The 117,126-nt window shown below is 46.0% G+C and overlaps 1 protein-coding gene, 1 long non-coding RNA gene and 1 pseudogene across 2 annotated transcripts; 1 reads left to right on the top strand and 2 right to left on the bottom strand.

The window, feature by feature from the left end:
* Positions 1–7,984: 7,984 nt before the first annotated feature.
* Positions 7,985–8,744, bottom strand: LOC141407562 (uncharacterized). The gene is made up of 2 exons (XR_012417085.1): positions 8,660–8,744; positions 7,985–8,036 (listed from the first exon to the last, which is right to left on the bottom strand). It is a non-coding gene; the product is annotated as an uncharacterized lncRNA (long non-coding RNA).
* Positions 8,745–35,290: 26,546 nt separating this feature from the next.
* LOC135964500 (uncharacterized) lies at positions 35,291–55,465 on the bottom strand (annotated as a pseudogene).
* A 7,390-nt stretch (positions 55,466–62,855) lies between these two features.
* On the top strand, positions 62,856–116,598 carry LOC135964668 (SH3 domain and tetratricopeptide repeat-containing protein 1-like). Its single transcript, XM_073999922.1, has 8 exons — positions 62,856–62,936; positions 64,072–64,195; positions 106,577–106,757; positions 107,933–108,083; positions 111,289–111,411; positions 112,119–112,275; positions 113,237–113,433; positions 116,214–116,598. Exons 1-7 carry the CDS (start codon positions 62,856–62,858, stop codon positions 113,338–113,340), a joined length of 921 nt encoding a protein of 306 aa, XP_073856023.1. The 3' UTR covers positions 113,341–113,433; positions 116,214–116,598.
* The last annotated feature ends 528 nt before the right edge of the window (positions 116,599–117,126 follow it).

Raw genomic sequence — 117,126 nt, 5'->3', positions numbered from 1 at the left:
CAAAACAACATTCCTTGTTCAAAGAGAAGTTCTAGTATAAAGAGGAATAGAACAGGCTAGATTAATGAGAGAGCTAAGAAAAGGACAGGCTGCTGTGGGAAGCACCTGGTCTTGTCTGGATGGTACACAGTTAACGAAGTCTGAGTGCTTCATATAGCGTAAGATCATCTCCTCCAAAGAAGCTAATGAAGCTTTGATTCCCCAGTAGCAGAAGACACCACAAAGGTGCCCACAGCCACGTGCTTAGTGTACGAAGTGAAACCAACCAAACTAACAAAGCTCCAACTTCCAGAGGCAACGGTCCAATTATGAAATCCTCTGGCTATGTTCAATTGAAATTCAAGGTATTCAAGAGGCCAATATTTAAGTGATAAATTAACCCAACCACTTAAAACTAAAGTAGTCTTTGGTTCAAGGGGTAAGGGTATACTACCTTTTACAAATTTATTAGCTCTTAATATTTACATTTAAATATGATGAAGATGGTGTAATAATAACTTTACTGAGTAGTTACTATGTGTTAGGCACCAAACTAAGCACTTTACACACACATTTGCACGATCCTGTGAGATGATAATGACCCCTTGTCATCCCATTTCATAGATGAAAGTCAGGTTTATATAAGCTTAAAAACTTGCCCCAAATAACACAGCTAGTTAGCAAAACCCAGGCAGCCTGACTCCATAGGCCTTGTTTAAAGAAGTAATATTTATAAACTGTCCAGCACAGCGGTGGTGCAAACAAGAGTTCAATAAATGCCTAAAGGGTACTTCATACCCAAAATCGTTTCCCGCCAATCAAACTAGACTTACTCTGGTTCTGCATAACCAACTGTCAAATTATTGTTCCATGAAGAAAAGGTGGAATGGATAGAGATCAGAATAGAGTGAATAACTGGTAAATATACTTGATGACAGGTAGTAACAGGATGTGGCATTTAGGCTATTTCCACATTTGTTTGCATAACACTTTTTTCACAGTTCTAAAGCACAAGAACCATTGTAAGCTGGTGAAAGCATAAGGCATGTCTATGATCCAGGACTCCAATTCACTGTGGATCGGTGGATCTCAACCTTTACGGTATATCAGAATCACCTGGGGGTTTTTAACAGCACTATAGCTGCCCAGGCTCCATTCCTGCAGATTCTATTTCAACTAGTCTGGAGTAAGCACGCACGCATTTTTCACAGCCCCCCAGATGCAGCTAGGTTTGCAAACCACTGTCCAAGATGCTCTCACACTTCTGCTCAGTTCAACACACACTCACTGAGATTCTAAGCACTAGGAATCAGGGTAAGTTAACAAGTCAGGCTCCACTCCCTAATAATATTGGCAAAGAAACCAATATCAGAGATTTATTTCAGTCCAAACCAAATAAATTGCCGGGTGAAAAAAATGCCCTGGCATAGTTTGCCACACAAAACAACTTCCTGTATCTTCCCAGTCAGTAGCCTAGAGACTGACTCTGAGCCATGAGAATTCAGAATCAGGGGAAAATGCCAGTCTGAGGCATCTGTCACACTCCTAGCACACCCCCAAAAGCGCCCAGCTACATTTCACATCCACTGTCCTAACAGGGGTCGAAATAGGGAAGAGCAGTGCAATACAGAAAACAGAGCCCGCTGGGTGGCAAAAGGCTGGGAAATTCCAGTCCTAGTCCTGCTACCAATCGCTCTGGTCACTTCTCTCTGGTCCTGGTGTGGCCAACAGTTACATGAGAGGGTGAGGCATAAAAACACAGATGTCAGGCAAGCTCCAGCATCGAAAATACATAGAAATTAAAAAGCATTAAGGTGATATCAAGGAATGTATGCCATCAACCAGAAAAGTAACTGAAATATTCCTTTTCCCATTCTTAAGAAATCAAAAGTGGAAGCAGAAAATTGAGCAATCAGCCTATCAAGTTGACTGGGGCAACAGAATACACTCATGGATTCTGCTCACAACATCGGGGGTGACAGACCAAAAGAAGAACCGCAGAGCGTCCCTCTCTCCTCTGTCCACCCATGCCACCAGCACGTGAGTGCGTCCACATGCAGCGCCCAGTCTCCTGTTCCACCGACGCCAGCGTCCACTCTCCGCAAGCCTACTAAGTGCCACATGTGCTATGATGCTCCCTCATCTCATCACCATAGACATCCCTGCTGGAGGTGAGTATGTGACAGATGAAAATCATGGAGGCCTAGGGAGGTTGAGACCCGCATTCCCACTGCGGTGAGGGCGTGCTTGAGAGGAACCCCACGGCTGGGCGTCCATGCTGCTCTCCTCAGTAATCACTCCCGGACCAGAGCAGCGAGGGGGAATTTTCTTCCTCTCACTATTTTCAGCCCCTTGGCTGACCCACCATTCCCCAGAAAGCTATCGAGTTCTGGCAGCTCTGAGGCCACAAAGCCATAAACGCAGGGGACACACAGCCCATCTGTCTCGAACGGGTCTTTTCCTTGTCATGCTGGTCATTTCTAAGAGCAGATGGGTTAAGAAACACTTGGCAAGTTACCACGAAATGAACCCTCCACTCCTCCCTGGGGGAAGGCTGACTAGCCAGCAGTCAGGCCGGCTTTCTTCCCCTCTTCCTGCATTCCTGTCCCTAAGGAGCCACAGACAATCCCATCAAATATAGGCAGGGGACAGCCGCCTCCTTCCTACAGCTGGAGGGGGGAAGGGTCCTCTCGGGCCTTTCTAACTGCATGAAAACCAAACTGGGAGTTGTACTGACTCGGGCCTCACCCATGTTGCAGGCATGTACAACAAGGTGCCCAGTGGTATCATCAGGCAGAACTACGAATGTGCTTTTCATCGTTTTCATACAATGATTCCAGAACCGCTATCCACACAGCTCCACGTCTCACACATACGACGTGCTTCATGGATTACACAGCATATTCACCAAGTCCCTCATCCGCTCCTCCCAGCAGCCTTGTGTAATACCTTGAGTGTGCTTCTTCATCGCCATTTCTTAAGAAATGGAGTTTCTGAGGTTATGAAACCAAAACTTTCCCAAGAACATCCAGCTAGTGTTAGAACCAGGATATGAGGGCTTCTGATTCTAGAACCAGTATTTGTGCCACTGTTCCACATGGGCCCCTCCAGGGATTTCTGCCTGATCTTGAAATGCAGACAGGAAATCCATCTCTCTACAGTCCTGGGGTTCCCTATAGACAAGAAGTCAAACTTCTAACAGAAAGCTTATACTTTTTTGGAAGACTACCTGGGATATTTCTTTTAAGTTAGTTTGTTCATGTTTTGGAAAGATTGTTCCAATGACAATGCGGGGCATGAAGTGTAGAAAGGATTCCATGATGAGGCAGAGAAACAATTCGGGGGCTCTTACAACAGTTCAAATGAGGCATGAGGTGCAACCAGAAAGGACAGAGGGAAAATGCATTGGAAAGAAATGCAAAATGAAATCCACTCAGACCCAGGATGGAAAAAGGGGGATTAAGCATGATGGTGGTTTCTAGTTTGAAAGACTGATGACCAACGATGTCATTAACTACTGCAGAGTGGTATCTGGGGCCTGGGTGCACCAGTTTGTTTAACCATTCACCTGCTGAGCAGTCTCCGGGCTGTTTCCAGTTTCTAGCCTTCATGATGAAGCAGGAGAATCACTTGAACCCAGGAATTCCAGACCAGCCTGAGCAACAGAGGGAGGCCCTGTCTCTTCAAAAAATTTTAAACATTAGCTGGGCATGGTGTTGTACACCTGTGGTCCCAGCTACTTGGGAGGCTGAGGTGGGAGGATCTCTCCAACCTATGAGGCTGAAGTTGCAGTGAGCCATGATCGCACCACTACATTCCAGCCTGGGAGAAAGTGAGACTTTGTCTCCAAAAAAAAAAAAAAAAAAAAAAAAACTAGAGCATCACCCATATTAAAGACAAGTATTGTCTTTTTGAAAATTTAATTACAGTTATGTAATGGACATGTAAAATGTCCACTTTGAAAGCTTGAAAAATATATAACTCTAAGTATTCTTACCTTAAAATTCTGATTCCTACCTAAGATATCGCATACTGTTTACATAAGTATCACAATGTCTGGACAACAACTAAAAATGTGTACGAGAGAGAAAAATGAGCATGTATGCCTATTGAGGTATATTTCCCCCTTATTACATAAACAAGTCATCACGGCAAACCCCTGTGGCTGTATCTAAAGCAAGCCTGCAGTTTTACTTCTCTGTATTACAAAATGCAAGGCTAAAATTCAAATACTAAACATTTCCTGAAGCCAAGGGTAGTTTACTTAAAATAAATGCCTAGGGTCTATATCAAAAATATGAAAAAGCTAGCTACTTCATAGCCATTCCAATCTAAGTTCAGCTTTTTTTTAATTGACACATAATTGTGTACTGTACATACGTATGGAGTACACATAGTGATGTCATAATACATGTAATGTATGTGATCAGTGTAATTAGCATATTCACCATCTCAAACATTTATCATTTCTTTGTGTTGGTAACGTTCAATACCCTTCCTCCAATTATTTGGAACTATATATTCTTTCTTTTTTTTTTTTTTTTTTTGAGAAAAAGTCTTGCTCTCTGTATCCCAGGCTGGAGTACAGTGGTGTGATCTCAGCTCACTGTAACATCTGCTTCCCAGGTTCAAGCTATTCTCCTGCCTCGGCCTCCCTGGTAGCTGGGGTTACAGGCACCCACCACTATGCCCGGATAATTTTTGTATTTTTAGTAGAGATGGGGTTTCACCACGTTGGCCAGGCTGGTCTCAAACTTCTGACCTCAGGTGATCCACTCACCTCAGCCTCCCAAAATGCTAGGATGACAAGCATGAGCCACCGCGCCCAGCCTGAAACTATATATTGTTGTTAACTACAGACATCCTATGTTATAGAACACTAGAACTTATTCCTATCCAGCTATAATTTTGTATCCTTTAACAAATTTCTCCCTATCTCCCTCTTCCCCCACCCTTCTCACCCTCTAGGATCCTCTGTCTACTTTCAACTTTCATGAGATCCACTCTCTTTTGCCTTCCACATAAGAGAACATGTGCTGTGTAACTTTGTGTCTCTGGCTTATTTCATAATATCTTCCAGTTCCATCCACATTGTTGAGAATAACAGGACTTCATCCTGTGTTATGGTTGAATAGTACTCCACTGTGTATAAAGACCACATTTTCTCTATCCATCATCTGCTGTTGGACACCGAGGCTGATTCCATATCTTGGCTACGGTGAACAGTGCTGAAGGAAACACACAGGTGCAGAAGCCCCTCCGACACTGATTTCCTTTTCTTTGGGTATCTACACTGTAGTGAGACTGCTGGATCACACTGTAATTTTATTTGTAGTTTTCTGAGGACCCTCCATACTGTTTGCCATACTGGGTGCCCTAGCTTACTCACTCTTATTCTTTTTTCTCTTTGAGACAGAGTCTCACTGTTGCCCAGGCTGGAGTACAGTGGTGCAAATTGGCTTGCTTACTGTAGCATCCGCCTCCCGGGTTCCAGTGGTTCTCATGCCTCAGCCTCCCGAGTAGCTGGGATTACGGGCGCCTGCCACTGCACCCGGCAAATTCCTGTATTTTTTAGTAGAGATGGGGTTTCACCACGTTACCAGGCTGGTCTTGAACTCCTGGCCTCAAGTGAACCACCCACCTCAGCTGCCCAGCAGTGCTGGGATTACAGGTGTGATCCACCACTCTCAGCTAATTTTTGTGTTTTTACTAGAGACGGGGTTTCACCATGTTGGCTAGGCTGGTTTCAAACTCCTATCATCAGGTGATCTGCCTGACTCGGCCTCCCAAAGTGCTGGGATGTCAGCGTGCGCCCCGCGCCCAGCCTGCTGCCCTAGTTTACACCCCCCTACAGTGTGTAAGAGCTCCCTTTTCTCCATATCTTCACCAGCACTTGTTATTTTTTGTCTTTTTGGTAATATCCATCCTAACAGGTGAGATGATACCTCACTGCGGTTTCTGATTTGCATTTCTCTGATTATAAGTGATACTGAGCATTTTTTCACATATTTTTTGGCCATTTGTATGTCTTTCTTCAGGAAATGTCTGTTCGGTTGGGTGTGGTGACACAAACCTGTAAGCCCAGCACTCACAACGCTAAGGCAGGAGGACAACTTGAGCCTAGACCAGCCTAGGCAGCATAACAAAACCCTCGCTCAAAAAAAAAAAAAAAAAAAAAAAGAAAAGAAAAAGAAATATCTGTGTCTGTTCAGCTTTTTGATCTCCAAAAATTAAGAGCCCATTTTGGAATCAGACGACCTGCCTGATTGAGAAACAATCTGTGTTTGGTTCTACTCTGCTACTTCCTATGTGACTTTGGGAAGTTCCCTTAGCCACTTTGAGCTCAACTTCCTCAACATTAACCAGGAATAAGTAGCACCTGCCTCTGCTGGTTAACGCTGAGGACTGAAAGGAGAACCTCCACAACGCCACTTGACGATGCCGCCTGGCGGAAGCCCCTCAATGCGGGGCTGGTAGGATCATCTGAAGCCAAATACAACTTTCCTTTCCACTGTCCCAGGCTCACTCTGCATGCGATTAGCAAGGAATAGCGAAAAAAGGAAACCAAAATAGTTGCTTAATTTTTAATAAATTTTATAAAGAGGGGGTGGTGGCAAAATAGGAGGGAGAGGAGGGGAAGGAAAAGCAGCCGGTCACAAGTTCTAGTCCAGGGCTCATCCCCGGCCTCCTCACTCAGGCAATCACCAGTCCCCACCTCCTGGGGAGGGGTACTTTCTCCGCTGGCTTCACATACAGGAAACGCACTGCCACAGGTGTTCAGAAACCAGGAGCACCTTGAAATGGGCAATGTGCTTTGGGTAGGAGACCTACAATTTCCCCAAAGAAACCACGGCACAAAAGTGACCCACATAGGAGGGACCAACCGCTGTAAACCCTTGGTGGCAAAAACGGATGTCATACCTTCTGTACAGGAGACACACACCCAAATAAAACTTGCCAAAATAGCAGAGAAAAAAATACAGCAGAAATCCAGTGCCATTCTGTCACAGAAATATTTATATCCCAAAGCCAGGGACCTCTCTGGAACACTGTCTTTATTTCCACGTTTCATGGAAGATGTTTGAGTGCACTCACGTGTGTCTCAACAAGCTTCCAGTCCCTCCTCTAAACCCTGTGGCTCCTCAGCAAAACCCAAAAACAAGTATCAGTTTTCCTTCCAAATGGGAAATTTCCTGACCTAGCGAAACCAGCATCAAATCCACTTATTACGAGACAGCTGATTACAGGCGAAGTCCTCTAGTCCAGGATGACTCCCCTCCTGCAGGAGCAGGAAGGATGGGCATAGCAGTGGCCTGCCAGACCACATCTCCAGGCAGTTTGAAACCATGGCTGCTCAGGTGAGCCATGATAAAAATCAAAACCAAGTATCTCTGAAAAGTGTACATGGCAAGACCCAGACCTCGGACCAGACTCAGCCGAAATGAATGTTGCAAGGTTTGTTCAGAGACCTCCTCCCCATGCCCCCTCTCCCCGGGACCTCCCTCCTTGAACTAGGGGCCCAGGGCCAATGGACAGCTCCCTTACCTCTAGCCCAGTGCATTTTCAGGACCAGCTCCCAGACTGTACCAGACCCTGAAATGTATTCACTGAATGCACTATTTCTTGAAATGATCATAAATCACCTGATTATAACAACAATTGTTTTAAAAGTGTTCTCTCTCTCCCGCGGGAATCGTGCCATGAGTTTGAGCACGCAGCTTTGCTTCTCTCTACTGCAATTCTATCACTTGCAAAATGTTAACAATTACTGTGTTCACCCATAGCATTGTTGTAAAAAGCCTTAAGACCCACTTCATGTAGCCTGCCTGGAGCACAGACCCTGTCATATGGTAAAAGCCCACTGAAGGTGAGTTATCTGTAGCTATTATTACCTAGTACTACAGCGAACAAAAGGAGTCGATCAAGTCTCATCGTATCACCATGAAAGGATGTCCATGTAGACTGCGGAGTGGGAGTAGGGGGACTCAATGTGTATCAGGTACTATTTTGTTTTTTACAATGTGTACATGTATCTTTGTAGGTACACTGGAAAAGATCTGGAAGGAAATACACCCAGTGTTAATAGTGACTACCCCAAAGACACATTCATCCAAACACACAACAGAAAAACACTCACCATCTTTCTGTCTTCCAAATCATTTGAACTATTTTCAATAAGCATCTATGGCTTTTGTAAAGTTTTTGAAAGGAATTTATTGCAATTTTTTTCTGGAGAAACAAGCAGGAGCATGAAAAAGGTAGAAACAGAAGGTAAAATGGAATGGGACTCAATGGAATTGAGTCCCAGCCAGGCTCAGCAAGCACACGAACCACACACCTCTCACTACAACTCAACACCAGCTCTCTCTTCTCTTGGTCCTATGGCCCAAGACTTAGAGATAAAATGTTTATTGTTATCACATCAATCACACCAAGGAGCTTGGAACCACCCTTTCAAACTCCTCTGGTTCTGTGTACCTGCCCGGGGCTGTTAGCTTTCCTCCTGTGTCTTTGGCTGGCCTGTAATCCCCTAGTGGTGGAAATGCACCCGGACACTTAGCTATCATCCCCACAACACTCAGCACCGCAGAGACCAGGGCAGTGATGCCCACTCGGACTGTGATTCTACTTATAAAGCAAAGGACCAGGGGCCAGATGTGACTTGTCTTTGGTAACTTACCAGCTGTTGCTTGAACCAGAACAAAGCCAGGTCTCCTGATGCCCAGAAAAGAGCTAGTGCCTGTCCCGCTAGAAACGTGGTGAAAATGTTTTGCTTGCTGTAAAAAGATGCACTACTGGAGAATATGGGTGCAACTTCTCATGGAGCCACTCAGCCGAGATCACTAGGAAACAGGGCTGCCGGATGAGACACTCGGCCCAGGTCACCAGGAAACAGGGCTGCCGGATGAGACACTCGGCCCAGGTCACCAGGAAACAGGGCTGCCGGATGAGACACTAAGCCCGTCCACCGGAAAGGAAATCTGGTTGGGCAGTAGAGGGAAATTCACACAGGTTACTCCAGCCCAACGGCAGCAACAACATGAACCAAACAAAAAATACCTGACTGGAAAGCCGTAGCCTGGCTAGCAAATTCGAAACAGAGCCACAATCCTAGCAGCACATATCACTGCAACACAGAACTTCAGTCAGTGTGCACACACTTTAAGTAGAAATGTAAAACGCCCATGTTTTTGGAACAAGCGGTCTATTTGTGTGTGTGTGTGATGTCAAACAAAATAGCTCAGAAGAAACTGTTGGCAAGGAAATAGAAATAGGCGCCCTTACACATTGACAGTGAGATAACGGTATGGCCCTAACGGAAGGGAATCGAGCAACACCCATCAACATTTAAAATGTGCAGAACCGTGGATCCCACAATTCCATTTCTAGCAATGCATCCTATGAACATATTCACGCAAATATGCAAGAATTACGTACAACTCAGCACTGATTAATCCAAACGGTTGGGAACAACCTAAATATTTACCAGTGAGGAACTGGTGGAGAACAGTATTTATCTTAAGCCGACATCTGTGTTTTTAAAAAGAAGATACATAGGCTGGGCGCAGTCGCTCACACGTGTAATCCCAGCACTTTGAGAGGCTGAGGCAGGTGGATCACGAGGCTAAGATATCCAGACCATCGTGGCCAACATGGTGAAACCCTGTCTCTACTAAAAATACAAAAATAATCTGGGCATGGTGGCGCACGCCTGTAGTCCCAGCTACTCAGGAGGTTGAGGCAGGAGAATCGCTTGAACTCAGGAGTTGGAACTGGTAGAGAACAGTATTTATCTTATGCCAACATCTGTGTTTTTAAAAAGAGCTGAGGTCACGCCAGCCTGGTGACAGAGCAAGACTCCATCTTGGAAAAACATACAAGCAAACAAACAAACAAAACTGACAACAGTGGTCACAGAGCAGTGATGAGAGTAGGACTGCCTTTCACTCTCCAGGACCTTTTGAATGTCGCTCATATTACATATTCAAAATATATGACTACAGTAAATATTTTCAAAGTAACTATGAAAAACTGGGGAAATAATAATAATATCTAACACACAGGACTGCTGCATAATTAAAGGATGAAAAATTTTAATCACTATCAGAGTTCAAAGGAAGAAAGATTAATTCTACCTTGGATGTCAGAGCAGGGATCATGTAAAAGAAGTGAGTATTTCAAGTCTTGAAGGATGGAGAAGATATAAAGAGGCAGAAGTGTGGAGATGATGTCCCAGATGGAGATAAGAACATAGGCGAAGAAGATGAAGAGATGAGAAGGTCTAAATTCTAAGTGCAGCTCTCAGGCTGGGCTTCAGAACAGGGCTTAGGCAACAAGCTGGGGTGCAAGGCTGATGGCGGGAATGGAAACACTGAAACCCAAACTTCCGTATCACTCCCGGATCATGAGCCTTGAATGCCAAGCCAGGGAACCCGTCCTTGATCTTAACAATGAAAAATCACTGGGCTGGCTGTGGCAGTTCATGCCTGTAATCCAGTGCCTTGAGAGGCTGAGGTGAGAGGACTGCTTGAGGCCAGGAGTTTGAAACCACTCTGGACAACACAGCAAGACTTCGTCCTTACAAAAAATTTAAAAATTAGCTAGGCAGGATAGTACACCTGTAGTCCCAGCTACTCAAGAGGCTGAGGTGGGAGGATCACTTGAGCCCAGGAATTTAGGGTTACCGTGAGCTGTGATGGCATGCCTGCATTCCAGCCTGAGCAACAGAGCAAGGGCATGTCTCAAAAATAAAACAAAATGAAATAAAATCACTAAACGTTTGTAGAGACATAAAGTATAAAATCATACCGTATATGATTTAATCCAGATATATAATATAAGTTCAAAGAGGAAAAGAGAAATTAGGAAGCTGTTATAAGAAGACAAGACTCAACTAAGACATGAGCAAACGCCCTGGGCTCACAGCGCTGTCTTTATATAAAGGAATGAACTGCCACATTTATTTTCATGGCATCACCAAGTTAAATACAGGCTACAGTATTCTGGAACCATCTCTGTATCAGTCAAATCACATGGCCATAATACCATAGGCAAATACCATAAAAAACACCGTAGACTGTGTGGTTTAAACATTAGTTTATTTCTCACAGCTCTGGAGGCTGGAAGTCCAAGATCAAGGTGTCGGCCAACTCAGTTCCGAGACAGGGACCTCTTCCTGGCTTGCAGACAGTCACCTTTCTTCTTGTTTCCTCACACCAGGGCAGTGGGAGCTCTCTGCTTTCTCTTTTTTTTTTTGAGACAGAGTCTCCACTCTGTCACCAGGCTGGAGTGCAGTGGCACATTCTCAGCTCACTGCAACCTCTGACTCCCTGGTTCAAGCAACTCTCCTGCCTCAGCCTCCCGAGTAGCTGGGATTACAGGTACATGCCACCACACCCAACTAATTTTCATATTTTTAGTAGAAACAGGGTTTCAGGATGGTCTCAATTTCCTGACCTCGTGATCTGCCCACCTCAGCCTCCCAAAGTGCTAGGATTACAGGTGTGAGCCACCACACCCAGCCTGGTTTCTTTTCTTCTAAGGGCACTAATCCTGTCAGACCAGGGCCCACGCTCATGACCTCATCTAACCCTAATCATCTCCCAAAGGTCCTATCCCCTAATGCCATCACACTGGCAGTTAGGGCTCCAGTACAAGAATCTGGAGGAGACATAAACATTCACTTTATAACAATGTCTTTTCAATCCTGTTGAAAAAAGCAACCAAATGAGTAGGCGAAGAAGTACCTTATATGTAAACAAGTCAGGACTTTTCATATTTCTGCTAATACATTAAGGTCAATTTAAAATGTCTGATAACAAGAGTCAGAAGCAGAGATAAATGAAAGTTAGCTACTCTGCATTTTAGGCCCACATTGAGTTGTCTTCCAATGACATTGCGGCACAAAGAACACTGCTTTCTATTCCTGGTTTTGCCACCAAAGAAGCTGGAACATTTCCCTGTATTTCCGTTTATCTTGAAAATCACTGGGCTGATCTAGCAGACCTCTAAGGTCCCTTCCATTCACAAATTCCACAAATAACTTCCTACCAACAGAGGCTACACAAATAAACTACACTGATGAAGGGGAAAGCTAACACTAGCAAACAATGAGATGCACACAAGACAAGACGTATAGAGAAGTGGATCAACCACAAACCGGTGGACGATGAGCCAGCGGGGGATAAAAACACATTCCCTAACGATGGACAGACAGGCAACGGCGCCGAGGTAGTATTGTTGAAGATTTCCTATTTTATACCTTCAAGATAAATGGCCCAATTGTTTATATTCATTCTGATTAAATGTGAACGTGAAAACTTCCTTCAGGGGACACAGACATCTAAAAAGTTCCCAATGTATCCAATTTGTCATTTGATATTTTTACTGACCAGAAAAATGAGGGACTGAATATACAAACAGACCATGCCTGATCATATGTATAAAGACAGAACTCAGACCACAACCGGTAGCTGCCCACCCGGGAAACCAATCCCCTATCTACAGTCAACAGCCAGGAGGCCAGCCAGGCTAGCACATCAGACAGGAAGCCAGACTGCTCTCTCTCCACAACCCAGAAACTAAACCACGACTCTGTCCCACGTGGCCAGGATTTGACTCAAAACTGACAGCCACCCTAATTTTGGCCCCTATTTCCAGTTAGGATAATTCAGAGAAAGCCATATATGCCCCTAACCAATCACATAAAACACCCCACTTCTGCACAGCCGCCTACAGCCCCCAAAACAGCCTCCACTGGGAGCCGTTCTTTTCCATCCTGAAGCTTCCCCACTCCTCATCCGCCACTCACTGCCATGTCAGTCTCTGCCACACGCAAGTGACGGTGTCGACTCCATTGCCACAGCAGCTCTGAGAAAGTTGCCTCTGCCTGTCTCATGTGGGCAGTCTTCCTTTATTTCCCCCAAAGAATAAGTCTTAAATGAGGGGCTTCTCTCCATATGGCCAAGCTATACAATTCAGAAGCCCAACATGGCAGATTCCAAGCCTGGAAAGACCGTACACCCCTCAGGTCCTCTTTCCACAAAACACAGCTTCCTTGAGTTCCTCAGTCACTCCCCACCAACCAGGGAAGGAACCACGTGTTATGGAAAGATCAAGGGCCTTGAAGTCAAACTTCTGAGTTCATCAAGTACTTCATTTTTCCACTTAAATTACATGGCCTTGGCCAGGTGTGGTGGCTCACACCTGTAATCCCAGCACTTTGGGAGGCTGAGTTGGGCGGATCACCCAAGGCTGGGAGTTCAAGACCAGCCTAACCAACATGGAAAAACCCCATCCCTACTAAAAATACGAAATCAGCCTGGCGTGGTGGCACATGCCTGTCTTCCCAGCTACTCCGGAGGCTGAGGCAGGAGAATCACTTGAACCTGGGAAGCAGAGGTTGTGGTGAGCCGAGATCGCGCCATTGCACTCCAGCCTGGACAAGAAGAGCAAAACTCTGTTTCAAAAAAAAAAAAAAAAACGGGACCTTGAACAATTTTCTTAACTTGTCTAAGCCTCTATCTTCATCTTCAGTAAAATAATTTTACCTCTAAGATTGCATTCAATGGAATCCCACATGTAAAACAGCTGACAAATATTAGGGGCCCAACAGCTGTGCGCTCCTACTACCGCCCCACTTTACCCCAAGGGAGAAGCACAAGATGTCCAGAAAAAGCCTGTTGATCCCTATACCTCAGCAACTGGTGTTCACACAAGGCACAGTGGGATCCAGACTTACCAGGGTCACCCAAATACAAGACATGTTTTCATTTTTCAACTGAGGTACACATGGCTTCTAACGTTCACCATGTATGATCCATAATTTAGAAGAGATTTTCCTACACTACCCCGTGGTTCTATTTTAGCAGACTTAGATGTGCCATAATAGCTCACTCTCTTAAGCCCTCTTCAGTATCAAAAACAAAATTTTAACCTGTAACACAGTTATCAGCAGCGAAAGTGGAAAAGGTACCTATGAGTCAAAATGACCTTCTGCCCCGCCCCGCCCTACAAAAAGCTGTTCAGGAGGATTTGGGCTGGTTATGAGAATGCTGTCTGTATTCCCAGGGACAGACAAACGCCTACCCTCATTAGAAGCTGCGCTGCTCAGCCTCCAGGGTAGAAAGCTCCCCACACCCGCTACCCAAGGAGAAGAGAAGCAAACGGGGTGGCCAGGCTCCAGGACGTGGACTGTTTAGTGTGGTTTCTGCAGTCCAGGTCACCGCCCTAGGTGAAGTTTTTCCTTCCTTCTTTTCCACCCAAGTGGCCAAGGTCCTACGGCTGCTGTAGGGTCTCTTCCCTAGAATGAGCCAGCCCAGCCATTCCCTTTCCCTCTTTTCATTTTTTTTTTTTGAGATGGAGTCTCACTCTGTCACCAACGCTGGAGTGGAGTGGTGCAATCTTAGCTCACTGCCACCTCTGCCTCCCAGGTTCAAACAATTCTCCTGGCTCAGCCTCCCTGGTAGCTGGGGTTACAGGCGCCCACCACCACGCCCAGCTAATTTTTATATTTTTAGTAGAGACGGAGTTTCTACTTGTTGGCCAGGCTGCTCTCGAACTCCCGACCTCAGGTGATCCACCTGCCTCGGCCTCCCAAAGTGCTGGGATTACAGACATGAGCCACCGCATCTGGCCGAGTCAGCCCAGCCATCCTGACTTTTTGTTCTGGCAAAATTACTCTCTTCCACGTCTACCTTCCAAGTAGCTAAATCAGAGATCCGGCCTTGGGGCAGGCTGGAAGAATCCCTGATTTTGGTCCTCAAGGGGTCCTACCAGGGTCTGGGACAATTCCAAGACTTGTGTTCTTAAAGAGGAAAGAAGCCTCACATACACAGCTCTCGCAGAGCTCAGGCAGAGCTCACGCAAGGCTTGGGAGGCGGCCCTAAGGTTTGGGTGTGCCATCTATGATAAGAGCTAAGAGATCTGAAGCCAGCTGTCTGGGTTCCATCCTCAATTCCAACAGCGCTGGCTGTGTGATGTTAGACAACGTCCCCAGCCTCTCTGTGGTTCCGTTTCCTCACTGTAAAAGGGCCACAATAATAGAGCTGCTCTCAAAGTTAAGTGAATTCGTGCATATAAGGTATTCAGAACAATGCTTGGCACATGGGGGACTTCAATACACGTATTGAACAGAGTAACTTAGCAATTAGTAAATATATTCATGCAGGCCATGCACGGTGGCTCATGCCTGTAATTCCAAAACTTTGGGAGGCTGAGGCGAGAGGATCACTTGAGCCCAGGAGTTTGAGACTAGTATGGGCAACACAGCAATATTCCATCTCTAAAAATGTGTTTCTGTAACGTATATGTATATATACACTCATGTATTCACAGCGTATTTATAATACACAAAATAGCTGGAATGCAGACTTAACTATTCACAATGGTTACTTCTAGAGAAGGGGGAATGCAAATTTCAGCTTTTTATGCTACACGTATATTCTTGTATCATCTGAAATATTTAAGCAAATTGTATGTATAAATTTGCCCCAACACACATAGCAGAACAGTGTAGTTTTGACTCAAAAATCTTCACATCATGGAAGATGGAATTGTTCTGTGAAAGTTATAGAGATGAAAAGTCTCCCTCCAGCCTAAATGCTCTTTCATCTGACCTATATTACACACACCAATGCAGACGCCCCAATCCTTTCCCCACTGTCATAAGAATTTTTCAGTGAACTGCAATCCCCTTTACAAACTAGATGATAGTTAGAGTCACCAGGCAAGAACGTGGATCCAGTTCTGCTTTTTCAAAGCCCAATGTTCCTCACATAATAGCAATGCATTCTTCAACCGGTCCACTGCCCCCAACACCTGACCTCTCTGTTGTACACAACTCAGCAAAGCCTGGGAGAAAGCAGGTGCAAATTTCACTTACTCAGTAACAACACATCCCGCCTGATTCCTCTGCTCAGCTAGTTCTCAAGTCATCTTTTTCTAAGCTTTCATTTGGCTCTACCACATGTACCTAGGCTGGGTAAAATACTTTACCAGGTTTTTTTTTTTTTTGAGACAGCGTTTCACTCTCTACCCAGGCTGGAGTGCAGTGACACCATCTCGGCTCACTGAAACCTCCACCTCCAGGGTTCAAACGATTCTCCTGCTTCAGCCTCTCAAGTAGCTAGGACTACAGGCGCACCCAGGACTACCACCACACCCAGCTAATTTTTGTATTTTTAGTAAAGATGGGGTTTCACCGTACTGGCCAGGCTGGTCTCAAACTCCTGACCTCATGATACGCCCGCCTTGGCCTCCCAAAATGCTGGGATTACACGCGTGAGTCACCGCACCTGGCCTACTTTACCAGTTTTATTCCTGAATTAAACCTGTTATTACTATCAATAATGTCAATCAGTGCCATTTCATTCACCGTATGACACACACACACAAAGCACTTCATACTCGCTCCACCTATCTGCTTTTCTGCAATGGCCACAGTGTTCCCCATCTTACATGAGAGGCACAGACAAAGACAATGACTTCTCCAAGGTTTTGTAATTCACAATCAGTGGCAGAACCAACATGACCAACCACGTCTGGCCAAGGCCTGTGTTTCAGCCACACCACCTGGTTGCTGCCCCTAAGGCTCAATGGGCAAGTAACAGATCACTCCGATTGCAGAGGCTTCAGAAATGCCCTCCGCCATGGTACAATGGACGGTTCGCTCTCAGGAGGGGAGGCAAGGGTGGGAATCAGCACACAGTTCTGCTAGGTTTCTCATGCAGGGCACAGACTATGTATTTTGTGCCTTGCTTTACAGGTGAAATGTCTCCTGCCCCCTGTACAACAGCTTTCTTTGTCCTCTCCACATAAAAGTACAACTGAGTTCCTCAGGGGAAGGCAGTGATCACTGCCCTGTGCCACACCTGACTGATGTCCAAACAAGTGGACACACAGGCTCTTCTCTTATGGCCCAGGTTGCTCCCATCTGCTAAGCATCGAAAACTACACACAGGATTCGCAGAACATGAATGACATGGAGGTGACCGCTTTATCTCTGTGGAAAACTTACTGCACTGTCTTAAAAAAGGGAATTCAGGAAAAGCTGAACATTTGAGGCTGGCTGGCTGTAATCTTCAGCTGCTGAGAAAGCCTCAGCTGCTCGGTTCCACTGTGGAAATCCAACTCCTCCCTCAAAGTCCAACTCAAGTACACCTCCTCTGCGGTGCCTGCCCCTTCCTCCCTTTCACAAGCACGTGTTCCCTCTGCAGTCCCAGAGCATTCTATTGCCACCTCTGGAGCCACGCTGTCCCAGCCTACAGCCAGCTCAGTGCGCAGCTGCATCTCCCTGTGTGTACCTGCAGGCCCCACCTGGGCTGGAAGGCTGCCTTCTTCTCCTCCGCACAGAGGCCGCACTCAGGAACTACTGAATGAGGGATGGAGTGGATGAGCAAGATCAGCCAAGGGCTACAGGGAGTGACCTGCAGCTCCCAGCAGGAACAGCCCCTGCCCTGCCAATCCGGAGGTGCTGGCTCTGTTCTCAGCAGGGCCGCTAAAAGCTCCGTTATAACAGCTCTAGGCCACAACGGTCAACTTGGTGTCAGGCCCTAGAGACACCGAAACTCCTAACAAATAAAGAGACCGCGTATGCAGCATGCCGGTTAAAAGCACAGGCTTCGGAGTCAGAGCTTGAATTCCACTTATTATGTGATCTTGAGCAAGTTACTCAATGCATCAGTCTCATTTTGTCACTGGCAAAATGAGGACATTATCTGCCACACAGTGTTGCTGAAAAAGTAAGTGAGGTGACAGACGCAAAGTGCTTGGCAGTTACTTACTCTTATTGGTTTATTACAAAGAAGAGAACACGGGAACAGCCAAATGCAAGAGAGGCACAGGGCACACCACGGGGCAGAGAGGTCGGGGCTCCCATGCCGTCCCTGGAAGTGCCACCTTCCCAGCACCAAATGACTTCACCAAACCAGAAGCTCCCCAAACCCAGTGTTTAGAGGGTTTTATGGAGTTTTCATAACATCAACATGATTAAGTCATTGGCTACCCGTGACTAGCTCAATCTCCAGCCTGTCTCGTCTCCCCTCCCAGAGGTAGGGGTGGGGCTGACGTGTCCAACTCTATAATCATGACTCATCTTTCTGGCAACCAGCCCTGATCCTGAACCTGTCTAGGGGCCGAAGCCACCTGTCATCTCATTATCATACAAAAGACACTCCTATCACCCCAGAGATTCCAAAAGTCTTAGAAGCTCTTGTATCAGGTATTGAAACCTAAGACCAAATATTATAACCAATGATGTTCCTATCACTCAGGAAATTACAAGGGTTTTAGAAGCTGTGGGCCAAAAACCAGGAAGAATACTAAATATATACACTATTGTACTATGTATCCCACTATCACAATAATTTTTTTTGAGACAGAGTCTACCTCTGTTGCCCAGGTTGGAGTGCAGTGGTGCGATCTCAGCTTATGGTGCGATCTCAGCTCACTGCAACCTCCACCTCTCAGGTTCAAGCAATTCTTGTGCCTCATCCTCCTGAGTAGCTGGAACTATAGGTGTGCAACACTACAACTGACTAATTTTTGTATTTTTTAGTAGAGATGGGGTTTCACTGTGTTGGCCAGGCTGGCCTTCAACTCCTGGCCTCAAGTGATCTCCCCGCCTCGGCCTCCCAAAAATCTGGGATAAGTGACGAGCCACTGTGGCTGGCCTCACTATCACAATAATTATACTGAGAGGATGGGGGAGAAAAACATGGGGAACTGGAGGAGCGGGGAAGGTAAGCAGCCTGAATCTTTGTCTTCCACAGTAAGACATCTCCCTGTCTTTCACACAATCTGGAAGAACGAGCTAAAACATAAACACAGTAACCTCCAGGGACCAGGGATCAGAGTGGAGAAGGGTAAGGTAGGGGATTGCTGGGTTTTGTCCTAAGCCTTGTTAATTTCTGACTCTTAGAGCTGTAGGTCTGTACAACTTTGCTAAAAATGAGCATTTACCTGTAATCCCAGCACTTTGGGAAGCCAAGGTGGGCGGATCACGAGGTCAGGAGATCAAGACCATCCTGGCTAACACGGTGAAACCCCGTCTCTACTAGAAATACAAAATATTAGCCGGGCGTGGTGGCAGGTGCCTGTAGTCCCAGCTACTCAGGAGGTTGAGGCAGGAGAATGGTGTGAACCTGGAAGGCGGAGCTTGCAGTGAGCTGAGACCATGCCACTGCACTCCAGCCTGGGCAACAGAGCGAGACTCCATCTCAAAAAAAAAAAAAAAAAAAAAGTTTTTAGTTTTTAAACAAAATCTGATACTTGACCAACAACAATAGTATATTAAGTGATATGGTTTTGTGTTTTTGTTTGAGAGAGGGTCTTGCTCTGTTGCCTGGGCTAGAGTGCGGTGGTGTAATTCTAACTTACTACAGCCTCAAATTATTGGGATCAGGTGATCAACTCTCGAGCAGCTAGAACCACAGGTGTGCACCACCACGCCCAGCATTCTTTCTTTTTTTTCTTTTCTTTTTTTTTTTTTTTGGTAGAGGTGGAGGTCTCACTATGTTGCTGGTCTTAAACTGCTGACCTCAGTGGATCCTACTGCCTCAGCCTCCCTAAGTGCTAGAATTACAGGTGTGAGCCACCACACCAGGCCAAAGTGGTGTATTCTAAAATTTTTTGTAATCCAACCACTTTGAAAAACTATGGAGAGCTATAAATCGTCTCCCCATAAACACACATGGATGCATACACACAAAATTGTTGCACAGGATTTTGGGGACTTCATAAAGTTCTGAAAGCCAGGTTAAAAACCTTAGGATTATAGATTCTGGGTTGTTTTTTTTTTTTTTCCTTTTTTTGAGACAGAGTCTCACTTTGTCGCCCAGGCTGGAGTGCAGTGGCGTGATCTCCGCTCACTGCAAGCTCTGCCTCCCAGGTTCACGCCATTTTCCTGCCTCAGCCTTCCGAGTACCTGGGGCTACAGGAGCCCGCCACCATGCCCGGCTAATTTTTTGTATTTTTAGTAGAGGTAGGGTTTCCCCAAAGCCAGGATGGTCTCAATCTACTGACCTCGTGATCCACCCTGCTCGGTCTCCCAAAGTCTGGGATTACAGGCGTGAGCCACCGCGCCCGGCCCTAGATTCTGGTTTATTAAAGGAAATTTATTTCAAGTCAGAGCTTGTCATTTATTGCACAGGAAAATAAAAATTTCGTTAAGAAAATCAAAAACACCTACATGATAAAATGAGGTCCTGCTTGGTCTTAAACTACTTGGTGACCACCATCAGTTGTTTTCTTGACCACAGGATGCACCTAATTCCTAACTATGAATAAAGGTACAAACATTGTTTATTGGGCTTTTGGCTTCAGCCTGAGACAATCGGATTCTCTCAAACTCAGGAATGTGAATCGCTGTTGGGTGGATGCAGCTGTTTCCATTCTAGAAATGGACCTGGAATCATGTACTTTGCGACTATGAGGAGTCCTTTGTGTAAAACTTGAAAAGGCAAGGTCCCAAATTCCCCATATGGGTGTTTCTTCCAGTAGAGGAATTACTCTAATGACTTCTTAGCAAAACTTACATGATCAGGGCAGGCCATCAAAATACTCCAGAACACAAAGTTTAGCTCCATTTCTGATGGACCTGTCTCCACTGCTATCAGTCTCACCAACAGCCTCACATCAAGTCAGAGGAACGGTTTTTTCATTTAAGAAGGATCTTCATGGCTGGGTGTGGTCGCTCACGCCTGTAATCCCAGCACTTTGGGAGGCCAAGGTGGGCGGATCACGAGGTCAGGAGTTTGTGACCAGCCTGGTCAACATACTGAAACCCTGTCTGTACTAAAAATAAAAAAATTAGCCAGGCTTGGTGGCACGTGCCTGTGGTCCCAGCTACTTAGGAGGCTGAGGCAGGAGAACTGCCTGAACCCGGGAGGTGGAAGTTGTGGTGAGCCAAGACTGCACCACTACACTTCAGCCCGGGCAAGAGGATGAGACTCCGTCTCAAAAAAAAAAAAGAAGGATCTTCATGTTCCTGCCAATTTGAAAAAAAAAAAAAAAATTGGTATCTGTTAACCAGAGGTAATGAAAAGCACCTCCCAGGCTGCTGTAGTAAGTGGATTGGTAACTGTGGTGGGAGATTCCAACCCGCGAGACCTGTGACTATATCACGCAGCAAAAGGGCTTTGCCAAAGTCCTTAGGAGGAGTATCTTGGGCTATCCAGGGAGGTCCAATCTAATCCTATGAGCCTCTAAGAGCATAGAACTGGCCAGGCGAGGTGGCTCACACCTGTAATCTCCGGACTTTGGGAGGCTAAGGCAGGCAGATCATGAGATTAAGAGATGGAGACCATCCTGGCTAAAATGGTGAAACCCCATCTCTACTAAAAATACAAAAATTAGTTGGACATCCTGGCGGGCACCTGTAGTCCCAGCTACTCAGGAGGCTGAAGCAGGAGAATCACTTAAACCCGAGAGGTAGAGGTTGCAGTGAGCTGAGATCATGCTACTGCACTCCAGCCTGGGCAACAGTGCGAGACTCCATCTCAAAAAAATATTTTAAAATAGGGCATAGAACTTTCTCCAAGTGCAAGAAGAGAAATGCACACAGGGGAACTGAAGAGCCTGACCAGGTCCCTGGGTTAGCTAGTCCTGAGCTGATGGGACCACGTGCAAAGACCAGATAGAGGCCTCAGGAGCTGAGGGCAGCCCTCAACAGATGGCCAGCAAGGGAACAGACACCTCAGTCCTGCAACCACAAGGAACTATATTTGGCCAAAAGCGCTTGGAAACAATTCTCCAGTGAGGAATGCAGCTCAGCCCACATTATGATTTTTGCCCAGTGACACCCACGTCAGAACAGTGGGTGCCCCAAAAAACTGTGAGATGATACAATTTCAATTATTTTAAGCCACAAAATTTGTGGAAATGTGGTAAAGCAGCAACAGAAATGAATAGTGGTTTACGTGGAAACCCCTAGAAGAGTGTCTGGCACGGTGTTGACACTTGACAAGTGTTTACTGATTTCCTCACATCGCAAGGCAGGGCTGGCCACACTCCATCCAAAACAATAGATGATAGACTTGTTCTGACAAAACAGATTCAGTGAATTATAAATGGCCCAGAACACCTACAAATTTTAAGTTTCAGGTAAGTGATTGACTTTCCTTTCACTTAGAAACCTCCCAATGCTCATCTTACTGACAAACTCTAAGTACCAGGCAGGAGACTAAACACCAGACAAACCCAGCCCCAGATGCCCCGAGGGAGCCCGTCCCAGCACTCACTCCGCTGCACTGAAATGATGTCCAAGTCAGTTTATCCCACTAGACCAAGAACTCCAGCTCTCCATGTGTGAGTCACCAGTGCTGCCTCTGCATCTCTGCTTCTAGGATGGTGCTTCTGCACTTCACAGGAAATCTGTATCAATGTTTGTCAACACTATGTATGACAGTGTCACTTAATATCTGCACAGAAAACATCAATTCTTTGAGGACCAGGGCCGGGTTTATTAGCCTTCGTACTCCCACTGCCACTGTCTGGGACATCAGAGGCACTCAGTAGAAGTTGGTGAAGAGAAAGAAAAGGCAGAGGAGAGAGAGGAAAGCAGGACCAACACCGCAGACACAGATTCTGAGGTGGCTGGAGGAGAGGCAGGACAGAGAATCTTCCTGGTTGCTGGGATGGGGTTCACTGTGATACCTGCTGCTGGATTTCAAATGTCAAAGGTGACGCTTTGCTGACCTTGACGTCTGACTGCCCTTTAGCCTTCCCAACCTCAAGACAGGGCACTTAGAAACTGCAATGTCAAGAAATTATGCTTCATTAAGGCATGGGAATGTTATTTACATGAACCTTCATTACTGCATTTTTTTTTTTACATGGGAATGTAAATAATTGAAGAGATTGTTAAAGACTAATCACGCACATTCAATAACTTTGTAAAATATTAATGATAACTGAAACACAAATTTTGATGTTCCCCAAAAATGCTAACATATAAAACAATACTGGCCAATTAAAGATAGAAAACAATCCTAATGAAGCTCCCCAACAGACACATTAAAACTTCTCTGTACATTAAACATTTGAGATTTCAAAGGAAAACCCAGATTCATTCCATTCTTAATATGGCGTTTAAAAAAAAATCTTAGGTAATACAATATTTCATTTAAAATTTACAAAATTCCATTACATTCATAATTTCGTTTGATCCTCAAAACAATCTCCTGAGTTAGGCAGAACAGGTATTACTAACAACTAACTCCATTTTATAGGTAAGGGAACTGAAGTTCAGCAAGTACTTGGGCTTAACAAAAGTTTTAATAGGGCCACATATCGAAACCAAATCCTCTGCTCAAAAGAACTAGAATAAGTTATCTTTTACATATTATTCATACTGATATCCTGTCAATATCCAAAAATGTTTTGAGGTAGCCTGCAATAATAGACACCTATCCAATAAAAACATTAAAATGAAAAACGGGGAAAAAAACAGCAGGTGATATGGGAGACAGACGAAGGTAGATAGCAAAGGCTGAGACTTATAATCTAAGAAAACTTCATCTCTGACCTTCCAGTTCCAGGGAGATAACGCTAAAGGAAACAAGATGGTTTATAGACTCAAAATCTGACAAAAGAGAGGTTGCATCAGTTCTTAACTCTGAAACACTCCTAGCAGCCACAGCAAATCTCTAGGACAACATACCAATGGCATCAAAGCAAGAGTATACTTCAGTGATAGAGTGAATTAAGTTCCCTGTTTGGGACCCAGGCCAGGGCTAGAGAAAAGAACTCTGAAATATAGAGCTCAGAAATAAATCCTCTGTCGGCCACAGGCAGTGGCTCACACCTGTAATCCCCAGCACTCTGGAAGGCTGAGGCGGGCAGATCACGAAGTCAGGAGATGGAGACCATCCTGGCTAGCACAGTGAAATCCTGTTTCTACTGAAAATACAAAAAATTAGCCAGGCGTGGTGGGAGGCCCCTATAGTCCCAGCTGTTTGGGAGGCTGAGGTAGGAGAATGGAGTGAACCCAGGAGGCGGAGCTTGCAGTGATCCGAGATCCTGCCACTGTACTCCAGCCTGGGCAACAGAGCAAAACTCTGTCTCCAAAACAAACAAACAAACAAACAAACAAACAAAATATATATATATATATATATATATATATATATACACACACACACACCCTCTGTCTTCTCCATACCCATATGTCCCCTTCCGTGAGAGACTTCCTTTCATTTAATCCATATAAAAATCAAGCCTACTCTAAATGAAAAATACTTCGACATAGAAGCAGCATTAACTAGTTAAGTTTTATTAAGACATTAATAAAATCTAGAAAACAATAAAGAAAATCTGGTCGCGTTTTGAAGCCCTCTCCTAAGATCAGATTCCCCAAAAGAACAAAGTGTATGGGGCATATAACAAAGATATTTTCCTAATCTAAGAATGCAAATCAAAATAAAGGCAAAATCCTACTGAGCGAAGCAAAAATTGTAATTCAGTAGCTCAAGACTTGACCAAATGTCTATTTTTAATCCCTATAATCATCCAAATAACTAGGAATAGCAGAGAAAATTGTGTCTCCTTTCTACAGAGACACATGGTTTTAAGAAACTCAAACACATCAAATTCCCACCTTACCAAACAGGTAAATTGGAAAGGAGCTTAGTATTTTATTTTTAAATTATTTATTTACCTTTTTATTTTTTAGAGAAAGGGTTTCACTCCGTCACACAGACTGGAGTGCAGTGGCATGATTATAGCTCACTGCAGCTTCTAATCTTGGGCTCAAGTGATCCTCGCTCCTCAGCCTCCCAAAGCGCTGGCATTACAGGTGTAAACCACAGCAACCGGCCTATTTTAAAGAATTAATTACCATATACCTTAGAATTGTAGCTCCTTTATAGGTCATTCAACATGTGATGCAATTTTTTACAAGTGCATTTTTTTTTTTTTTTTTTTTTTTTTTTTTTTTTTTGAGATGGAGTCTCACTCTGTCGCCCAGGCTGGAGTGCAGTGGTGCAATCTCCGCTCACTGCAACCTCCACCTCCCGGGTTCAAGTGATTCCCCTGCCTCAGCCTTCCGAGTAGCTGGGACTACAGGCGTGTGCCACCACACTCAGCTAAGTTTTTGTATTTTTAGTGGAGACGGGGTATTTTTAGTGAAGACGGGGTTTCACTGTATGAGCCAGATTAGCCATCTTCTAACCTCGTGATCTGCCTGTCTTGCCCTCCCCAAGTGTTGGGATTACAGGTGTGAGCCACCACACCTGGCAACAAGTGGTAATTTTCAACTATGCTTCAAACCATTACACAAGCCAAGTACATCTACTCAAGGCACTCTCAAGTTTCCATTTACTCCCATTTTAGTCAACAAAATAAAATGTTAAATTGGAACATATTTCACATGACACTTAAAAGATCAACAAAATGCTCCTGAAAAGTTCTGAGCTCAACAACTCCATTAATGAGAAAAAAACAAATCAACTGGATATAGGGAAGATGCTGCACATAAAACACAATTGTGAAGAATATGCAAGATATTGCCAAAAAGTTACTTAAGTTTTCATCATAGATACTTGTCCTTAAGTCTGAGATAAAGTATATACTCATGTAACTAAACTCGTTTAAAAGGAAACAAAGGGGAAGAAGAAAAAGAACTTCCACTTTAGAATCCACATTTTCAAAGGCGTCCATTATTTACACCATTGCGGGGAAGAGAATTTTTCTCTGCTGTATTTGCTTGAAAGAATTAAAGCTGTAGGGCAAAAATTCTTGGAAATTATGTAGTTTACGATCCTCAAAAGTGAGAAAAATGAAGCCCAGAAGAGAAGGCCTTCCAGGAAAATTCCAGAGCCGGAGGTAGACCCAGTACATTGTTTTTGTTTTTGTTTTGAGAGGAAGTCTCACTCTATGGCCCAGGCTGGGGTGCACTGCAGCCATTTCACTCACTGCAACCTCCACGCAGTCCCCTCAGTGAGTTGGCGAAGCAGTCTCGCTGCGAGGGAAGGCGGGGAGGGCGGGGAGGGCGGCGGAGTCTCCCACTCGCGGTGACCCGTACCCCGCCCCACGAGTGGGTCCTCGCAGGGCCCCCTCTGCCGCACGCGGGGACCAGCCACCCTGCGGGGTACGGGGCAGAAGCCCGCGCCCGGGTCCATGCAGTCCACTCCGCGGCAGACGCGGGGAGCCGGGGAGCAGTGGGGACCGGCCCCCACCCGCAGGGCAACCGGGACTCCCCGCGCGGGCCCACGCGGTATCGCAGCAGGCGCGAAGCCCCCGGTGCCACACGGGGCCGAGACAAAGCCCAGGCGCAAGGACCCCGGATCCCGACCTCGGACCCTGCGGAGCGGAGCTCGGACCCTGCGGAGCCGAGCTCGGAGCCGCCACACCCGGGGCAGAGACGCCCACCCGGTCTGGAGACCCCGTCGCCCATGGCGCCGTCTCACCTCAGGCCGCCGCCTCGCAGCCCTAGCTCCTCGCCGCGGCGCCTGGGCCGACTGGAGCGCAGCTGAGCAGCCGACAGAGCCACCGCAGCCTCAACAATGGAGCCCCAGGGCGGGGCCGCCGCCGCGCCGCTTCAGCCCGTGTTGCCCGCTCAGGATCCGGCTCGGATCAAGGAGCTGCAGCTGGCGCGGGGCTGCGGCCCGGAAACACACCCTGCAGGTGCACACGGCCCCGCCCGCCGCCCGCCGCCCCGCCCCCAGCGGAGCCGGGCGCCCAGGGCCCGCCCCCCGGCCAAGGGGGAGCCAGCTGCGCGGAGAAGGTGGGGCCTGGGGGAACAAAGGGAGGTTGGGCGGGGCGGCGCTGGGACTGGGCGTGCGGGGTCCCGCGGGAGGACCGGACCCAAGAGCTGGCCGGATCCTGGCCTCCTGGAAGACCCAGCTCAACGTCCACCTGGAGTCTACTGTACAGGACGCGCTCATCTCAAGCCCAGAACTCAGGCTTTTAGGACAGAGAGCGAGAGACAGGCTTGCTTTACAAAAAGGGAAACTGAGGTCCAAGGAATAGGATTGCCTGCTGCCCGAAGTCACGTAGTCCCATTCACTCGTTCACCTTGTCATTCAGCAAACATTTGGAAGCACGTATGGTGGGTGTTAGGAGTGAAGTAGGGCCGGGCGCGGTGGCTGGCGCCTGTAATCCCAGCACTTTGTGGGGCCGAGGCAGGTGGATTACTTGAGGCCAGGAGTTCGAAACCAGCCTGGCCAACAAGATGAAACCCCATCTCTGCTAAAAATACAGAAACTTAGCCGATCGTGGTGGCGCGTATCTGTGGTTGCAGCTACTGGGAAGGCTGAGGCAGGAGAAATCGTTTGAACCAGGGAGGTAGAGGTTGCAGTGAGCTGAGATGGTGCCACTGCATGTGCTCCAGCCTGGGCGACAGAATGAGACTCCGTCTCAAAAAAAAAAAAAAAAAAATTAATAGATGGGAAGTAGAGGCGAACCTAGGCCTTCCCTGAAGGAGCTCGGCCAAGGAGTACCTGAAATGTCTCTGCATCTCTTTAAGGTCTGATAAACGAACCAGGAGCGAGCACTAATCACTTCCCTTTCCTGCCACAGAGCTTTCATGTGTTTGCTGTTCCCCGCCTGAAATGCCAAGTACCAATGGTATTTATTTATTTATAGAAATGGGGTCTCCCTATGTTGCCCAGGCTGGTCTCAAACTCCTGGCCTCAGGCTATCCTCTCGCCTCAGCCTCCCAAAGTGTTGGGATTACAGGCATGAACCACTGTCCCCAGACCTGATCGTCTTTAAAACCTCTTTCCTCATCTTATTTGAGCTTCCTGCTTCATGTGACCCCACACCCTTGGTTTCCCTGTACTCCCATAGCTGCTCCTCGGTGGGTCCCAGGGACCCACCCCCTTCTCTGCCCAACTTGTATATGTCTGGACTCAGGCCAAATGCCCTTCCATTTGCAGTGGGCACTGCCACAAGAAATCTCTTGCTCTTCCGGGCTTCACAAACCATCCACATGCTCGGCTGCCTGCCAGAGACATCCATCCCATCAGATGCCCAGCCCTGACCTTTCCCAAAGCTCCACCTGGACGCAGGGAAGCATCTCAAATTTTCCACAGGCCAACACAGAGTGCTTTATTAGTGCCCTAACCTGCTCATTCACATTCTTGTGATTCTCTGTGAACAGCCCCTCCATCCACCCAGCTGCTCAGGTGAAAATCTCAAATCCTCCTCCAGTCCTTCCTCCCAGAACCTCTCATGCAGCCCTCTGCCTTCCTAGGACACTGAGCACCCCTCACTCCCAGCGCCGGCTGGGGTGCTGTCTGAGTGGCTGCCACCCACGTGGCATGAATTGTGACCTTTTGCCCGGAGTGGTGGCTCACGCCTGTAGTCACAGCACTTTGAGAGGCTGAGGCAGGCAGATCGCTTGAGGCCAGGAGACTGGGACTAGCCTGGCCAATATGGTGAAACTAAAATACAACAATTAGCCAGCCATGGTAATGCGTGCCTATCATCCCAGCTACCCTACCGAGGAGGCTGAGGCAGGAAAATTGCTCGAACCTGGGAGGCAGAGGTTGCAGTGAGCCAAGGTCACACCACTGCACTCCAGCCTGGGCAACAGAGTGAGAATCTGTTGCAAATTAAAAGAAAAAAAAAAAAAAAAAAAGCAGAAGAAGAAGAAGGAGAAGAAGTGTGACCTCTCTAAGGCAAGGCAGTGTCCCACTCTGATTCAATTCCATGTGTAAAACAGGACCTGCACCCTGAAGGCACTCACCCAGGGAGGCTGCAGGGATGGGTGGATGCAGTTAAAGTCTTCTTGGTGGCTGGGGCTGACCCCATCCCCATCGCTCTTCCCACACACACCTGCACACTCATCACTCCCAAGCTTGCACCCACCACTGAAAGCCTGTTCCTTAATCTGATTTGCCTAACAAGGTCCCCGGATGAACAACACATGCTTCCCTACCTCTCCCCTGCTAGGGCCCCACCGTGTTCTGGGATGTACTCAGGGATCAGGAGAACAAAACCTCAGGGAGTGAAAGGACATTCCAGGGTGCAGGCCTCTGCATCCCCCTCCATGCCCTCACCCCTGCCTGACACACCCTCACCCCTGTACTTGACCAACTCCTACCAACCCTTAAAGTCTCACCAAATTCAGTGGTGGCAGCCACACCCTAAAGTGGCTGACCACCCCCCAGTGACCTATGCCCTTGCATAATCTTCCTGACCTTGGGTACGAGCAAAACCGGTGACTGGCTTCTAACCCATAGAGCCTGGCGAAAGCAATGGGATGTCACTGTCACAGTGCATCACCTTCGCACACTAGAGAGAACGGTTCCGCCTGCAGGCGCTGCAGGAGGGAGATGCTGTGCTGAGAAAGGACCTTTGGAGGGCCCCGTAGGCAAGGAAGCAAAAAGCTGGGCCCTTGCCAAGCGGGTCCGAGGAAATGAATTCGGCCAATAACCTCGGCGGACCTGGAAATGGATTCTGCCCTGATGTAGCCTCAGATGAGGATGCAGCCCAGCTGCTTAGCGTGAGATCCCAAGCACACGACCCGCTAAAATGTGCTCAACTCCTAGCTTGCCAAAATTGGCTTAAAGGTGTGTGTTGTTTTAAGCTTCTAAGTTTTTAGTTATTGCCTATGAAAGTGTTAAAATATGAGACAATAACTTAAGTCCCCTCCCCATCACACACATTCTGCTTTCTGGCATTCATCACAATTATACTTATTGATTTAAAATCTCCCTCTTGACTGGGTGCAGTGGCTCAGGAGTTCCAGACCAGCCTGGCCAACATGGTGAAACCCCATCTCTACTAAAAATACAAAAATTTGCTAGATGTGGTGGTGCAATCCTGTAATCCCAGCTACTCGGAAGGCTGAGGCAGGAGAATTGCTTGAATCCAGGAGGCAGAGGTTGCAGTGAGCTGAGATTACACCATTGCACTCCAGCCTGAGTGACAAGAACAAAACTCTGTCTCAAAAAAAAAAAAAAAAAAAAAATTGTCTCTTACCACTAGCATGAAGGTTCCATGAGAAGAAAAATGGAAACTCTTGCTCATAACAGTGCCCCAAATGCCCAGCACGGTGTAGCTCTAGGGCAGTTAGTCAATGGTGCATGCTGCTGGTTGGAGGGCCCAGCTGGTCCTCCCAGCTGCCTTCTCTTTGGTCACATTCCATTATAGAGAACAGAATAGTTTCTTGCCTTTCCAGAGTCCCTCTTAGTGGGGATTGGCCTAGTGACATTGTCCTGCCCCGGGAGACATAAGTGGAAGTTGGCTGAAAGGTTTCTAGCCTTGGTGTGCTGGGACAATTTGAACCAGGACATGACAGCTGACCGTCCATTGTGTGGGAATTCTGCAACTTGGTTGTTCAACACATTCAGTACTTAAAAATATTAAATAATATAAACTCGCAAATTAAAAAATGCATTAGACCAGATGCAGTGGCCCACGTCTAACACATTGGAAGCCTGAGGCAGGAAGATCACTTGAGCGCAGGAGTTCAAGACCAGCTTAGGCAAAAAAGGAAGACCCTGTCTCTACAAAAAATTTTAAAATTAGCTACGCATGGTGGTGTGTGCATGCAATCCTAGCCACTCAGGAGGCTGAGATGGGAGGATCGCTTGAGCCATCTGTTCAAGACTCCAATGAGCTCTGATAGTGTCACTGCACTCCAGCCTGGGTGACAGAGCCAGACCCTGTCTCAGAAATAAATATATTTCATATATTAATAAATTTATAATAAATGTATATATACACATTTATGTATTATAATTATATATTTAGACATAAATATCTATTTCTTGTTTTATTTATTTATTTATTTATTTATTTTGATATAGAGTTTAACCCTTGTCACCCAGGCTAGAGTGCAATGACACAATCTGGGCTCACCGCAACCTCCGCCTCCTGGGTTCAAGTGATTTTCCTGCTTCAGTCTCCTGAGTAGCTGTGATTACAGACAAGCACCACCACGCCTGGCTAATTTTTGTATCTTTAGTAGAGATGGGGTTTCTCCATGTTGGTCAGGCTAGTCTTGAACTCCTGACCTCAGCTGATCTGCCCACCTCAGCCTCCCAAATTGCTGGGATTGCAGGTGTAAGCCACTGTGCACAGCCTATATTATATATTTATATATTATAATTATGTATATTAATTTTATGTAATATATATAAATATAAATATAAAAACTTTCCTTGCCTTCTCTTGTTTCTACCTACAGTCAGTCCCATGACTTCAAATACTATCTACATGTAGTAATTTTAAATTTATAGTTTTTTAATATATATATATTTTTTTATGTTGTTGCTGTTGTTGTTGTTGTTGTTGTTGAGACAGAGTCTCGCCCTGTCACCAAGCTGGAGTGCAATGGCACAGTCTCAGCTCACTGCAACCTCTGACTCCCGGGTTCAAGCGATTCTCCTGCCTCAGCCTCCCAAGTAGCTGGGCTTATAAGCGCCCACCACCACGTCCAGCTAATTTTTGTATTTTTAGTAGAGACAGAGTTTTGCCATGTTGGTTAGGTTGGTTTTGAACTTCTGACCTTAACTGATCACCCACCTCGGCCTCCTAAAGCGCTGGGAATACAGGCGTGAGCCACCTTGGCCAAAATATTTTTCTGTTTCCAAACATTTTATATGAGAGGAAAGTGGAGAATAAATTATCTGACACTCTACTGTAAAAAAAAATCTTTGTGCCTCTCTTCTTTTCATCTTTCCTAAGTGCACATATTACCAAAATGTCTTTAGGTTGAGGTCTCCCCGTGAAAACTTTACAGGGTGTTGTGCCCTCAGCCACCCTCCTGTCTTTTCCTAGTCCTGGCATTTTAGAACTGTCTGGGGATGACCCAGGATACCCACTGTGGCCATGTCTATTGGAGGGTCTAGTGAGTATCAGCCCCAGGGTCATCTCATCCCCAAGGACAGCCCGAGGTAGGGGGTAGAGTCTCTCATGGGAGCAGCTGGATGCTCTTGGCCTTAGAGGAATCTCCTGGTATAGTTTCATCTAAAATGGTGACCCCTTAGGGTTATTAAAATTTTAGGACATTAAAATGAATGGACAATACAACGTAATGTCATTAAAGCTAGGTTATTGAAACTGTTCCTCCAGCCGGAGCTTTTATTCCTCAGAGACACATTGACGATCCGCAAATGGGATGCTGATATTGAGAGGAAAAGGCAGAAATGATTTCTGCTTTCTAGATTGTCTCAGACTTGCGAAGAGAGAAAAATTGTCCCAAAGGACAAGGAAACCCACCCCAGAGAGGATGTGCAAGAACCTGAATATGAAAATGCACTTAAGGCACACAGGAGGGCAAAGAGCAGTGCCAGTGCCTCCTAGGTGGTCACTGAGTGCTTTACTGAACAGGATGGGTGTCCCGAGGAATAGAATGGCCTGCCGTGACACTTAGAAAGGTCTGTGTTGGAGTCAGCAATGCCTCTCCCTGAGTTTGTTACCTTGATAAGGCTTGTCCGCTTATTTGACTTTCAGTTTTTCATTGACTATAAGATACATGTTGTCAGTACAGCTTGAAAGATAAAGGTACTATTTCCAAAGTAGCAAGGTAAAATGACGTATATAATTTGCTAAAAATTCATATTTATTCCTTCCCCAGAGTGAGTGTAGTAGGTTTTAAAGGTCTGTTCTTTTTAAGGGTAATTTCAAATGGAATTGTAGGACTTAGCTTTGTCAATGCTACTGGTGAAATAAAAGTATGATAGATAAATTGATGGTTTACAAAGATTCACCAAAATGTCAGTTCCCCTCTTGTAGCATGGTGAAGAATTTATGACAGTGGATACATCTGTATCCTCTTATCTGGATATCTGAGGGGTTTTTTGGTGTTGTTTTTTGTTTTTTTGGAGACACTGTGTTGCTCTGTAGCCCGGCTGGACTGCTGTGGTACCATCTCTGATTACTGCAACCTCTGCCTCCCGGGTTCAAGTGATTCTCCTGTGTCAGCCTCCCGAGTAACTGGGATTATAGGCACCTACCACCACACCCAGCTAATTTTTGTTTTTTTTAGTAAACACGGGGTTTTAGGCCTGGCACGGTGGCTCATGCCTGTAATCCCAGCACTTTGGGAGGCCAAGGTGGGCGGATCATGAGGTCAGGAGTTCCTGAGTTCCAGAGCAGCCTGGCTAACATGGTGAAAAACTGTCTCTACCACAAATACAAAAATTAGCTGAGCCTGGTGGCAGGCACCTGCAATCCCAGCTACTCGGGAGGCTGAGGCAAGAGAATTGCTTGAACCCGGGAGGTGGAGGTTGCAGTGAGCCAAGATCTTGCCACTGCACCCAAGCCCAAGCGACAATGCAAGACACCATCCTCACACTTGACATAAACCCTGGCTGCAGAGTAAAATCAATCACTTGTGGAGATTTTTTAATATAATGATGTGTCAATTTCAACCATGGATAAGGCCATTTAGCCTTAGTAAGACCTATCGTGTTAAGATTGTGCCTGTTTTGCAAAATTTCATGTCATCATCCCACTTGTTATTCAGGAAACATTTTCTCTTGAGTTTTAGGTTCAGTACTGAGGCTCCTTGATGGACAATACATTTTCCAATTCTGAGGACAAGGCAGAGGAAGCCCCCTCTGTGAGAACTTTCATTTTGCTTCTGGAAAAGTACATTGAATCAAATATAGGAAAGGCTTGCATGGTGGCTGACAGGTTCGCCTGCTTTATCATGCTGGTGTTTTATCTTCTGGACAGAAGTAAAAGGAACACAGCTATGTCTGTCTCTGTGTAATAACTCAGGACTTACCTGAGTAAACTCTGGGGTGTCATGAGATGAACTGCTACCTCCACTTAGAGAGGCTTCAGGGACAAAATTTCAAGAGATTTCTGAGGGATAGAAGAGCAGGGCTGCCTTATTCTCTGATCCCAGGTAACTACTCAGAGACCGAGGCAAGGGTTGGGGACACCCAAATGCATATACTAGGTGTCTTTGATACAGCCTCCATTTCCTTGCTAAATCTATGCAATGACACACTGAGAAATCTGACGAGTGGGGCTGAAGATCCCTGATGTGTCAGTTCCAGGGTTGGATGGAAACAAGTGGTTTCAGTGGACATTGAAGTAAAGGGAGGTGAGCTGTGAGGAAAGAGCCGTCGAAGACTGGGGAGGCTCGGAAGTTGGGGTAGAATGTCGGCCCATAAGCCAAGGAGTGCAGATGCACATCGATTTGTTAGGGCTGCATAAATGAAAGAAGGACTTCACCAACACACTAAGTTTTTTCAACAACCGATTGTATTCTTTCAATATTTGTAAGTATTGATCTTTTGGAAATGTTTAATGAGATTTCTTATATAATTCTGCATTCAATTTATGCCCAGGTCACTTTGCTATTATACATTTATGTGCTGCATTTTTATGAATAGACATTTTCTCAAATTTCTTAATTATTTTGCTAAACTATGTGTTAAGAGTTTTTTCTATGTGTTAAATCAAGCTGGAAAAATAGTCACTTTGCTATTATACATTTATGTGCTGCATTTTTATGAATAATTTTCTCAAATTTCTTAATTATTTTGCTAAACTATGTGTTAAGAGTTTTTTCTAGAGGTCCACCTTCTTGACTCACTTTTCTGATGAGAAATCTATCAGGTTTCTCCACAGTGATTTTCAAATTTGATAGCTCCTCAATGTGAGAAACTTAATGTCAACTAAGAAATGAATTACCACTAAAGAATATTCTCCTTTCAAGATGCTAACCGTGTTTTGTCCAGTGTGAAATCTCACATGTGCCACAAGCGTTACTCTGTGAAGAAAGGATTTCTCATGATTTTTCAAGGCATAACTTCTCCAGTAAGAAGTGTTTGGTATTCCAAGAGAATTCATTGCCCTTGGAAAGACTTTCCCTTCTTATTTAGCTTATAAAGGATTTCCTTTCTTATTTTCCATTTTAGCAGCATTTTATCACTGTGTTTTCTTGTGAACATCAAGCCTAGTGCTTGGCTGAATGTTTATTCACAGAAAATATAAATAAAAGGTTCATCCAAGTAAAGTTTTCTTAGGTTATTTGACAACAAATTGCACATAAAAACATTTTCACACTGAACACAGAGCTAGAGATTCTCTACCTGAAAGTCCCACACGTTTTAAATTATTAAAACTGTTGCTGAAGACTTTTAGTTTATCATGTTGACAGTTTCAGCTCTCTCGTGTCATTTATGATCAGATCACTAACAAGTCTTTGGTACACACATGTCGTACAATTTCTCTTCCATATGAATTTATTGATGTGGACTGAAGAATAAAGGCAACTGAAGTAACGTCCATGTTGGGTATAGTAATTCTACAAAATGTGGGTCCTTTGGCATGTTTAGATGTTACACTACAGCTGAAGTCTCTTCCATATTCCTTACGTCCATCATTCCTAACACCATGTCATCTAAAGTCAGAATATGTTCTGAAGGCATTTATAAGTTTCTCTCCAGGGTGAATTTTCTGATGTTATTTAAGATTAGTACGTTGACTGAAGGCTTTCCCACATAAATGGCATTCATATGGCTTTTCTCCAGTGCATGTTCTCTCATATCATCTAAGGTCAGAAGATACACTGAAGGCTTTCCACACATAGAAGACAAGCATGTGGTTTCTCTTCAGTGTGAATTCTTGTGTGTCCTCTAAAGCCAGAGCTTTGACTAAAGACTTTCCCACTTTTATCACATTCATAACGCTTTTATCCAAGGTGAGTTCTCTTATGTCTTCCAAGGTTAAAGGATTGAATAAAGCCTTTCCCACACTGATGACACTTCTACGGTCTCTCTCCCGTGTGGGTTTTCTCATGTCTTCTAAGGTGAGGACGCTGAGTGAAGGATTTTCCACATAGATGACATGCATATGGCCCGTCTCCAGTGTGAGTCATCTTGTGCCATCTAAGGTGAAAGCAATTAGTATAGGCCTTTTCACATATATTACATTGATATGATTTACCTTTAGTATGAATTTGTTTATGTGGTTTAGGGGACAACTGATTACTAAGGGATTTTCCACACTGTTTGCTGACGTAGGGTTTCTTTCCACTCTGAGTTAACAAACACTGAGTCATTGTGGAACTGTGAGTGCAATCTTCTCCCAAATCATTACATTCAAAGGGATCCTCCAGAATGAGAGAGTTCTCCTTTAGAGACAAAGATTAAAAGCTCTTAATGATTTACCGACATACATCTATACATTCATTTCACCACCTTTGAATCCTAGACCAACCATTCAGTGGTAGAGCCCAGTTGAAATGTTTCCAATGTTACTTGTGTGAAAGGAAATTAAATTTTGGCACCCCAAACTCATTTAACCAAAGGGAAAAATCAAGCTGGGAACAGGGTCACACAAACCTGCCTCCCCCTTCTGGTTCCTAAATAATACGGCTACAAGATGAAAAGCTACATGCCTCCCCCATATTTTGCCCACAAGGAGATTCCTGATGAGCTGTTAAAATTACACCATGACAATGCAAACTGATAGCTTGTCTTTACAGGCGCAGTCATCCCCAGTTCACCAGACACAAATGCATATCCAATTGTTTCCCTGCCCCATTTTGCCTATGTTGTCTTATATAAAATGCAGCTTTCCTGCAGTATTCCTCTGCCTCATTTGTTTATGTCATCTTATGAAAAAAAAATCCAGATTCACTAAGCCAGAAAAATTCATGAATGACTATTTTTTTCTACCCAACTTTTACATGAAAATTGTGTACTTCTCAATATCCCACCCTTTCCCCCTTTAAATTTGGAGAAAATTATCTTTGGAGAAAGGTATACACCTGTTCCCCAGGTGCATGTCCTTAACTCTGGCAAATACATCTCCTAAAATGATTGAGACTTGTCTCGTCATTTTTCTCGATTGACACTTGCGTACACATTGTCTCCTGCAGACACAGATATTTTCTCTTTTGTAAGATCCCAACTGCAGAGTTATTCCATTGATTGTGATGATATCAATATCTTTCAAAGTCTGAGCATGAGTAATGTGTATGCACTTGTTCTATTTTAAAGATCTCATGTTATGGTTTACAACACAGGTCACTTTATTCACTGAATTCAAAGTATCAAATTTTTTTTTTTTTTTTGCTTAGAAAGCACTTAGTGCCAGCCTAATTACACTCAGGTGCCTGTGCGTCATTACTAACTTAACCCATTACCAGATCTTTAACTTAGATGACTGGTGTACAGAGCTATAAAACTCACCATTGTCATACCGGTGGATGCATCTTTTCTGATAGGATGCATGGTTATCGTGTGTTTTTTCTTAAGGGCACTTTCCTTGTCTGAAATAATTGAAAAATAAATTGTTACCTTGGTATTATGGTAATAAAATTGTTTGAAAACCCACAAGGCCTGTTTACTTTTTTTCAAAAATTGACACTTAGATGTGGCAAATGTGTCAAATGAAGAAAATACTTCAATAGAACAGAAGGTACAGCGTCAGCAATTAGAAAAGAGTCTTAAAATTAAAATGTGAAAAGATTTAAAATGGACATGAGCTATCAGGCAGGTAAATAGAGGGATAGTCTTCACAGGGGTATCGGTAAAAGAGTCAGCATGTGACAGTTTAACCCCAACGAGTACATGAATTATCCTTTTCCTGAAAGTAAAAGAAAAGGCAAGAGGACACAAGAGTAGCATCTGACATATGAACAAAACTGATGATACCATCTAAGGAATTCTGCTCCAGTAGCTTAACCTACATTTTAGAAATTACCACTCATTTAATAAAACCTCTAATTAATATTTGACTGATATTATTCATTGACAAAGCACCTCCTCCTATTAGAGCACAGGACCCTGTTGCTTACCCAGATTCTGGCCTTGGAGAAATTCTCTTCCTTCCCGCCAGAGCTCTTTTCCTTCCTCCAGCTGCAAAGTTATATAGGATTTGCTTATCTGGTACCCTGTTAGTGGAAACAGTACATGTGTTTTGAGTTCACTGTCAATAAATGTGCATTATCACCAACTGTAGGGCAGGCTATCAAGGAAGAATAAAACAGTGAAGGTCAGCTCAGGCCACAAGACCTAGAACACAGAAAACTCCCCAGGATTTTTTTGACCCAACATGAGACTAGAAAATAAATCCAAATGAAAGGTCCATCAGGAAAAGGAAATTCAAAACAGTCAGGACCTATGAATGCTGAGTCCATGCCTAAGTTCCAAGACACAATGCAGAATACACAGTCCTTTCAGAAAGAGATTAATTAAACCTCTGCACAGTATGTTTATTATTATTCTCATGCAGAACAAAAAAAAAATTTGATTTACAAAAATAATTGATGTTCTATACAGAAAAGATATTGCTATTGTTTTCACTAATGGGTCTCAGCCTAAGCATAGCGACTAAAGCAGAAGAGTTATTTAGAAAATATTAAATTTAATACATTGAAAATATTCATTAGGCCGGGCGCGGTGGCTCAAGCCTGTAATCCCAGCACTTTGGGAGGCCGAGACGGGCGGATCACGAGGTCAGGAGATCGAGACCATCCTGGCTGACACGGTGAAACCCCGTCTCTACTAAAAAATACAAAAAAACTAGCTGGGCGAGGTGGCGGGCGCCTGTAGTCCCAGCTACTCTGGAGGCTGAGGCAGGAGAATGGCGTGAACCCGGGAGGCGGAGCTTGCAGTGAGCCAAGATCACGCCACTGCACTCCAGCCTGGGCGGCAGAGCGAGACTCTGTCTCAAAAAAAAAAAAAAAAAGAAAAGAAAATATTCATTAAGTTCTCAGGTCTGTTCTGAGTATTAGACACTGAGTACCAAGGAAATCATGAAATCCTTGTCAAGATTACATTCTAATTGAGTGACAAACTAAATAAAACAAAACAAAATAAAATAAAATAAAGATATTTCTTTCAGACAGATTTAGAGAGCTCAAACTTTTTCAGATAAGATCTGTGAGAGAATCAGAGAAGAGATTAGAGTTAGATATGGGGAAGCTGTTCCAACACTTATTGAATGAATGAGTCAATGTGTGTCTACATACATATGTGAATGTTGAGGGACTCACCGAGGGACACCAGGTGACTGTTGTTTTCCAGTCACCAACAACTGGATGTGTCCATCATGGCCCACTCTTCCTGGGTGAAGTCAATAGCTACATCTTCAAAAGTCACTTTCTTCTAAAACATCACAGACACTTTAGTTTAGACAGAGAATCCCTTTTAACGTCCAGAGGAGGAAGGCTGAGATGACATAGGTAGGAGCTGGGTATGCAGAATTCCCAGTGTTTTAGGTTCCAGCCAGTTCATTCTCAATACTAAGCTGGTATCTGCCTTTCCGATTCATTCACAGAGACGTACCCACTCTTAATCCATTAAACTTTACTATGAAGAAATATCACATGAGGTGTGGCATAATATAGCCCAGATATTTTTCAGTAATGTGTTAATCACCTGTACATAACTGATTATAAAATTTTCGCTTGAACCTTCATAAATAAAACAAATTTACCATGAATTTCAAGAAAATTACAGAGTAGTCACAAGACAAATAACCATGATTTACTACTTTTTAAACACGACCGTGATTAAATAAATTATTTCTCTAGATAAACCACAGGTTTCTCACCAATCAAATGGTTAAAAGACCTATTATGTGCTTTGAATAATCTAACGAAGTAATAGAAAACATGTTTCCTATCTAGCAAATATTTATTAAATACATGTCATTGGTCCCTTATTCATTAAAAAGTTAGAAAGTAATGAACCAGACTCCAGCATTCTTCAGAACTGAACAAGTTTTACGCAGAATATAGGATTCAATTTATACATAGAGTCACTCTAATGTTATGTCATTCAGGTGTTCATGACAAGGCTTGAAGACAGTCGAGCAGCACAAGACAAGACCGCTGAGGCTGGTACACTGAGGAAGTCTTAGTCTGATGATTCCTGTGATATGAAGCTTCCTGTTCTCAACTTTCTCTGGGCAATCCAAACATCAGTTATCACTGCCTCTCTTTTAACTTTACTTTCTCACTTGGCTTGTTCAAGGATAAAAAGACCTCTTTACTGTTTTGCTTTTTTCTAACCAGCCCTTATGAAGCATTTCCACAGAACCCTAAATTGTACTCTATCTACTATATTCCTTCTCCTGAGTGTGCAACCATAATTAAGTAATTGTATTTCTTATATGTTACTTTCAGTTACCAGAAGGTGAAAAGGTTAATTATCAAAAGGTAAAATGAATGGGGATAAGAATAATAATGACTTCTTTAGTTGTCCTTTTGCAAAGTTTTTAAAAGCACAAATATATTTTATCAAACTCTCCTTTTTCCTCAGCACTGTGCAGCTCTTGCCCAAGGCCTATCACACGGGATTTATTGAACTCAGCTGCTAGAACATCAGCCTCATTATTGGGCTGTGATCTTCTGCTCTTCACGCATCTCTATTGCCTGCATTCATCAAAATCCTAAGTCTATTTCAGCCAACGGTACAGTTAATGGGTCAATTATTTCCCTATGAGGTTATAGGATGGATAGAAGAAAAAGAAATACATAAATGAGACCTCTCATGTCTTTTTTTGTAAATAGCCTGAATAGGGGCTGGAATAAAGTAGTGTAATATTAGAAATTATATTGATAATTTAGGAATCTTTGACACATGATACCCAACCTAGAGTCCTGAGAAAACTTAATTGGAGGCCAGATACCTGAAAGTCTCCTGATTGCATTTGGAACACCCAGGCTGGATGGATTTTGCATCATGAAAACAAACAAACAAAAAGAATAAAAATGAAACACCCATGCAAACTGCAGAAAACTGCCCATTTGCCAGCAATATGGGTGTCATTTCAGCAGAGAGAGGCATCCCCTACTCACTAGTGAATGCATTGTCAAGAACTCAGTCTCTCTCTGTCTTCTTCTGGATTTCCACTTGCAGACACTTCAGGCACTAAAAAAAAGCTGAGGTTGGAGAAAGAACAAGTGAGACACCAGCCTTGTACACAATTTTCAGACCAACCTGTGATGAAAAGCCAGACCTTCACTGAAGTGTGACACCACCTGCACCACAGCCTGACCAATACACACAAACACACAGAGGCCTCTCCTCTTTCCCCAAGGTCAAAATTAGGAAGCCTATGACTATGGTTTCTGGCAAAGAAGGAACACAGATATCTTGTGAACGAGAACATCAAAAGCACTGAGTTTTGTATGTTAATTGACACAAGTCCAGATATTCAATTCCCTCACTGATTTTAAAATACAGGGACCCCTGACTCCGCCCACATGTGGAATATGATTTCCACCTGTAGATAAACACTGTGGGATTTCTCAGATTTTATTATCCCAGCTTTATGCCCTAGCAATGTTTCTCCAACACCAATCACAGCCTTCTGAAGCCTTACTCCACTTTTACTTTCTCTCAATTTCGACTTTTGTATTTCCCCTTGGAACTTGGAAATCAATCAAGTAAGAATCTGTTTTAGGGTCAAGTGCGGTTGCTCTTGCCTGTAATCCCAGCACTTTGGGAGGCCAAGGCAGGTGGATCACCTGAGGTCAGGAGTTCGAGACCAGCCTGGCCAAAATGGTGAAACCCCATTTCTACTAAAAATACACAAATTAGCTGGGCATGGTGGTGCTTGCCTGTAATCCCAGCTACTCAGGAGGCTGAAGCAGGAGAATCGCTTGAACCCAGGAGGCAATTACAGTGAGCCGAGATCTTAACACTGCACTCCAGCCAGGGCGACAGAGCAAGACTCTGTATCAAAAAAAAAAAAAAATCTGTTTTAGGATGGGGATAATCATTTCAGGAATTTATTTCACTTGGAGGGTCAACACTCCCTTCCTGCTGATCTAGCCCTTAAAATCCCCTGCATCAGAAATTCACAGCAGTACCCTGGGTCATGGTGTTTCTGTCCTGTGTATACAGTCACAATCCTCTAAGATGCTCAGAAAATACAAAATGACTTAGGGCTGAGAGAAATGTAGCAGCTCAATCTGATATTTTACTAAGGTGGCATCTAAAATTCTTGCAATCATGGTTTATATTAGTCTTTGTTAGTTGCAATATCTCTGATTATCATGATACATATTTGCTGAGAAATACTGATGTCCATGTGTATATTCATACATAGATATGTAGGTATATAGATGGATATGTTTATATGAATGCATGTGTTTGAGATGGGGGAAAACATGCATGTATTATTTCCCTGCTAAAAATAAAAAAAAATAAATATATTTTATGTACAAATGATAATTATGTTTCATAAACAAAAAATTAACTGACCCATTTGTACATGAAGTCCAGGAAAAAATAAAAAGGGTAACTTTGTATTAATTGTGATGTTGTGCTTACAGATATACATAAATTTCCTTATTTAACCCTTATAATAACCCTGCTGATGATAGTTTATTTACCAGTTCAATAAATGATCAACAGAGTTTGAAAAATATGACAAAATTACAAAACTAGAAAATGACACAGCAATACTTTTAATTATATTCTGCCTTGTCACTGCCTCTTCTTGCTTTTTTACAAAATTACTCCCCTAACCAAGGTTCTCTTTGATTCTGGGGACTCCAGGATTTAGACCCCAGTTCCCAAACTTCACTGTGTCTATTTTTACTGCCACATTTTAATGCACATTTACAGACTTCAACAAGCACTTTTCAATATCAACTTTTTTCTTATTCCTTGGTCTATTTCCTACATCTGTTTATCAAGGCTTCAGTAACATATGACTCCATCTGCCTGTCCCTTCCATGAATGTACCTGACAGTACATGTATTATGTAGTCTATAATTCAAGCAGAATAGATATTCCTTCAAAAAAATAAGATATTAGAGAATGCCTACAAAGCTTCAGTGAAACCAGCTGTAACCCTTAATATTATTACCATGTAAACTCTTCCTCGAATATCAAAATAAGATTTGGACTTTAGAGAATATCTGTGTGTGATTATAACCCAAACATGAACTAAAAGTAATTTAAATGGTCGTATACAGACTGTGCCAGGGACAAACAAGGACAAATATTATAAGAAAATCAAAGCACACTTATTTCCTAAAGGACTCTTGTATGGAATCTATAAAAACTATTTCAAGATATAGAGATTAAATATATTTCAAAACAGACACATACACAAGCAATCTTTAGGATAAATTTTTTAAAACTTATGTTATGGGTCTAAAATTTTCATTAATTCATGGAAAAAATGTATTGACAAACTTCTCACCAGAGCAGGAATAACAACTTACGTATTTGGTGACTTCAAGATGAGAGCCTGCACAGCTTAGTATCTCCATCCAGATCTCTCTCTCTCTCTCTCTCTCTCTCTCTCTCTCTCTCTCTCTCTTTGTTTTTTGACAGAGTTTTGCTCTTGTTGCCCAGGCTGGAGTGCAATGGTGAAATCTCAGCTCACTGCAACATCCACCTCCCAGGTTCAAGCTATTCTTCTGCCTCAGCCTTCCAAGTAGCTGAGATGACAGGCATGCGCCACCACGCTTGGCTAATTTTGTATTTTCAGTCGAGACGGGGTTTCTCCAATTTGGTCAGGCTGGTCTGGAACTCCTGATCTCAGGTGATCCACCCGCCTCAGCCTCTCAAAGTGCTGGGATTACAGGCATGAGCCACAGCGCCCGGCCCAGATCTCTTAAAAAGTCATGAGGAAGGAGCCATTCTGCATCCTCAATATTACCTTAATATTTTCAGGACACCCATAACAATTAAGAGGCTGACTTGTGACTTCCTAGCCCTTTCAGGGCTATTTAGGCCCACCTTAGTGAAGTATTAGGAATGCAGTATTAGGTCTCAAGTTCCTGGACACCAAAACCATGTTCTCCAACAGATCTTCAGTAAAAATAGCTGATGTCTATATTCTTTTGCCTGTCCTTTCCCTTCCTTTTAATTCAGAACTGCGGTCTCAAAAAGTGCTATTATTTAGTAGATTCTCTCAATTCTCAACACCAGCACTATTCAGTGTTGAGTAACATCTCAGGTGCTAGGGAAACAGCAGCTGACATTCTAGTAAAGCACAAATAGAAAAGCAAAGATCACCACAGAGTAAAAGAGAATAGATTTTTTAAAAGTATGAAACCAAAACGAATATATATCAGATTACACTATAAATGGAAAATCCTGTTATCTTGACTGGATTGCAAGTCAAAACCTCTCATGGCTTCCAACATCCAATATATTCAAAGCAGTTCAGGAATGGTGAAAGTGGAATGGAATTTAGAATTATTCTAAGGTTGCATGTGTGAAAGCACCATGCCCTGAAACAAAATATTTATTTTTAAAGCGCATAATGAACACTTCATACAAAGTTTGTGTAACCAGAGAAAAAATCTCATATTTTTTAAAAAAGGAATATGCAACATATTTACATATAATAAAATAAAATTAAAATAACAGAAATGGAAGACACAATCTGACCTCTGAAAATCAAGGGAGAAATCTCTTTTAAATAAACTTGGCACAATTTTTAAAGTAAGTTATGAAAAATAATAATACCTGAATATAGTATGTAAAAGTACCAACACAATAAAGCTAAAACAATATCCGTGGAAAAATTATTTGCTGTACATTATTTTTAAAAAATGATCTAAGTACTTTCCTCAAGAAGGTAAATGAATGAAATTTTAAAATTGCCTGAGAAAATCTGTGAAAGGAAATGAATATAGAGAAGCAGAATATAATTTAACTATAAACCACACAAATAGAATTTAAAAATAAGGCCGGGCACAGTGGCTCATACCTGTAATCCCAGCACTTTGGGAGGTGGAGGCAGGCGGATCACCTGAGGTCAGGAGTTTGAGACCAGCCTGACCAACATGGAGAAACCCTGTCTCTACTAAAAATAGAAAAAAAAAAAAACAAAAACAAAAAAACAAACAGGCGGGCGTGGTGGCACAAGCCTGTAATCCCAGCTACTAGGGAGGCTTAGGCAGGAGAATCGCTTGAACCTGGGAGGTGGAGGTTGCGGTGAGCTGAGATCATGCCATTGCACTCCAGCCTGGGCAACAAGAGCAAAACTCTGTCTCGAAGAAATAAAAAATAAAAATAAATTAAAAATAAGTGGCAGCCAACATGCCCCACATGATTTTCTGTGATGAAAGAAATGCTCTATATCTACATTGTCCAATGCAGTAACTACCACACATATGTAGTTACAGAATTTCTAGTTTGGCCACGAATTTGGCAATTACTACTAAGGATATGCCATTTAGTTATTTAATTATAATTAATTTACAGTTTATAGCCACATGTGACTAGTAGTTACTCTATTGGTCAATGCAGATCTAGAATCTTGGAGAAGGCAGTTAAAATAATGAGATATGGTCAAAACAAAAATGGAAAAGGCACACAAATAGTGAACACAGAATATGAGAATGTGAAGTAACAATTCACACAGTAAAATTTACTAATGAGATGCTGCCTTGATGGGACACATGTCTGATGCTATTCAAGGCTTGTCTTGTTACAGGTAGAAGAGCAGGAGCAGGGCAGGAGAGGGCTCTTCCCCTACCCACTAGAAATGTCAGGTGATGGCCTGTTAGTGATCACTTTGCCTCTCTAACAATGATAATTAGGCAGCACCAGAGACAGGCCATTTCCTGGTGGTCTACACCTGTTAACATCAAAAATGTTAATTAAATGCAGACCCCAGGAAGAAGCAACTTCTTGGGCATTTATGTTAAGAGACAAAAATGGCAAAGTATAATCTTCCGGGGACACCACTGGAAAAGGAAAGAAAGCCTCAGATGGACATGCACATAACTCCCTAAACACACCGTGCATGCCAATTCCAAAGGGTAAGGAAAGCACTGTGCATGCCGGAAACTCTCCCTAAAGGAAGAATCGTGGGAAAGAGGCAAGCCCATCCCAGGATCAAGGTTAAAGGCCCTTCTCTTTTCTCTCTTGGACCTTCAGGCATCCACTTGGGTCTCTTCCAGGAGAATTTTCCTTTCCTTTCTGTTCTAAAGCCTTTTTAAATAAACTTCCACTCCTGCTCTGAAACTTAGTCTCTTTTTCCGCTGTATGCCCCTCAGTCGAATTCTTTCTTCTGAGGAGGTAAGGACTGAAGTTGCTTATGGACCCATGCAGATATGCTGCCAGTAACTCGAATCTCTTCTACTGGTAACAGTATCATTGTAAGGGAATGAGGCCAGTTCACATCTCAGTGCTCGGAGAACTCACCAAAAATAAAAAGTTGGAGGATGCTGTGAACTTATCTACCTTCCAAGGCAAGTCCCACAAGCAAGCAGCAAGACTCCCTTTCCCCAAGGTCTTAAACTCTTCTGATGCTCCTTCTCTGGGAAAACGCATCCTCTGGCTTCCCCTTATATAGGAAAAAACAATTAATAAACCTAATCAGCACTACATTCCAAGAGACATGCCCTGATTGCACAGATACTGAACCTAATCGAAACTGCATTCTGGAGACACACCCGGTTCAATTTGATTGGATTTTTGAGACAGCTACTGAAAACCCCACATAAAGTTGGAAACCAAAAAGTTAAGGCTATGTTGAAGGAAAAATAGGAAGATTCTTTCCTTTTTTCATTCATAAGTACTTTTTTTTTTTTTTTTTTTGAGATGGAGTCTTGCTCTGTTGCCCAGGCTAGAGCGCAGTGGTGAGATCTCGGCTCTCTGCAAGCTCCGCTTCCCGAGTTCACGCCATTCTCCCGCCTCAGCCTCCCGAGTAGCTGGGACTACAGGCGCCCGACACCACGTCCGGCTATTTTTTTGTATTTTTTTTAGTAGAGACTGGGTTTCACCCGTGTTAGCCAGGGTGGTCTCAATCTCCTGACCTCATGATCCGCCTACCTCGGCCTCCCAAAGTGCTGGGATTACAGGCGTGGGCCACCGCATCCGGCCTCATAAGTACTTTTGAGTGTATTATATGTACTAGAAAGCATTCGCAGTCATGGGGTACAGCAAGAAACCAGACAAACTAGAGTCTTATGGAGACTCTATATTCTAAAATTATTTGGAAGTAAACTGGACTTGGAAACAAATGGAAAGTGAATAGATATAAAAAGTTTCAATGCTCATGATGACGTAAAAAAATAAAATATATTGCAGAAATGAAGTCAAGAAGTGTTAGGGGTCATATGGTACTTCTAAGGCCATTGGTATCCTCTGAAACTCAAGCAGGCTGAAGACATTTGCATAACTAAAAGGAAAGCAGATGCTAATAGAAGACAATGAAGAAAGGGCCTGAAAGGCATTTCAGAGACCTTGGCTGGTGGCAGCCCCTCCCTTCAAAGGCCTGGAGGCCTATAAGGGAAGACTGGTTTTGTGGGCTGGGCCTAGGGCTGCACCACCCCGGGCAAGCGCAGGACAGTGCTCACAGCATTCTACCTCCCAACCACTCCAGCTCCAGCCATGGCTAAAAAAGGCCCCAGACACAGTTTGGGTCACTGCTTTGAGGGTGCAAGCCTTAAGTCTTGGCAATTTCCATGGGATATTAAACCTGCAGTTGCACAAAGTACAGGAGTGCACTGCTGATAAACACATACCCAAGACTGGGCAATTTACAAAAGAAATAAGTTTATTCGGACTTACAGTTCCACATGGCTGGGGGGAGGCAGAAGGCGAAAGGCATGTCTTACATCACAGCAGGCAAGTGAGAGAATGACAGCCAAGCAAAACTGGTTTCGCCTTATCAAACCATCGGAACTCGTAAGACTTATTCACTACCACAAGAACGATATGGGAGAAACTGCCCCCATGATTCAATTATTTCCCACTGGGTTCCCACAACATGTGGGAATTGTGGGAGTACAATTTGAGGTGAGATTTGGGCGGGGACACAGAGCCAAACCATATCAGAAGCCTTCACCTGGATTTCAAAAGATGTATGGAAAAGCCTGTATGTCCAGTAGAAGCCTGCTGGGGTGGAGACCTCATGCAAATGTCTACTACAGCAGTGCAGAGGGAGAATATGGGGTAGGAGCTCCCACAGAGTCCTCACTGGGGCACTGCCTAGTGGAGCTCTGAGAAGACGGCCACCATCCTCCAGACCCCAGAATCATAGATCCACTGACAGCTTTCACCCTGAGCCTGGAAAAGCTTCAGGCACTCAATGCTAGTCCTCGACAGCAGCCACGGGGACTGACCCTTGTATCCAAAAGAAAATACCACAAAGACACGAGCACTCATATATTTATTATAGCATTATTTGCAATAGCAAAGACATGAATATTTTCTCTATCATCGGATAGAGAAAATGTAGTATATATACTCCATGGAATACTATGCAACCATTAAAAAAAATTATGTCCTTTGCACCAACATGGATGCAGCTAGAGGCCATTATTCTAAAATAATGCAGGAAGAAAAAACCAAATATCATATGTTCTTAGTTATAAGCACGAACAAAGCGCTGATTATACATGGATGTAAAGATGGGAACAACGGATACTGAGGACTACAAGAAGGGCAAGACTCCGTCTCAAAAAATAAAATAAAATAAAATAAATAAATAGGTGAAGATCTGAATAGACATTTCCCAGAAGAAGAGATACAAATGGCCGACAAATACATGACAAAATTCTTACCATCTCTAATTGTCAGGGGGATGCAAATAAAAACCACCATGAAATGTCACCTGACACCTCTTAGAATAGCTGTTATCGAAAAGATGAATAGTAAGTATTAGTGAGGATGTGGATAAAAGATAACCCTTGTATATTCGTGGTGGAAATACAAACTACTATGGCCATTTTGGATAATAGTATGAAGGTTTCTCCAAAAATTTTTAAATAAAACTACCTGCTGATGAGGCTGTTGAGATATAGGAACACTTTTACACTGTTGGTGGAATGTAAATTAGTTCAACCATTGTGGAAGACAGTATGGTGATTCGTCAAAGACCTAGAACCAGAACTATCACTTGACCCAGCAATCTCATTACTGTGTATATACCCAAACGAATATAAATCATTCTGTTATAAAGATACATGCACACACATGTTCATTGCAGCACTAGTCCCAATAGCAAAGACATGAAATCAACCCAAATGTCCATCAATGATAGACTGGATAAAGAAAATGTGGTACATACACACCATGAAATACTATGTATGCAGTCATAAAAGGGAATGAGATCATGTCCTTTGCAGGGACATAGATGGAGCTGGAAGCCATTATCCTCAGCAAACTAACCCGGGAATAGAAAATCAAACAGTGCATGTTCTCACAAGTGGAAGCAGAACAATGAGAACACATGGATACTGAGAGGGGAACAACACACACTGGGGAGGCAGGTGGAGGGAGAGTATCAGGATAAATGGTTAATACATATTTGCATTGGAATATTATTCAGTGTTACATAATAATGAAACCCTGTCATTTGTGACAACATGGGTGGACTTTGAGGGCATTACGTTATATGAAATAGGCCAGCCACAGAATGACAATTACTATATGATTTCACTTGCATTTGAAATCTAAAATAGACAAACTCACAAAAGCAGAGAGTAGAATGGTGGCTGCCAGGGGTCGTGGTGCAGGGGAAATGGGTAGATGTGGTCAGAGCACAAAGTTTCAGATATACCATATAAGTAAGTTCTGGAGGTCCCCAGGCTCACTGAGATGCGTACCTTAAACATGGACAGCTTTTTAAATGTAATCATAGCTCAACAAATTGGGTTAAAAAAAAAAAAAAGAGGGGGTTGGTTAAAAAATTTAAAAGGAGGGGTAGACGTTCCCTTGTTTTTCTCTCTTTGTTATTTTCTTTCCTGCTACCTGGAATTAAAAAATGATAGGTGGGCATTTAGCAGCCAAACTGGAGCCTCTTCTAAAATGCAGCAGAGCAGACAGCTGGAAGGGGCCTGCATCCCTAATGAATTTGGCAAACATCTGTACCAGCCATGATACGTGTAACTATAGATTTAAGTGAGAAAGAAATAAACTTCTGCCTTGTTTAAGCCACTTTGTTCAGACATTAATTTCATATGCGTATAGAGAATGTATGCTCCTTACGAGTAGGAAAAATGTTTATGCCATATGGTTCATAATGGGTGTTCAGCAATGTAAGGTGATGCTGATTATGATGACAATAGTGACAAACAGCATGAAATAATAAGTAATGAAAAAAATGGTTTAATAGTTGTATATGGTTACTTTCTTTAAAGATTCTGCTGCTAATATCATTCAATGTATTTGTATGCCGGTGGGAGTTTTATTAGATGTAGACTAAGAAAGTTGACATTATTTAATGAAAAATACTAGATCAATTTTAAAAAACAGTAAAAATATCATGAGATGGAACTAAGCATCTGTATTGCAAAGCAACTCTCCCAGTTGATTTTATGCATAGTAGTGATTGAGAATCCCCTGATCTAGATCCAACAGATCTCAACCTTTATAGGTGCTATCAAGGAAGCATCTAAGGAAGAAAATTTTCCTGATTCTATCCATACCTCCAGTTAGTAATAGATCTAGAGAACTAGAACCCAAATCCAGACCTCCTGCTTCCATGTGCAGTGGTCTGTCGCTGTTCTGTTTTGTTCCACTTGGTGAAGAGGATTTGAGAATAAATGGCCACATGATTCAACTCCCTCCTCTGCTCTGAGGAATATAGCCTTGTCCTAGCAAGCAAGAAGCTCATACAGTGGTGGAAGAGGCAAATATACATTCACTAATCTAACATACAAGGCAGTAAGCACTGTAACATCAACAAAGCACTTTGGGGCTTCAGACCAGGAGCAAGTGGGGTGATTAATTCTTAGCAGGGCTAGTAAAGTCTGGGAAGTGTTCACTAACAAAATGTCTGATCATTAACGAAAGCAACTGGTTTCTCAACATAGTCTAATTTATTGTAACAATATAAATGGTTGTTTGTTCATAAACTTTCATCTTTTGCCAAAATGTTTGTAGCTTATGTTCCCATTGAACAAGGTTTTCTGGCCAAAACTGTGCACCCACATCGGTCCTCCCATAAAAGCAATTTTGCATGCATAGAACACCTCTATCTATGAATATTCCTAATGAGGTACAGAAAGGCTTTCATTATCCAAACAGAGACATTCCACTGGTGCTAGAGAGCCACAGACGGAAGTTTTCTCTGCCTCCTGGAAATGAAGCCAAACTTTCTTCTTTCTTCAGCCATAAGGATTCCTGTCCTCCTCTTCACCATTTTCTTCTTTATGAGCCAGGTTCTACCAGGTAACAAAATAAACTTGGTAAGAATGGAGTGCCTAACACCTTACAGGGATTCAGTACTTAAAGAGAAATCACCATCATCTATGACCAGATAGGGGATCTCATAGGAAATCGGGAAGACACACCAGTCTCTGGCTCCCTGGTCAGGCCCAGTTCTGTCCAACCCATCTATATAGGCCCCACACACCCAGTGCCCACCAGGCTCCTGTCAGCCAGGAGGACCCGTGCTCATCCCCTGAAGCATCCCACAGGGACCTGCATCCCACAGGGACCCACATCTCGGGGCCAACCTCCATGGGGGCCTCTTGGTTGTGGTGGCAGGGGCGGGGGGTAGTTGACCTCCAGCCCTCCCATCCTGGCCACTGTATTTTGTGGTGATCGTTCAGTCCTGGGAGCTTCCTGGGGACCCCAGAAGGAAGAGAACAGGGTGGTCATGGCAGCCTCAGCCCCAGGCTCTGGGCCCAAGCGCAACAGAAGGTAGAGAACAGGGTGGTCATGCCAGCCTCAGCCCCAGGCTCTGGGCCAGAAGTTGATAATGACCAATTGAGAGCAACCACTGAATTCGATCCTCTTACAGATACACGAGAAGTTGGCGAAGAACTGAATGTCGACCATTCTATGGTCATCCAGCATTTGAAGCCAATTGGAAAGCTGAAAAATCTTGGTAAGTGGGTGCCTCATGAGCTGACCAAATATTTTAAAAAGCATCCTTTTGAAGTGTCATCTTCTCTTATTCTATGAAACAACAATGAACCATTTCTTGATCAGATTGTGACATGCCACGAAAAGTGGATTTCATACAACAGCCAGCTCAGTGGCTGGACTGAGAAGAAGCTCTAAACCACTTCCCAAAGTCAAACTTGTACCAAAAAAAGGTCATGGTCACTGTTTGGTGGTCAGCTGCCGGTCTTTTGATCCCCTACAGTTTTTGAATCCTGGTGAAATCTTTACATCTGAGAAGTATACCAAGTTAATCGATGAGATGCATGGAAAACTGTAGCACCTGGAGCTGGCACTGGTCAACATGAAGGGCCCAGTTCTCCACAACGTGTGACCACATGTCATACAACCAGGGCTTCAAAAGTTGAAGAAACTGGGTTATGAAGTTTTGTCTCATCTGCCGTATTCACCTGACCTCTCGCCAACCAACCACCACTTCTTTAAGCATCTTGACAACTTTTTGCAGGGAAAACACTTACACAACCAGCAGAATGCAGAAAATGCTTTCCAAGAGTTCATCGAACCGTGAAAGCATGGAATAAACAAGTTTATTTCTCATTGGCAAAAATGTGCTCAATGTAATGGTTTCTTTTCTTTTAAAGACTGAGTCTCACTCTATCACACAGGCCAGAGGGCAAAGGTGCAGTCTCAGCTCACTGTAACCTCTGCCTCCTGGGTTCAAGAGATTCTCCTGCCTCAACCTCTTGAGTAGCTGGGATTACAGGCACATGCCACCACACCCGGCTACTTTTTGTATTTTTAGTAAAGACGGGATTTCACCATGTTGCTCAGGCTGGTCTCAAACTCCTGACCTCCTGAATCACCCGCCTCAGCCTCCTAAAGTGCTGGGATTACAGGCGTGAGCAACTGTGCCCAGTCCACTGTAATGGGTTCTATTTTGATTAATAAAGATGTGTTGAAGCCTAGTTATAAAAATTTAAAATTCATGGTCCAAAACCACAATTACTTTGGCACCAACCTAATAGTAGAAGAATTAAAAGAGGCCTTTATATTAGAGAGCCCATGGATGATAAAATAATAAAGAATATTACAATTTCCATAATGCACAAACTTGGTAACTTAGACCAACTGGATGAATTAAAAGACACAATCTCTTAATACTAAAACATACGAGAAATAGGTAATCTAAATATATTGATATCTATTTTAAAAATGGAATCAATACTTACTAACCTCACAGAAAACCTATATATTCCAAAAATCTGCCATTCTGTCATGTTATTCTAACTGGTGGGATTCGGGGATTTCCATTTTGATAAGAACATAGGTGAGTCGCACACACTTACTTTCAGTGCTCATTGGTCAGGAAACCTATGTCCTCTATCGGATACTGCAGAGCGATGCGTTTTGGAGAATTTAGGCAAGATAATATTATTTTCAGAATTAAAGGAAGACAACCTGTTTTATGTACAGCACTTCCTCATAATATCACAGGGGATACCATATTTAAACTTTGGGGTATCCCCAGGTATAATTCATATTTGAGCCACATGTGAATTTCAGACACGGAGGCTGCCGAACTTTGGTGGCTTTCAACAGATGTGGAAGTTAATTCACAACCCACTTTGTGGAGGCATAAAATTCAATGAGCACTCATTTAGCAATTTATTTTAATACTATTTTTGTAAACTTTGCATTTCCAATTAGGTGAAATTTTAAACCTGTTTCAGTTCTTATACACTTTTTTTTTTTTTCCCCTGAGACGGAGTCTTGCCCTGTCACCCAGGCTGGAGTGCAGTGGCATGGTCTTGACTCACTTCAACCTCCACCTCCCAGGTTCAAGCAATTCTCCTGCATCAGCCTCCCAAGTGGCTGGGATTACAGGTGCCCACCACCATGCCCGGCTAATTTTTGTAGTTTTAGTAGAGATGTGGCTTCCCCATGTTGGTCAGGCTGGTCTTGAACCCCTGATCTTGTGATCTGCCTACCTCGGCCTCCCAGAGTGCTCGGATTACAGGCCTGAGCCACCGTGCCTGGCCTCTTCACTCTTTTTAGGCAGAGGGGAGTAAGGGTTGCTTTAAGTTAGGAGGGACTCCCGTGTACCCAACCCATTTGTGTAAATTTCTTCCTTCAGAGTTCTTCAAATCAGCATCACCATTGTTAAAGGCCTTCCACATGGTAATAATTGTGCTACAGGGTTTTACGCACATGAAGTTTATGTTTGGCTGAATGAACCTCCTTGCTGTGGCACAAGGGGGGCATAGGCGTTTTCACCAATTATGAAGTGGGTTCACTGTGCAATGGCTACCAACTTTTCTGAGTACAATGAGACCAAACACATTCATACATAAATTCCATGAAGTGAATTTATTACTTACAAATAGCAAACAAAAGACAACAGAAGCCTAGGATTCAGTATGAACCGCTACCACAAGATCAGGAAGGCTACCCAGAGCAGATGGATGGAGTTTTGATGTAAACACTTCACTTGCACTACAACTGAGGGACCCCAGAAAGCAGCCCACCTTGGGTTTTCTCCAATGATGTGGTTTGCTGGACACAAGCATTAAAGGCCATTCTGTTTTGAGCAGGGACTATAACAGAGCCTGGGCTGTTCTGACCAATGTCACCTGATTATCAGGATATTGCCTTCCCAGCATATCATACAGTTATCTTGAGAACTACCAGTAAGAAAGGGAGGAAAATGGCCCTGCACCCTTAAAACTGAAGGATCAGGATATTTGTTGTGACAGAGGCACAGACAGTAGCGACAGAGTATTCTTGTGAGCCATCCACTAGTTATCTTGACTGGAGCATGGCACCTAACTGCCTTTCTCTTTCCTTTCAATGGAAACTGTTTCAGAATATTTTGAATATTTTGAGTTTCTACATCTACAGAGTTGAGGCACATGATTGCTGGCAGTGTAGACTCTCTGCATGGTTACAGGAAAGAGTTCAGGAGCCCATCAAGCCACATTGGAGGAGACCACCTAATCCTCCAGAGACTGTCATTCCATCTTCCTGGAGTTAGCTCCACATGCAGTAAGGCCATTATGTCTAAGGCCGGCAAGACTTGCCGTCCGAAGATTCGACTTTTGGCATGCTGATAAGCAGCAGTGATAAGAAAAACCCACACACTCGCTAGGAATTTTTCAATGAAAGCAGCTGAGACTCTTCTTCATATGCTTTGATAGGGGCTAATATCAAACTCTTTCTTCCCATTTTCTTTATTCATCCGTGACTGAACCATGAGGCACCATAGATGTACACCTCATCAGGAGGGTGTAGGGGACAGTGGCAAGGGGAGCAGCAGCACAAGAAACAAACAAGGCCACTACTTCTGCCTACATAAAAACTATTGTCTTGGAGTATATAATAATTAATAATGTTCACATGGCTGCCCTAAGCATACAGAGATGGTGAACAGAGTAGATGCAGGGACTACAGAGATACAGCCTGATCCTTGCTAATTAGGACTTAAGTGTTGGCTTATGTGCTGCGCTTTTGTGCATTAATAAACCAGGGCCTCAAAACTGCCTGCTAAGCACAGGCCAAATGTCATGCTGGATGCAAGTAAACATTCATGTCTAGGAGATGAGAGCAGTTTAGTGTGGGAGAAGATGACAACACCTGAAGACCACAAAACACTGTGCAGACCAAAGGGAAGGGCCATCATCAGCTCACGGTTCTGACTCAGGTGATTGCTGATGTGTTACGGAACCGTCAGCCGACAGCAGGTAGGTCAAGTTGAGCAGGTGTCCTTCATGAGGGCTGGTCCGTTCCATTTGTGTTGCCAATTGTTTCAACAGCGTCTCACGCACCCCACTGGTGAGGAAGGAATGAGCACCCTACGTTTACTGGCACCGTTAAACACATAACATCTATTACTAAACAGATAAGCCAGACATCAGTTATTAATTACTTATAGGAGGATGGTGTAAGCTCCCACAGGCCCAAACAGGGATTAACTTGGGAGCAGAGAGTGGTATAGCAGTGGTATAGCATTAAAAAAGTGAGGATGTTCTTTTTTTTTTTTTTTTTTTTGAGACAGAATCTCTCTCTGTCACCCTTGCTGGAGTGCAGTGGTGTGATCTTGGCTCACTGCAATCTCCGTCTTCCGGGTTCACACCATTCTCCTGCCTCAGCCTCTCTAGAAGCCGGGACTACAGGCACCCACCACCACACACGGCTAAATTTTTGTATTTTTAGTAGAGATGGGGTTTCACCGTGTTAGCCAGGATGGTCTCAATCTCCCGACCTCATGATTCACCGGCCTCGGCCTCCCTAAGTGCTGGGATTACAGGCGTGATCCACCCACGCGGCCGAGGATGTTCCTTGTTCCTACAGGAGTATGTGATTGGTTTGTCTATTGGCTGATAGGGAACTGAATCATGTGACACTGACTGGTAAGACTGTAATACTCTAAAATACAGTATATAAACTATCATATCATAATGGTGCAATACTATCTACTACAATAAGAAAGGCATTGATGAAAAGCCCAACGCTATCATATGTGACTGAGAGATTGAATGCTTCCTCCCTCAGATTGGTTACAACATATTGTCCTATCACAGTCCTCTCTCCTTCATTCAAAGTGAATGACCCAAATAATAGACAGAAATAATAAAGAATAAAGGGCAACACATACAAAGAACTCACGAGATGATACTCTATAGTAAAATTTATGTACTTAGGAATTAATACCAACTCATTATTAGCAAAAAATAAACATCTTTACATCAAGAGTAGTTTTTCCTTTAATAAAGAAAGGTGGAATGTGTATAATGAACAAGGGATAATCAAAATTTGCCAAATGAGGCTAGTAAGACAATCCCAACAATTCACAGTCATTATTCACTGGTCCGTTAATCACAGGACAATACATAAAAGCGAAACTTAACCGACCGGGTGCAGTGGCTCATGTCTGTAATCCCAGCACATTGGGAGGCTGAGGTGGGCAAATCATGAGGCCAGGAGTTCAAGACCAGCCTAGCCAACATGGTGAAACCCTGTCTCTACTAAAAATACAAAGAATTAGCTGGATGTAGTGGCAGGCACCTGTAGTCCCAGCTACTACAGAGGCTGAGGCAGGAGAATGACTTAAACCCAGGAGGCGGAGGTTGCAGTGAGCCGAGATTGCACCACTACACTCCACCTCGGCAACACAGTGAGACTCCATCTCAAAAAAAGGTAATAATGAAATAAAAAAAAAATTAAACTTACCTACATATTAGAAAAACATTAAAATTCAACCATGAATCCAGCACATTATCAAATGAATAGACAAAAATTCTACCAATAAACTGAATATCATTATCTATGAAACTCAAGTACTACTGCTTAAAGAGCATTTACAGAACTCTCACCTCAAGGTTTCCCTGCAAAACAAGGTGAATTGCATACTCATGACTCCTTAAGAATGAGCCACTGATAAAAACAATATACTTGTAACTTGTGTAACATACATTTTTTCAAGCACTGCACCGTAATTAATTTGCATCAGGCTTTCCAAATTAGAAAAGCTTCACTTATAGAACTTCTTTCCTGTGGGAGTTTTCACATGACTTTTCAAGTAAATGTGAAAACTGAAAATATTCTTGCAGTTTCTAAACTATTAGAGTTTTAATCCTGTGTACGTTCTTGTATTTACAAGGCCCAGGGAGCTACAGTGTCCATTTTCATATGTCCTTGAGTGGGTATGAGAGAAATGAAATATTCCCACTTTCTAAAAAAAATAAATTTCAAGTGACTCTTATTTGTTTTGATTGCTTGTTTTTAAGTTCATGACTTGATAAGATTCCTTCAGAGGACTTTATTTCCTCTTCTCAGTACAAATTATCTATATCTTTCCCAGGTTTTTCAAAGTGATCTTCAATATTCTGGTCTTTCCATTTGTTTCCTAAAATGCAGACCCACAAAATTATCATGAATTATTACAAACTACAGAAACATTACTAGATTTAATGTTCTTTGTACACAGTGCCCATGCCTGATTTATTCACCAAATCATTCCCTTGCCACATTGCAAATCACAAATAGCACTGATGATAGGGAAATACTTCTGTAATTAAGTGAAATGTGTTGTCATTCTCACCTACAGAAGCCAGGTTCCTGCAGGTTTCCTGCATCACTTCTCTGTAGAGATTCTTCTGAGAAGAATCTAGCAAAACCCATTCCTCCTGGGTAAAGTTCACAGCCACATCCTCAAAAGCCATGGAGTCCTAGAACATTCCACACATGTGGATAGAAGGATGGGTGAGACTGACTGCACTGGGAATCTATACTCAATCCATAAGCTGTTTACATGATTCTAAAATTTCCAAGCATTTTTTCTGTGACTTGATTGTCACAACTCTTACTCTGTTCACACATACTCCCTCCCACACAGCAGTACTAATGCTGGAATTGAACTATTCAGAAAGGCAACAGCAAAGTAGAAACACCCATCTCATTAGAGAATCCAGGGAGTAAGATGTGCTGCTAGGAGTTACCTTTTAACTTCACTTTGTGCATTTTTAGTATCTGTCATAATAAAGTCCTACCTGATGTGCATAAGGGAGTTAATATTATCAGTCCTGAGACTACTTATTCTTAAAAATGCCTGCTCACAAAGTTCCACCTTTGTTTGTAATAGTAACTTACATTTTGAAAGGGATTCCACCAACCCAAGTAATAAGAATGACTCACTGCATCTAAATGGCTTATGCAATATATTTACCAAAAGTTTTTCTGCCGAAGGTCTATTATTTTCACTGCAGTGGTGCTTAGGGAACCAGACACCGAAACACAGTCTGAACACTAAGTGTTCAATGAGTTTCCCTGGTAGACAATATTTTACATGTGCTGTCACTTGTTAACTGGGGAGTTGAGCCCATTCAATGTGATTATACCAAGAGAAAGTAGGCTTACTAAATTTAATTGAGTAGTAAACAAAACCAATAATTGATATTTAACAATACTAATACAACAATTTTTAAAATTTCTATTGCACAATGTCAAGGCAGAAAGGAATAAGAGGAAATACGACACGTGTTTTTTAAAATGACATTAATGTCACCATTTCCAGATGCTATTCCTATGAAATCACATAAATTCCCCAATCAGGCTTTTTTTAGGAAGGAAAAACTACTTTTTCATGCGTAGTAAAAATGACAAATGTCTAATGCTTTTTAGTCATCTAAAAAAAGAGTGATGACTTGTCTAACATACTTCTAAGATTTTCAAACGACAATACTCAGGACAGCACAGTATTAGCAGAGAGACGAGCAAGCAGACCAAGGGGAAGAAAAGTCGTAATGACCCAGCATTTATATGGAAAGTTGATGAATGATAGAGTAGGCACTGTAGAATAGAAAAAGAAATCACATGCACTTTAAAATATGAGGCAAACCAGGCTGGCATCTACTTGGGAAAATGCATTGCATTCTTCTCCATTCCATGATCCATAATCAACTTATTATATATTCAAATATGAAAGATAAAACCAGAACACTTTCAGAAGTCACAGGAAGATTTTTTTTATGAAGGATTAGGCAGAATTTCTTTTATGTAAGAAAACAGTGATAAAGGAACAGACAAACTCAAACATATTAAAATTTAGAGAATAAAAGGAAAATAGAGTGGGCCGGGCATGGTGGCTCACGCCTGTAATCCCAGCACCTTGGGAGTATGAGATGGGTGATCACCTGAGGTCAGGAGGTTGACACCAGCCTGACCAACATATCAAAACCCCGTCTTTTTGCTGTTTGTTTGTTTGTTTGTTTTTTGAGACGGAGTCTTGCATTGTCGCTTGGGCTGGGGTGCAGTGGCAAGATCTTGGCTCACTGCAACCTCCACCTCCCGAGTTCAAGCAATTCTCTTGCCTCAGCCTCCCGAGTAGCTGGGATTACAGGTGCCTGCCACCAGGCTCAGCTAATTTTTTTGTATTTGTGGTAGAGACAGTTTTTCACCACGTTGACCAGGCTGCTCTGGAACTCCTGACCTCGTGATCCACCCACCTTGGCCTCCTGAAGTGCTGGGATTACAGGCATGAGCCACCGTGCCAGGCCTAAAACCCCGTGTTTACTGAAAATACAAAAATTAGCTGGGTGTGGTGGTGGGTGCCTATAATCCCAGTTACTCGGGAGGCTGACACAGGAGAATCACTTGAACCGGGCAGGCAGAGGTTGCAGTAAGCAGAGATGGCGCCACTGCAGTCCAGCCGGGCTACAGAGCAAGACAGTGTCTCCAAAAAAACAAAAAAAAAAAACACGAAAAACCCCCTCAGATATCCAGATAAGAGGATACAGATATGTCCACTGTCATAAATTCTTCACCATGCTATAAGAGGGGAACTGACATTTTGGTGAATCTTTGTAAATCATCAATTTATCTATCACACTTGTATTTCACCAGTAGCATTGACAAAGCTAAGTCCTACAATTCCATTTGAAATTACCCTTAAAAAGAACAGACCTTTAAAACTTACTACACTCACTCTGGGGAAGAAATAAATACGAATTTTTAGCAAATAAAATGCATCATTTTATCTTGCCTCTTTGGAAATAGTATTTTTATCTTTCAAGCTGTACTGACAAAATGTATCTTACAGTCAATGACAAACTGAAACTCAAATAAGAGGACAAGCCTTTTCAAGGTAACAAACTCAGGGAGAGGCAGTGCTGACTCCAACGCAGACCTTTCTAAGTGTCACGGCAGCCCATTCTATCCCTCGGGACACCCATCCTGTTCAGTAAAGCACTCAGTGACCACCTAGGAGGCACTGGCACTGCTCTTTGTCCTCCTGTGTGCCTTCAGAGCATTTTCATATTTAGGTTCTTGCACATCCTCTCTGGGGTGGGTTTTCCTCATCCTTTGGGAGAATTTTTCTCTCTTCACAAGTCTGAGACAATCTAGAAAGCAGAAATCATTTCTGCCTTTTCCTCTCAATATCAGCATCCCATTGGCAGACCATCAATGTGTCTCCGAGGAATAAAACCTCCAGCTAGAGGAACAGTTTTAATGACCTAGCTTTAATGACGTTACGTTGTATTGTCCATTCATTTTAATGTCCTAAAATTTTAATAACCCTAAGGGGTCACCATTTTAGATGAAACTATACCCGGAGATTCCTCTAAGGCCAAGAGCATCCAGCTGCTCCCCTGAGAGACTCTACCCCCTACTTCAGGCTGTCCTTGGGGATGAGATGACCCCGGGGCTGATATTCACTAGACCCTCCAATAGACATGGCCACTGTGGGTATCCTGGGTCATCCCCAGACAGTTCTAAAATGCCAGGACTAGGAAAAGACAGGAGGGTGGCTGAGGACACAACACCCTGTAAGGTTTTCACGGGGAGACCTCAACCTAAAGACATTTTGGTAATATGTACACTTAGGAAAGATGAAAAGAAGAGAGGCAAAAAGATTTTTTTTTTTACAGTAGAGTGTCAGGTGATTTATTCTCCACTTTCCTCTCATATAAAATGTTTGGAAACAGAAAAATATTTTGGTCAAGGTGGCTCACGCCTGTATTCCCAGCGCTTTAGGAGGCTGAGGCGGGTGATCAATTAAGGTCAGGAGTTTGAAACCAACCTAGCCACAATGGCAAAACCCTGTCTCTACTAAAAATACAAAAATTAGCAGGACATGGTGGTGTGTCCGGAGCTGCACGCCCCGGCCATAGCGAATAATAATTAAAGATTAAATGCCTGAGCTATATTCATTTCCACCCCACACCTTCTCTCTAGATTTACCTTCTTCCCTATATTAATACCGCCGTTAAAAGATGGCTCTCCTCCTGCTTCTTCTTCACTCACTTTTCCCGCGCCCGGGAAAATTGTTACTTAATAGCGCAAGCGCAACATGACGTTCGACCGGAGAAACCGAAACTAACCTGGCCACGCCCTCGGCAATGAGATCATTTCCGCCTTAGCCCAACCCCTTCCCTTCCAAGTGTATATAAGGCAGTGCATTACCGCCATTAAACGAGACTTGATTAGAGCACTGTCTTGTCTCCATTTCTCGTGTCTCTTGTTCCCCAAATTCCCAACCCCTTCTCCAGGGCCTGCTCTGACTATCCCGCGGGCCAGGATAGTGGTGGGCGCTTATAAGCCCAGCTACTTGGGAGGCTGAGGCAGGAGAATCGCTTAAACCTGGGAGTCAGAGGTTGCAATGAGCTAAGACTGCGTCATTGCACTCCAGCCTGGTGACAGGGCGAGACTCCATCTCAAAAAAAAAAAAAAAAAAATATATATATATATATAATATACATTTAAAATTATTACATGTAGATAGTATTTGAAATCATGGGTATACACTGACTGTAGGTAGAAACAAGAGAAGGCAAGGAAAGTTTTTATATTTTTATATTTATATATAATTATATAAAATTAATATACATAATTATAATATGTAAATATATCATATAGGCTGCGCACAGTGGCTTAAACCTGTAATCCCAGCAATTTGGGAGGCCAAGGTGGGCAGATCAGCTGAGGTCAGGAGTTCGAGATTAGCCTGACCAACATGGAGAAACCCCATCTCTACTAAAGATACAAAAATTAGCCAGGCGTGGTAGTGTGTGCCTGTGATCCCAGCTACTCAGGAGTCTGAGGCAGGAAAATCACTTGAACCCGGGAGGTGGAGGCTGCAGTGAGCCCAGATTGTGTCATTGCACTCCAGCCTGGGCAACAAGAGTTAAACTCCATCTCAAAATAAATAAATAAATAAATAAAACAAGAAATACATCTTTATGTCTAAATATATAATTATAATACATGTGTATATATACATTTATTATAAATTTATTAATATATGAAATATATTTATTTCTGAGACAGGGTCTGGCTCTGTCACCCAGGCTGGAGTGCAGTGGCACTATCATAGCTCATTGAAGCCTTGAACAGATGGCTCAAGCGATCCTCCCATCTCAGCCTCCTGAGTGGCTAGGATTGCATACACACACCACCATGCGTAGCTAACTTTAAAATTTTTTGTAGAGACAGGATCTTCCTTTTTTGCCTAAGCTGGTCTTGAACTCCTGGGCTCAAGTGATCTTCCTGCCTCAGGCTTCCAATGTGTTAGACGTGGGCCACTGCATCTGGTCTAATGCATTTTTTAATTTGCGAGTATATATTATTTAAAATTTGAAGTACTGAATGTGTTGAACAACTAACTTGCAGAATTCCTGAACGATGGACGGTCAGCTGTCATGTCCTGGTTCAAATCGTCCCAGCACACTAAGGCTAGAAACCTTTCAGCCAACTTCCACTTATGTCTCCCGGGGCAGGACAATGTCACTTGGCCAATCCCCACTAAGAGGGACTCTGGAAGGGCAAGAAACTATTCTGTTCTCTATAATGGAACGTGACCAGGGAGAAGGCAGCTGGGAGGACCAGCTGGGCCCTTCAACCAGCAGCGTCCACCATCGACCAACTGCCCTACAGCTACACTGTGCTGGGCATTTGGGGCACTGTTATGAGCAAGAGTTTCCATTTTTCTTCTCATGGGACCTTCATGCTAGTGGCAAGAGACAATTTTTTTTTTTTTTTTTTTGAGACAGAGTTTTTTTCTTGTCACTCAGGCTGGAGTGCAATGGTGTAATCTCAGCTCACTGCAATCTCTGCCTCCTGGATTCAAGCAATTCTCCTGTCTCAGCCTTCCGAGTAGCTGGGATTACAGGATTGCACCACCAAGTCTAGCTAATTTTTGTATTTTTAGCAGAGATGGGGTTTCACCATGTTGGCCAGGCTGGTTTCGAACTCCTGGCCTCAAGTGATCCACCTGCCTCGGCCCCACAAACTGCTGGGATTACAGGCGCGAGCCACCACGCCCGGCCCTACTTCACTCCTAACGCCCACCATACGTGCTTCCAAATGTTTGCTGAATGACAAGGTGAACGAGTGAATGGGACTACGTGAGTTCAGGCAGCAGGCAATCCAATTCCTTCCACCTCAGTTTCCCTTTTTGTAAAACAAGCCTGTCTCTCGCTCTCTGCCCTAAAAGCCTGAGTTCTGGGCTTGAGATGAGCGCGTCCTGTAGAGCAGACTCCAGGTGGACGTTGAGCTGGGTCTTCTAGGAGGCCAGGATCCGGCCAGCTCTTGGGTCCGGTCCTCCCGCGGGACCCCGCACGCCCAGTCCCAGCACCGCCCCGCCCAACCTCCCTTTGTTCCTCCAGGCCCCGCCCTCTCCGCGCAGCTCGCTCCGCATTGGCCGGGGGGCGGGTCCTGGGCGCCCGGCTCCGCTGGGGCAGGGCGGCGGGCGGCGGGCGGCGGGCGGCGGGCGGCGGGCGGCGGGCGGCGGGCGGCGGGCGGCGGGCGGCGGGCGGCGGGCGGCGGGCGGGGCCGTGTGCACCTGCGCGGTGTGTTTCCGGGCCGCAGCCCTGCGCCAGCTGCAGCTCCTTGATCCGAGCCGGATCCTGAGCGGGGAACACGGGCTGAAGCGGCGGCGGCGGCCCCGCCCCGGGGCTCCGTTGTTGAGGCTGCGGTGGCTCTGTCGGCTGCTCAGCTGCGCTTCAGTCGGCCCAGGCGCCCAGGTGAGGAGCGAGCGCTGCGAGGCGGCAGCCTGAGGTGAGACGGCACGACGGGCGACGGGGTCTCCTGACCGGGCGGGGGTCTCTGCCCCGGGCGTGGCGGCTCCGAGCTGGGCTCCGCAGGGTCCGAGGTCGGGATCCGGGGTCCTTGCGCCAGGGCTTTGTCTCGGCCTTGGGCGGCACTGGGGGCTTCGCGCCTGCTGCGGTACCGCGTGGGCCCGCGGGGGAGTCCCGGTCGCCCTGCGGGTGGGGGCCGGTCCCTACTGCTCCCCGGCTCCCCGCGTCTGCCGCGGAGGGGACTGCATGGACCCGGGCGCTGGCTTCTGCCCGGTCCCCCGCAGCGTGGCTGGTCCCCGCGTGCGGCAGAGGGGGCCCTGCGTGGGCCCACTCGTGTGGCGGGATCCGGGTCACCGCGAGTGGGAGACTCCGCCGCCCTCCCCGCCCTCCCTAGCAGCGAGACTGCTTCGCTAGACTCACCTAGGGGACTGCGCGGACCCTCGGACGAGGGAGTCCGTGACTCTGGGTGGGGGCTGTTTCCCGGCCCCGCATGACGGCTTCCTGTTTTGTCACCTATATAGGTGGCTGCGTGGACCCGCGCGCGTGGGTCCTGGCCGCCCTGCTAGTGGTGCTGTGCGCCGCCCCGTGGCTCGTCTGCGTCGACTCCGCCTGGGACACGCGTGTAGTGAGGGTCCGTGCGCGGGGGGCGCGGTTGGTGGGGGCGCACTGCCCCCGCCCCATAGTTTATCCTCTCACTTGCCTGGCGGGAGGAAGCGAGAGGCGCGGGCCCGGAGCTGTCGCGCAGTGGCCACACCGACCTCTGCCCTGGCTGGCGGGTCCCAGGGGGCGAGGGGCCCTCACAGCGCGTCCCACCGCGGGTCCCACCGCCGCACTTCCTGCTCTGGCCCCGGGCTGGGCTCTGATTGGAGGGAGCAGGGCCCTTCTGCCCAGCACTTCTTTATTTCTTCCGTTAGTAATGGGAAGAAAAAAAAAATCTGGAAAGCCAGATTGAACTTTGTAGCTCTTAGCGCTTGGAGAGTGGAAGAAACTCTCCCAAGAATTTGGCGGGCTGGAAAATGCGTTTCAAGCAGGAGCATCCACACCCACGGAATGAGGCCAAGGCAGTTACAGTTAGAGGTCAGACTTATGAGGGGAGAGCGAGGCTGAGGTCCGTGGGTGGGGAGACTCCGACCTCAGCTTGATGGGAAGACCTGATGCTGCCCCTCAGACGCTGTATTTCTCAGCCAGCGAAGAAAGTGGAATCACTCCTTAATGAATGCTTTCATCAAACTTTTGAAAAACCTGTAATGTCCCAGGAAGCGAAATCGAACTGGACAGTTTTCCCCTTTTAAGAGTGTTAAACGTCCTGGAGACAAACAGCAGAAGGCTCAAGGAGTCCAAATACTCAACCTGAAGTTCTTTCTGAACAAGAGATGGTGTATAAGTAACAGGCATAGGAGACAAAACTGAACTAATCACCACAGCTGTGGCTCCTAGCCCTGTAGCGTGTCATGCAGGCCCTTTTGCCTTCTCTGCCCTCCGCTGTCCCAGACTCCAAGACTACTGCGCACCTCCAGTCATCAGCTCCTGCCGACCCATTGCTATGAACTCTGTTTCGGTGGCTCTCTTCTCTCTGAAGTTTTGCTTGTTCTCCTGAAGTCCTGGTCTTTAAGAGCTTACGATCCGCAGGGACAGATTGGCTTTGGGCGGTACATAGTTAACTGTAGCACAGCTTGAAAAATGCTCTGATAGAAGTGCGCAGGCAGTTTGTACATACGGGTAAATGCGAGGTCCTTTTTCAATACCATGAATCCAAGTATTCATGCTATTTTAAATCTGCAATTCTTTGACTCTCCAGAGGGTTTTTAGATTAATTTTTTTTTCTATTACTTCCTAGTGTTTGTAGCATAGTTCAGAATACTTGATTAAAACTTACCAGGTCGGCCGGGCGCGTTGGCTCACGCTTGTAATCCGAGGACTTTGTGAGGTCTAGGCAGGTGAATCACTTGAGGTCAGGAGTTCGAGACCAACCTGGCCAACATGGTGAAACCCTGTCTCTACTGAAAATACAAAAATTAGTTGGGCGTGGTGGTGGGCGCCTGTAATCGCAGCTCCTCAGGAGGCTGAGGCAGGAGAATAGCTTGAACCCAGGAGGCGGAGGTTGCAGTGAGTGAAATGGCTACACTGCACTCCTGCCTGGGCCATAGAGTGAGACTTCCTCTCAAAACAAAAACAAAAACAATGTACTGGCTCTACCTCCGGCTCTGGAATTTTCCTGGAAGGCCTTCTCTTCTGGGCTTCATTTTTCTCACTTTTGAGGATCGTAAACTACATAATTTCCAAGAATTTTTGCTCTACACCTTTAATTCTTTCAAGTAAATATAGCAGAGAAAAATTCTCTTCCTCGCAATGATGTAAGGAAGTCTCTCACAGAAGGGGACACAAGGGTATGGAGAATAATTTTTTGTTTTTTTTTTTTTGGGGTGACGGAGTTTTGCTCTGTTGCCCAGGCTGGAGTGCAGTGGCAGGATCTCGGGTCACTGCAAGCTCCGCCTCCTGGGTTCACTCCATTCTCCTACCTCAGCCTCCCAAACACCTGGGACTATAGGCGCCTGCCACCACGCTTGGCTAATTTTTTGTATTTTCAGTAGAAACAGGATTTCACTGTGCTAGGCAGGATAGTCTCCATCTCCTGACTTCGTGATCTGCCCGCCTCAGCCTTCCAGAGTGCTGGGGATTACAGGTGTGAGCCACTGCCTGTGGCCGACAGAGGATGTATTTCTGAGCTCTACATTTCAGAGTTCTTTTCTCTAGCCCTGGCCTGGGTCCCAAACAGGGAACTTAATTCACTCTATCACTGAAGTATACTCTTGCTTTGATGCCATTGGTATGTTGTCCTAGAGATTTGCTGTGGCTGCTAGGAGTGTTTCAGAGTTAAGAACTGATGCAACCTCTCTTTTGTCAGTTTATGAGTCTATAAACCATCTTGTTTCCTTTAGCGTTATCTCCCTGGAACTGGAAGGTCAGAGATGAAGTTTTGTTAGATTATAAGTCTCAGTCTTTGCTATCTACCTTCGTCTGTCTCCCATGTCACCTGCTGTTTTTTTTCCCCGTTTTTCATTTTAATGTTTTTATTGGATAGGTGTCTATTATTGCAGGCTACCTCAAAACATTTTTGGATATTGACAGGATATAAGTATGAATAATATGTAAAAGATAACTTATTCTAGTTCTTTTGAGCAGAAGATTTGGTTTCGATATGTGGCCCTATTAAAACTTTTGTTAAGCCCAAGTACTTGCTGAACTTCAGTTCCCTTACCTGTAAAATGGAGTTAGTTGTTAGTAATACCTGTTCTGCCTAACTCAGGAGATTGTTTTGAGGATCAAACGAAATTATGAATGTAATGGAATTTTGTAAATTTTAAATGAAATATTGTATTACCTAAGATTTTTTTTTTAAACGCCATATTAAGAATGGAATGAATCTGGGTTTTCCTTTGAAATCCCAAATGTTTAATGTACAGAGAAGTTTTAATGTGTCTGTTGGGGAGCTTCATTAGGATTGTTTTCTATCTTTAATTGGCCAGTATTGTTTTATATGTTAGCATTTTTGGGGAACATCAAAATTTGTGTTTCAGTTATCATTAATATTTTACAAAGTTATTGAATGTGCATGATTTAGTCTTTAACAATCTCTTCAATTATTTACATTCCCATATAAAAAATGCAGTAATGAACGTCCATGTAAATAACATTCCCATGCTTTGATGAAGCATAATTTCTTGACATTGCAGTTTCTAAGTGCCCTGTCTTGAGGTTGGGAAAGCTAAAGGGCAGTCAGAAGTCAAGGTCAGCAAAGTGTCACCTTTGACATTTGAAATCCAGCAGCAGGTATCACGGTGAACCCCATTCCAGCATCCAGGAAGTTTCTCTGTCCTGCCTCTCCTCCAGCCACCTCAGAATCTGTGTCTGCGGTGTTGGTCCTGCTTTCCTCTCTCTCCTCTGCCTTTTCTTTCTCTTCACCAACTTCTACTGAGTGCCTCTGATGTCCCAGACAGTGGCAGTGGGAGTACGAAGGCTAATAAACCCGGCCCTGGTCCTCAAAGAATTGATGTTTTCTGTGCAGATATTAAGTGACACTGTCATATATAGTGTTGACAAACATTGATACAGATTTCCTGTGAAGTGCAGAAGCACCATCCTAGAAGCAGAGATGCAGAGGCAGCACTGGTGACTCACACATGGAGAGCTGGAGTTCTTGGTCTAGTGGGATAAACTGACTTGGACATCATTTCAGTGCAGCGGAGTGAGTGCTGGGACGGGCTCCCTCGGGGCATCTGGGGCTGGGTTTGTCTGGTGTTTAGTCTCCTGCCTGGTACTTAGAGTTTATCAGTAAGATGAGCATTGGGAGGTTTCTAAGTGAAAGGAAAGTCAATCACTTACCTGAAACCTAAAATTTGTAGGTGTTCTGGGCCATTTATAATTCACTGAATCTGTTTTGTCAGAACAAGTCTATCATCTATTGTTTTGGATAGAGTGTGGCCAGCCCTGCTTTGCAATGTCAGGAAATCAGGAAACGCTTGTCAGGTGTCAACACCGTGCCAGACACTCTTCTAGGGGTTTCCACGTAAATCACTGTATTCATTTCTGTTGCTGCTTTACCACATTTCCACAAACTTCATGTCTTAAAACAATTGAAATTGTATCATCTCACAGTTCTGTGGGGCAGAAGTCTAACGTGGGTGTCACTGGGCAAAAATCAGCATGTGGGCTGGGCTGCATTCCTCACTGGAGAATTGTTTCCAAGCGCTTTTGGCCAAATATAGTTCCTTGTGGTTGCAGGACTGAGGTGTCTGTTCCCTTGCTGGCCATCTGTTGGGGGCTGCCCTCAGCTCCCTCTATCTGGTCTTTGCACGTGGTCCCATCAGCTCAGGACTAGCTAACCCAGGGACCTGGTCAGGCTCTCCAGTTCCCCTGTGTGCATTTCTCTTCTTCCACTCGGAGAAAGTTCTATGCCCTGTTTTAAAATATTTTTTTGAGATGGAGTCTCGCACTGTTGCCCAGGCTGGAGTGCAGTGGTGTGTTCTCAGCTCACTGCAACCTCTACCTCCCAGGTTCAGGTGATTCTCCTGCTTCAGCCTCCTGAGTAGCTGGGACTACAGTTGCCCGCAATGACACCCGAGTAATTTTTGTATTTTTAGTAGAGATGGGATTCACCATTTTAGCCAGGATGGTCTCCTTCTCTTGATCTCGTGATCCGCCTGCCTTAGCCTTCCAAAGTGTAGAGATTACAGGTGTTAGCCACCACACCTGGCCAGTTCTAGGCTCTTAGAGGCTCATGGGATTAGATTGGACCTCCCTGGAGAGCCCAGGATACTCTTCCTAAGGCCTGTGGCAAAGCCTTTTTGCTGCATAACATAGTCACAGGTCTTGGGGGTTGGACTCTCCCACCACAGTTACCGATCCACTTACTACAGCAGCCTGGGAGGTGCTTTTCATTGCCTCTCGTTAACAGATACCAATTTTTTTTTTTTTCTTTGCAAATTGGCAGGAACATGAAGATCCTTCTTTTTTTTTTTTTTTTTTGAGACGGAGTCTCATTCTCTTGACTGGGCTGGAGTGCAGTGGTGCAATCTTGGCTCACCACGACTTCCACCCCCCGGGTTCAAGCAGTTCTCCTGCCTCAGCCTCCTGAGTAGCTGGGACTACAGGCACATGCCACCAAGCCTGGCTAATTTTTGTATTTTTAGTAGAGATGGGGTTTCACTCTGTTGGCCAGGCTGGTCACAAACTCCTTACATTGTGATCCGCCCGCCTTGGCCTCCAAAAGTGCTGGGATTACAGACATGAGCCACCGCGCCCAGCCATGAAGATCCTTCTTAAATGAAAAAACCGTTCCTCTGACTTGATGTGAGGCTGTTGGTGAGACTGATAGCAGTGGAGACAGGTCCATCAGAAACAGAGCTAAACTTTGTGTTCTGGAGTATTTTGATGGCCTGCCCTGATTATGTAAGTTTTGCTAAGAAGTCATTAGAGTAATTCCTCTACTGGAAGAAACACCATATGGGGAATTTGGGACCTTGCCTTTTCAAGTTTTACCCAAAGGACTCTTCATGGGTGAAAAGTACATGATTCCAGGTCCATTTCTAGAATGGAAACAGCTGCATCAACCCAACAGCGATTCACATTCCTGAGTTTGAGAGAATCCGATTGTCTCAAGGCTGAAGCTAAAAGCCCAATAAACAATGTTTGCACTTTATTCATAGTTAGGAATTAGGTGCATCGTGTGGTCAAGAAAACAACTGATGGTGGTCACCAAGTAGTTTAAAACCAAGCAGGACCTCGTTTTATCATGTGGGTGTTTTTGATTTTCTTAGCGAAGTTTTTATTTTCCTGTGCAATAAATGACAAACTCTGACTTGAAATACATTTCCTTTAATAAACCAGAATCTAGGGTCGGGCACAGTGGCTCATGCCTGTAATCCCAGACTTTGGGAGGCTGAAGAGGGCAGATCACGAGGTCACTAGATTGAGACCATCCTGGCTATGGAGTGGTGGCTCACACCTGTAATCCCAGCACTTAGGGATGCTGAGGCAGTAGGATCCACTGAGGTCAGGAGTTTAAGACCACCAACATAGTGAGACCTCCACCTCTACCAAAAAAAAAAAAAAAAAATGCTGGGCGTGGTGGGGCACAGCTGTGGTTCTAGCTGCTGGGGTTGGGGGGGGTGTTGATCACCTGATCTCACTAATTTGAGGCTGTAGTCAATTAGAATTACACCACGGCATTCCAGCCTGGGCAACAGAGCAAGACCCTCTCTCAAACAAAAACAAAAAAAACCATATTACTTAATATACTATTGTTGTTGGTCAAGTATCAGATTTTGTTTAAAAACTAAATACTCTTTTTTTTTTTTTTTTTTTTTTTTTTTTTTTTGAGACGGAGTCTCACTCTGTCACCCAGGCTGGAGTGCAGTGGCATGGTCTCAGCTCACTGCAAGCTCCGCCTCCCGGGTTCACACCATTCTCCTGCCTCAACCTCCTGAGTAGCCAGGACTACAGGCACCCACCACCACGCCTGGCTAATATTTTGTATTTTTAGTAGAGATGGGGTTTCACCCTGTTAGCCAGGATGGTCTTGATCTCCTGACCTCGTGATCTGCCCACCTTGGCTTCCCAAAGTGCTGGGATTATAGGTAAATACTCATTTTTAGCAAAGTTGTACAGACCTACAGCTCTAAGAGTCAGTAATTAACAAGGCTTACAATAAAACCCAGCAATCCCCTACCTTACCCTTCTCCACTCTGATCCCTGCTCCTTGGAGGTTACTGTGTTTATGTTTTAGCTCGTTCTAGATTGTGTGAAAGACAGGGAGATGTCCTACTGTGGAAGACAAGGATTCAGGCTGCTTACCTTCCCCGCTTCTCCTGCTGCCCACGTTTTTCTCCCCCATCCTCTCAGTATAATCATTGTGATAGTGAGGCCAGGCACGGTGGCTCGTGACTTATCCCAGATTTTTGGGAGGCCGAGGCGGGCAGATCACTTGAGGCCAGGAGTTGAAGGCCAGCCTGGCCAACACAGAGAAACCCCGTCTCTACTAAAAAATACAAAAATTAGTCGGTTGTAGTGTCCCACACCTGTAGTCCCAGCTACTCAGGAGGGTGAGGCACAAGAATTGCTTGAACCTGAGAGGTGGAGGTTGCAGTGAGCTGAGATCGCACGATAAGGTGAGATCGCACGATAAGGTGAGATCGCACCACTGCACTCCAACCTGGGCAACAGAGGTAGATTCTGTCTCAAAAAAAAAGTATCGTGATAGTGGGATACATAGTACAATATTGTGCATATTTAGTATTCTTCCTGGTTTTTGGCCCAGAGCTTCTAAAACTCTTGTAATTTCCTGAGTGATAGGAACATCATTGGTTATATTATTTGGTCCTATGTTTCAATACCTGATACAAGAGCTTCTAAGGCTTTTGGAATCTCTGGGGTGATAGGAGTGTCTTTTGTATGATAATGAGATGACAGATGGCTTCGGGCACCTGGACAGATTCAGGATTAGGGTTGGTTGCCAGAAAGATGAGTCATGATTAAAGAGTTGGACATATCAGCCCCACCCCTACCTCTGGGAGGGGAGATGAGACAGGCTGGAAATTGAGCTACTCACGGTGGCCAATGACTTAATCATGTCTATGTTATGAAAACTCCATAAAACCCTCTAAATACTGGGTTTGGAAAGCTTCTGGTTTGGTGAACTCATTTGGTGCTGGGGAGGTGGCACTTCCAGGAACGGCATGGGAGCCCCGACCTCTCTGCCCCGTGGTGTGCCCTGTGCCTCTCTTGCATTTGGCTGTTCCCGTGTTCTCTTCTTTGTAATAAACCAATAAGAGTAAGTAACTGCCAAGCACTTTGCGTCTGTCACCTCACTTACTTTTTCAGCAACACTGTGTGGCAGATAATGTCCTCATTTTGCCGGTGACAAAATGAGACTGATGCATTGAGTAACTTGCTCAAGATCACATAATAAGTGGAATTCAAGCTCTGACACCGAAGCCTGTGCTTTTAACCAGCATGCTGCATACGCGGTCTCTTTATTTGTTAGGAGTTTCGGTGTCTCTAGGGCCTGACACCAAGTTGACCATTGTGGCCTAGAGCTGTTATAACGGAGCTTTTAGCGGCCCTGCTGAGAACAGAGCCAGCACCTCCGGATTGGCAGGGCAGGGGCTGTTCCTGCTGGGAGCTGCAGGTCACTCCCTGTAGCCCTTGGCTGATCTTGCTCATCCACTCCATCCCTCATTCAGTAGTTCCTGAGTGCGGCCTCTGTGCGGAGGAGAAGGAGGCAGCCTTCCAGCCCAGGTGGGGCCTGCAGGTACACACAGGGAGAGGCAGCTGTGCACTGAGCTGGCTGTAGGCTGGGACAGCGTGGCTCCAGAGGTGACAATAGAATGCTCTGGGACTGCAGAGGGAACACGTGCTTGTGAAAGGGAGGAAGGGGCAGGCACCGCAGAGGAGGTGTACTTGAGTTAGACTTTGAGGGAGGAGTTGGATTTCCTCCGTGGAACCGAGCAGCTGAGGCTTTCTCAGCAGCTGAAGATTACAGCCAGCCAGCCTCAAATGTTCAGCTTTTCCTGAATTCCCTTTTTTAAGACAGTGCAGTAAGTTTTCCACAGAGATAAAGCGGTCACCTCCATGTCATTCATGTTCTGCGAATCCTGTGTGTAGTTTTCGATGCTTAGCAGATGGGAGCAACCTGGGCCATAAGAGAAGAGCCTGTGTGTCCACTTGTTTGGACATCAGTCAGGTGTGGCACAGGGCAGTGATCACTGCCTTCCCCTGAGGAACTCAGTTGTACTTTTATGTGGAGAGGACAAAGAAAGCTGTTGTACAGGGGGCAGGAGACATTTCACCTGCAAAGCAAGGCACAAAATACATAGTCTGTGCCCTGCATGAGAAACCTAGCAGAACTGTGTGCTGATTCCCACCCCTGCCTCCCCTCCTGAGAGCGAACCGTCCACTGTACCATGGCGGAGGGCATTTCAGAAGCCTCTGCAATCGGAGTGATCTGTTACTTGCCCATTGAGCGTTAGGGGCAGCAACCAGGTGGGGTGGCTGAAACACAGGCCTTGGCCAGACCTGGTTGGGCATGTTGGTTCTGCCACTGATTGTGAATTACAGAACCTTGGAGAAGTCATTGTCTTTGTCTGTGCCTCTCATGTAAGATGGGGAACACTGTGGCCATTGCAGAAAAGCAGATAGGTGGAGTGAGTATGAAGTGCTTTGTGTGTGTGTGTCATACGGTGAATGAAATGGCACTGATTGACATTATTGATAGTAATAACAGGTTTAATTCAGGAATAAAACTGGTAAAGTAGGCCAGGCGCGGTGACTCACGCCTGTAATCCCAGCACTTTGGGAGGCCAAGGCGGGCGGATCATGAGGTCAGGAGTTTGAGACCAGCCTGGCCAATATGGTGAAACCCCATCTTTACTAAAAATACAAAAATTAGCTGGGTGTGGTGGTAGTCCTGGGTGCGCCTGTAGTCCCAGTTACTTGGGAGGCTGAAGCAGGAGAATCGTTTGAACCTGGGAAGTGGAGGTTGCAATGAGCTGAGATGGCGTCACTGCACTCCAGTGTGGTCTACAGAGTGAAACTCTGTCTCAAAGGAAAAAAAAAAAAAAAAAAAAAAAAAAAAACAACCTGGTAAAGTGTTTTACCCAGCCTAGTTACGTGTGGTAGAGCCAAATGAAAGCTTAGTAAAAGATGACTTGAGAACTAGCTGAGCAGAGGAATCAGGCGGGATGTGTTGTTACTGAGTAAGTGAAATTTGCACCTGCTTTCTCCCAGGCCTCGCTCAGTTGTGTACAACAGAGAGGTCAGGTGTTGGGGGCAGTGGACCGGTTGAAGAATGCATTGCTATTATATGAGGAACATTGGGCTTTGAAAAAGCAGAACTAGATCCACGTTCTTGCCTGGTGACTCTAACTATCATCTAGTTTGTAAAGGGGATTGCAGTTCACTGAAAAATTCTTATGACAGTGGGGAAAGGATTGGGGCGTCTGCATTGGTGTGTGTAATATAGGTCAGATGAAAGAGCATTTAGGCTGGAGGGAGACTTTTCATCTCTATAACTTTACTTTCGCAGGACAATTCCATCATGATTTGAAGATTTTTGAGTCAAAACTACACTGTTCTGCTATGTGTTTTGGGGCAAATTTATACATACAATTTGCTTAAATATTTCAGATGATACAAGTATATACGTGTGGGGCAAAAAGCTGAAATTTGTATTCCCCGTTCTCTAGAAGTAACCATTGTGAATAGTTAAGTCTGTATTCCAGCTATTTTGTGTATTATAAATACGCTGTGAATATATGAGTGTATACATACGTATATGTTACAGAAACACATTTTTAGAGATGGAATATTGCTGTGTTGCCCATGCTAGTCTCAAACTCCTGGGCTCAAGTGACCCTCTTGCCTCAGCCTCCCAAAGTTTTGGAATTACAGGCGTGAGCCACTGCGCCTGGCCTGTATGAGTATATTTACTAATTGCTAAGTTACTCTGTTCATTACGTGTCTATTGAAGCCCCCCATGTGCCAAGCATTGTTCTGAATACCTTATATGCATGAATTCACTTAATTTTTAGAGCAGCTCTATTATCGTGGCCCTTTTACAGTGAGGAAAGGGAACCACAGAGAGGGTGGGGACGTTGTCTAACATCACACAGCCAGTGCTGTTGGAATTGAGGTTGGAACCCAGACAGCTGGCTTCAGATCTCTTAGCTGTTATCATAGATGGCACACCCAAACCTTAGGGCCGCCTCCCAAGCCTTGCGTGAGCTCTGCCTGAGCTCTGCGAGAGCTGTGTATGTGAGGCTTCTTTCCTCTTTAAGAACACAAGTCTTGGAATTGTCCCAGACCCTGGTAGGACCCCTTGAGGACCAAAAAACAGGGATTCTTCAAGCCTGCCCCAAGGCCGGATCTCTGATTTAGCTACTTGGAAGGTAGACGTGGAAGAGAGTAATTTTGCCAGAACAAAAAGTCAGGATGGCTGGGCTGACTCGGCCAGATGCGGTGGCTCATGCCTGTAATCCCAGTACTTTGGGAGGCCGAGGCAGGTGGATCACCTGAGGTCGGGAGTTCGAGAGCAGCCTGGCCAACAAGTAGAAACTCCGTCTCTATTAAAAATATAAAAATTAGCTGGGCGTGGTGGTGGGCGCCTGTAATCTCAGGTACTTGGGAGGCTGAGGCAGGAGAATTGTTTGAATCTGGGAGGCAGAGGTGGCAGTGAGCTAAGATTGCACTATTGCACTCCAGCTTGGGTGACAGAGTGAGACTCCATCTCAAAAAAAAAAAAAAAAAAAAAAAAAAGGGAAGGGGAATGGCTGGGCTGACTCATTCTAGGGAAGAGACCCTACAGCAGCCGTAGGACCTTGGCCGCTTCGGTGGAAAAGAAGGAAGGAAAAGCTTCACCCATGGCGGTGACCTGGACTGCAGAAACCACACTACACAGTCCACGTCCTGGAGCCTGGCCACCCCATTTGCTTCTCTTCTCCTTGGGTAGAGGGTGTGGGGAGCTTTCTACCCTGGAGGCTGAGCAGCGCAGCTTCTCCTGAGGGTAGGCGTTTGTCTGTCCCTGGAAATACAGACAGCATTCTCATAAGCAGCCCAAATCCTCCTGAACAGCTTTTTGCAGGGTGGGGCAGGGCAGGGCAGAGGGTCATTTTGACTCATAGGTACCTTTTCCACTTTCGCTGCTGATAACTGTGTTACAGATTAAAGTTTTGTTTTTGATACTGAAGAGGATTTAAGAGAGTGAGGTATTATGGCACATCTGAGTCTGCTAAAATAGAATCAAGGGGTAGTGTAGGAAAATCTCTTATAAATTATGGATCATATATGGTGAACGTTAGAAGTCATGTGTAACTAAGTTGAAAAATCAAAACGTGGCTTGTATTTGGGCGACCGCGGTAAGTCTGGATCCCACTGCGGCTTGTGTGAACACAAGATGCTGAGGTGTAGGGATCAACAGGCTTTTTCTGGACATCTTGCGCTTCTCCCTTGGGGTAAAGTGGGGTGGCAGTAGGAGCACACAGCTGTTGGGCCCCTAATATTTGTCAGCTGTTTTGCATGTGGGATTCCATTTAATGCAATCTTGGAGGTAAAATTATTTTATTGAAGATGAAGATAGAGGCTTAGACAAGTTAAGGAAATTGTTCAAGGTCATGTCATTTGTGTTTTTGTTGTTGTTGTTCGTGTTTTTGTGTTTTTTTTTTTTTTTTTTTTTTTTTTTTGAGACAGAGTTTTGCTCTTCTTGTCCAGGCTGGAGTGCAATGGCGTGATCTCGGCTCACCATAACCTCTGCTTCCCAGGTTCAAGTGATTCTCCTGCCTCAGCCTCCCAAGTAGCTGAGATGACAGGCATGCGCCACCACACCAGGCTGATTTCATATTTTTAGTAGGGATGGGGTTTTTCCATGTTGGTTAGGAGGGTCTTGAACTCCCAACCTTGGATGATCCGCCCAACTTGGCCTCCCAAGGTGCTGGGATGACAGGTGTGAGCCACTACGCCTGGCCAAGGCCATGTAATTTGTTAAGTGGAAAGATGAAGTACTTGATGAACTCAGAAGTTTGACTTCAAGGCCCTTGATCTTTCCATAACATGTGGTTCCTTCCCTGGTTGGTGGGGAGTGACTGAGGAACTCAAGGAAGCTGTGTTTTGTGGAAAGAGGACCTGAGGGGTGTATGGTCTTTCCAGGCTTGGAATCGCCATGCTGGGCTTCTGAATTGTATAGCTTGGCCATATAGAGAGAAGCCCCTCATTTAAGACTTATTCTTTGGGGGAGATGAACGAAGGCCACCCAGCCACCCACATGAGACAGGCAGAGGCAACTTTCTCAGAGCTGCTGTGGCAAGGGAGTCGGCACCGTCACTTGCGTGTGGCAGAGACTGACATGCCAGTGAGTGGCGGATGAGGAGTGGGGAAGCTTCAGGATGGAAAAGAATGGCTCCCAGTGGAGGCTGTTGTGGGGGCTGGAGGCGGCTGTGCAGAAGTGGGGTGTCCTATGTGATTGGTTAGGGGCGAATTTGGCTTTCTCTGAATTATCCTAACCAGAAATAGGGGCCAAAATTAGGGTGGCTGTCAGTTTTGAGTCAAATCCTGGCCACGTGGGACAGAGTCGTGGTTTAGTTTCTGGGTTGTTGAGAGAGAGCAGTCTGGCTTCCTGTCTGATGTGCTAGCCTGGTTGGCCTCCTGGCTGTTGACTGTAGATAGGGGATTGGTTTCCCGGGTGGGCAGCTACAGGTTGTGGTCTGAGTTCTGTCTTTATACATATGATCAGGCATGGTCTGTTTGTGTATTCAGTCCCTCATTTTTCTTGTCAGTAAAAATATCAAATGACAAATTGGATACATTGAGAAGTTTTTAGATGTCTGTGTCCCCTGGAGGAAGTTTTCACGTTCACATTTAATCAGAATGAATATAAACAATTGGGCCATTTATCTTGAAGCTGTAAAATAGGAAATCTTCAACAATACTACCTCGGCGCCATTGCCTGTCTGTCCATCGTTAGGGAATGTGTTTTTATCCCCCACCGGCTCATCGTCCACCAGTTTGTGGTTGATCCACTTCTCTATACGTCTTGTCTTGTGTGCATCTCATTGTTTGCTAGTGTTAGCTTTCCCCTTCATCAGTGTAGTTTATTTGTGTAGCCTCTGTTGGTTGAAAGTTATTTGTGGAATTTGTGAATGGAAGGAACCTTGGAGGTCTGCTAGGTCAGCCCAGTGATTTTCAAGATAAACGGAAATACAGGGAAATGTTCCAGCTTCTTTGGTGGCAAAACCAGGAATAGAAAGCAGTGTTCTTTGTGCCACAATGTCATTGGAAGACAACTCATTGTGGGCCTAAATTGCAGAGTAACTAACTTTCATGTATCTCTGCTTCTGACTCTTGTTATCAGACATTTTAAATTGACCTTAATGTATTAGCAGAAATATGAAAAGTCCTGACTTGTTTACATATAAGGTACTTCTTCGCCTACTCATTTGGTTGCTTTTTTCAACAGGATTGAAAAGACATTGTTATAAACTGAATGTATATGTCTCCTCCAGATTCTTGTACTGGAGCCCTAACTGCCAGTGTGATGGTATTAGGAGATAGGACCTTTGAGAGGTGATTAGGGTTAGATGAAGTCATGAGCGTGGGCCCTGGTCTGACAGGATTAGTGCTCTTAGAAGAAGAGAAACCAGGCTGGATGTGGTGGCTCACACCTGTAATCCCAGCACTTTGGGAGGCCGAGGTGGGCAGATCAGGACGTCAGGAGATTGAGACCATCCTGAAACCATTTCTACTAAAAATACAAAAATTAGTTGGGTGTGGTGGCACGTGCCTGTAATCCCAGCTACTCGGGAGGCTGAGTCAGGAGAGTTGCTTGAACCAGGGAGTCGGAGGTTGCAGTGAGCTGAGATTGTGTCACTGCACTCCAGCCTGGTGACAGAATGAGACTCTGTCTCAAAAAAAAAAAAAAAAAAAAAAGAAAGCAGAGAGCTCCCAATGCCCTGGTGTGAGGAAACAAGAAGAAAGGTGGCTATCTGCAAGCCAGGAAGAGGTCCCTGTCCCAGAACTGAGTTGGCTGACACCTTGATCTTGGACTTCCAGCCTCCGGAGCTGTGAGAAATAAACTAATGTTTAAACCACACAGTTTTTACATTTTTTTTAATGGTATTTGCCTATAGTATTTTTATGGTGTTTTTTATGGTATTTGCCTATAGTATTATGGCCATCTGATTTGACTGATACAGAGATGGTTCCAGAATACTGTAGCCTGTATCTAAGTTGGTGATGCCATGAAAATAAATGTGGTAGTTTATTCCTTTATATAAAGATAGCACTGTGAGCCCAGGGCCTTTGCTCATGTCTTAGATGAGTCTTGTCTTCTTATAATAGCTTCCTAATTTCTCTTTTCCCCCTCTAATTTATATTATATATCTGGATTAAATCATATATGGTATGATTTTATACTTTATGTCTATACAAACTTTTAGTGATTTTATTTCGTTTTTTTTTATTTTTCAGACATGCCCTTGCTCTGTTGCTCAGGCTGGAATGCAGCAACAGAATCACAGCTCATGGTAACCCTAAATTCCTGGGCTCAAGTGATCCTCCCGCCTCAGCCTCCTGAGTAGCTGGGATTACAGGTGTGCTATCCTGCCTAGCTAAATTTTAAATTTTTTGTAAGGACAGAGTCTTGCTGTGTTGTCCAGAGTGGTTTCAAACTCCTGGCCTCAAGCAGTCCTCTCACCTCAGCCTCTCAAAGCACTGGATTACAGGCATGAGCCTCCATACCCACCCCAGTGATTTTTTTGTTGTTAAGATCAAGGACGGGTTCCCTGGCTTGGCATTCAAGGCTCATGATCTGGGCGTGATATGCAAGTTGGGTTTCAGTGTTTCCGTTCCCGCCATCAGCCTTGCACTCCAGCTTGTTGCCTAAGCCCTGTTCTGAAGCCCAGCCTGAGAGCTGCATTTGAATTTATACCTTCTCATTTCTTCATTTTCTTTGCCTATGTTCTTATCTCCATCTGGGACATCGTCTTCACCTGTGTTCTTATTTCTCTCTGGGACATTGTCTTTGCCTACGTTCTTATCTCCACCTGGGACATCGTCTTCGCCTATGTTCTTATCTCCATCTGGGACATCATCTCCACACTTCTGCCTCTTTAAATCTTCTCCATCCTTCAAGACTTGAAATACTCACTTCTTTACATGATCCCTGCTCTGACATCCAAGCTAGAATTAATCTTTCTTCCTTTGAACTCTGATAGTGATTAATGTTTTTCATCCTTTAATTATGCAGCAGTCCTGTGTGTTAGATATTATTATTTCCCCAGTTTTTCATAGTTACTCTGAAAATATTTACTGTAGTCATATATTTTGAGTATGTAATATGAGCGACATTCAAAAGGTCCTGGAGAGTGAAAGGCAGTCCTACTCCCATCACTGCCCTGTGACCACTGTTGCCAGTTTTGTTTGTTTGTTTGCTTGTTTGTTTTTCCAAGATGGAGTCTTGCTCTGTCACCAGACTGGCGTGATGTCAGCTCCCTGCAACCTCCACCTCCTGGGTTCAAGCGATTCTCCTGCCTCAACCTCCTGAGTAGCTGGGACTACAGGCGCGTGCCACCGTGCCCAGATTATTTTTGTATTTTTAGTAGAGACGGGGTTTCACCGTGTTGGCCAGAATGGTGTGGATATCTTGGCCTCTTGATCCACCTGCCTCAGCCTCTCAAGGTGCTGGGATTACATGTGTGAGTGACTGCACCCTGCCTATGTATCTTCTTTTTAAAACACAGATGTTGGCATAAGATAAACAGTGTTCTCCACCAGTTCCCCACTGGTAAATATTTAGGTTATTCCCAACCGTTTGGATTAATCAATGTTGAGTTGTACATAATTCTTGCATATTTGTGTGAATATGTTCATAGGATGCATTGCTAGAAATGGAATTGTGGGATCCAGGGTTCTGCACATTTTAAATGTTGATGGGTGTTGCTCGATTCCCTTCTGTTAGGGCCATACCGTTATCTCAGTGTCAATGTGTAAGGGCGCCTATTTCTATTTACTTGCCAACAGTTTCTTCTGACATCACACACACACATAAAAATATCCCTTAGTTCCAAAAACATGGACATTTTACCTTTCTACTTATAGTGTGCGCACACTGACTGAAGCTCTGTGTTGCAGTGATATGTGCTGCTAGGATTGTGGCTCTGTTTTGAATTTGCTAGCCAGGCTATGGCTTTCCAGTCAGGTATTTTTTGTTTTGTTCATGTTGTTGCTGCCGTTGGGCCGGGCTAACCTGTGTGAATTTCCTTCTACTGCCCAGCCAGATTTCCTTTCCAGTGGACGGGCTTAGTGTCTCATCCAGCAGCCCTGTTTCCTGGTGATCTGGGCTGAGTGGCTCCATGAGAAGTTGCACCCATATTCTCCAGTAGTGCATCTTTTTACAGCAAGCAAAACATTTTCACCACGTTTCTAGCGGGACAGGCACTAGCTCTTTTCTGGGCATCAGGAGACCTGGCTTTGTTCTGGTTCAAGCAACAGCTGGTGAGTTACCAAAGACAAGTCGCATCTGGCCCCTGGTCCTTTGCTTTATAAGTAGAATCACAGTCCGAGTGGGCATCACTGCCCTGGTCTCTATGCGATGCCAAGTGTTGAGGGGATGATGGCTAAGTGTCAGGGTGCATTTCCACCACTAGGGGATTACAGACCAGCCAAAAACACAGGAGGAAAGCTAACAGCCCTGGGCAGGTACACACAAGGAGAGGAGTTTGAAAGGGTGGTTCCAAGCTCCTTGGTGTGATTGATGTGATCACAATAAACATTTTATCTCTAAGTCTTGGGCCATTGGACCAAGAGAAGAGAGAGCTGATGTTGAGTTGTAGTGAGAGGTGCGTGGTTCATGAGCCTGCTGAGCCTGGCTGGGACTCAATTCCATTGAGTCCCATTCCATTTTACCTTCTGTTTCCACCTTTTTCGTGCTCCTGCTTGTTTCTCCAGAAAAAAATGCAATAAATTCCTTTCAAAAACTTTACAAAAGCCATAGATGCTTATTGGAAATAGTTCAAATGATTTGGAAGACAGAAAGATAGTGAATGTTTTTCTCCTGTGTGTTTGGATGAATGTGTCTTTGGGGAGTCACTATTAACACTGGGTGTATTTCCTTCCAGATCTTTTCCAGTGTACCTACAAATATACATGTACACATTCTAAAAAACAAAATAGTACCTGGTAAACATTGAGTTCCCCTACTCCCACTCCGCAGTCTACCTGGACATCCTTTCATGGTGATACGATGAGACCTGATCGACTCCTTTTGTTCGCTGGAGTGGCAGGTAATAATAGCTACAGATAACTCACCTTCAATGGGCATTTACCATGTGACAGGGTCTGTGCTCCAGGCAGGCTACATGAAGTGGGTCTTAAGGCTTTTTACAACAATGCTATGGGTGAACACAGTAATTGTTAACATTGTGCAAGTGATAGAATTGCAGTAGAGAGAAGCAAAGCTGCTTGCTCAAACTCAAGGCATGATTCCTGAGAGACAGAGAGAGAACACTTTTAAAACAATTGTTGTTATAGTCAGATGATTTATGATCATTTCAAGAAAGAGTGCATTCAGCGAATACATTTCAGGGTCTGGTACAGTCTGGGAGCTGGTCCTGAAAATGCACTGGGCTAGAGGTAAGGGAGCGGTCCATTGGCCCTGGAACCCTAGTGCAAGGAGGGAGGTCCCGGGGAGAGGGGGCATGGAGCGGATGTCTCTGAACAAACCTTGCAACATCCATTTCGGCTGAGTCTGGTCCGAGGTCTGGGTCTTGCCATGTACACTTTTCAGAGATACTTGGTTTTGATTTTTATCACGGCTCACCTGAGCAGCCATGGTTTCAAACTGCCTGGAGATGTGGTCTGGCAGGCCACTGCTCTGCCCATCCTTCCCGCTCCTGCAGGAGGGGAGTCATCCTGGACCAGAGGGCTTCGCCTGTAATCAGCTATCTCATAATAAGTGGATTTGATGCTGGTTTCGCTAGGTCAGGAAATTTCCCATTTGGAAGGAAAACTGATACTTGTTTTTGGGTTTTGCTGAGGAGCCACAGGGTTTAGAGCAGGGACTGGAAGTTTGTTGAGACACACGTGAGTGCACTCAAACATCTTCCATGAGACGTGGAAATAAAGACAGTGTTCCAGAGAGGTCCCTGGCTTTGGGATATAAATATTTCTGTGACAGAATGGCACTGGATGTCTGCTGTATTTTTTTCTCTGCTATTTTGGCAAGTTTTATCTGGGTGTGTGTCTCCTGTACAGAAGGTATGACATCAGTTTTTGCCACCAAGTGTTTACAGCGGTTGGTCCCTCCTATGTGGGTCACTTTTGTGCCGTGGTTTCTTTGGGGAAATTGTAGGTCTCCTACCCAAAGCACATTGCCCATTTCAAGGTGCTCCTGGTTTCTGAACACCTGTGGCAGTGCCTTCCCTGTAGGTGAAGCCAGCGGAGAAAGTACCCCTCCCCAGGAGGAGGGGAATGGTGATTTCCTGAGTGAGGAGGCTGGGGATGAGCCCTGGAGTAGAACTGGTGACCGGCTGCTTTTCCTTCCCCTCCTCTCCCTCCTATTTTGCCACCACCCCGACTTTTTAAAAATTAAGCAATTATTTTGGTTTCCTTTATTCGCTATTCCTTGCTAATCGCATGCAGAGTGAGCCTGGGACAGTGGAAAGGAAAGTTGTATTTGGCTTCAGATGATCCTACCAGCCCCGCATTGAGGGGCTACCTCAAGGTGGCATTGTCAAGTGGCGTTGTGGAGGTTCTCCTTTCAGTCCTCAGCGTTAACCAGCAGAGGCGGGTGGTACTTATTCCTGGTTAATGTTGAGGAAGTTGAGCTCAAAGTGGCTAAGGGAACTTCCCAAAGTCACATAGGAAGTAGCAGAGTAGAATCAAACACAGATTGTCTCTGAATCAGGCAGGTCGTCCGATTCCAAAATGGACTCTTAATTTTTGGAGGTCAAAAAGCTGAACAGACACAGATATTTCTTTCTTTCTTTCTTTCTTTTTTTTTTTTTCTTTTTTGAGCTAGGGTTTTGCTATGCTGCCTAGGCCGGTCTAGGCTCAAGCTGTCCTCCTGCCTTAGCATTCTGAGTGCTGGGCTTATAGGTTTGTGTCACCACACCCAACAGAACAGACATTTCCTGAAGGAAGACATACAAATGGCCAAAAAATATGTGAAAAAAATGCTCAGTATCGCTTATAATCAGAGAAATGCAAATCAAAACCGCAGTGAGGCATCATCTCATCTGTTAGGATGGGTATTATCGAAAAGACAGAAAATAACAAGTGCTGGCGAGGATATGGAGAAAAGGGAGCTCTTACACACTGTAGGGGGGTGTAAACTAGAGCAGCTGGCTGGGCGTGGGGCGCACGCTGACATCCCAGCACAGTTGGGCAGCTGAGGTGGGCGGGTCACTTAAGGCCAGGAGTTCAAGACCAGCCTGGCCAACGTGGTGAAACCCCATCTCTACTAAAAAATACAAAAATTTGCCAGGTGCAGTGGCGGGCGCCCATAATCCCAGCTACTCGGGAGGCCAAGGCATGAGAACCACTAGAACCCGGGAGGCAGATGCTACAGTAAGCAAGCCAAGATTGCACCCCTGTACTCCAGCCTGGGCAACAGTGAGACTCTGTCTCATAGAGAAAAAAGAATAAGAGTGAGTAAGCTAGGGCACCCACTATGGCAAAGAGTATGGAGGTTTCTCAGAAAACTGCAAATGAAATTATAGTGTGATCCAGCAGTCCCACAACAGTGTAGATACCCAAAGAAAAGGAAATCATTGTCGAAGGGGCATCTGCACCTCTGTGTTTCCTGCAGCACTGTTCACCATAGCCAAGATATGGAATCAGCCTCGGTGTCCAACAGCAGATGATGGATAGAGAAAATGTGGTCTTTATACACAGTGGAGTACTATTCAGCCATAACACAGGATGAAGTCCTGTTATTCTCAGCAACGTGGATGGAACTGGAAGATATTATGAAATAAGCCAGGGACAGAAAGTTACACAGCACATGTTCTCCTTTGTGGAAGGCAAAAGAGAGTGGATCTCATGAAAGTTGAAAGTAGACAGAGGATCCTAGAGGGTGAGAAGGGTGGGGGAAGAGGGAGATAGGGAGAAATTTGTTAAAGGATACAAAATTATAGCTGGATAGGAATAAGTTCTAGTGTTCTATAACATAGGATGACTATAGTTAACAAGAATATATAGTTTCAGGCTGGGCGCAGTGGCTCATGCCTGTAATCCTAGCACTTTGGGAGGCTGAGATTGGTGGATCACCTGAGGTCAGGAGTTTGAGACCAGCCTGGCCAACGTGGTAAAACCCCATGTCTACTAAAAATACAAAAATTATCCGGGCATAGTGGTGGGTGCCTGTAACCCCAGCTCAGGGAGGCCGAGGCAGGAGAATAGCTTGAACCTAGGAAGCAGATGTTGCAGTGAGCTGAGATCACACCACTGCACTCCAGCCTGGGCAACAGAGCAAGACTTTGTCTCAAAAGAAAAAATATATATATATCTATATATATAGATATATATATATATAGTTCCAGATAATTGGAGGAAGGGTATTGAACGTTACCAACACAAAGAAATGATAAATGTTTGAGATGGTGGATATGCTAAGTACACTGATCACATACCTTACATGTATTATAACATCACTATGTGTACTCTATACATATGTACGGCACACAATTATGTGTCAATTAAAAAAGAAAAAGCTGAACTTAGATTGGAATGGCTATGAAGTAGCTAGCTTTTTCATATTTTTGATATAGACCCTAGGCATTTATTTTAAGTAAACTACCCTTGGCTTCAGAAAATGTTTAGTATTTGAATTTTAACCTTGCATTTTATAATACAGAGAAGTAAAACTGTAGGCTTGCTTTAGATACAGTCACAGGGGTTTGCTGTGATGACTTTTTTATGTAATAAGGGGGAAATATACCTCAATTAATAGGCATACATGCTCATTTTTCTCCCTCATACACATTTTTAGTTGTTGTCCAGGCATTGTGATACTTATGTAAACAGTATGCGTTACCTTAGGTAGGAATCAGAATTTTAAGGTAAGAGTACTTAGTTATATATTTTTCAAGCTTTCAAACTGGACATTTTACATGTCCATTATATAACTGTAATTAAATTTTCAAGAAAACAATACCTGTCTTTAATATGGGTGATGCTCTAGCTTTTTTTTTTTTTTTTTGGAGACAGTGTCTCACTTTCTCCCAGGCTGGAGTGTAGTGGTGCGATCATGGCTCACTGCAGTCTCAGCCTCATAGGCTGGAGAGATCCTCCCACCTCAGCCTCCCAAGTAGCTGGGACTGCAGGTGTACAACACCATGCCCAGCTAATGTTTAAAATTTTTTGCAGAGACAGGGCCTCCCTCTGTTGCTCAGGCTGGTCTGGAATTCCTGGGTTCAAGTGATTCTCCTGCTTCATCCTCCCAACGTGTTGTGATTACAGTCATGTGCCACTGCCTGGCCCCATATAAGTGGGATGATGACTTTAGCCTAGGAGTTCCACACCAGCCTGGGTAACATGGCTCAAGACCCCGTCTCTACAAAAACTAAAAAAATTAACTGGTCATGGTGGCACCTGCCTGTGGTCCCAGCTACTCCAGGAGGCTGAGGCAGGAGGATAACTTGAGCCCAGGAGTCGAAGCTGCAGTGAGCTCTGATCTTGTCATTGCATTCCAGCCTGGGTGACAGAGTGAGACCTTGTGTCTTAAAAAAGTTACTGGCTACCTGATTATTCATAGGAAAAAAACCTGAACTCTGATCTAAACCTCATACCTCGCACAAAAATTAACTCACAATGGATTATGGACTAAAATGTAAAATGCAAAATAAAGATGAAAAGGGGAGATAGAGACTAGGAGAAACTATTTGCAAACCACGTCTGATAAAGGACTCATATCTATAATATATAAAAAACTATCAAAATTCAACAGTGAAACCAAACCATCTACTTTGAAAATGAATAAAAGACCTGAAGAGATATTTCAGATAACATATAAGCACATGAAAATTTGTTCAACATCATGAGCCATCAGAAAAAGGCACACTAAAGCCACGTAACTATACACCTATCAGAATGCCTAAAATAAAAAGTAGTAACAAGGCCAATGCTGGTGAGGATGCGGGGAAACGGGATCACTCACACCTGGCTGGTGGGAATGGAAGATGGCACAGCCATTCTGGAAAACAGCTTGACAGTTTCTTAAAAAACTAAATGTACAATTGCCATAGGATGCAAAACTCACATTCATGGGCAGTTATCCCAGAGAAATGAAGACTTATGTTCACACAAAAGCCTTTATGTATCTGTTCATAGCAGCATTCTTTATGAAGGCTAGAAACGAAACAGCCCGGAGACTGCTCAGCAGGTGAATGGTTAAACAAACTGGTGCACCCAGGCTCCAGATACCACTCTGCAGTAGTTAATGACATCCGTGTTCATCAGTCTTTCAAACTAGAAACCACCATCATGCTTAATCCCCTTTTTTCCATCCTGGGTCTGAGTGGATTTCATTTTGCATTTGTTTCCAATGCATTTTCCCTCTGTCCTTTCTAGTTGCACCTCATGCCTCATTTGAACTGTTGTAAGAGCCTCCGAATTGTTTCTCTGCCTCATCATGGAATCCTTTCCACACTTCATGCCCCGCATTGCCATTGGAACAATCTTTCCAAAACATGAACAAACTAACTTAAAAGAAATATCCCAGGTAGCCTTCCAAATAAGTATAAGCTTTCTGTTAGAAGTGTGACTTCTTGTCTATAGGGAACCCCAGGACTGTAGAGAGACAGATTTGCTGTCTGCATTTTAAGATCAGGCAGAAATCCCTGGAGGGGCCCATGTGGAACAGTGGCACAAATACTGGTTCTAGAATCAGAAGCCCTCATATACTGGTTCTAACACTAGCTGGATGTTCTTGGGAAAGTTTTGGTTTCATAACCTCAGAAACTCCATTTCTTAAGAAATGGAGATGAGGAAGCATACTGAAGGGATCACACAAGGCTGCTGGGAGGAGCGGATGAGGGGCATGGTGAACATGCTGTGCAATCCGTGAAGCACGTCGTATGTGTGAGAAGTGGAGCTGTGTGGATAGCGGTTCTGGAATCATTGTATGAAAACGATGGAAAGCACATTCGTAGTTCTGCCTGATGATACCACTGGGCACCTGTGTTGTACATGCCTGCAACATGGGTGAGGCCCGAGTCAGTACAACTCCCAGTTTGGTTTTCATGCAGTTAGAAAGGCCCGAGAGGACCCTTCCCCCCTCCAGCTGTAGGAAGGAGGCGGCTGTCCCCTGCCTATATTTGGTGGGATTGTCTGTGGCTCCTTAGGGACAGGAATGCAGGGAGTGGGGGAAGAAAGCCGGCCTGACTGCTGGCTAGTCAGCCTTCCCCCAGGGAGGAGTGGAGGATTCATTTCGTGGTAACTTGCCAAGTCTTTCTTAACCCATCTTCTCTTAGAAATGACCAGCATGACAAGTAAAAGACCCGTTAGAGACAGATGGGCTGTGTGTCCCTTGCGTTTATGGCTTTGTGGCCTCAGAGCTGCCAGAACTCAATAGATTTCTGGGGAATGCTGTGTCAGCCAAGGGGCTGAAAATAGTGAGAGGAAGAAAATTCCCCCTCGCTGCTCTGGTCTGGGAGTGATTACTGAGGAGAGCGGCATGGAGAGCCCAGCCGTGGGGTCCCTCTCAAGCACGCCCTCATCGCAGTGGGAATGCAGTTCTCAACCTCCCTAGGCTTCTGTGATTTTCATCTGTCACATACTCACCTCCAGCAGGGATGTCTATGGTGATGAGATGAGGGAGCATCATAGCACATGTGGCACTTAGTAGGCTTGCGGAGAGTGGACGCTGGCGTCAGTGGAACAGGAGACTGGGCGCTGCGTGTGGACGGACTCACGTGCTGCTGGCATGGGTGGACAGAGGAGAGAGGGACGCTCTGCCGTTCTCCTTTTGGTCTGTCACCCCCGATGTTGTGAACAGAATCCGTGAGTGTATTCTGTTGCCCCAGTCAACTTGGTAGGCTGATTGCTCAATTTTCTGCTTCCACTTTTGATTTCTTAAGAATGGGAAAAGGAATATTTCAGTTACTTTTCTGGTTGATGGCATACATTCCTTGATATCACCTTAATGTTTTTTAATTTCTATGTATTTTGGATGCTGGAGCTTGCCTGACATCTGTGTTTTTATGCCTCACCCTCTCGTGTAACTGTTGGCCACACCAGGACCAGAGAGAAGTGACCAGAGCGATTGGTAGCAGGGCTAGGACTGGTATTTCCCAGCCTTTTGCCACCCAGCAGGCTCTGTTTTCTGTATTGCACTGCTCTTCCCTATTTCGACCCCTGTTAGGACAGTGGATGTGAAATGTAGCTGGGCGCTTTTGGGGGTGTGCTAGGAGTGTGGCAGATGCCTCAGACTGGCATTTTCCCCTGATTCTGAATTCTCATGGCTCAAAGTCAGTCTCTAGGCTACTGACTGGGAAGATACAGGAAGTTGTTTTGTGTGGCAAACTATGCCAGGGCATTTTTTTCACCCGGCAATTTATTTGGTTTGGACTGGAATAAATCTTTGATATTGATTTCTTTGCCAATATTATTAGGGAATGGAGCCTGACTTGTTAACTTAGCCCAATTCATAGTGCTTAGAATCTCAGTGAGTGCGTGTTGAACTGAGCAGAAGTGTGAGAGCAACTTGGACAGTGGTTTGCAAACCTAGCTGCATCTAGGGGACTGTGAAAAAAGCTCGCGTGCTTACTCCAGACCAGTTGAAATAGAATCTGCAGGAATGGAGCCTGCGCAGCTATAGTGCTGTTAAAAACCCCCAGGTGGTTCTGATATACCGTAAAGGTTGAGATCCACCGATCCACAGTGAATTGGAGTCCTGGATCATAGACATGCTTTATGTCTTCACTAGCTTAGAATGGTTCTTGTGCTTTAGAACTGTGAAAAAGTGTTATGCAAACAAATGTGGAAATAGCCTAAATGCCACATCCTGTTACTACCTGTCATGAAGTATATTTACCAGTTATTCACTCTATTCTGATCTCTACCCATTCCACCTTTTCTTCATGGAACAATAATTTGACAGTTGGTTGTGCAGAACCAGAGTAAGTGTAGTTTGATTGGCGGGAAACGATTTTGGGTGTGAAGTACCCTTTAGGCGTTTATTGAACTCTTGTTTGTACCACTGCTGCGCTGGACAGTTTATAAATATTACTTCTTTAAACAAGGCCTATGGAGTCAGGCTGCCTGGGTTTTGCTAACTAGCTGTGTCATTTGGGCAAGTTTTTAAGCTTATATTAACCTAACTTTCATCTATGAAATGGGATGACAAGGGGTCATTATCATCTCACAGGATCGTGCAAATGTGTGTGTAAAGTGCTTAGTTTGGTGCCTAACACATAGTAACTACTCAGTAAAGTTATTATTACACCATCATCATATTTAAATGTAAATATTAAGAGCTAATAAATTTGTAAAATGTAGTATACCCTTACCCCTTGAACCAAAGACTACTTTAGTTTTAAGTGGTTGGGTTAATTTATCACTTAAATATTGGCCTCTTGAATACCTTGAATTTCAATTGAGCATAGCCAGAGGATTTCATAATTGGACCGTTGCCTCTGGAAGTTGGAGCTTTGTTTGTTTAGTTGGTTTCACTTCGTACACTAAGCATGTGGCTGTGGGCACCTTTCTGGTGACTTCTGGTACTGGGGAATCAAAGCTTCATTAGCTTCTTTGGAGGAGATGATCTTATGCTGTACGAAGCACTCAGACTTCGTTAACTGTGTACCATCCAGAGAAGACCAGGTGCTTCCCATGGCACCCTGTCCTTTTCTTAGCTCTCTCATCAATCTAGCCTGTTCCTTCTATTCCTCTTTATACTAGAACTTCTCTTTGAACAAGGAATGTTGTTTTGCCACTGCTAGGTCCCCAGCAATTAGTAATGCCCAGCACATACTAGGTGCCTCCTGAATGTTAATAGGTGATAATCTAGCAGAACACAAGATAAATCCGCAGGTTGAGATTTAAGCTGTGTGGTATGAACGCTGCATTGGCAGACTTATTGAATCAATTTTGTTAATACAAGTTTAAAATGTCTTAGTATCTGACTTAGTTCAGGAATCATTTACTGAGTGTCTTCTAGGCCAGACATTGGGGACAGAAAGGTAATAATATATGATCCCTGCCTCATGCACAGGAAGTCTAGTGTGATGGACAGACACATGCCAATGCCTGCCATGGAATATGGTGAGTATTAAGATAAAGGGGCATCCTGTGTGCCCTTGGAGCATAGAGCAGGGCTTGTGTTCTGGGAACATGGGCTCCATGTGAAAACACAATTTAAATTAATTTTCTTTTTACTTTTTTTTTTTTTGAGACAGAGTCTTGCTCTGTGGTCCAGGCTGGAGTACAGTGGTGTGATCTCAGCTCACTGCAACGTGCTCCCCCCAGGTTCAAGTGATTCTCGTGCCTCAGCCTTCCGAGTAGCTGGGATAACAGGTGTGTGCCACCACGCCTGGCTAATTTTTGCATTTTTAGTAGAGATGGAGTTTCACCATGCTGGCCGGGCTGGTTTTGAACTCCTGACATCAGGTGATCCTCCCGCCTCGGCCTTCCAAAGTTCTGGGATTGTAGGCATGTATGTTTTCATCCTTTTAAATATCTGTGGGTAGCACTTAACTTTAAATGGGTACTAATTAAACTATTGAATGACTTTAGTATGGATTGAATGACTTTGCTCGGGCCTCGTTTTTAATTTTCTTCATTAGAGGAAAAAAAAAAAAATGCGGGTTGAATATCCCTCATCCAAACTGCTTGGAACCAGAAGTGTCTCAGATTTTTTTACATTTTTGGATTTTTGAATATTTGTATTATCCTTGCTGGTTGAGCATCCTGAATTCAAAAATCCAGAGTCTGAGCTGCTCCAATGAACATTTCGTTGAGCATCACATCGGCACTGAAAAAGTTGTGGATTTCAGAGTTTCTGGTTAGGGAGACTCATCCTATATGGGTGCTGGATTGTCACAGGACTTCTGGACCAGAGGTTAGGTGACTAGGCTTTGGTTTTCGCTTTGTTACTAAACAGGCTGTTTTCTTCCATAAGCTCAGCTTTAGATCCCCCGGTTGTCAAAGAAGGGGATGGGCCATCTGATGTTTAAGGCCTCTGTTAGTACTGACTTGGAGACACCTGGCTTTAGTTCATCTTCCTTAGGAGTGGACAAAGAATATGGGAATTTTGAAATTGTTAGTCAACATCTACAGGGTCGTTGCAGCCTGGTTTTGGGTAAAGGTCATTTTTAGTGAGCCCAGGGAGAAGCACTGGTTTAGCTGTCAGCTGAGAGGGGTAAGCGGTCCTATTAATTTTCCTCTGTGTTAGGGAAAGCATTGTTAAGGGTCACAGCGTTAGTGGAGCTGGCTGGAAAGAGGAGGGGAACTCACTGTTACAGGTTATACTGAATGCCTTTTCAGTCACTAAATGCTTTTTATGATATGTTTTTCAGGATTTCAGTGTTGCATGATTTCTCTGTGTTTAGCACAGGAAATTTAACATCAGCAAAAAAGAATGCTCTTTCTTTTTTTTTTTTTCTTTGAGATGGAGTGCAGTGGCATGATCTCAGCTCACTGCAACCTCAGCCTCCTGAGTTCAAGCTATTTTCCTGCCTCAGCCTCCGAAGTAGCTGGGATTACAGGTGCCCGCCAGCATGCCCGGCTAATTTTTGTATTTTTAGGACAGATGGGGCTTCGCCATATTGGCCAGGGCTGTTCTTGAACTTCTGAGCTCAGGTGATCCTCCTGCCTCGGCTTCCCAAATTGCTGGGATTACAGGCATAAGCCGCCACACCTGGCCTTGAATGTTCTTTCTATGGGAATCTACAAAAGCCAGCTTTTGAGTCTAGTGGCAGAAAACCTCTTCTTCATTGTTGAGCTGTGCTGTGAGCTTGGAGGACTTCAAGCCCAGCTGAAAAAGCTGTAGTATTTTATGTCAGTTGGCTGTCTTGGAGAACTTAGTGAGCACTGGGCTGGAGTGATACTGTCAGAGTTCATGAGCTGTTTGAAGTTCTCAAAGCCTAGATACTGGGGTTGCCCAAATACATCGGCTGGACTCACTATTTCTCTCAGGAGTCGGGGGGTTGGAAAATGCTGTGGTCTTAACTCTGCTCTTAATTTGACAGTGCTGTTGTTAATGGTAAGAATGATGTCTTGCGTTTGTATTTTGCTTTGTAATTCACAGAGAATTTAAAAATCCATTATCTGATTTTATTCCCTCAGCAGTTCTGTGAAAAAGGCAGAGCAGTTTTCATATCTTCTGTTTTCCCGTGATTCTCTTGTGGCTCACAGAAGCTAAGAGCCTTCACCAAGGTCATAGGGTGAATGAGTTGCAGAGCTGGGAGTAGAGGCTCAGGCTTCTAGTGACCCTGTTTCTTCCTGGATAGCTCGCTCTGGTGGCACCCTGCACAAGTAACTGCGCATGCTCGGTTTGGTCTTTTGTAAATTCCTGCCCCATTTTGGGGGAGGTTCTTGGGAGGCTTCTATTCATTTTGGAGCATTTAAGTATCTTGTCCTCTCTCCCTCCCAGATGCATGGGCATTTCTGCAGGCCCCCGGGCTGGCCCTTGTTCGTGGGGGTGTCTCCTGCCTCCACGTTGCTTGCATGCCCCTTCTGAAGGTGCTCTTCCCCGCTTGAAGCCCCCTCGTGCCTGCCTCCACACTGCAGGCTGTTCGGTGAATGTTACTGACTCAGCATCGTTGTTTTCTAGAAATGGGACGGGGTATGGATGCCAAGTTCATTTGTGTGTGAAGGCTGCGATGGTATCATCTTGCCTTCCCCGTGTGTGCTCCTTGAGGGTGTCGCTGTGCTGCAGTCATCTGTGTTCCCTAGGGTGCCTCCCTTGGAGTCCCGGCCATAGCAGACATGAAGTCAGTGCTCATGGTCTAAATAAGAGGAAGGCCAACAGAGCCATTAAATCTGGAAAATGACAAGTGAGGGAAAGGAATTTTTATTGAAGGTATGTGAAAAAGAAATCTTTTTAGGAAAGTTGACCTGTTTCTCAGCTGGAGCTGAATTTCAGCTCAGAAAAGCAGCCGTGTGCCCAGAGGGCTTTGGGATTTCAGTTTGGACAGATGAATTTAATTTGTTGTTGTATTACCCTTTGGGGTTTTATTAGACCTTTCTCCCAAATGGAATCGATTTTTCTATACAAGTCACACTTCCTTTTTGAGAAGTGTAACACTAATTGTATGGGATGGTCTCCCAAAAGATTACCTGCCAGGAACCAAACACACTGCCTCAGACTCACGGCCCCTGGTTTCTGCCTGTGCAGCTGCAGGGGAGAGATGCACGCTCGAGCTGAAATCAGGACGCATGTCTGCATCTTCTCTTTCTTGACTCTGTTTCGTCTCTGAGCTGGCCTGCCTTCAACGTCTAGGAGCTTGGTGGGTGCAGACACATTACGGTATGGAGGAGGGATATGGTGTTGCAACAGCCAGGAGACTCGCCGAAGTCTCTGTTCTCTTCCTGCTCACTGCTCTGACTTTGTACAAGTCACATTTGTAGGGCTGTGCACAGTGGCTTACACCTGTAATCCCAGCACTTTGGGAGGCCGACCTGGGAGGATCTCTTGAGCCCAGAGTTCGGAGCCAGTCTGGGCAACATGGTGAAACCCCATCCCTACAAAAAATAAAAATTAAAAAATTAGCCAGGTGTGGTGGCTCATGCCTGTAATCCCAGCTACTGGAGAGGCTGAGGTGTGAGAATCACTTGAGCCCGGGAAGTAGAGGCTGCAGTGAAACATCATCACGCCACTGCACTCCAGCGTGGTCAGAGCAAGACCCTGTCTCAAAAAAAAGAAACCAAAACAAACAAACAGAAACTCATTTGTAATAGTGGTAGTAGTTAACTTTTGAAAGTTTGGAGAAAAGTTCCTAAATAACCTGTGACCATGGACAACTTACTTAGCCTTTCTATGCCTCAGTTTCCTCATCTATGAAAAATGAGAGAATATGGTACTGATCTTACCGGATTTCAATGAGAACTCAGCGAGATCAAACTCAGAGCCTGGCACCTTGTGAGTGCTCACTCAATGTTATTATTTCAACATTTTAGAGGAAAAGGAATGCTAATGGGTCATGATGGCTAAACATAGTCTATCACTGGCGTTACTTATGGTATTGGAAGGAACTTGAATTCTATATAGATAGTGTGATGGAGAAAGTATTTTGGGCATTGGCAGCATTTATTCAAAGGACAAAGGACGTGTCTGTCCTGTGTGGAGAGCCGTTTCCGCTTGTTTCTTTAAATGCTATGGGAAAAGCAGTGGACCCTGTGCTGTCTGCCGGACAGCTTCAGTCTCCAGGTATTGATTTGGCCAGTTGTCGCTCGCTGTCATCATGGCAGCAGCAGTTGAAGGAACAGCTTGTCTTGATTTGCATTTTTGGGTGTTTGTGCTATTTATAGACAATTAAGACATGGAAGCCTGTTTATGGCAAGCTGGCAAATTCAGCAAAAAATGGAAAAACCTGTTAGCACAGTTTGCACGTGTGCGGGCACAGAGCAGCCAAATAAACACACATGTTTTCCTGTATTTTAAAAACCCATTGGGGAAAAAAAAAAAAAAAAGACATTAAACCATTGCCCAGATGGCTTATAGAGCTAGAGCTTTCTCGTTGAAGTACATGAGTATGGCTGTCAGACATCTGAAACCCAAAGCCATCTTAAAACATCACCATCATTTTGATGCTACCCCTACCCGCCGTGTTTTTCCATTTGTAAGGGACAAGGATCCAGGAAGGAAAGTATCAGCTTACAAAGGCTTTTGTTACAATTAATCGTTCATGTTCTTTCCTTTGGTATCTTATTCTCTGTTTACATTTTATTTTTACTTTTTTTGAGACAGAGTCTTGCTCTGTCACCCAGGCTGGAGTGCAGTGGCGCGACCTCGGCTCGCTCCAACCTCTGCCTCCCAGGTTCAAGTGATTCTTGTGCCTCAGCTTCCTGAGTAACTGGGATTACAGGTGTGTGCCACCACGTCCAGCTAATCTTTATGTTTTTAGTAGAGACAGAGTTTCGCCGTATTGGTCAGGCTGATCTTGAACTCCTGAACTCAGGTGATCCACCTGCCTCAGTCTCCCAAACAGCTGAGATTAGAGGTGTGAGCCACCGCCCCCGGCCGCTGTTTCCGTTTTGTAACGCTAGCGTCACCCCAGTGTAGGGTGGTTGGGGTATTGTTCTTCCTGCTTCCTAGTGTATTTCCTCTACAGCATTGATCACTCTTGAACATGCTTTTTGGTTGTCTGTCTCTACCTACAAAACTATATGTTCCCTGGTATATCACCAGTGCCTGGCACGTAGATAGTCAGTCAATATTTGTTGAATGAATGAATGAATGAATGAGCTGAAAGAACCTTCTTCTTCTTTCTTCTGTCACTTCACACCAAATGCTTTTGGAAAATGCTATGTGAACGGGGATCGTAAGCAGCAGAGGTTACACACATTGCTTTGGGATAGCCCATCATCCTCTGATACTTGTCTGGAAGGATGTGGAGTACTTGAGTAGAAATGATACAAGACAACTTCTTCAGGAAATCAGCCAAGTGTCACAGCTTTTCACATAGGCGTGTGATGTTTGCGTATGTGTGTATGAAGAGCTGTCGTGGCCTAGAATCACGGGCCTTTAGATCCCTTGTACAGATAGAAAAGTAAAGGCCGAGGCCCAGGAGTGCTGCAGGCCACTGAGGTAGAGTCCCTGTCTGCCCTTCTCAGTGCCCGGTCACTTCTCACTGCACTCCCCTCTTTATTGCTAAAACCACTTTCCCTGACTCTGAATGTGTAACCACGAGGGAGAAAATGTACCCCAGGCTCACAGTTTGTGGAGAAAAAGCCCAGCAGCTGAAAATCATGTTCACAAAATTTGTACCTAGAAAAAGTGGCCATTTCTATAGTGTCTTTAAATTTCCTTGTTTCTCATACATTTTATAAACAAGACAGTAGATGGAGATTTGGGAACAGCAACTTTAGAACAAGGGGGAAAAAATCAAACCTAGAGCCTTCCAGTTTCAGTTTTCTTCTCAGTTTAGGGCTGAGGCACTTTAGCTTCCTGTCTAAGGGACCACTCAAATCTGATTAGAAGCCATTGTGGGCTGGTAATTATCCGTAATTTTAGGAAGACAGATGCAGCACCAACTCTGTTCTCTAATACCAGGCTTATTAATTTTATATTTGTATGGCAGGAGAAGCAGATGGGGAGGTGAGATAAGCGTTCAGATGCTTGGTCATTGATAGCTTTTTACTTCCACGTATTACATGGGGATTTGGGACCCGGGAGGCCTGCTGAGAACTGATGACTATCTGTCCCTTAACCAGCTGGGTTCTTTTTCATCCTGAGCTCAGGAAGATTGCTCCTACTGCAGCCAGGGAAGACAGGTGGTTGGCTGGTTAGAAATCAGGGCAGGTTATTTTCTCTACCTGCAGTTCCCTGTTGCAAAGCAGAGCTATCAAAAAGTTGTCTTCTCTATTGTATTTCAAATCTGGGTGTTTAAAAAATTGTGTAAGCAAATTCAGCATTTCTTTAACGGTAGTTATGTGTGTTCTTGATGCGAATGAGAGGTGCATTCCCTTGTAAAATCCCTGGCACTTTGTAGGAGGACGTGAGCCTTAGAACTGAAGTTGGTTTTCTAGATGATCATGTAGACATGATGCTGAGCACCAGACAAAGATGTTGATTGAAGCGATTTAAAAAAACTTTCTGAGTTCAGATTTTACACCAATATTTAGAAAATCAGCAAAGGAACTTGGAGGAATGTTCTCAGGCATCCAGTTCAGCCCCCTACCCACATTGTCATAAAATCCGAGTGTGTGTACAGGGAGGTGCATTCCTTTCTGTTCTCATCACAGAGCCTTCCCTGGCTCTGCACCTGCCTGTCATGTGCGTCCGTGTGAAGAGACCACCAAACAGGCTTTGTGTGAGCAATAAAGCATTTTAATCACCTGGGTGCAGGCGGGCTGAGTGCTAAAAGAGAGTCAGTGAAGGGAGATAAGGGTGGGGCCATTTTATAGGATTTGGGTAGGTAAAGGAAAATTACAGTCAAAGGGGGGTTGTTCTCTGGTTGGCAGGAGTGGGGGTCACAAGGTGCTCAGTGTGGGAGCTTTTTGAGCCAGGATGAGCCAGGAAAAGGAATTTCACAAGATAATGTCATCACTTAAGGCAAGAACCGGCCATTTTCACTTCTTTTGTGGTGGAATGTCATCAGTTAAGGTGGGACAGGGCATTTGCACTTCTTGTGTGATTCTTCAGTTACTTCAGGCCATCTGGGCATATACGTGCAAGTCACAGGGGATGCGATGGCTTGGCTTGGGCTCAGAAGCCTGACATTGCCCTCTTCCCTACCTTCCCTAGCTTTTCCCTCCTGTGCGGTTCTCTCACAAAGTGAATGGCCTCAGCCACAGCTTCTCTGCAGCTGCATCAGACTGTGGCGACAGGAGTGGTGGCTGCTGCAGGGCCTGCTGTCCCCACGGTGCTCAGTCTTGCTTGCCGCTACAACCTGGTCACCATTTTGCCCCGAAAGTATGTAATTCTACAGAATGAGAGCCCACATGCTGGGGATGGAGGCGTCTTTATCACGGTGCTCTGCATATTTCAATCTTGGGTGGAAAGTGTGGAAAAGTATGTGATACCTGTGGTTGGATGTCAGAAGGACGTTGTGAACTTGATGTGGACTGAGGATATTAAGGTGCAACAGGTACCCCGGCTTCATTAAATGAGACTTCCCTATCTCCTTGCCAGGCACGCGCAGGTGTATGGCCACGTCTTATGTGTTATTCTTATCTAGAGTGCGCCTTGTCGTCATGCTTAAAATTACATGATGATATTCTGCCTCATAGAGTAGGTCCCAAACAGCATTCAACACAGAAATGTACTCTTGCTATTACACATAGAAAGTGCTTTCATATACCAAGTGGGAGAGCAGTCCTAAAATCTGGGCTGGAATCGCAGAAGGAAGGCATTGGAAAGCAACAGATTCCCTAGTCCAAAGCTGATTTTTGATGAACCTAGAAACAGGACCAAGAGAAGTGAATTTGCCTAAGGCCCTGACAGTGTCTCACGGTAGCATCTGAACCTAGCAGTTTCTTGACCTATTTCTTTAAATGATTAGTCATGCTTCCTCTGATTCCTATATAAACATTCATTTATATAATGTTCATTCTTCATTCATTCTTTTATATTCATTTATATAATGTTCCTCATTCATTCTTTTGTTTCAGTGAATTATTGCAGTGCTACCACGAAACAGTATTTGAGTCAAAATGTGGCAGTGTTGATCCCTTCCCAAGGATTTTAGTTGCACAGTTTTTCAAAGTTGTGCTTACAGTTTCTTGTTGGTTGCAAGGTGTCCTTTCAGAAGCCAATTGTGTGGTGTATTTACGTTGATTGTTGGAGGTAGTTGGGTTAGAACCTACTTCGAGTGGCTGGCATGGGCCTGGGGGACAGTGACAGCTGCCTGCTTCATGGGCAGAGATGAAGTAATTGCTTCCTGGGAAGTACCATCCTCCTGGCCACACTCTCCAGCCCATTTCGTTTGTGTTGGTTTCCTTGGCATCTGCACGTTTCTGGCTTCATGTGAGTCTCATTGATTTTAGCGTATGACTTCAGGCTGTGGGGAAGAATGGCCATTTTAGCACAGAGATGCACACAAAGGAACAACTGGCTAAATGTGAGTGAAGACATTTTTGGGGGGATTTCATTTCTTTTATTTTGTAACAGGCAGTCTGGGAAGCAGTCTGGACACGTGGCCTGCGCTGTCACAGTTCCTCCTTGCAGGATCGCAGATGTTTGGAGATTGTAGTGATAACTGTTATCATTGAGAATGTCATTCTCGCAGGCTCTAATAAGTCAGGATGTATTCAGTGTTAATTTGTTAAAGACAACTGTATTTCTAGCCAAATCCATGTTAGACGTTTCTCCTGGCAGTGTTGCGGGGGGGGGGGGGGGGGGTATTCCCGTGACTTAGTCTTAGGGAAGCACACGCCTTTGAATACTGCTGAAGCTGTGAGTACCCAAAGCGCACCGGAGTACTTTTGCCATATGGGGTGTTAGTCACTGATACACGTCTCAGTCAGACCTGATGGATTCTTGACCCCTTCCTTTTTTAATTTTTTAATTTTTAATTTTAATTTTTGTTTTTTAAGAGCACAACCCCTCAGGTGGCCACCATGAATCTCTGGTGTTTTCAGTTGGCTGCAGCCTATTTGCCATCTCTGGTTCAAACATATTCGAAGCCTGATGATGCTTCCCTCTGTTGTTCTTCTGCTGTGTGACCCCCGCGCCCACAGGGTTCAAGACTGTCAGAGCTGGGGGCCACCTTCACAACTACCAGGGTTTCCGGAACCTCCTTCATCTAGCCCTGGGGATGGAAGAGATGTCATCAGAGGTGAAGGCTTATTAGGTTTACATGCCATTGATAACGAATGAGGAGGTTTTCTTTTATATAAGGGGAGCTTCTTAGAACGTGCTTTACTAGGGTAAAGAAGCTTTTGAGGTTTGCTTTCTGTGGAAAGATATTTTGTGATCCTGCCCTTGCTTTCAACAAAAATATAATTTCCATACCAGTGCATGTTGTATTACTGAGCACTGGCTGACAAATGGTTCTTAACTCGTCATTCACTCAGCCACTGTTTCTTGAATGGCATATGTGTGCCAGCTGTAGTAGGAACTCGCTAGGCTCTAGGACTAACCCTTATGAAATGGGGTCCTAGGGGAAGCAAATGCATATACGTATAAATGTTTGAGGGGATATCAGAGGGGGTGCCTATAGGTGCAAAACTTCATTCATTCATTGCCCCATCTAGGAGGTTTTGTGTCTTAGCAGCATGTTCCATAGCAACACATCCCTCGATCAAAATATTCATCATATTATTTTGAAATTCTCTGCTTAGGTATGTGTTTTTCCGACTAAGTTTAAAACTGGTTAAGGACAGGCTATGGGGTATGTATTATATATATTTACACACACACATATATTTATATATATACACATTACCATTGTAAATTTACAATATATATTTATATATATATACACACATATATATTTCTCCCTCTTTGTATATACACACACACCACACACATATATGTACACACACACATATATATGAAATTCTACTGCCAAGTACAGAAAGTGAAAACTAGGCAAGGGTTCTTTTAGTGTTCATGAAAAAATAGATGTGTTAGTTGAGAGCGTCCTTCAGTTACCAGGGGAAAGACAGGATGGGTTCACAAAGGGAGACAGTGTTTTGTTTTTGTTTTTTCTTTGTTTAACTCTTGAATTCAAAATAATCCAGACTTACGGAAAAGTTGCAAAAATAGTACAGAGAATTCCCATATACTCTTCCCTCAGATTCCCCAAACATTTCACCCCATTTCTACTTTCTCTTTCTTTCTCTGTGGATATAATTTTTTTTTTTTTTCTGAAATGTTTGAGAGTGGAAGGTAGAATGCAGGGCAGGGTGAAAGGTGGAAGGAGACAGGTAGGTTGGGAGGCTTTTTTTTTTTTTTTTAAACCTTCAAAGATGGAGTTTCGCTCTTGTCCCCCAGGCTGGAGTGCAATGGCACGATCTCGGCTCACTGTAACCTCTGCCTTCTGAGTTCAAGTGATTTTCCTGCTTCAGCCTCCCGAATAGCTGGGATTACAGGCACCCACCACCATGCTTGGCTAATTTTTTGTATTTTTAGTAGAGGGGTTTCACCATGTTGGCCAGGCTGGTCTTGAACTCCTGACCTCTGATGATCCACCCACCTTGGCCTACCAAAGTACTGGGATTACAAGCATAAGCCACTGTGCCTGGTGATTGGGAGGCTTTTGCAGTAACCCAGAGAGCTATGATGAGGGCTGGACCTGGTTGGAAATGATGAGAAAGGTGAGAAGTGGTTAGGTCTGGCATAGAGTTTGAAAGGAGAGTTTAAATGGGTTAGATGACAAGAGAGAGACATGGCTCTGAAGGCATAGTAGCCCTTGCCCTGCTGGGCCGGACGAGACAGGCAGCCTAGGGCTACTACCACACCCTGCGGGCAGCTCAGGACCTGGGCCAGCGGAGGAACCAGGCAGTGGTGCTGGCCAACTTCGGGACCCTGTGCCTGCACGCGGGTGCCAGCAGCATGGCCCAGCACTACCTCCTGGAGGCCGTGCGGCTGTTATCGAGGCTGCCCTGCAGGGAGTGTGGCCGGGACTTCACCTATGTGCTCCTGTGGCTGGGCCACCTCTGCACCCGTCAGGGCCCGGAAAAGCAGGGCAAGGGCTACTATGAGTGGGCCCTTCTGGTCGCTGTGGAGATGGGCCATGTGGAGAGTGAGTGCCCCGGTTCCTCCTGTATGCCTTCCGGGGCCACTCGGGTCAGGGCACACCTGGGGTTTGTGATTCAGAAACAAGTGGTGGTTTTTCCACCATTGAAAGTGCTGAGTCATGGCCAGCAGCAGATGTTGGCAAGCGCCCTGGAGACAGGCGGTTCCCACACAGGGCCAGGCCCTCTGCCCTACTGGGGCAGCCAGCTCTTCCCAGTTTGCCCCGGGACCATGCTGCCTTGAGCACGGAAAGTCCTGCGTGCTGGGAATCCCTAGCCATAACCCTGGGATCAAGGCAGGCTCTGCTGAGCTGGGACTTGGGGCCCCTCCATGAGCCAGGCTGTGAACGCCGGTTCTTGTGCCTGTGTTATCTGCTTGGTATGTTGGCAGCCTGCGCACCTGTCATCCCACTTCACAGAGGACACGGGGCGGGTGATTGCCTAAAGCCGCAGAGCAGTTCATGCAAAAGCAGCTTGTTGTGCACTGTGTGTGTCAGGCCCCACCCACAAATGGGGCTTGTGGGGTCCTCGGGTGGCAGGGACTGAGCGTGGGAATGTGAGCTTTAGGCCAGAGAAGCCACAAAAGGGTGAGTGGCGTGATGGCGGGCCAGCACTTGGCCCCGGGTTAGGGAAGCCTCTTTAGTCTGGGACCAGAGGGTTGAGAGGATTTAGTCAAGTAATAGGTGGTGGGGGAGGGCCTGGTGGTGTAGCCTGTGTGAAGGACCAGGGATAAGCTAGTGGGGGTGAGTGGTGGTGAGTGAGTGGGGGTAAGTGAGCGGGGGTGAGTGAGTGGGGGTGAGTGAGCGGAGGTGTGATGGGGGTGAGTGAGTGGGAGTGTGAGCGGGGATGAGTGCGGTGTGAGCAGGGGTGAGCGAGTGGGGGTGAATGAGCGGGGATGAAGGGGGTGTGAGCGGGGAAGAGAGAGTGGGGGTGATTGGGGTGAGTGAGTGGGGGTGATTGAGTGGGAGTGATTGAGTGGGGGTGAGTGAACGGGAGAGTGAGCGGGGATGAGTGAAAGGGTGAGTGAGCAGAGGTGTGATGGGGGTGAGTGAGCAGGAGTGTGAGCGGGGATGAGTGGGTTGTGGTGGTGTGAGTGGGGGTGAGCAGGAGTGTGAGTGGAGATGAGTGAGTGGGGGTGAGTGATTGGAGGTGTGATGGGGGTGAGTGAGTGGGAGTGTGAGCGGGGATGACTGAGTAGGGGTGAGTGAGCGGAGGTGTGATTGGGGTGAGTGAGCGGAAGTGTGAGCGGGGATAAGTGGGGTGTGAGCGGGGGTGAGTGAGCAGGGCTTATGCAGGGAGGTGCAGAGTTAGGAGTGGGTGGATTGGGTGCTGGATGGTGAGAAGCTCTTCTGGAGAGCTAAGCAGGGCCTGGGGCCTCAGGCTGTGGCTTGGCCTTTTCCCCAAGAGCACTGGGGAGCCATGGAGTGCTATCGAACAGTCACTGCAGACTGAGCAGTGAATGGATAGTAGGTGGGCAGGGCTGTCTGAAATCTAGGCCGCAGAGGATAGATGAGGAAGTTGAGTCCAGGGAAATGGCCGAGACAAGGGATACTGTTGTGGGTCCCCTCTGCCTTGCAGCGCTTTGTCATGGCATAGTGAGACCACTCAGAGGTGCCTCCTGTGGCCTGGACCAGAGCCCCAGGGGCTGTGGCCAAATCTGCCCATTTCCCAGCACAGGCCTGGCACCCACTCCTGGCCCTAGGAGGGATGAGATTTTGGGAAGGACCGTGTGAAGGGGCCCCGGTCCCACACATCTGCCCAAGGAGGGGTGGGGGGTTCAGACCCAGGCTTCTTCCCCAGGGGCATTCCCTGACTGGAAGGAGACCCTCCAGGAATCCAGCGCCCCAACCCCCACTGCAGCCTCCCGTGGCTCCTGGCACAATAGCCTGTGGCACCTCCTCCTGTGAGGCCCTCCCCAGGGTGCTGGGGGATTCAGACTTGGAAATGCAGGCCAGGGAACGGGGATCATGCTTTCCTATCTCCCCACCCTGCGCTGAACGGTCGAGGAGACCGAGGGCGGGGCTGCTACCCCACATGCTTACTTGGGGTCATTTTTGAGTCACTTTTGGTAGTTTGTGTCTTTCTAGGAGCTTGGCTGTTGTGTCTAGATGGTCTGATTTGTTGGTCTACAGTTGTTCGTAGTGTTTTCATGGAATCCTTTTATTTCTGTCAGGTCGGCAATAATGTTTCCTCTTTCATTTCTGATTTTAGAAACTTGGGTTTTTAATTTTTTATTTATTTCTTTTTATTAGAGATGGGGTCTCATCATGTTCCCCCAGGCTGGTCTTGAATGCTGGCCTCAGCGATCCTTCCACCTCGGCCTCACAAAGCGCTGGGATGACAGGCGTGAGCCATGGGGCTCAGTCTCTGATTTTAGTCATTTGTGTCCATCTTTCTTTTCTTGGTCAGTCTGGTGAAAGATTTGTCAATTTTGTTATTATTTTCAAAAAACCCACTTTTGGTTCTGTTGATTATCTCTTTTGTTTTTCCATTCTCTGTATTTTTACTTCCCATTTCCACTCTCATGTTTATTATTTTCTTCCTTTTATTTGCTTTGGGTTTAGTTCATTATTTTTCTAGTTTCTCAAGGTGGAAGGTTAGGTTTTTGATTTGAGATTTTTCTTCTTTCTTTGAATGTAGACATTTACAGTTATAAATTTCGCTTTCAGCACTGCCTTAGCTGCATCTTGGAATTTTTGATACACTGTGCTATTTTTTTTTTTTTTTTAAGACAGGGTTTTGCTCTATTGCCCAGGGTATGGTGAAGTGGTGCAATCTTGGCTCACTGCAACTTCTACCCAGGTTCAAGCCACTCTCATGCCTCAGCCTCCCGAGTAGCTGGGATTACAGTCATGCACCACCCCACCCGGCTAATTTTTATATTTTATTTTTTTATAGAGATGGGATTTCACCATGTTTCCCAGGCTGATCTCAAACTCCTGGACTCAAGCGATCCTCCCACCTCGGCCTCCCACAGTGCTGGGATGACAGGCGTGACCCACCGCGCTGGCCCGGGCTGTGCATTTGTTTGCATTCTTCTCAAATTAGTTTTCAGTTTCCCTGATGGTCTCTTTGACTCACTGGTTGTTTAGGAGTGTGTAATTTCCACATATTTTTGAATTTCCCACATTTCCTTCACTGTTGATTTCCAGTTTTGTGCCAGTACAGCTGAAGAACACCTCTGCTTCGGTCTCAGTCCTTCTCCATTCACTGCGGCTCATTTTGTGGCCTGGCACATGGTCTGTCATGGGAAATGTCCCCTGGGTGCTCGAGAGGACTGTGTATTCAGCTGTTGTTGGGTGGCGTGTGTAACAGATGTCCATTCAACGTACCTGGTTTCCTGTGTTAATCTCCGGAATGTTTCTGGCACTAGAAAATCAGAAACTTTCCATCGTTCCCAGCGCCCTGGCTTTGGGAGAGGCCAGTGAGCCTGTGGCTTGGGAGCCTGGTTGCATGAAAGAAGCATGTGTGGGAACGCCAGGGCCTGGCTTTGAACCCCATTCCGCCAACATGATGCCGTGTGTGGCAGACATGACGCTTGGCTTTGCTCTCTCAGGGTTCCATGTGCGACAGGGTCTACTTGTGCCCCTGGCCTCATCAGCTTAGGCTGAAGGCGGCCCTGGTCCTGGCCAGAGGGGCTTTGTGAAGCAGAAATAGATGGCCTGGTGCAGGGGCCGAGCCTGGCCAGGACCTCGGCCCTGGGAGTTGTAAAGAAGGCCGGACTCTACCGTGAGCCTCTGCACCAAGGTGTGCCCATGTGACTGTGTGCTCGGCGTCTGCCCTGGCACGGGTGCATGGCCTGTCTGCGCTCAGTCTCCCCGCCTATGGGGCCCAGGCTCACAGAGGTGTGAAAGAGGCAAGCACAGCGCAGGGGCCTCCGAGCCCAGCCAGCCTGGCTTTGATGCTGGGAGACTAACGTCTTCCATTTTGTCTTCTGCCCAGGCCAGTTGCGGGCCGTTCACCAGCTGTGCTACTTCTATAGCAGCGTCATGCCCAGCGAGGCCCAGTGTGTCATCTACCATGAGCTCCAGCTCTCCCTGGCCCGCAAGGTGGCCGGCAAGGTGCTGGAGGGGCAGCTCCTGGAGACCATCAGTCAACTCTACCTGTCCCTGGGCAACAAGTGGTAAGGGCTGGCTTTGCAGTGGTGGAGGTGGGAGCGGGCAGGGCCGGTAGGGGTGCACAGGGAAGCTGGCCCAGGACCCCAGCAGCCCCTCTCCTTTTGATCATTCGGTTCCTTGGCATCAGATGTTTTGAGCTGGTGGGCCTGGGGTCGTCCCAGGGCTGCTGCTGGCCCGTGAGTCCCAGCTTGAGCGTCCCTTGTTGGGTCAAAGGTCATCTCAACCCCAGCAGAGGCAGTACGTGCACTCTGGGCTGTTCTTCCTACTATGGTGGCTTTTGTCCTCTGACCTCTGCCTGCCCGAATCTTCACTCCTGGCCTTTATCTGTCCCGTTAAATGTGACCACACCAGCCACCTGTGGCTTCGCTCCCACAGAAGACAGAGCCAGTTGTGTCACCTGCTTCCCTGGGACAGGGTTTCAAGGTCTCACGTCCCATATGTGGCCTACTCGGCTTCCCCCAAGCATCCTGACCTGGTGGGGTAACCATGGCCCTGGCCACCCCACCCACAGGGCCCAGTGACATTGCTGCAGTCACACCCCCTCGAGTGTCAGACTTACTGAGAGAGCAGGGAAGGAGCCAGATTCCATGGGGACCCGGGAGACTGCCTCCAGTCTTGGTCTCAGGTTCACAGAAGGAAAATGGGCCAGTGTGCTAGAGCCATGCTTCTCAAAGTGTAGTCCCTGGACCAGTAGAACAGCATCCATGTCACCTAGGAGCTTGTGGCAAGTGGGAGTTCTATGGCCTGCCCCAGGCCTGTGGAGCCGGAAGCTCTGTGGGCAGGGCCAGCAAGCTATAAGGACTGGCCTCCAGGTGACTGTGATGCCTGCACACCTTGAGAACCATCGGCCCAGATAGCCCCTGAACACTAACGGTTCCTGGTGCGTCTGGAGAAGACACAGGCCATGTCTGGGAGGCAGGGGAGATGGACTAGCACACTCCTCCTGCCACAGGGTAGCATGATGCTCGATTCCCTCTGAAGGATGTCCTTCATCTTTTCCATGCCGTGTGTGTTCACCCTGGCCCTCCCAGCAGCCTGGGAAGAGCAGAACACTGCACACACAAGAGGGCCGTTCCCAGTCCTCACATTCCAGATTCATCTGTCACCAGACCCACGGGAGGAGGCAGACTGGTTCCAGGAGGATGAGAGCCCTTGTTCTGATACCTGTGTCTGATTCCAGGGCCTGCAGATCCACTCTGGACTACACCAAGGGAAGTCTGGGGATTTTCATTGACCTTCAGAAGGAAGAGAAGGAGGCGCATGCCTGGCTGCAAGCAGGGAAGATCTATTACATCCTGCGGCAGAGCGAGCTGGTGGACCTGTACATCCAGGTGAGTGGCAAGGGATGCAGGAGGACCCCTGTGCTCTTCACTCTCCATCCCCCCATCCATTCATCCTTCCATCATCTATTTACCTGCTCATCCTTCCATCCATCCATCCATCATCCATCCATCCATCCATCCATCCTTCCATCCTTACATCATCCATCCATTCACCTGTTCGTCTTTCCAAGCATCCATCCATCTATCCATCCATCATCCATCCCTCCATTCATCCATCCATCTATCATCCATCCATCCTTTTATCATCCATCCATTCACCTGTCCATCCACCCATTCACCTATTCGTCATCCATTCACCTGTTCGTCCATCCATCCATCCTTCCATCTATCTTTCCATCATCCATCCAACTGTTCATCCTTCTATCCATCCATCCATCCATCCATCATTCTTCTGTTCACCTCTTCATCCATCCATTCACCTGTTCTTCCATCCTTCCATCCATCTTTCCATCCATCTTTCCATTATCCATCCAACCATCTTCCATCCATCCATGATCCGTCCATTCACCTATCCATCCATCCCTCCATCCATTCTTCCATCCTTCCATCATCCATTCACCTGTTCATTCTTCCATCCATCCATTCATCCATCATCCATCCATCCATCTATCATCCATCCATCCTTCCATCATTCATCCACTCGCCTGCTCATCCTTCCATCCATCCATCCATCCATCCTTCCTTCATTCTAGCATCCATCCATTCACCTGTTCATCCTTCCATTCACCTTTTCATCCTTCCATTCACCTGTTCATCCTTCCATTCATCCATCCATCCATCCATCCATCTATCCATCCATCCATCATTCATTCATCCATTCTTTTATCATCCCTTCATTCAGCCACCATCCATCCACCTGTTCGTCCATTCATCCATCCATCCTTCCATCATCCATCATTCATCCATCCATCCATTTATCCATTCATTGATATATCCATCCATCCATCTATCATCCATCTATCCTTCTATCATCCATCCACTCACCTCCTGTTCATCCTTCCATCCATCCATTTAACCATTCATTCATCCTTCCATCCTTCCATCATCCATCCATCTTTCCGTCATCCATCCTTCCATCATCCATCCATTCATCTGTTCATCCTTCCATCCATCCATCCATCATCCATCCATCCATCCATTTATCCATTCATCCATCCATCATCCATCCAGCCATCATCCATCCATCTGTCCATTCATCCATCCATCCTTTTATCATCCATCCTTTTATCATCCATCCATTTATCATCCATCCATTCATCATCCATCCATTCACCCGTCTATCCATCCATTCACCTGTTGATCCATCCATCCGTCCATTCATCCTTCCATCAACCATCCATTCACCTGTTCATCCTTCCATCCTTCCATCCATCGACCTGTTCATCTTTTCATCCATCCACCTGTTCATCCTTCCATCCGTCCAACTGTTCATCCTTCCATCCATCCACCTGTTCATCCTTCCATCCATCCACCATTCATCCATCCGTCATTCATCCATCCATCACACTCAACTCCTGTTCATCCTTCCATCCATCCATCATTCATCCATCTATCCATTTATCCATTCATCCATCCATCCTTCCATCATCCATCCATTCATCTGTTCATCCTTCCATCCATCCATCATCCATCCATCCATCCATCCATCCATCCATCCATCCATCATCCATCCATCCATCATCCTTCTATCTGTCCATTCATCCATCTGTCCATCTATCTGTCCATTCATCCATCCATCATTCTTCCATCCTTTTATCCATCCATTCACCCGTGTATCCATCCATTCACCTGTTCATCCATCCATCGGTCCATTCATCCTTCCATCATCCATCCATTCACCTGTGTATCCTTCCATCCATCCATCATCCATCCACATATCCATTTATCCATTCATCCATCCATCCATCATCCAACCATGCTTCCATTATCCATCCATGCTTCCATCATCCATCCATCCACCTGTTCGTCCTTCCATCCATCCATCATCCATCCACCCATTCATTCATCCATCCATCCATCATACATCCATCCACCCACTAATCTACCCATTAATCCATCCCTCCATTTATCTATCTGTCCATTGGTTTATCCATACATTCGTCTATCCACCATCTAGCCATCAATATGCACATACATCATCTACCCTCCACCCATCCATGCATTATCTACCCACCCATACATACATGCAGACATACACACATCATTCCACCCACCCACCCATCCATCCATCCATCCATCCACCCACCCGTCCGTCCATCCATCCATTCATCTGTCCGTCCGTCCGTCCGTCCATCCATCCATCCATCCATCCATCCATCCATCCATCCATCCATCCATCCATCCATCCCAGCATTAATCTATCCACACACCCATCCATCCATCCATCCATCCATGTGTCTACATCTCCTCATCCATTCATTCATCCATCCATCCACTCATTCCTAAGCCACTGCTGAGCACCTGTTGTGTGCCTTTTCCCTCCCTCCAACTGGTTCCTGCACATCCTCCCCCAGTGGCCAGCATCTTCTCCCTGAGGGCAGAGGCGCGGCCCCTCACAGTGCCCAGCACCTGCTGGTATACAGCACATGCTCAAATAATGTGACCACTCAGTTAACACACAGAAGAACTTGCTCCAAGCGACACGTGGCACATCTCCTTACAAAATGAATCTATCATAGTGGCTGTTTTCAGAGGCTTTCCCAAACACAGTGTGATCTGGAACAAATTGTGAAGCCCACGAGCCTGGTGAAGCTTTCGTGATTGAGCACCTGCTATATACCTCCATGAGATGAGGAGAGGGATCAAGAGCTCATGGCCAAGATGGGACCTGGCCCACCCACAAACACTATTGGTGTGGCAGGGATGTGGCAACACAGAAAGGAGCCAGGGGATGGGCTCCCAGCAGTCTGGGGGCCACGGAGACTGGTTTGAGTGCAGGGGAAGTGGGCTAGGGCTAGCCCTGGTGGTAGGATTCACAGGTGTCGGGCTCCTGGGCTGCAGCTGCTCAGTCACCTCCTGGCACTCAGGTGCATCAGTTCATTGTCCTCATGCCAGTGGTGGGGGCATCCCTAATGCACAGAGCCTGAAAAACGCTCAGGTGTACCTGTAGTGTGTAAGAGGAAGGAGGCTGGCAAAGGTGGGCGTGGCCACCTCGCCAGGTGTGGGTCTTGAGGGAACTTCTGTCTCCTTTCAGGTGGCACAGAATGTGGTCCTGTACACAGGCGACCCCAGCCTGAGGCTGGAGCTGTTTGAGGCAGCTGGAGACATCTTCTTCAATGGGGCCTGGGAGCGGGAGAAAGCCGTGTCCTTCTACCGGGTGAGCTGGCCTGTGGGCTGATGTGGGTGGGCCTCAGGGGAGCACCTGGAGGGCTGAGGCACAGGTGTGGCAGGGCAGAGGCCTCCCACCTGGAGGCAGGGCCACCCATGCACCTGCTCAGTTTCCAAGTGGTCTCACCGGGAATGATATTGACCATGCCCCTGCCCGGGACAAACGTTTGGGGCCTGGATGTGACAATGGCTCTACCCTTGTACCTGATGATCTCAAGCAACCATGAGCGGGAAGTCCTGTCCCCATCTTCCAGATGAGGAAACTGAGGCTCAGAGAGGCACAGGGACGTGTCAAAGGACACACAGCATGTCAGTGGGAGGCCCAGGTCTGCTTGCACCCCGAAGTGGGTCAGCTTCTCCCTTCCTCTGAGCTCACGGTGTGGCTCAGCCCTGGGCACAGATAAATGCGGTGTTTTTAGAGCAGAGAGGAGTGCTGGCTCCCCCCAGCCAGACCCCCTGGTGCCCAGGTGGGAAAGGCTGGTCTGAGGCTGCTGGGTGTAGCTGGATGGGCCTCAGGTGACTCTTCAGCCCCCAACTTAGGTGTCTGAACTGTGTGTTATCCCAGAGCACAGAGCTCTGTGGAGGTGCAGGGGTAGCTGGGGTGTGGGAAGCTCCAAGCACATGTTTGAGCTCTGAGGAGGGCGCTGGGCAAGGTGGGTGCTGCGGGAAACCTGACCCCACCTGCCTGTGTGGTAGGACCGGGTCCTGGCCCTGGCAGTGACTACGGGCAACTGCAAGGCGGAGCTGCAGCTACAGCTGTGCAAAAAGCTGGTGGCACTCCTGGCCACACTGGAGAAGCCCCAGGACGGCTTGGAGTTTGCCTACATGGCCCTAGCACTCAGCATCACTCTGGGTAAGTCCCCTGAGCCCCCACCCTGCCAGGACCCACACTTTGCCAGAGCCCAGCCTCCAGGTCTGCAGGGCAGGAGCTGAAACAGCTGCTGGATTTTCCTGGTCTCCTGTCCAGGCAGGCAGATCTGCCCAACTGGCTTCCCTGTCTGGCTGTGGGGCACGGCCCGAGGTCTCTCAGGCAGTGTAGAGCTCCCTGCCTGACTGAGCTCTGCTTCCTCTGCCTGTTCCCGCTGCTGACCACAAGGGCCGCCCAGTGTGCCCTCTGCCTTCCAGACATGCCAGGCATCTCGTTGGTCCCTGTATGTGCCAGGCTGAGTGACACATTCCCTTTATCTTGTGCCCTTCCCAACCTCATCAACCACATGGCTCTCTGGCTGATAAAATCCCAGTTCCCCTTCCAGCAGTCTGCCCCTTAAGGCCGGGCATCCCCTGGTGCTGTGCCAGGGTCATCTGTCCCCCTCCAGAGACAGGGAACCCTAGGCAGGCCGCATGCCCCAGCACCTTGTGCCCCGTGGCCCAGTACACAGTAGGTGTGCAGCTGACTCCCCAAAGTAGGGGGCTCTGATTGTGACACACGCAGGAGGAGTCGGATGTCACGTCTGTGGGTTGCCTGGAGCCGGGGTGCCCGGGAGCACCTGGACTGCATGGCTTTTGGGCTCCCCTGGTTAAAACCAGTGAGCAAAGGCAGGTGGCTATGTGTAGGCACAGAGCTGGGCCATCCAAGTCCGACTTTGCCAAAGCCTCACAGTAGACAGGGGCAGGCCTTATTAGTTCTGCTTTGCAGATGGGAAAGTGAGTCTGGGAACCTGGAAGGGACTGGCCAGAGCTGCCCAGGCGACCGCAGGTGCCTGCAGGCAAGCCAGGTGCTGCCCGGGGTCTTCATACCTGCTGCTGAGGGGCCTGTGCCCTCCCTGCCCCAGGGAGCCGCGTCCTTACACCTGCCCCTTTGGCCTGCACCCCAGGAGACCGTCTGAACGAGCACGTGGCCTACCACTGGCTGGCCGCCCTGCACCATCAGCTGGGCCAGGGCAAGCTGGCGGAGCACTTCTACCTCAAGGCCCTGTAGCTCTGCAACTCGCCACTGGAGTTCGACGAGGAGACCCTCTACTACGTGAAGGTGTACCTGGTGCTCGGTGACATCATCTTCTACGACCTGAAGGTGGGTGGGGAGGGGCAGGGCTCGGGGTGTTCCCGGCCCCCTTGGAGTGGGATCTCTACCCAGACCCAGAGGCCTGGGTTCCAGCCTTCCTTAGGAATGGCCCAGTGGCCTCCCTGGAGCTCTGCACGTGGCTGGAGGAACCGGCAATGTTGGCAGATACAACCCAGCTCCCAAGCTGGCCAGGCCCCACCCTCAAGAACTCAGTCTCAGCCAGGGAGGCTGACACATGAGTGGGCAATGGTGGCCTCTGGGTAAAGAAGGGGGATTGTAGTCAGGGGGACCCTCCTGGAGGAAGTGACACCAAAACTGAGTCTTGACAGTCAAGTGTCAAGTTGCATTTAACAAAGAAAACAGGGTCGGGAGAAGGACATTTCGGAAGATGGCATCATCCTCACATTGAATCCACGTTGCAAGATCCAACCCAAATCGTGGCGCCTCCTCTAGGAAGCCTGCCCAGGGTGCCAGCCTGCACTGAGCAACTCCTTCCTGGAGTCCCGAGATACCTTGAATCTTCACATCACCCAGGAAGGGTGGGGTGGGACCAGTGTCTAACCATCGGGTTCACAGACAGGGAAACCCTAGCTCAGGGCAGGTACAGTGGGGCAGGGCCTCAACCAGCCAGGCTGAGGCCTTGCTGGGTCGAGTCTGTCTGGAGCGGAGGTGCTGTGCTCCCTCTGCCCCCAGCCCTGCCCGGGTGGAGAGCTGGGAGTGTCAGACTCAGACCTGGGGTGTCTCCACCCCTCTGCCCAGCAGGCACCGCCCCTCCTCAGCATCACACCGGCACCGCATCAGTGCTCCTTATGGGCTGAGGGGCCAGGGCACTCCAGTCCAGGGGCCGAGATCTTGGGGTCCTTAGAACAACATGAGGAGCTGGGGCAGCCCTACGACCTCGCCCCGTATCGTATCCCCCACCGCAGGCCTGGGGCTGCCCGGGAGGCCCCCGCCCAGTGCTGGCGACACCTGGTGGTCAGAAGTGGTCCCTGTGGCCTCCCAAGTCCCAGCCAGACAGGGAGGTGCCAAGTGTCAGACTCAGGGACGCTGCTCACCACTCAGGGGCTCGCCTGGGACCCAGGGGGCGGGCCTCCCAGAAGAGGCCTTTATCTCTCTTGGTCAAGCCTGCCGCCCACTCCGCCTGCCCAGGAGGAAGGAAAGGGCCAAGTAGTACCTGAGAGGCCAAAGTCCACAGTTGGGGTTGAGGGGCAGAGGCCTCCTTCACCTCCTTCCCATGCACAGCCCTCTGGGCGTCATCGTGACTATGCTGTCAGCGCAGGCCAGCTTCCCACAGGGAGGCCCCTTGGAATTCCCCAAGGGCGGCTGTCTTTCCAAGGCTACACCCTCCTCCTTGTAGAGGAGGCTCTGGACCCAGGGCCCAGAGGAGTAGGAGAAAACGCCGGGCTGCATGGGGCCTGGAAGGCTGGCAGAGAGGCAGGGGTAAATGGGCATCTTTGCCGATTGCCTCTAAAATGGGGTCCCCTTTAGTGTACACGTGAGAGGGAGCCCTGGAATAGGGAGGATTAGGTGTGTCCTGGCTCAGCCTGCCACTCACTAGCTGTTGCACTCACTACAGGCACATGGAAATGCACACGGGCACAGGCACATGCACACACAGCACGCGCACACACAGGTGCACACACGCACACACAGACATGCACACAGGCACACACAGGGACACGCACACACAGGCACACAAACACGCACAGGCACACGCACAGGCACACGCAGAGACATATGCATTGGCTGGCTCCTTCCTGTTTAGTTGGGATGCCCCCACCCCTTCAGGAAACCTTTGCCTTCCACCCCCGGCTGAGTCTGGGGCCTCCTGGGCCCCCCACAGGCTCCTGGGCTTCCCTCTGCCATAGCCTGGGCCACCCTGTGTGGTCAGTGTTTACTCCCAGGTCTCTCAGACTGGGAGCAAGTTCGTTAGGCTCAGCCACTCACCCAGCACAGAGTCCAGTGTTCGGCTGGGCCGGGGGCATTGGATGAGCAGTGGCGGTGACTCGGGGCCTTCTCACGCCCCTGCTCCATGTGTGGGGCGGGGCAGTGAGGGAATGGACTGCTGCATCTTGGACTTTGTCCTTGACCCTGGGAGCCATCTTGAGATGGTAAAGAGGGACAGGCCAGGCATGGGTCTTAGAGAGGTTCCTTGGGTGGCCCCATGTGGAGGAGGCGCCTGGGGAGAAGCCGGGTGGAGGGTGGGAGGGTGAAGGAGGAGGTCTGGGAGGCGGCATCCCAACCCAGGGATGGTGAGTTTGGGCCAAAGATGCATTGAAAATGGGACTGGATGTCTGGGGAGTCACACTCCGTCAATATTTCAGGGAACATTGCCAGAGAGGACACCTGTGAGATGGTTTTGTACCTGGCCTGTCCCGTGGAGGGCCTGGAAATGGTCAGCATGGACAGGGGCCAGAGGGGAGCCTGGGTCACTCAACGCTGTGCCCCTGCTGTGGCTCGGAGCCACGGGTCCTGCATGGAACTCTCAGAGCAGGCAGGATCTGCCCTGACCTCAGCCCATGGGGAAAGCAGCCACTGCCTGCGGAGAGGGTGGCACTGGGGCAGGAGGCTTGGGGTGAGTGGGGCGTAGGGGCAGTCAGGAAGGCTTCCAGGGGTGTAAGGGTCGTCCCCACTTCCTGCAGCTGAGACCACAGCAGTGTAACAGGTTTCGGGGCTCATGGGGTGAGCCAGCATTGGCTGGACACGTGGAATGACCTGGAGACAGGAACGGCCTCTGGGAAGACGGGCTCCGAGTCCCCCTTTTGCTGAGCATGACCTGTCCCCTTCAGGACCCGTTTGAGTACTACCAGCTGGCACTGGCAGCCGCCGTGGACCTGGGCAACAAGAAGGCACAGCTGAAGATCTACACGCGGCCCGCCACCATCTCCCAGAACTTCCTCCTGGACCGTGAGAAGTCGCTCCTCTTCTACCAGAAGGCCAGGACCTTCGCCACAGAGCTCAACGTCCGGAGGGTCAACCTGCCTCCTCTGCCACTCTGCGGGTGGGCCCCCTGGTTGGCCCCCAGCCACTCTGGCTGAGGACAGCATCCAAGGGAGTGGGTTTTGTGCAAGAAGGATGGTCTCCTCCCTCTCCTGGTGTCTCCCGTGGCTCATTTTCTGGGAAATGGGGCATGAAAGGAGGGTTCAAATAGCAATAAATTTTTCTTTGCAATAACCTACCGAAGTCCCCAGGGCATCCTTCCCTGTGTGCTTCCTGGGCTGTGTCTAGGGGCCAGCCCCTTCCCTGGTGGCAGCCCTCTGATCTTGGGGAAGAGAAGGACCGTGAGTTCAACAGACCTGGGCCAGGTCACCATGAGCCTCGGTTTCCTCGGTGGCCAGAGGGGAGATGGTGGTGGAACTCTCTGGGCAGCTCCCTGCTTTCCCTGCTCAGAGCTTTTGCCGTAGGTCTCGTGTCGCCCTTGACTTTAACCTTCAGGCCACTGTGCCCGGATGTGGGGTCTGCTAGTGTCCCTGTTCGCCATTGAAGAAATAGAGGCACAGAGAGGTTAGGTGTCTGGCCCACCGTCACACAGCAGCAGGTAGGGGCGGAGACGCAGAGCCCAGTACACTGACCACCACACCACCCTGCCAGCCTGCAGCCAGGAAGGTGTCCCCCATTAGGACCCAAGGTCAGCTCCTGGACCTCTCTTGTGGTGTCGGGAGAGCCACAAGCCAGTGACGGTGGCCCCGGGGATCCCTCACT

This window comes from Macaca fascicularis, chromosome 8, assembly GCF_037993035.2.
Source record: "Macaca fascicularis isolate 582-1 chromosome 8, T2T-MFA8v1.1".
Classification (NCBI taxonomy): domain Eukaryota; kingdom Metazoa; phylum Chordata; class Mammalia; order Primates; family Cercopithecidae; genus Macaca; species Macaca fascicularis.
This window is presented reverse-complemented; position numbering and strand designations above follow the sequence as displayed.

Coding starts and splice junctions, on each gene's coding strand:
- LOC135964668 (XM_073999922.1), top strand. CDS start 62,856: ATGGACGGTCAGCTGTCATGTCCTGGTTCAAATCGTCCCAGCACACTA. Junction 108,084..111,288: donor TGGTGGACCTGTACATCCAG/GTGAGTGGCAAG, acceptor GTCTCCTTTCAG/GTGGCACAGAATGTGGTCCT. Junction 112,276..113,236: donor AGCACTCAGCATCACTCTGG/GTAAGTCCCCTG, acceptor CCTGCACCCCAG/GAGACCGTCTGAACGAGCAC.